This window comes from Saccostrea cucullata, unplaced genomic scaffold (assembly GCF_032062105.1).
Source record: "Saccostrea cucullata isolate Sc308-1 unplaced genomic scaffold, CSIRO_AGI_Scuc_v1 ctg81, whole genome shotgun sequence".
In the NCBI taxonomy this organism is placed as follows: domain Eukaryota; kingdom Metazoa; phylum Mollusca; class Bivalvia; order Ostreida; family Ostreidae; genus Saccostrea; species Saccostrea cuccullata.
Window position 1 is genome coordinate 267,334 of NW_026931903.1, and position 136,056 is coordinate 403,389.

Here is a 136,056-nt window from a genome sequence, read left to right on the forward strand (position 1 = left end):
ACCATCTAAACGTTACAAGATATAGTTTTTCTGACACTGCAGAAAGTTATTTTTTTAACCATTTAGACCAAATATTCAGGCGTCCTTTGACAAATGCCTTGTCTTTAGGTCCTTCATATTTTTTTGTCATATATAATTAGTCCTTGATCTTTAATCAATTTCTGCAAACCTTTTTTCTGTGGAAGATTTATACATGTCTTCAACCTGTGTCATAATCTTGCTCCGAGGTCAAAAACTGAGAATCGATTTGATACTGAATACCTTGATATCATTTGCGTTTGTGTTAAAAATTGCAGGTTTGGGCAACATTCATATGCATACACACACCAAAATTTAGATTGATTATCAAAATTATGTATATTGATTTGTTTTATTTGAACTTGGATTTTTTAATCTATTTCAGTTCATGGCTTCGAAGTCTGCATGCACCATTAGACAAAACCAAGGGTCATGTGAATTGGAAGACTAACATTTTTGTACAATCTATAATGTTTTAATGCTTTTCTAAAGTCATTTATGATTGAAGCTCATTAATTTCTTGTTCTTTGGAGTTCTACTTAGTGTTGAAAAGAATCATTCTATATACAATGTACTTATGTCTTTCAAGAATGTGATGGATAACGTAAATTATAGAATGTGAACGTTTACATTGCATTTTCTTTGAATAAAAAATAAGTCCTGATACCACTTTGGTCTTGTTTATTCATGGTAAAAAAACACTGGAACAGATGACCATAAATGAAGACTATATGTACACAAAATTCACAATGAAACCTTAACATTTCACTTCAAACGTAATGAATAAATCTACACTAATACCTGAAAATCTGTACTCTAGTACACAAAAATTCACAGTAGTAAATGAAACAAAGTGCATGAACATTTGGCAAAGTTAACGGGTCAGAACGTGATGTTTTGCGAGAGAAAATAACATATACAGTTATTTCTAACCTCCCAATGGGTGCCTCAAATTTCCTCAAGGCGAGCAACTTATTTTAAAGCAGAAAAACTAAGAAATGTGTTAAAGTCACGACAAACCGTACCAAAACTTATCTGTGATTGAGAGCCATCTACATAAATAGCAACGCTTCGGAGAGTGGAAGGAGAAAAAACAATTCATTACGCCCATACCAACAGATGGAGACCGTACATCTTAATTTCAATGATTTTTCTTTAGATAAAAAAGAATGACTGTAGTCATGCTACCTTAAATCAATTACAGAAAAAAACCATTTCTGAGCATGCGTACTTTTTATTGGTGGTGCCATTCGAGGCTATCACAAAAGGTACATATAAGGATTGATTTTTAATTTTTTTTTAACCACGATTTCTTGGACAATGAGGTCCTTTTCATGCAAATATTGTATTTAGTTAATCGTCAAAAAGTATATGTTTATCATTCTATAAATGAAATATTACTCAGAATTGAAAAAAAAAATTATATAACAATTTACTAAGTTGACTAGCAATGCACAATTAGCATCATTAATATATACTATGCTGGTATTGCATAGAATCATAATAATAACAAAGAAAAACTAAATAATGAATGAAAAAGGTTAGCTACAATATGTATATTAATAGATCATGCCAAGTCATTCCTAAGTTCTTACACTTATCATTTTAGAGGATCAGAGTATATAATATACAGGAATTTACTACTTCCATATATTTGGAAATGACCGTCCATTTGCACCAATATTCATATATTAACCAACATGAATAAATAAATCCGACCATGGGTATTTATTATTAGAAAAGAGTTACGTGTCAAATTGATCACGTTTGGCACTTTTGCAACAAAGTTTTGGAAAAGAATTCGCAGTGTTAATGTTTTTCAATTTCAGAATTTATAGAACTTAAAAGTAGCCTAACTTGGCATGACCTCCAGTATATTTATTGCACTTGTATCAATGCTTACTAAAAACAGCATGAGATCTATAACAAAAAACGTGACGACTTAATTCGGAAGTGGTGAACATTTTTTTTTCATATTTACCTCTACACGACAACAACTATATAACTCTCAGGTTCTACCAACTACAGTATTTCACAAAGTCCGATAAATGAAAATCAGAACTGAAGGTATTGTATGGTCGTTCACAACCAGGATATGTACAGGTACAACAGTGTCAATTAGGAACAACGGTCTTGTATTATGCAACACAGATATAGGATTAAGGGTTTTTGAATAAGGTATTCAACACTGTCATAAATATTTTCGAACCATAATTTCAATCAGCTAGTAATGCTCACCTGTGCACCAATTCTTCTAAGATGACGCTAGAGATGTATATCTGTATTTACCTTTTCCCTGGTTGGGGAATTTTAGATAAATACATCATGAGGTCTCTAGATCACGAGAATAGGAGAAGTGGTGCACCAAACAGTTTTCTACAGTCCTAACAAGTTAACGTTACATAATACTGCGAAGCTAAAACAATTTTCTTCTTCAATTCCATAGCTATCAATTCTTGAATAAATTTTTTCTAAACAAAAAACAAAAATACTGATAGAATGGAATTCTTCTTGGAATACATTTGTTATATTTTTAAATCTCTCAGAAGAGTCACTAAACACGGAGGGAAATATGTGAATAAAATTAAACACTAGCGGAGAAGTTCTTTGAAGAAAATATTCAATATTTTATCACCAGGTAATGGACTAAAGAAGGTATACAGTGTATTTCTTATACAGCGTGACTAAATATTCAGAACTTCCACCTACGGTTTCTTTATACAAACACTGACTGTGATGAAATGTAGTATGCATTAACAATAAAACATTAAAACAATTGATTTATTCTAAGCACTTAATCATCACAGATCGGCAAAACTAAATAAGACTTCTGAAAAGTCCTAATCAATATCTACCGAGCTTATTGATTCATCTGACTGTTTTGCATATGCAAACTCTTGAGAGTTAATTCAAGAGACATAAAGAATAAGATCAAAGGGTACTCAATGGTACCAAACGTGTCATTTCGTAAGGCTCAAGTGACCGAAAAGTGGTAAAATACAAATAAAATGTTCTATGAAAATAACAATCTCTTCTTTAAGCTTAAATACAAGGACATTTTGTGTCAAAAAATGGTAAGAATAAAAAATTTTCCAGTGAAAATTGAATGTGTTAAAACCTCATTATTGCAACTAGATAGCTAACAATAAAGTGGCGTTTTAATAATTGATTATGTTTTCAAAATCACGAAATTACAGGCCCAATACGGCTTCTGTGTTTATTCACTTTTTTATAAATAGTAACTGACGAAATCGTAAGCATTATTCTTCAGGTCAGATAAAATAGCTCCTCCTAAATGTTCAGAACTTTACACCCCGATTGCTTAGGAGAACGCTTTTAGGGTTCTTCTGTTGTTACTTTTCAGCTTATACTATAAATGTGACATTTTCATCAAGCAAAAATAAGAATCCAAACGAGTGCTCACAAGAGATACGTAATGTCATATTATAAATTATTCATATGTGGACTCCATGGGAATTCGTCACCCCGTGGAGTTTAAAACAACTTTTAAAAGGTAAAAAAGCAAATCATCGAATACGCTGCGCTTTACAAAATACGAAGGGAGGTAAAAATTAACTGCCTTTGGATAATTATCATAAAACTTTCTGGAACACTGTTCCAGGAATTCTTGGCAGTGGGGTAATTTTGGCAATATTTTGTAGACCGATACACCTGCACATCTGATGTGTGTATTCGAATATTACGATTAACATTTTTTGTTTTAATATTGCCTGTTATGTGTATTGAAATAAATTTGATAGTCTAAATGAGGCTGAGTATTATATTTTTGTAAGATATTTGGCTCAGATAAAAATTTTGGGCATCAAATCCAATCATTTTCTGAATAAAGGGTATGTGATTATTTTGTCACAAATATAACTTTAATACATTTTTTTTATTTTCTTATCAAAAAGTACGTTTTTGTTCATATATGTTTTTCATCCCCTGTTTTCTTTAAATTTAAAAATCGCCTTAATAGGAATCATAGACCAGATGGAATGTTTTATATGTCCCTTTAAGGAAACTGTCCTGTTTAATCTTGAACTTTCATACTCTTTGATTAACTTAATCACTAGTATAGCGGAATATTTGTTACAGGCACTGTTTACAAAGTCTTAAAAAAGATTTCTGTACAATTTCATTGTTTACATAATCCACAGTTACTGGGAGCTGAATATATGAAAATTAAACTTAAGAAAATTTTTCTTAAAATTGTAACTTCTTATTGCTACAACATAACACAGATGCATATTGTTTTGCATATATCCATTCTATATAAATCATATGAAATAGATAGAACTAACAAGAATCGTGGACGTTTCATGACATTACACCTGTCTTAGACTTCCGTCTCGAACTGTTCGTTTCGCAGGTACCCGTTTGATGACATGTCTACCTTTATGACGTCACAATTAGGAGTACCATCTTGGCAGGGATACATCAAATACTGACTTTTCACTAACTTGAGGAGTTTTTGCGCGGTTAGTCATACATTACTGTTATCGTCACTCATCTGGTTGGCGTGTTTAAATAGTGGTTTGCTTCTGTAATGAGTCCAAAGTTGAAGTATTATTTCGCTAACTAATACGTCATTGGCATTTTTTCCTACAAGTCTTAAGACGAAAATTCCGTCTTGTCTCAGGTATTGCTCGGCAAACTTAACAGACATCTTTTTGTCAAGTTCTGACTTGTAGCAATCATTAATGCGCAAAAATTTCTTAAGATATCGTACTCTGTGCTGTCTAAATATCATTGTATAACACCATATAAGGAAATTAGCGGAACTCAACACTGCAACAAACACTAGCCAAAACCAAATGAAAATGAATATCTTTTCATTAAAAAGATTAATTGGCAACACACACTGGACGGTGTATTGTTGCACGGTTGCAAGTCTTCGTACTTTAAAATCACAGAGAGTTATCCGAGGGAATCGCTCAGAATCCACCATCTCCGTTCCCTCGGCCAAATGCTGCATCACCTCTAACCCATAAGCATTGTAATTTGTTCCCAGAAACTCATTGAGGATGAATAGTTGACCGATTGCATTAGTCATATACAACAATTTAATTATCATGTATATAGTAACGAGATAATTCCCGTATCTTTTACCGCAGACAATACAACAATACTTGGATATCGTCTGTCGGAGCCTTATAAAGCATCCCGATCGGTATTCCCTGGCGTTTTCTAACCACCGGTCCATGTAGCGGACGATATGTCGAATCGTCTTATCCCGATCTTCGGGTGAAATGTACTGCGTTTCCGCCGCTAACGTCACAATCTTATCCAAATTGACCCCGGCGGAAGCAGTCAATATTCGCCATAGAATACACGGGACCTTAAACAACAAGGCCTGAAAAAGCAGAATCATTGGTACCCACTGGTAATACGTAATTTGACGATCTTCCCGAGCATGCTGGGATTTGGGGATATCGTCATCCAGGTGGACGTAGTACGTGTTCTGGATCCAGCAGACATTGTTCGTATAATCCACCATCGATTCCATGAATTCGGCTGGGCACCAGCAATGAATTGGTTCCCCAACATATTGCTTGGTGCTGACGACGATTGTAAAGATAATGAAGATGATGGTGGTGTACAGATGATTCAGTCTATCTATCCAATCGTCGTCATAACGGCCTTTCAGCCGGGCGTACGTGGCGAAACTCCCTAGAACACTATCAAGCCTGAAACGAAACAGAGATCATTCGGATTACATTTCATTTGGAAGAGTGTTTCATATTGTCAACAAATAAAAATGACTTTTGTTACATATTTAAGTTTTTTTAATATAAAACGACTGTTTACTACATGCTTATAGTATGAAGTGTAAATATATCAAACTGGTAAAACTTAAATCAGGAATATTAACCTTGGAAAATCAAACCATGATCTAAAATATTGATATTATTTACATGATTCATTTCTAGAAGTTATGTATTATTTCTATTTAAAGGGAATTGTTTGATGCTTTGATTATATATTGCATTTTGTGTTTAGTGTTACAAGATATTGTTTATGTGTTTGCTGGTGTGTTTTAAAATTTTGTTTTTACGTCTGTTTGTGTGATTATTTTAGGTGTTTGATGAAAAGTTTAAAAATTTTATGGTTGTTTGTATGTTGTTTGTAGTAGTATAATATTTTGTATAGTTTAAATTTTGATCATGTACATTTAATAAAATTATAGCACATTGCATTAAGAAAATAATTTGGTGTTTCTCAAAGAACAAGAAACTTAAGAAAAAGAATAACGAACAAACAGACATTTTCAATGGGAAATGAAATGATAAAACTCAAAGAGCAATTTATTGTTCGAAGATTTTATTGCTTCCATTCAAGGTATATGATTTAATATATACAAATAAACTAATAGCTTATCTATATCAATAATGACAAATATACTATCGATTCTGACAAACACAATTTATTCAGCATTTCTTTAGAATTGAAAATTCGTTCCATTCAAAATTTTCGTGCATGAAATGATCTGCCTATGATTTTTCATGTCTGAACATATTTAAACAAATTGTAAAAAAAAAAAAAAAAAAAAAAAAAAAAAAGACTCTTTTATTTAGCTTCAGGTCCAGGTGGTCTTTGAAAACAATTTTCGTCAAATATTTCTCAAAAAGCCCAATCTATACATCACAATGAATACCATCACGACTGCAAGGCTATTTGTATAACATTATTTTACAGCCTCTAATGGCTGCATTTGCTTTTTCTACAGGTCCACACAGTATTGATATTTCTATTTTATCGAATTCCAACTCATTTTACAAAACCTTACCGAAGTAATCGATAGATTGCTGGTAAAGTTAAGGCAGGGTACGTGTAATGAAACAAACCCAGTCTCCCTAAGCACGTGTTTTTTTGCATTGTAAGTTTCTGCATTGTTTTGCACAGAGAGCCAGGTAAAAATCGATCGGTTCGGGAGCTTGGTTAACCATCAGCCAATCGATTTAGAAATGTCATCGATCGTTTGAATTATAATGGAATCTGTCTTGAATTGATCCATACGTCACAATTTTTGCTTGTTACTTTTCATCTTTTTAATTCTTGACGGCTTAAATTTAGCATTTTTTAAGAACATTGCCTTCTCTGAATTGCTGAAAACGAGGAGTACCTCGTGTAGGTAATATCGGGATGTTATAGGTTTTGTTATTTTATCCAATGCATACCTTATTAGGTAATTATTACAAAAATAACACCAGTTGTCTCTGATGCGAAATTAGCCAATCAGAAACAAGCCAGTTCGAAACCAGCCAATCAATATTTTGCAATGTCTTCGTAGTGGGGTTAAGAAAAATATTTACGTATCAAGTCAGATTAGGTAACTGTATTAAAAAACCATTTAGTGTATTTTTATTATGTAATTCATATGATACACTAAAATTACAGTTCTTAAAGCAAGTAATACACCTATTACAACATGGATTTTATGAACACTGGGAGCAGAAGACACTGAATTAAAATACTTCTATCAAAAATGACAATAACGATTCATTCTTTCATTATAAAAAAATTGAATAGGAACAATAAAGTTTAAGCAACCTACACGAAAGCTAGATTCATAAAATTTTAGTTACCAACAATGTCAAAAGTTCTTGCATATTTGTTGATACTTTTCATTTTAATAGAAAATAAGATTACCTTTAATGTTATGAGAAAACGATTAAGATAATTAAAATTCATGGTACAACATCTGAAGCTTGTTCGTACAGCTCAGAGAGATTAAAATGAAATGAACCAGAAGGCTTTCATTGTAAAATACAGACTGAAAGTAATAATGTACAAAAATATGCTTAAAATTAAAACTCGGTCCATTAAATGAAAGCTCTAATAAAGAACCAGTCATTTCAGAAAGACGATTTTTGCTATGAAGATTTTCCGGTGAAAAGCGATTATGTCATGAATGCATACGGATGACAAAATCCATTTTTTATATATATCATGTAACAATGTAAAATTTGGATTTTGCTTTATAAACCAATTCTTGTGTGGCAGTTTTTTCTTTATTATTTCACGATTTTCTAAAATAGAAGGATACAAAATACATCAAAAACATTTGATGCATGGATTTATGTTTACTTTTGACTGATTTTTTGATAGAGATGCAGGTACAATTAATGAATTCCTAAGATACGAAAAAATACAAATTTTCTTTTACTATCGATATCAAAATACTTGTGCCATTTTATGAAAATCTCTACATTTTATGATAAAATGATATATTTTCAATTTCAATTTGGCAAATATTATTCAACTTATCTATTTGAACATATAAATCTATTACTGTAAAGTGCTAGTTTCTGAAAGAACAAAATTGAGATGTGTTGTTTGGAAACCTTTATTTTGGAAGAAGTAAAATATGAACTGATGTATATGGATACAAATGTCTTTTAACTTGACGTTGTAATTACTATTTTCTTGGTTAAATCAATTTGAAATTTTGAATTCAGCCAATTTTCAGTTTATGGCCATGTAGCCAAATCCATTACAGGAACCATAGGAATACATAGAGACATTACCCTAGTCACTTCATCACAGACTCCCCCGCTATACAAGTCAATGACTCGGGAGACTGGTTTGTCCACATCACCTTTCATTGAATCTTGATGTTTTGATTTTTTAAATGACCTTTTTACCGAGGTAAGAATAAACGTTTTTTTTTCCACAAACAACTATATAATTAAGATAAAGACCTTCTATTTTGCATGACAGTGATATCGTAGAAAAAGATAAAACATTTTTTTTTTTATTTCATCGAAGAGCATTCCTATCTTTTTCTTTTTCCTTTAGCATCTTTCGCTGAATCGGTGCCCGGAGCACGTGTTATTGTTGTTCGGCAATGATTTATCTAGTAATTATTTATCGATATTTATTCATGAAGAAACCAGTGATATTGAAACTAATGACAATGTGGAAATATGCAAATGATAAACCAATGACTCGGTTGAACAGGTCAATCTGATAAAGGAATCCGTTCTGTCAAGGCCTATTTGTTTACATTGTTTTTAAACACTCTCCAAAGAACAAACTGGGAAGCATTTCATCCTCCTTCTTGAGAAGTGTTTGCCTTAAATGTTTAAAAAATGACAATTTTCTCGCTTACATGCATATACCGATGTCTAACAACCACTCCATACAGTTGACGAAAAAAAAAATCCATACCCCATTTACTGAGTTTCTGTAAACTTTTGTCATTGTGAGTTTGACTAGATTGAAACTCAGAGAATTTACCTTTCAAATCTGAGCCAGTAGATCAAAATGAAACTTTCAAGGATTTTTTCACATACACACAAGCAACTGGACTCTTTTATGAACAATGGACTTGCAGGAATTCTTTGACCAAATCTGAAGGCACTACTGCTCATCCCAATTAAGATTTTATAACAGACTTTAGGATGGGGAGGGGACAATCCAAGTTATGTTTGATGCGGACGATCATCTACGAATTGTTAAAGCAGCACATTTACGTTAACTTCATTCGTTTTCACTAAAAAAAATATATTAAACACCTTCAAGAAATATACAACATAACACAAAGATTAAATCACTAGATTCTGTTGGGCGTATGAATACAAGAACTAATGTGCATATAAAACAAGTTCAAATAAACCTTCTGCTTAAGAGTCATATTGAATCATATTTTAATATATTAAAGTTATTACTGTCAGATATTTTTAAAATCAAGGATCGAATATAATCAAAATCTTTAAGCATTACGAACTCCTTTTCTTTTACGTGTGGTAGCTGTACCAATTGCCCTTTCATGGTAGTTATGAGATTTCATCTTCCAAAAATTAACAATTCAGTGCTTACTCATATTAAATAAAAAAGATATTCGTCACGGACTGCGAGATGTTTCTTTACCTTTAATTAAGTATTTATGTAACCTTGTGAAATAAGTAATCATTAATAAAGAAAAAAAGTAAAATAATGCGTGATGTGCCAGGATTCCAATATTGTGACTACATATTATTAAAAAAATGATTAAAATATATCAATCTACCTCTTCAAAAAACAAACTCTAATGAGTTATATACATTTTTAATTAACATTTCTCAGTTTGATCTAGGAATTTTACTCTGCATACAGAAATGGTAGTTTTCCCAATCTCCCAATGTGACTGCTTATAACTCGATGTTGCAAAATAAGTGTAAGTTCAAGAACCTCTTCGAAAGACATATACTAACTCAATTTAAGAGCACGGTACTTTTATAAAATTCTTATTTACAGAAAAAAAAATCGAAGTGAACTGTACATACAACAGGGATTTCTTTGAACATCAGGATACTTAAGCTTTGGTCTAGAATCAGATTTAATGGTGGAGAAACATGGAAGAAACGTATCAAGTGATTAATAATTCACAAGAACCATAAATCATTTCAATCATTTCTAGACACTGGTTTGTCGTTTAACGACGAAAATATATTAGATGCCATATGTGAATGTAATGAATATTTCAGCATGAGAACTTTGGTAATTAGTACCCGTCTTCCGAACAAGGGGATTGATTTTCTTCTCTTGAAGGAAAAGTTCGCCTTGGGAGAAAACCTGGGCTGCTTAATGGACGTTGCAAATGTCTGTTATTTGAAATCTTAATGTTTAATTTATATGTAATAAGAAATATGTCTATTTTTGAATTGATAAATGTGCTTGCTTTATTATTTACAGGAAATTACACGTTTTTTTTTCCCTCAAAACCTCCTTCCTTAATATGTTCGATTGTGTTACACAGTGTGGTACATGACTTACAATCGTACATTTATAAATACCAATATCTTTATACTCTTTGTGGTGCAGTATGAGTATTAATACATGAAATACATTGATATTTCTATCTATAGACATAATAACTAAAATTATTATATGATTGAATAATTCCCATCTCTCTGATTGGCTGAGATCCAACTATGCTAGAAAAATACTACCTGCACGTGACGTTCCAGGTCAATACAAGGATTTATTTCCTCTACATTGATCTAAAAATAGATCGGGATATTCCAAATTGATTTGGAAAGCTATTTAAACTAATATAACTTTTTTTTCATGTGAAGGAAACATAAGGGAATATATATTTTTGGGTGAGTGTGGTAAGAGGGGATGCAGGGACACTCCTCCAACACTTTCACTGAACAACAATTTTTCCTTTTTGGCAGTCAGTTTTCCCTGATAATACTCCTTCCTTTAAAAATTTATCCCAGAGAAAAGACTGACATAAATTTTTTTTTTCATGGCAACTAAAATTGATTAAAAAAACTTTTTAAAAAAATAATAAATACGACCTGTAAGGTCGATTAACATTTTAATTTTGCTTCTCTCTTAATTGTATTTGGATAGGACTTAATTAAATGCAAACAAGTGATGGGTTTTATCATTTTATTAGTGAATCATATAATAAAACAATTATTGCTGTGTTTTGAGGTCAATACAATGACTTAGCCATCTTCGAAAACAATATCCAGGCTCGGTGAATATTATACTCCTCAGATGGCTAAATCATTGTATTGACCTCAAAACACAGCAATAATTGTATAATATTATCATGAAACATGAAACACAGACAAGAGTTAGACTGAAGTATAATGCCATAGATATATCTTTTTTTTTAAAAACTGTTTTTTGTTTATTGGTAAGGGGGATAATTTTTGGATGAATAAAAATCACGTCTATACTGTTACGAAAAAATAAACTCAAGTGCAAGCAAAGATCATTGATAGCATTAAAAACATTTTGTTGTTTTTGTTCGAGAGCCTAGTTCATCTGTACTGTATTTATTTCATCTATAACAGCATGAATAGAACGTTTATACAATGTAATATACTAATGTTATCAATTAAATTATCTGAAAACAATACCCAAGAGACTATCTCACTCTATTTTTCTTCATCAGGTTTGCCTCGATATGAGACAACATGGAGCGAAATGATTCATAACGAGACTGCAATGGACTTCCACTGCATTGTTTGCAGATGACACGGTGTTTTCAAACTATTACTCAAATTTGCCAATCAATTTATTTAATCCATGAGAAATTGTTATCCGAAGCGAAGGGGAATCTCGTAATGTTTGAAACAATAAAGGAAAATGGAAATACAGATTACTTATCGAATACAAGCGAAATCTTATCCAAGAGTTCCCCATCGAACACAAGGGAATATTTATGGAACACTTAAAAAACGAATTCATCTGAATAGAGAGGTTATTAAGCACTTGGGAGAGCTAATGTTAGAAAATAACGAGAGCTCTACACAGAAATAGGCTAATTATGTTGACCTTTATTATTTATTATGTTTATAAAATATTTAAAAAAAATAATTTCACGTTCTTCTTCATTTTGATTGGTTGTCTTCAAGAATGTTGCAGGATCGTCTCCAAAGTAATGAGAATCAATCAATAAGAACCGAAGTTTTACTTATGATAAAGTGAAAAATAACCCCCATTATGAGCTGAATAGCAGAACTCTGCAGTATACAGATGAAGAAGTCCACTCAGTCGTTTTATCACAGGACGTTAATATCGTAAAAAGAAAACAATATCTGGTTTTCTTCTTGCTTAGTCTGTCATTCAGTAGTAAATCGAATGTCTTAATGTCCACTCGGGGGAGGGAGTATTGCAATTCTATATTTAGCCATTGAAGAGATGACCTTTTATTGACCGATGAGAAAAGGATAAAAAAAAATCTAATGATTCCAAGCTTTTACTGTCTGATTTATAATTCCCAAAATCTACTCTCAAAGAAAAAAAAACACTGGTAACTCAAAGATACTGAATTAACTTTCATTTCATCTAAGCTTATTGAACTCCTTCGCACAGAAATCTTTTTTTTTCGCAGAAAATGTGATTATAATTAAATGAAAACAAATTAAGATCGCTACAAAGAGTGTATACAGAATTCATTCACCGCCAACTTGCCAAGTTCTTTCATTAATCAGGAATTGGACCAAGCCTTGTATCCATACTTCTTTAAGATCAATGGTGAAAAAGGACATAACACAGGGAGAAACCCTTAATTTTCTGTAAAAATGTCAAGACATTGTTCACCCTTATTGATTCCCGGGAAACAATACACAGGCTTTTGCCCGTTCAGGTTAGAGCATTGTTGCTACTTTATTGAATAAGTAACTCTATAAATGCGAAATTAGAAGTGGATTAACAGATCATTAACATTATCAGGGAAGAATAAATTGGAGGACAGACAAAGGATCAACATAAAGGGATGGTGAAATTGTAAAGGACAGAAGAGGAAAAACGACCACGTGGGAAAAAAAGATATATGTCACGTGCCTACACATTTTGAAAATTAAAATCACATCTCTTCAAGTTTTTTTCATTAATTAATTAGGAGCTGGAAAGTGATGATTTTTTGAATACAAAAAATCTCTAAGCAATGCAAATGTACATTATGTACTGAACTGCCAAATAAAATTAGACATATAGGAATCTGAGCTGTTGATGCTGAATGGAGTTGTGTACTTTTGTATGGTTAATTTGTTAAAGTACTTAATACTCGTCAAGACTCATTAAAAATTCCATTATCCCAACTTGAAAAAAATCCACAGTACATTTCCTCGAAAATTGCAATGCGCACACAATTATCGATAGACACATGTAATTGTCATGAATTACACAATTAAAAGTGCATGAATATTATCAATTCATGACGGGCATGGGCGTTCTGGGATAGGACACTTTCAGGCGACTGACCTAATACTGCTGCAAAAGGCATTCGACGTTTGTAAGTACCTCAAACTCACGTAACTGTACTGGGCAGCCTATGAAGGCGACCTTCCGATTAAACTAATGGACATGCACACGGAATACTCAAGCATATCAAAGGTACCTTTAGAAGCCCGCCACTTCAAAGACTCATGCATCTGCAGAATCTTTTTTTTCCACTTTCAGATTTATGTTTGCAGGAGGGCAAATGGAGTAATCAATTAAAATGTCTGTAGATAATTATGTCATTTTTATGATATCTTTCCTCAAGGGAACAAATTTTCATAAACGAAATGTAATTCTTTTTCCCCTCAAAAAATGATCATCGCGTCGATTAACTGAACAACACATTTAACCTATGTACATTGCGTTAATTGGATGCTTTGTTATACCTGAAGCAGACTCCTTTCAAGGATTTCATTTAATGTAATTATTTCCATCGATAACCGAAGCTAATTGTTCTCCATGTTGAACAAGATGATTAGACAAAAATTTCACCTTTGCAAGAAAAGACGGAAAAAAGAACAAGGAACTGGCAGAAAATCGGTGAAGGTGACAGTCACATCTTTGCACCCCGGACTTTGTGTCTATACAGGCGAGGTTAGCATGAACGTGGGCGATTATCTACTGGAGAGTCCAGTGGAGAACGTCCACTCCGCAATACCATACTTATAGAAAGATGACCAAGTGTTCTTCACAATGTAAGATCAACTTCTCTAACATATTTTTAAAATTCTGCTCCATTTGTCAAAAATTATGGTCACATTTAAAATTTAGCCAAAATGCCATTTGAAAGGATTGTGAAAAGAGGAGAGAGGGAAGAAATACCTAAATACATTCACTGTGCAGGGGGACTTGACCGTATTGGCAAGGTGTCCGCTTACCTACGTCATCTATACCTTCATTTACTTACATCATTTCTTCCTCTTTTACGTATAATTCTTCTTTGGACACAGATTTCTTTCCAAAGAAGGTGCATTTCATCGTTGACCCGTGTCGACAACAGGAAAACCTTGGCTAAAACGAGGGCACATTCTGATTAAGCCCAGAGAAGCAGTCCTTAAGTATAAGGCCCGTGATGGCAGAGAAGAAGGACTACAGACACGATTAATTAAAATTATTTTTCGGTCAATCACCACAGCAGAGACTCGACATTTTCTGTTTAATCCCTTAATATGATCAATATTTCGGTGAAGAATCTTTCTCAGAAGACGGTTATTCCTTGGCTACAAAAAATCCCAAGGGAAAGCTTTTCATGTGCGATTCCTCATCCAAACTGGTTAGAGAGAACAAAAATTTACATCCTCGCACAATATTAAACACTTTAAAATTCAAGTTTTGCACATTAATAAATACTGCCTGGCCAAATTTGCAATTTCCAGATTCCTATAATAGATCACGTACAATAATGTTGGTTACTCATGCATTTAACCAGCAACCAATAGAACAAAACTCCACAAAGGGAATAACATTCAAGCGGGACACAACCTACTCCTGTATCGATGTTCTAATCCTGGGGAGCATGTTTGGATTTGTCTACATCACTCACGCTGACTGTAACAAGAACCTTTTGAAAAGATGCGCGGCAGTGGCATCGAGGGAAAAAGGTAAATGACTAAAAACAATATGATGAGTCCGTAGGCAGCCCCACAAACGTGTCACAATAGTACGGTAATCAATTAAATCCTATACGAGGTCGCGTACACGTCCAGGCAAATGCAACAATAGGTCTTGGTAAATACTAAAGGTATATACCCGAATCACATCAATATTTAACACAGTCTCCTCCCGGACAAACTTTAACGATTTGCTTAAACAATGTCAGATCCATAGTTCTATTGTATCCTAACAAAGCTGCCTGAAACTTAGTTGCTGAAGGTCCTGTATTTATAAAAACCCATACATGAAGAGCCAATAAATTGTTTTATTCGATTATTCCTGTTAATGTATCGGATATGAAGCGAGCTCGCTTTAGTATCGCAATGTTTAAATGAGTAAAAATTCAATACATCTTACTTCATGAAAATGCGTTCCCATATCTGTTCAAGAGATCGATCATATATCGATCCACGTATCGCATGAATTAAAGAAATAGAATTTGATTGCTTCTCATAGAAGTATATCACTGAATTTTATCCGGCGATACGAGCCAGCTTCAGAAACCTGCGCAGCAGGCCAAATTTTCAAACTTGTGGCAACAAAGACGTGTGGCCACGAAACGACAAGATGCTTTCAGGTGAACGCTTGGAAAATGAGTATTGATTACGGAGAACAGGGAGCTACAATTACTGCAGAATTCCTGGGTTGGTAATGTTGTGTAAAACACATTTATTATTTACCGTATATCTGGCACTATCTGGCGTTGTGATTGTTTCACAAATCACATGCATCTGTCGATTGACACTTTCACGTATTGTCGCACGAACGTTTTATTGACTATGGTGACCGACTGGGAGAGAAGGGTCCCCAGACATATCTTCCAGCAATTAGCTTTTCACGGTGACTGCGCTTGCAATATCAAACGAATGACTTTCACATTTACCAAAGGATTTGTTCTGTTTTCGCAAAGGGGTTCTGTGAAATTACAGAAAATCCAGTAACTTTGTTAACATCAACTGGAGGACAGTTTTAATCCCCTAAAACTACTTTCAGGGCCATTATTCATGCAAGCAAATTGGTATAAATAAACATCGTCCATAATAAATCTTGTCCCCTGCTTAATAATATGGTGCTTGCCACTTAAATCACTTTGTTAGGATCAAATTTACATAAGTCGGGATCGGAAATCAGTCCACGTCAGCTCTAATTGATGTTACCTCCTCCGCCACTGCTTTTCTCCCGACGCCATTTAATATGGGTGGTAAAAACAATTTTCATTTGGCGCCTCTCGTGTTAAATTCAATTTTCCATGCAGCAAATACATTAATAGCTTACCAAGTGCACATGAAGTGTGCATAAGAGATTTGGTTAAGCGCTGTGTAATTTTTAAGTGACATTCATTGCATGAGGATTTGTTTTGTTTCCTTTTTTGTTGGCGATGTGGTTATAAGAAGGCATAAAAATATCCAAGCTTCTATAATCAAATTCTGACATATATAAGCAGTGCATTTTCACCTTATTCGTCCATTTTTCCCCCAAAATCAAGAGAAAAGAACATCTAAGCCTGTTTGAAGCAAAATGCGGCACAGATAATTCCAGCTATTGGCTTGAGAAATTGGACCAAACATACATGCCTTTATTGGTCAAAAACCTCATTTGAGAAGATAATAAACGGTCCATATTTAAAATAGAGGCTCACGGACCTTAACTGTGACCTGAGTATAATACAACCCTGTTAAGGCTTCACAGAAACATAAAATGAAAACAAAATAACCTGGAAGATGGAACCTGAACGCCCAAGAGCAAGACAAATACGTTAATGAAGCACCAACAATATTAGTCTAGTTCTCAGTAAAAAATCTTTAAGTGCATTTACTTGCCTGCCTGTCCTTGTCCCTCTTTGTCAGTATCATCATTCAAACAAATAAGTATAGTAATATTGAAACTCGTATCATTCCCTGAGGGTGGGGAATTTGTCATAGCGTTTGGAGTAGGGAATAGTTCCTTATGTCGCAGGTTCGCGTCCGAGTGCAGGACGTGAAGATTTGTCCTTCGAATGAGACCGTATAATCTGAGGTCGAAATAGGTGCTGGCACAAAAAAGACCTCTCGCTGCTCAAAGGCAATTAACGAAAGATCTCCACCCTACCACCAGAAACCCTGACCCGGAGTCCATAAATTTACAATTTTGATAGAGATCCGACCAAATGCTTATAAAAAAGTAAAATGTTTGACTTTAGAAGTAAAGATGTTTAAAGATATCACTAATTTTGATGATTTTAGCCCTACTCCTTAGGCCCAGGGGGAAGAAAGGACCATAATATTCATATTTTTGTACCTCCTCACGTATTTATACTTTATGCTAACATTGGTGTTAATGGGTGAAGTGATTTTGATTGAATATTGTTTAACGTCCCTCTCGAGAATTTTTCACTCATATGGATACGTCACCGTATGCCGGTGAAGGGCTTCAAATTTTGACATTTACTCGGCATTTAGGCCATTGAGCAGTGAGGGATATTTATCGTGCCAACGCCTGCCGCGGTTTTTAAGGTCTCATCCGAAGGACCCGCAACTTTCACTTCAAAGTGCCGAGCGCATGGCGAAGGAACAGTTGCTACCCATTTTATCGACTGGGTCAGTCGCGGCCGAGATACGAACTCACGACCTCCCGGTCACGGAGCGAGCGCTCTACCGACTGAGCTACCGTGAACGGTATGAAGTGATTTTGTGCCTCGGTTCAAAGTTGGGTGACTCAGATGACGCGCAAAAAATAAAGGAGTCAGGAATCATAAAATTAGCCCCCCCCCCCCCCGAATACATAGTAAATCATAAAAAACTATAAATGTATTTGCCCTTTGATATTGCCCTTGAGTCGGGGTCATGTCCTCAAAGCTAGCTGCAAATCTAGCTCATTGATAAGAAATCGGAATTAGAATACGAAAGTACGACAAGTAAATGTAGTTAAATACTTAAAAAAAATATATTTATTCTACACGATTAACTGCGCACAATCAGTGACTGTCGTACTTTTACAACGAAACCTTAACCACAGCCATATTTAATAGCTCTCCTGGGCCGGAAATTAAGTTCATAGAAACATTGGAAAGTCAACCACTGTGACACTGACACTGTTGAATGCCTTTGTTTCAAGGGTTAAACATACTTTAAGGTATTAAGTAACAAAGAACTGGATTCTTATGTGTAATCATTGCAAGATCTACACTTCCAATCTCTGTGAACTTAACTTTTCATACTTATTGTTGGGTCATTATTTACACGCTTAATATTGTCGGAGGACATTTTCGTTATTTCTCGATCATGACAAGGAGCACACGGCGGGTTTGACCGGTCGGTAGAAAATACTCACTCCTTCATGGCACCTGATCCCCCTGATCTGATGTTTTGGAGGTTGTGTTTGCTCTGCTCCAAATTTGTATTGTTTAGTGGGCTTTTGAGCTTGAGTACTGTTCGTTATCTTCATATATTTCACGTGTTTAATTTATCTTAGACCAAAGCCACAATAATCTTATTTATTCACCATTTGAATAAAAGTAAACTCTAAGTTGTGAGAGATAAAAAATATAGACACATAGAGAACTTCTTCCACTAGACAATCTTCAATCTAAGTGAGTATCAAAGACATTTTCTAAAATAAAAAAATTATCTTTGCTAAAAGAAGGGTATCACTTATGGTCAGTATTTAGTTTCATAATCATTAACGTATCGGTAAATATCGGAAAATATTTTAACATGTCTATCTGGAAAGTTGTCTTTAACAAATATTCACGAATAACAGGCTTTGAGATTTGTCCCTTTTGTTGTTAATAGATTTAAGGGGACTTGTACATTAGTAAATTAATATTTTTTTACGATGACATCTATTTTTAAACTCTAATTAAGGAAATATTACAAAAACTAATCCGATTTTTTCGGTCAGTCGTTCGAGATCGAGGTTGAAAGGGGATCATGATTCTGGACCATCAATTAGTCTTTCCTGCTTTTGGGGGATGTAGACCAGCTCAGTATATAGGTTGGATAACCAAGGTTAGGATGAGTGAATTCATTATTGCTGTGTTATTGAGTTTGAGTGAAAGAACAGTGGAACTCTCCTGTGTCAGTGAAACATCGATGCCAACAAAGCAAATATTATCAATCGGCAATATTTGAATTTCATCATGCGGAATTGCACTTGACGACTAATGCCATTTTTTCTACAGTCAGAAATACAGAATTATAATATTTTGATTTTTTTGGCACTGTTTATGCAGAAAACACAATTTAATTGTAAAGATAGCAAAAGTTTCAAACCATACGAACGTTTTTTTTATTCTTTCAAACAAATATGGTAATGATGGCGTAGAGGCTGAATCAAAACAGTAAAGTTTGTATTGTTTACATATACGCAGACTTTTAGAGGTTCCCAGGTACACATCAGCACACTGGAGGGTACAGTGAGTCACATTCTGTCATGTTGTTGCAAAAGGGATTGACTAAAACTGTGTCATCAACAGATGGTAGATATTTAATTGTTTTTAATTATTAATGAATTCTTTTGTGACTAAGTTAATTTTAGTATATAGTTATAAAAACAATAACAAAAGAGATATTGATCATTGGTTATAAATATGCTTAAATTGCTCAATCCTTTTGAACTTTTGGATTTGTTCAAAATAGAATAGAGTAAATATGTCTTTTGTTATTATAGTATGTAATAAACAATCTATTTAGGCTTTTAAAGAGCCATAACTAATGAAAAGAACAAATAGATTCCATGACTAATAATTTGCAATACCCAAAACATAGGATTGGTGAATACCTCAATCATTTACAAAACTGGCATTTATTGCAAATGTCTTCCACAATTGAATTAACAAGAAAATTGTGTAAATTATTACAATATTTAACATGCAGATACTGCCAATTTAATATTTAAATGCCCTCTATTAAATTCTTTTCCTCTTAAATAAAAACAAAATTATAAAGGTAGAAACACACCATCCATGGTGTATTGTTTAACGGACTGGCTTGAATATTGTTCGTTATCTCCTTATATTTTATTATAATCAGAGGGCTTAATCTTAAGACTTTTACGGTACCTATTACAGAAGACAACTAAAAACAGAAGAATTAAACTATTATAGAATCACTTTCTGAACTACACACTTTGACTATTGACTAATATTTGAGGTGTTCTTCCCCCCCAAAACTGGACTTCGCTATTGTTCATATTTTAGTCGAATATCATATCGTAAGGTCAGTGTTTTTTTTTTTTATTTTACAGTGCAGCTTGTGTTTATGATAGCTTTATAAGTTTGAAGGAGGGATCTTGACTGGTTTCTGTCTAGATGAAATATTCAAAGTATATTTGCATATATTCACGAATATGGTAAACTGAGTTTGAAATTTAACAGGGACTATATTTTTGGCGGAATGGCGGCGTATGAAAATATCTTCTCTTCTGCTTCTCAAAATTATTATAGAACAATGAATTAAGTTATCATTCTTACACAATCAAAAGACTTGAGGAAATTTTCAAATGTAATTTAAATTAATAATAAGCAACAAAAGTTTTTAAATATATCAAATAAATATTATTTTCCAATCAAACCACGATTATGTTAAATAAAAAAGCTTCCAATCTAAGTACATATTTGTGCAAAAAATCTGTAAAAAGTTTTTTATTCTCTCTTAGTATACGATCTTTTAACTTTTTATTTTTGTATCACTTTGTATCTCTGTATGACTTCTTTACCATATGTGAAAATAAGAAAATTTTAAATATAGGAATCATATAAAAATAACTAATATCCTAAAATATTAAGAACATTAGAGAGCATTCGGATCAGCCATTATCCATTTTGAAATAGAAGTAAGCATCGAATGATTGGCAACAGTATTTTTTTTAATTCTTAATGTCCATGCAGGGAAAAAGTAATGAAGTTGGCCTAAAACGGTCAAATTTAATCTAAGTGGTATCATCACTTAGTGTTTTCCTGATTCTGTGAAAAATTTCATCAATTTTTAGATAACAAGAAATATGAGTAGATTCCTTCCTTAAGTACTATTCTAAAAAATTCTCTTCATTGTTTTTAAAGGGAATATAAAAAAAAAATTGAGTAAATGCCAATAAATTGATCTGATTTTTTTCTTCTCATTTCTATCATTTATATTTTTCAATTCTTCTTTCCATGCTCATCAGCGATATATACAAAATATACGCTCCGATTTCTTTTTATTACAAGAATGTATGCATAGTATATTCCAGCAATTTATCCGTTTTTAAAATATAACTGATTTTCTTGTTCAATTTCAAAAAGAAAACAAATTCTTGCCAGGGAGACTGTGAACTTGTATTTTTTATTACAAGGAAAAGTGGAATGGGCGGGTGAGCAGAATTAGGAAAGCTAGGGATGCTATAAAGGTATGTTATGTTAATTGTGTAATAATGAATATTCATTAATTCATGAATATTTAAGTATTTATTTCTGCAGTTAAGTATCATAGGAAACGCTGAAGTGTATGAATTTTTAATAATGGTGGATTAATTACTCTGATTTATTTAGACATGATGTCACTGCAAGCTTCTTCACTGCAAATCAACATACAGTTCTTTATCATGCAAATACCCCAACGAAAAATATCCAAAGTGAAAGTGACAACTAAATGTTAAGCATATATATGTCATGCAATCTGAATAAAACAACCAAAAAAAAAAGATTGAAAATGAATATTCGACTCTTCATATGATACTTTGTGTTGCTAAAATCTGTTAAAAGAGGACATTGGGCATTTGTCATCACTTTGAACCATACAATCATAGGACGCTGTCTGATATTGGCAATATGGTTTTCTATTACACATACATATTGAAATATCTGTAAATATCTGTCAAATTTTAGGAAAACGACCTTATACAAAGATGACAATGCTTAATGCCTTGTTTCCTTCTAAATTTGAGAGCTAATACTAAACCTTGATTAAGTCATTTTAAGTAACATGTTTTAAAAGTGTTGCTAGCATAATTTTGGATGCAATCAAATTTTTGTCACGTATTTTTGCATGGTTTGAAATTGACACGTGTTTTAAAGTGTTGACTTTTTTTTTTAATTTAAACACTAAGTATTTTTTTTCTAGTGATTTCATATATTTTTTTGGAATGAAACCACACTAAAAGTCATGTTTTTATTTACTTAGTATTTCTTTTAATTAATTTGGAATGTCGCCTCACTTAAGTTACAATGTATGTGTTTGTGTATTTCTTTTAATTTTTTGCAATGTCGCCTCACTATTAGTCACAATGTATGTGTTTATGTAATTTTTTTTAAAAATATTTTGGAATGTCTCCTCACTTTAAGTCATTTATGTATTTCTTTTACTTTTTTGGAGTGACGCCTAAATTTAGTCATGTGTTTATGTATTTCTTTTCATTTGTAGAAACGTCACCTCACTTTCACTCATGTGCTCATGTATTTCTTTCAATTTTTTGCGAGTGACGCCTCATTTGAAGTCATATGTTAATGTATTTCTTTTAATTGTTTTTGTAGTGATGCCTCACTTTAAGTCACATGTTTATATATTTATTTAAATTGTTTTGTAGTGACACCTCATTTGAAGTCATATGTTTACGTATTTTATTTTGGAGTGATGCCTTGCTTTAAGTCATTTGTTTATGTATTTCTTTTTCTTAAATTTTTGGGAGTGAAACTCAACTAAGTCATATACATCTGTTTATGTATAACTTTCATTTTTAAGGATGTGAAGTTTCACTTTAATTCATGTGTTTATGTGTGTATTTTTTTTTTATATTTTTTTAGGGAGTGAAGCCTCACTTTATGTCATGTGTTTATGTATTTTTTCTTCTGTATTTTTTAATAGTGAAGCCTCAAGTAAGTCATGTGTTTATGTACTAGTATTTCTTTTAATTTTTTAGAATGCCGCCTCAGTTTAAGTTGTGTTTCTTTTAATATTTTTTGGAGTTATGCTTCACTCTAAGTCATGAATTTATGTATTTCTTTTCTTTTTAATTTTTAGAGTGATGTCATACTTTAAGTCATATGTTTCTGTATTTCTTTTAAGTTTTTAGGAATTTCGCATCAATTTAAATCACGTGTGTATATATTTCTTTTAAATTTTTGGTGTGACGTCTGACAATAATGAAGTCGGATGTTTATATAATTTAGAAAGTATATTTTGAAAATAACCACATTACGAGTCCTGTATTTTTGCAGTATTGCTAGATTTTGGGGAAGTGTAACCACACTATTAATGATATTCATGTAGTATAGTTAGTTTTATATAGAGTGTGGTCATATTTTAAATCACGTGTTCTCTTATTTGGAATATAAACATGTTAATGCATTTGTTTTTAAAGTGAGCCAGCTTTATTGTCAACAGACTCAGGTAAGTATGAACCCTCTCTCTCTCTCTCTCTCATAAACAAAATATCTTTTGTAAGAAAGTGATCATATAAAGGATTAAAATGGAATCATTACAATGTCGCATATACAATCCTTAAAAGACATCCAATTCAAATTAGTAGGTAAATAAATGATTATATAAATAAATAAATTTAAAAGAAAAAAAACATTAATAATATTACTGGCGATTTAAAAAAAAATCCGTTTCATGAAAATGATTTCGTTTTAATCAATTTTCAAAGCATCAAAACACTTTGTATACAAGGCTTTTTTTAGTGAATCCTTGCAAAGAATCAAAACATGGAATGACCATCATATGCAAAAGGAAATCTAAAACTGAATTTCTTTTTAAAAATATACCTGGTTAAAATACCTTTTAAAAATTTTATTTAAATTGATTTTTGCTTTTGCTTTAGTTAAATGATATATTACATTTAGTCATTTTTAAAATAGTTACATAAAAACGGAATAAATTTTTAAAGTTTTGAAGCTCTGAAAGTGGAATAGAAGATTAAGATAATAAAGATTCAAATCAGAACTATTTTTTCATAATCTAACGATCCATGAAATAAAGAATTAAAAGGGTCAAAAGAAACTTATATAAATCATTGATTTGCACGTCATAATCAATAATTAGTACACAATTTTGATGAAGTAAATAGAGTTATCTCTCCTTTTCTTTGTCACTATGAGTGAGTATTACCATACTCAGATGTTTAGAAAGACTAAGTGTACACAAATTTTAAAGACATTCATCTCCTTACGAGAGAGTATTAAATACAATCATGTCATTTTGCTGATTTTTATTTCATATATTCCAAAAATGAACTGTGACTTTATAAATACCTATTTCACGTATTTCTTTCTTTCTTAATGTTTTTTCTAATTCGCTGTAAAGCCATTGAAAATAAAAGACGTGTAAATGATTTTTTGCTCAAACCAGTTCTTAGATTAGAAGCTATCAGAAACTGTCAAGAGTCAAGACTAGTTTATTTGGAATATTATACATATTTGAAAAAGGAGATATTTTCATACGCCGCCATTTCGCCAAAAATATACTAGTAATCCCTACTGGATTTTAAACTCAGTTAGCAATTTTTATTTAAAAATGTAAAATTGTTAAATTTCTTAGGATGAAAGAAAAAAAATTATACTTTGAATAGTTCATGAAGTTAGAAACCAGAAGAGAATCCCTCCTTAAGTAAAAAAAAATGGAGTTCACTTCTGTATTAAAAGAAAGGAAATGAGAAATCAATTATTGATCTTTCCCTTTTCTAAGTCTTGCATATTCTGCAAAATGGGTAAGATTTTAGGTCAACTATAGTTGTACAAAGTAAATACAAATTTGATGTGCATCGTCTTACGATAATGATTATCCGTTATAACGAGCCATAGCGAGGATCCTCCGGCTATCATTGGATGACAACATGACGCATTAACTTTTTTAGCATTTGAAAGGAATGATTTATCATTTCATTGGAATGGAAATATATTTATCATTAAAGGGGTTAATGCGAACAGTTTCATTTTCAATATTTTTATAAATATCGAAAATCTTTCATTTTAAAATATTTAAGTACTGGCTCTTTCAGCTTTCAAGGTAAAAGCCGTTTGAAATTAAATACAAAAAGTTAATTTTAAAGGAAATTTTTCCTGTTTATTATATGTCAGTAAATTATAAGATTTTAAAATATGTAAGTATTGCAAAACATCAAAGAAATATGAGGTATTACAATCATTTGGTTATATGAATTTCTGTTGGTCTCACTTTTGCAATATACATTCCATACTGGAATTCTTTTTACCCAGTAAAGGTGAAGTAATCTTAATTCAGGTTTGGCAGTTGTGAAATGATTTCAGTTATGTCAGCAGTCAAAAAGCAGCCGCCGATGCCATGTTTGGTCTTATCTGACTATTAAGCGGTCTTCTGAACAACTCTTTGAGGAAACAGCCCTGCAGACCAAGGTTTGCTTTCCTCTTAAAAGATTTGAGAAAAACTAACCGACAGAAGAATTTGACCGTAATTCTAGAATAATGAAATCTTACAGCATAAAAACTTGAAGACTGGGGATTTAGGCAGCAAATTCTATTTTTGGAACATAATTTCCTTGTGGAAATTTATGAACAGGAAGTAATATTTTATTGCAATAACCGTTAGAGTTCCACGGACCTACTAATTGTTTTGACTCGGCTGTAAAGGATATTATATTTTGTAACATTTTAAGGTTAAGTTTTATCTAAAGTAAAATGAGACTTGCAATTCTTGTCATCTCATTGACTTGATTTATTTTATCTTATTATTTTGTTTGAAATTTTTTTCAAAAAATTTATTTTACAATCAAATTTCAACATTGTTTATGAAAAATAACTTTCGCCAAGTACTGCTGACATATTGTGACAACTCAAACGGTGCATGGTTTTCATTTTGCTAAGGTGTATTTTTGATTAAGGCTGGTTAATTCCAAACAATAAGCTAATATATTCCTTATAACCTAACATTAACCGTGTGAATTTTCATTTTAAAGAAAAAAAAAGAATATAATGACAATATGATTTAATTGAATAAAATAATCGAAAAAGTTAAGAAAAACAGGTAAAACAGCGCGCTTGAAATACCGAAACGACTTCACCTCAACATTTCTTATGTTTTACCCTGCATTGCATTCTTTGGGGTGACTAAATGTTACATGAAAGCTATCCAATATAAATCTTTAAATCTTAAAAATAAAAAAAAAATAAGAAAAAAAATGAATTAAAATCGACACATTCAGATTTATAAGCACCGTAAAACCCTGCGAATTTTCTAAACGAGCACCAAAGCCTTAAATGCGATCAAAAAAATCATTGTTCATGTCACACTAGTGAGTACAATTTTTTGGTAGAGACAGTTTTCGATAAAAATAGAAAATGTATCAATAAATTTGTTGAGAAAACAGTTTAGAAATATTCGATATAAAAAATTCTTTATATTCAAAAAAAAGTAATGTATCAAGTATTTATACGCGCATGTTCTAAAAACTTGAATACAACATATTCAAATGTCTGCATTTCCAAAGGCAGCGTAATATCTCATAGGAGATTCGATAAAAACGAACTTGAAAATCTGCAAATAGCAGGATACCAGCGTATTTTAAAGGTATTTTACGATTTTCTTTTGCATTTATAAAACATATTTCATAGTTATTCCTTTTCCAATTACATTTCATCGAATTATTCCTAGCAAGAGTGTTCGATACAAAAATATATTCCATTATGGTTCTCTTCAGTTTAACTGGATCATGCATTCCAATGATTGAGTGTAATGGGTCTGACAATTTTCATTAAAAGTTAATAATCTTCCGTAGAATAACGCTAAACATAGTCAGAAGGGAGCATTTGGTATAAATAAATGAAAAACTCTTTGAAATCATATGACGTATATTTATTCATAAAACATTAAACATAAACCTTATCTAAAACCTTTAAAAGATGAGAAAGAATTGAAATAATTTGAAAGTTTATGAAACCTTTCTTTGAATCACGTCATAAAATGGATGAAGAACAATTTAATTTAAGAGATGGTACAAGGATATTAAATATTCATGTGTACCGTTGCATAATGTCTCCAACTTTGCTTTAAAAGTAATTTGGGCACTGAACCGAGAAAAGGATATATTGACGCAATGGAAATACCGATATCTTTCATTTATTATCCCAATTAATCAGTTCAGATAAATAATCTACTGTTTAACTCAATATTGCTGTGTATGCATTTTACTATTTCACAAACATGCAACCTAAACTTAAGTTAGAATATAAGTAAAAATCTATCGTGCGGATCTTCATTTCATCAATTAATTGTAAAGTGCTTAATTATTGCATGCACGAATTAACAAATCACTAAGTTCTAGTATTTAGTGTTTAAACATTTTACAAACTGAATTCATAATAAAAAAAGATAAAAATATGTACATTGGTTCTTCGATATTTGATTAAGTTAAGTTGGTCAAGGGTTTTTTAAATTTGGCATCACGTTTGGTGAGAAGTCGTTAAGATTCAAATTTTGGATTTCTACAGACCCTGGTTATCTACTTGTAACTTCAGATTGTACTGGAAATGAAACAGACCAGAAATGAAAATGATGTGTAAGAAGAACATCTAAGTGATATAAAATTCACTTACATAATTGGAAGGGGAGAAATTTCAGTGAACTAGACTACAATAAAAGTTAAGAGTTATTCGGATTTCTATAATTAAGTGTGATGAATTCTAGGTCATTATTACACAAACTTGCTAATGGAAGAAGAACTGAGGATAGGAAAATGCTATGTAAATCAAATACACAGAAGAGACTGAACAACCGTTGGTTTGATGGTGTACCATTTTCCTTTTTATCTTGCATCTAACCATCAATAAAATCACGCTAATTGTGAATATTTATTGCACTGATCTCACAATATCAGTAGAAAAAGCCGAAAGAGAACAAAGGATACCGGGAGCCATCAAAGAGAATCATTAATACATGATCTTTCAACACAGAAAACATAGGAAACCAGAGTAATCCTTTTTTGATATGTGTAAAGATTCCTCAGATATATAGAAAATATCTAGAAAACCGACAAATAAAGTGAAACACACTTGATTGGAACCCCTTACCCTTCCGGGAGAGCATATTCTCCAAGAGCAGTTAGTAATTCGAATCCTTCAGTGTCTTCTTCATCATCATTACTACCATGTGATTGTTGTGTTCCCTCTTGGGTTTGCGCATGCGCATTATTTTGATCTTTGTGGTGCCCGCCATGATGATTAAGGTGGTGGTTGTGGTGGTGATGATGATGTTTGCGGGTCTTTGCTCCACTTTTGCTTCCCTTACTTCCTTTGGATGCCTTGGAGCCTTTCGATCCTCCCGATTTTGATTTGCCACCCATAAAACCACCAAATGAATGCTATAACTGTCATTCCATCAATTTTCTATAAATGTCAATAATATTGGGTTCACTACTTTAAACAGTCGATCATGTCTAGGTTGTATTTTTGCAGGACAAAGCAAGATTCATCGACTTTTTAAGAGACGATTCCATTGGAACACTCGTTGAGTATAGTTCCATATAAAATGCAGTCAGCAATGAGAATGTAGTCAATACACCAAATAAAGACAACAAGTTTCTTGAGGACGGTATAAAGTGGTTAAATATTTATAGCTGAATTCTCCTGAAGTCTTTATTTGATGAATGTTTTCAATTACATATCCAAACTCGGGGTAACACTATCCATAGGTGACCAAATGGGATCTCTCACACGCAAAGCCAATATTAGCCGGACATCAAAGTCACAAATGGTGTTCGTTTATTGCCTAATTTAATTTATACATTTTCATAAATTGTACATAGCCGATGTGTATGCATAATACGCCACAAACAGACACCCCTTAGGAGGTTAAACGTCGAAGACTCCCAAAGACTTTATATCCTCTCTCTTTCTCCCCTATATACGCCTGTTGTCTGGTCCCGGACAATGGGTCTTCCGCTAACAACATCCAGACTAGCGAAACATTTCATAAAACACAAATTTATCTTCAAAAACTGTGGCACGAAAACCTCTTTGGAACAAGTAAATGAAATTATTAAAACCCTGGTGAATTGGTTGAGCATTGAGGCATTTTCATTTGGCAGATGATAAAAAGTCATACTCCATGGCAAGTTAATATTATTTAGATATTTACTTATATAAACGCTAACGAAAGAAAGAAATATCGACAGATTCTGACTGTTTGTCCAAGTTAATGATAACCATTGTTGATTTATACACGTCGATTGAATGAAAATAAACACTCGTGATGAGACTAGGTATACACTGTGCTCATTAATGGCCGTCTAGTTAAAATACACGCATTGTTAATGATAGGTAAAAACCTATACCCTGGCATCATTGGAATAATGCTCCGATAAAGGACTAGGGCTAAATTCGATAATTGGGAACGAAGGCAAAATATTGATAGATTTAGACTGAAGTCAGGTTTTTTGTTCAAATATTGATTTGGTTCATAGCATGAACGTTAAGACAAATATTAGGCAATTAACTTGTATTTTATTGAACTTAGAATCCTGAGCGACAGTGATATCCTTCAATTTGTTATAATTTATTGAGAAATTCTTTCATTAACCTAAAAATGTTATCTTGCTATCCTTTTACCCCCCAAATGTACATTTTTAATTGAAATTATTTGTTAAAGATATATACATACTTTTCTTCTGCTTAAAATATCATTACTGTACATTTTTTTCTTCTTATAATTAAACAAGAAATGCAACAATATGAATTAAATATCCAGATTTTTTTTTGGTCATTTAGCTTTTATTGAAATATCTAGAAATTTATGTAAAAATAAAAATGGGCATCCGTTCAGTCCTCATCAATAAAGTACGTTACTCCTTTGAGGTATTCTCTAACATCATAGTTTATCTTCATCAGTTATTGTGTATAGGTCTAGACATTATGACTTATCACGCAAGAGTTTCTTGTGATCTCAGATATGATTTTATACTATTATACATAAGGTTTTTTTGCATGCAACATATCATTCATAATTTCAATAAAATAATTCCTGTTTAGCTAAGGGAAAATATACATTTTTCCATCGAGGTTATTTCAAGCTTTTAAGAACTAGAAAAGTTAACGTTACTTCTTATTTTGAAAATACAATCATCATTATTTTATCTATTTCAGGTATATAGCTGGGACATGCACTTCATTTAAGTTATGGTGTCAAATAATCAATTATCTAATGTTGAAAAGAAATGGTTTACTTTCATAACAAGTAGTTATTAAAACTTTGGTAAAATATATAAGTTGCGAAAAATGCAGTTGTTCTTACAACTCACATTTATTGGATGTTTTTTCATGGGTTTACGTAATTTTTTTATGAAAAAAGTATTTTTTTTCTCAATAAAATTGTCTATGCTTTCAAGTTTGAAGTAGGGTCAAATATTTGATTTTACAATGAAGTATAAACCTATAAAAGTAAAATCACATAATCTGAATCACATATATTCGTGGGACAAATTTTTCGAGGTTCAATGAAAAAGTATTGGTTTGAGAATTGATTTCGTCGTTGGAATATGTTTAGTAGTTAATGCATATGACATTTTAAATTTCGTGGTGATTAGAAATTCGCGGGTCTCTCAATACTTTGAAAACAACGAAAATTTAACTCCCAGGAAATTTGTAATTTCACAGTAATATATGATCAAATTATTTATCGTGTGAATTATTAATTTTGAATATATTTATTTATGTGAAATAGTTTTTCGAAAGTAAAAATTGTATTATTTCAATCTGTATATATGAATATTTATGAAACAAATTTTACAATAATATTTTGTGCATACTCTCTAATTTAGCGAATCTTAAAGAAAAAAATATATGTATTAATGTCATTTTAATTGGTTAAATTGGTTGCTGAATTCGCTGATGTTTCCAAGAAACGCACCACTTTATTGCTTGCATTTAAATAAGCTGCTATTCATTAAATAGATTGATTTCTGTAAATTAATCTACTTAACAAATCAATAATTAATCAATATTCAAGTGTCTGAAATACTGGAATACTTCCAGATAGAATGATAGACCCATTCTTAACATAAGTTTTAAGTTTAAGGAGTGATAAAATTAAAATATAGCTATAGGGAGGGAAATGGTAAATAACTTTAGTTTTAACAATTATTTATGATAAACCACGGTACTAAAAATTATTTTTTTTATCACTAACATGAAACACAATAACAATTTTTATTCACGATGAAAATGATTATACAAAAACCATAAAACGTTATTATTTATATATTATCATTACATCTTTTATAACCTTGCATCAGATTTCACATTTTAACCAACAATGACATTACAATACTTTTAGATTTTTCAATATTCTATGCATATTTGAAAGCTTAATATACTACCATTGATCAGGCTCATTTTCATTAGAAACCTATTGAACCAATGCCAACGTCGTTCTCCATGGAAATCGGAACGTTGTCATATTTCAAAGGTACACATATTAAAAAGTCCTTTAATATTATCATGAGACATGATTAATGCACATAAATCAATAAACAGGTATGTTATTTGGTTTTCCAATTTTTGATGCATGTAAACTTACCAATACATAGAGGGAAATCGTTATAAGCTCCAGTTTTATAAATTGTCATTAACCGTGGTACATCGACATAACATCAGCACCAATTGTAGCTGTTCATAGCCTGTTCCTACTCGATACATTTACCAAGCTATATTTCACATTCTTGGTATCAAACGCATTATTAGTGATGTGACAAAGCGCTCCACTATACGTCATTAAAAATTGCTTGTCCAGGTAGCAAACTGTAGCATATATCTATATTGATCTTCATGGAAAACGCGCCGATTTCCCCGAGTTTCCCTACTTCCCAATTTTTACAAGGAGAATCTCCGTGTAAAATACACAGTATAAATCTTATATTGGAAGATCAATAATTGGCTGAACTCCGAAATGACCAGAATGTATATTTCACTATCACGATTACATCATGTGAGAAATTCATGGAGTGACAACTTCATTTTTCTTTCAGTTATTGACGAGATTATATTTTAATTGGTTAAACATTACTAAAGCAAATTGCGTGGAGATCGATCAGTAGGAGAACATAGATTATCGAGGATGAAGGGACTGAAAATGGCACACATTTCATCGACTTGATGTAATTAAGATTAACTGGCAAGGCTCCAGGGGCCCGTTAGGCTTACATGCCTGAAGTATCAGTTTTTTTTATCTAATAAAAGTAAAATTTTTATTGGCAACATGGTTAATATCTTTCATAAATGATCCATTCCATAAGGGATACTTGTCAAACTAATTATCTGCTTGACATTTTTCAACAATCAAAGCCGAAGAACAAAATAAGTCTCAGAAAAACAAGAAAGTTATGGGCCTTGACGGTCACCTGAGTAACATGAACTTGGAGGTTTTAGTGTAACCTCAAAATGGAACTCTGCTGTCGTGTGATAAACAAATTATATTTTGAATATGAGTGAAGGAAGAGAAAATAAACGTGAATTTCATGGTTACTGACCCCCTGGGGGTTTAGGGGCTTCTAAAAAATAATACAATTAAAAAAAATATATTTTCTTTGCTCTCTAAAAGTAAAGTAATATACTGTTGGCATGATTGTTTACAAATGTCAACTATTCAAACAATTTATATATTTTTTGGGCCCCAGGGTCTGGGGTTTTGGTGTCAGGAAAAACTTTAATACTGGGACTTTAACAACAAACTAAAAGCAGTAATGATTGTTATGAGTGCCTCATCTAAAATTTTGAATTTCGACTTGTTAACACTTAACAATTGCTACTTCCAGTCATGTGTCGAAACGATGTGTCCTAGAGAGCTTGTAAGATGCCAGAGTCTGACACATCTGTTTCAAATTTTGGATATTTTTGGATATTTTACTAGACGACATTAATGTCAATGATGAAAACCTAACAGCAAAACTTTACTACGCGATGATTTCAACTTTTCTATCGTCAACTTACCTTACTAATGCAGCAATATACCCTTATCTTCTGCATGAAACAAGGTAATGACGAACAGTATCAAGCTCAATAGTTTATTGAAACATACAACACGGGAGCAGAGCAAACTCGGAACTCTAAAAATTTCAAAGGTGTATGGATCAGATGCCATGGAGGACGACATCCCCTGTCGCCCAACCACACTCACTGTGTGCTCTTTGTCATGATCAATAAAACGAATAATCCGTAGAATTCAGTGTCTAAATAATGGCCAACCAATTGATATGAAAAACGTCAGACAGCATTTGACTTAATGATAGATTGTATTTGCTGATAAGTTCATAGTATCGACAATAGAATACGCAAAACGATGAATTTAAATGAGACTGTTTCTATTCTTATATCATCAACTTATTTGTCAAGAGTCGAGTGCTCAATATAATGATACATTCAGTTTGCCTGATAAAAGTTAATAAGTATTAAATAAAAATTATATATTACCATTGAATCCTTTCATCAATATTTACATTTGAAAATGGTCTTTTGATTAATATAGTATTGCTTGTTTCCAGCTATATGACAGAATCTCCATTAAGGTAGATACCGTTTAAGGTAACAATGGCTATGACAATATTTGATAAATAAAGAATGTAGATAAATTCTTTTATTATGTTGTTTAGTCTCCTGCATTGTACTAAATCACTGCTCAATTATACTCCTTATTTTCAAGTTATCTTTAAAAATTCTAAACTTCCTTAAGGTAGTTCCCTTTCAGGGAAATAATAATATATTTGTAACTGTAATTTGGAAACAAAATCTAGTCACTAACTAAAGCCTCTTGTACTGATGCTGATTATTATCGTAGTTTGTATATTGTTTGTATCTCAAAAAAGAAAGAGACATATTTCGCTATGATAAGCCATTTTTGCAAAATAGAACCCTCGTATTCATATTCGTAGGAGCCCTTTTGTACATGAGGGTAATAATACGAATCCCAATTAATTATTTACCTTATTATCTTTCAAAGTTGAAGAGATTGGAATAAATTCAAATTCGCATTTTCACTCTGTATTCCACATTTACAATGAAGCAGAAGTCATAAAATATAAAATGAAGGGACACAAGAGCATTTTTCAACGACAAATGCATAAAGGTAATAAAAGCACATACAAAAATCAAGTGAAATGGTCTGTTCAGACGACAGGCTTTTGAGTTATTTTCCGTTTGGTTTTGCTAGAGAAATGAAAAATGAAATAAAAAAAAACCCTCCCTTGCCTTTAAACTCAATACAAAATAGCGTTAGTAAAAAAAGCATGGATGGAAACCTAAGAATCTGACATGCTGATTTGCATTTTACGCTGGTACCGAATAGCTAGGCTTTAATTGAAACATGCTAAGGATTTTTAATAAATGCCATCTATTTACTCACATTTGGTTAGAATATCGAAAGGGAGTTGTAAATCTGCGCTGTATCCCACTCCATCCCCCGACTGAGGTGTAACACCCAAATGTTGGTTCTGAATGAAAATAGGGTAGTCTTGTTTGATTGCATTTATTCATAAAGTAAAGCTTAACTCTCAATATTAAAAAAGCCTGTCCTCTGACCAGAGTACTTTTTAATTTTAATCTTACTGTAATATGTCCCGTCTTTCTGCCTCGCTTAAGATTTACTTTTCTCAAAGAAATATGCATTGAATCAACACATTCAAAAATTGTAGTTTGGGCCAATGTGATTTGAACAAAGTATATATAATTAAATTAATTAAATCAGAAATCATTCTGAGTTTGTATACAAACTCTTTGTGTGTCTTGAAAGTATGCACAGCTATATAAACAGAGACATGCCTTGTTATGGGAAATATACAATATATCATTCTATTAATACATATCCAATTTATTAATCAAATGATACCATCACATGCTGGTCAAAATCTAATATCAGAAGAATAATTAAGCCTGCATACTGGTCTCCTGAGCTTGTTGGAACTCATAGCTAAATAATTCAATGCTTTCTGGTGATATCTATGTCCACTGCTTATTTTGCAGAACTGTAGAAAATTTAAAATTTGGATATATTTCAGTAGTTTCAATAGAATAAATCTTTATTATAATGAAAATGAAAACACAAACCAATGTATTTTGATTTTAGAAATTTATTTTTTAAAAAAACATATACTAACGGATCAAAATCGATTAAAGCCATAACTTCAAAATAATTTTATCCTTAATCAAATTATTTAAGATTACCATAAAATCATAATGGCTCTTTTCCTCTCTGAGTAGAAATGAAATATTGTCCAAAAGAGATTATGTTCACTCAAATTCTTATGTTTGAATAAAAAAAAATATTAAAGGCACAATATGGGTTTCGACACACATCCACACCAGACCTTCTTTTAAGAGCCTTAATTTCATATGTTCATACTAGCATGAATTCACAAAACAGTAATTATTTTAGGCGGAAGTTTAAAGTAAAAAAGAATGAATGCTTAGAATTCTCGACAAAAAGCCTTTCCATATAATAAGGGGTTTTGTTAAGAGTATTATAGCTTTATTGCGTTATCCGTCCTGTCGATATAGTCTCTTTATGCAGCAGATGAGAATATATGGATAATCAAAATCTTCATAATATCCCAAAAGATAGAAAAGATTTTGCAACATAATTGTAGGGGTTCCATCTTAGTATTTGAATTGCTTCTTATTCAATTTTCTATTTGCAATTAAGCAGAAATATGATTAATCTAATAATCACGTAAATGTCGATTGAATAAAGCGAGGAAGAAAAGTTTTTTCCGTTTTGATCAGTTTGTTTCGTGCTTTTTGTCGGAGGGGGTCTCTGTGAATATTTTTTGCATTTGCTCATTTGGGAAGTATTTTGAAGAAAATTAAAAAAAGAATAAAATAAAAGGAAAGGATGAACTAGTATTTGTTGAATATCCAATTGTTCACAGTATAAAACAGGTAGAAATGTAGATCAATGCATTTGATTTTTTTTCTGCGCCATGTCAATGAAAATTGATTTGAATGTTATTATATTTACTATAATACAAAGGGCCCACGGCGACAGGGGATTCATACTCCTCCGAAGCACTTGATTTGGATTTCTATAGGTCTGCGTTTTATGACCTGTTCACAAATTTGTATTTTTATATATTTTTTTTAATTTAAGTTTATCTTTGTAGTCTTCCTTTTTCATTATTATAGAAAAAATATCAAGTTACATAGGACATAAACTAACAATGGTATCTTATCATAATAACCAACCAGATTACTCCTTACGTTTGGCTTTATCTCTCGCTAAATTCCTCCAGACCACCAAGTCCTTAACTATTGAACTCTAAATTAACATATTTCCATATATTTCAAAACATCTTTAAATATTAATCGATATTATAAATACATGAACCTATGTTCAAATTAATTTTGAAAATAGATGAAGAAACTAATTGTAATCGATCTCATAAAAACTTCTCACAATACCATAATCTGTGAATGGGCATAAACACGCACCCACGGTAATTCCAGAAATGGGGTTAGGTACAGTACAATTAAAAAAAAATGATCTGAATGACTAAACGATAGTGGTACTAAATTACAATTATCTTTAAATAATTAGATTAAGGTTCAAATAAATCAAATATATCTTTATAAATTCATTAAACGCTTCAACTAAGAAAGGTTCAAATGAATTAGATTTATCTTAAAATCATTTGAATGTAGGTACAATTGAATACAAAGATAAGTACAATTGAAATAATACCACAGATGATATGAAGATAGGTGCTTATCAATTATGTCTTGGTACAATTTTAATCATTTATACTTACCTTTAGTTCTTTATGTTTGTACCCCTTTTCAATTGAATTATGCCTATTTTCAAAGATGAATTGTAGATAGGTACAATTATTTGAATATAAGTTTATTTTGTGTTTCATGCCCACTACAGCTTGACTTTGATCAAAGAGAACTTCTCTGGTGGATGATGTTACATATCGACAAATAAAAAGATAGCTAACCATGCAAAAACAAAATATATCATCCTTTTAAGGGAAAGACTTATGTACTTTTTCAGAACATTTCAAGACCAAAGATGCATTATACTCTTTAAACTTTGATTCTGTTTTCTCAGATGATAAAAAACATGCTGGTTTTGTTCAGTTTCTGTCTGACTTACTGTCTACCGGTGTATGACTTTCCAAAATTTATGTCCAGACAATAACTCAATTAATTGATGATTCAAAGAACTACTATATTATTTGGTGAGCCTAGAGGTCTATTTAAAGTTTAGCGAAAGCTAATATATCAAAGGGAAAAAATAATACAGAGTAATAACTGTCCGCCATAAAATAGGTAATATATTTAGAATAGAATTACATTAAATACGACTTCTATTTAAAAAAAATATACGGAAATAGTAAACAATATTCAAGCTCAAATGTCCATTAAACCGATACAAATTGGGAGCAGCGCAAACACGGTTCTCTAAAATATCAGAGTTGGGATCAGGTGCCAAGAAGGATTAATTGTTTAATGATCTTGAGTAAATGTCATTTTATAAAGATTCAAGTCATGCACTTAGCAACTGAGTACTGAAATTTTGATACTACCTTAAATATATAGAAGCCCATAAACTTTAAAGGGAAATTCGCAAAAAATATCCAGGTATAATCCGGGGAGAATAATGACATAAGGAGTTATATTTCCATTTCTTATTTTTGTCTCTGTGATAACTCTTTGAAACTTAGCGGAGTTAATTTCTTGATAAACCTGCCGGAATGTAAATTAGGCAGGTCGAAAGGTCGGGAGCTAGGGAGGCCTAATATGCATGCAAATCTCGTGCGCATCTGTCTCTGTATCTGACGCTAAGGATGCCTAATATGAAAATCTCGTGCGGCTGCCTTTGTATTTGACGTCAATGGGAGAGGGCTATGGAAATTGGCAAGGGAGTCCCTGTGTAATTTAAATCTATGTCTACATTTTAAAAATATAAATCTACATTTTATTTCACAATGAAACGGAAATATAAGGAATCACTGTCTAGTTCGTATAGTATGCCAGGGACATCAACGATAGTGGGAAACATGGGATAATTTATGCATAACAGGCTTCGCCCGTTATGCAAATTATCCCATGTTTCCCACTATCGTTGATGCCCTGGCATACTATACGAACTAGACAGTGATTCCTTAAACAATCTGAGCCAAAAAATAATCCTAAAATGTTTTTGCATATAAAAGAAGTGTAGGCCCATTGTTTTTATTTGAAGCTGATTTTTACTTGAAAGGAAAAAGTAAATTGCTTTTCTCTTAAATTCGACGATAAGATATATCGACAAAGTTGTGTCAATTTACAGTATTCATTTTCATTCAAATGTTGATTCTACATATTTCTTTGAATTCATGATAAAAACACCATATGGGTCGGAGGGGATACTCACTCCTTCATGGCACCTGATCCCACCTCAATTGTTTCGGAGGTCCGTGTTTGCTCTGTTCCTATTTTTTATTGCTTAATGGACTTTTGAGCTTGAATACTGTTCATTATCCCCATATATTTCATAGAGTCTGACACATAAGAATTATATTTCCATATTTTACGATTGAAAGAAGTTAATTAAAACCCAACAACTTTATAAAAACAAACTTCAACTTTTCTATCATTAATTCCCCTCATTTATAAAGCAATAAATATCATTTTCTCAGCCATATGGAGTTTATGTCTCCCAGTCTACTTACAAACAATTTTAAAAATACTGTAGTCGTACTTTTTTCCACGGGGTCAAAATTTCGCGGAACCTTAATTTCTGTTTAATCCGCAGGTAGAAAATTACGCGGATTTCTTAGACTGTCCTTATATACCTTGCATGTATTTTAAGTACACTTGGACATATTTCCGCGGAAAATTTGTGACCGCGTACATAGCGTAAATTAATACCACGCAGAAAAAAGTATTTCTACAGTAAATAATACTAATTCTCGTTGACAAAATGCAGTCTGCGATTCACAAAGCGTTATTAGTGAAACAGACACAAAGCATGTCCACTACAATTACTGCAAGAAGTCTGAGATTATTCTCAATTCTGATAATTACAAGTCAAACATTTTTAATCATCATCTGAAATTGCATGTAACACCATGTCCAGATATCTTTACAGTTACTATATTAGAAGTTAATTTGGGTTGGACTTCTGATGAATTGCTCATCCTGGAACTTTCCCAAAATGTGCCCGAAACAACAATTCTGGTGACAAGTCTTCTACGGTCGAAACACGTCACCACGTGTCGGGTGGTAATCACTTTTTACTCAGTGTTGGTTGACTTTTTTCAAATAAATTGTTAGATCTTTTTTCACACTTATGTTTTGCACATATTCTTTCGTTAACGATTATGACAAATAGTACACGGCGGGTGTGAATAGTCTGAAGCAGAAGCTTAATCCTCCATGGCACCTGATCAAAACTCTGATATCGTTATCGATTCATGTTTGCTCTGTTTCTAAAATGTATTGATCCAATTCACTTCTTGAGATTGATATAAATTGTTTGATATCTTCAAAATCATCTTCATATTACGAATTTTCGGACATATCTACTAAGAAAGGACATAGACTTTATTTAACATTATTGTACGAAGTACGAATACCTGTAAGATATTGATTTGTACCTTCTGCAATGAGTAACAGGAGTAATATTTACAGCTTTTATTGTCAAAGAAAAGGTTAATTATCAGAGGTGTGGGAGAAGGCGGACATGGGAGCTTGTTATCCTTACAGACCCTGCTGAATCATACAGAAAGTATTCTTGTTAACTCTAGACTGAAGGATAGGCTGCTCATGCAGTTAAAAGAGTATATGACACTAATTAAAGCCTTACCTGTTTAGAATATGCATCGTATCATTATCATTCTAATCTTGCTGCCAATAAAAGTTCTATGAATTTTCAACATTCTTTGCGCTCATTTTGGACGATTTAATATTGATACAGCGATGAGGAGCCATAAGAAACATCATCTTTTGATAAAAACTCAGTTTCAATCAATAATGTCAACAAATATAGTCAATTTAGCAAAGTTTACTTTTATAGCATCGATTGAGTTTCATATTCTCTATAACTTAAAACCTACGCTCTAAAATGTTCAATTAACATGTGTCTACGAAACACGCACTCAGAATATTTTAGTTGAATTCGATATTTTCTGTATCAGAGAGAGTTTGAAATGATATTAAAAATCGTTAAAGCATAATTAACATGGCTTCATATCTAGGCAATATATACATTCCAACGGTGGTGTAAATGTAGGATTTATTACTTTATTAATTTTTCATCGTTAAATAACGATACTAAACGAGGATGGTGTTTGAAGAAATAATGCATTCACTTTTACGATGTGTTGGTCGAGCAGAAGTTAATAATTTTGGCGCCATGAAATGACATCAGAAAGAAATGTATCACATTTCTGTCTCATCCTTTTTGCACAATATCTAATCCGAGATGAAATGGATCTTTAACTTGCATAGAGCATAAAGAGACACACAGAGAAGTCAATTTTTTAAATGCAAAGATTTACATGTTAAACAAAGTGAAATGTTTCATAGAGAATATTCCAATTTGCTAGAGAGGTTATAATCTGTCGATCAATAACTATTTAGAAACTTATACCAGTAAGAGTTACCGATCCTTCTGAACTAAGATGTTTAGAAGATTTTGTTTCAGCAGGTGTATCATTATTACCGTTCATTGATATACATGTATTTATCAAAATGTTCCAATCGTCTGACGATGTGCTATCAATTTCCTTTGATTTTGTGAAGGAACATATCTACATGTATAAATCTGTGTTTATAGTTTTCAGTATTCAAATATTTTATTAAATAATTACGAAGAAAACGTATAAATTAAAGACATTAAAATAACCTAAAATGTTTTGCACTTCAACGCTAATCAAAGGAGTATATATACAACTGTAAAGATCAGATTATTAAAGATTTTAAGCAAGTACAGTTCACGAACTTCCTACACTGTATTATAACACTTACTGAACTTTTCAATAAACCTGTGATATTTAGGGTAAGTTTTTAACAAAAAAATTAGAACTTCCTTTATTATACTTTAAACACGTCTTGTAAAAAAAAAAGACTTTTGGAAATAGAGATTTGATATTGTTTTTAATGAAATATATGAAGATAACGAACCGCATTCAAGCTCAAAAGTCCATGAAACAATTCAAGCTTTGGATCATAGCAAACATGGACCTCTAAAATAAGAGGTGAGATCACGTGTCATGGGAGAGTAAAAACCCCTGCCGCTCGGTCACACCCGCTGTCTGCTCCATGTCATGATCGGGAAATAAGAGAAAAATCTGTCGTCAATTCAGTGTGTAAATAACGGCCTAACAATTATTATGAATAACGTCAGTCAGAATTTGAATTAATGATAGATTTTATATGCTGATAGGGTCATTGTATCTATCATAGTACTTACGAAATGATGACTATAAATGAGATAGCTAGTATTCTTGTTTCATCAACTTGTTTGTCAATAAATTACCTCGTTTAAGAATATATTCTTACGTAAAGAATGCTTTTAAGTATTGAATGAACTGAGATATATTAATCCAAACTGCAGGTAGAAAGGATATATTGCTGCAAAGTTAAGGAAAGCTGACGATTGATGTGTCAAGGTCATCACGTTCTTCATGAAGCTTGGTTGTAAAATTACCATTAACGTCTTTTCAAGTACAATATCCATCCAAATTTGAAACAGATGTGTCAGACACTTTGTGATTTTTTATTTCAAACTCACTAGGATATATATCGTGTTGATATATGAGTGGAAATAACAATATTGATTGTTAATATATCGTTTATATATCTAAATGTCGGGTTAAGGGCAACAGCAAGTAGCTAAATTCTACTTTATAAGAACAAATAAAAACTAGAGGTACTGTGAGCAATGAGCTCACTAAATGATACCCCCCGCCTCCCATATGATTATAACTGATGACAAAGTCCATGTTTTGCTGTGGCCGGGAAACCCAAAATGTGTGTCGGATCAAAAAGTAAAATAGGAGGTGCACAATGGCAATATATAATAAAGATTCTGTGAAAGTTTCATTAAATTTCACTCATTGGTATAAAGGAGTTGCGGAAGAGATGGATACCCTAAAGCGTAACAGACGGACGGAAATCCCGATTACTATATACATGTACCCTCCCACTTTTCAAGCGGGGGGTATAAAAATGGTGGCGCAAATGGTACCAAATGGAATTCCAACAGTTTGGTCTCCAAAAACCACATATATATATATATATATATATATATATATATATATATATATATATATATATATATATATATATATATATATATATATACGGCAAAATATACTTTGTTATCAGTTATAACGATATGGGAGGCGGGGGTATCATTTAGTGAGCTCATTGCTCACAGTACCTCTAGTTTTAATATTAAGCTCAGAATATCCGAGTGAATAATCCAAAACGTTTTAAACAATATAATTTTAGTAAAGACAAAAGAAAATTAATTTTTTTCCATTTTCATTGCAAATACAGCTGCCTGTGATGTCAAAAACTCTGAACTTAAAATTATCTTGGGGAAGGGAATAGTTGTATAAAGTTTTGAAAGTCGTACGTTTTCATGTCAATGATTTTGGTAAAATTTTGTGATTTCAATTTTTTTTTATAAAAGTTCCTAGATGTACCAAAGTGTCAACATCTAATTTTTACAACTTCTCGAATATATTGTTGCACATTACTTCTAGGGTTTCTTCTTCACCGCTGTTAATATTTTAATGAGGAGTAAAGAAAGAGGCTTGGTCGAAAAACTACTGGAACCCGCTATGTATCTCTATTTGTAAGGATTTTTATGATTAAAAAAAAACAAAACAAATTATGTTCAATTAATATTAACATACATATAACCGTCTTGTGACTATGTTCGTGCTGGGGTTTAGACGTGTAAGAGTTATCATTCCTTTTTCATTGTTCAGGAGTCATGGATAATGACGATGCCACTAACATTATTTTTAGTTCATGTAGAACTAGAAAAAGAACAGAAAATTCAGAAGAAATAAATACGAAAACAAAATGTTTGGACTAAGAAATCAGAGAATATGAAAAAGGTAGGTGTTTCCTGTTGATATCCATCAAAAGATTTTGAAAATTATGTTTTTGAATAAAAGAAAATTCAGGGCTTTAGTTTTTATTATTTTTAGAGTTGATGACGTTTTTAAAGTAACGACAATTTTCATATTGCCGTCATTTCCCCAATTTTTAAACAGAGGAGGTTCTATTCTACAGCAATTTATCGATTTTATTTATATTTGGAGACAGAAATAAACAACAAAGAAGCCCAAAATAAACCAGTTTAGGCTCGGTGAACACAATGCATCTGTCAAATATGACGGCCTACGAATCGCGATAAAATGTTTCCCAACAAATGGACTTTACAAGGAATAGACGTCTAGAGCTTGTAACCTTCCAAAATCTTCGATTTACTAACAGGCAAAAGTCGTACGAAACGAATTGATCATTCGATATGTAATTATTAGTGTTGGCAAATCGGACGATTTTTAGTAACCGGTTACTCGCTTCATCTTCCGATCGAGTACCCGGTTACTCGGATGCTTTTTCGTAAAAGTATCCACATCTTTTATTCATCTTATGCTTTACTTATCGGTAGTTGTAATTCACAAATATACTGTATATGGACATTATATTTACAGTACACACATGCGATATTGTGAACGAATTTTGATTTTAGATAAAAGAAAATAAGAAATTTGACACACAAAGAAGACAAATGAAGACATCGTCAATCACCGTCTTACTATTGCTTTCCTGATGCTTTCCTTGTCAGCCCCCGAAATGTCGCTATCAAGGAGAATAATAATTATCTACATACTCCGTAATTATTAGTTAATTTTCGTTAAGATTTTGAATCAACTGTTCTTTCACAGTTACAACCCAAGCTTAATTTGTCTGAGGCGGCATCTCGTTAAGTTAAATTATCAAATGAGGTAATCATAACTCAGGCCTTCAAAAGTTGTATACCCTCGAGCAATCAAAGCTATTAATTATATAAACTGTGAAAACTAATCAAAATAATTTGATCCACTTCAACCATGTATTAGATCAAGTCTAACGGTATATAAATTTAGGGAAATGTGTAAGTATATACATTTATAAACTAGAAAACAATCATTTTATATGCATTTACTATGTAAATATTTTTTCATGCGAGTAACCGGGTAGCAGTTTTACTAACCGATACTCGCATTGTTCTACGGTTAACCGGTTAACCGGGTACTCGTTGCCAACACTAGTAATTATCTTAATGATATCAACTATAGGCTGAGAAACTGAATTGCTGAATATTTGACAGCTATAAGTCTGATATCCAGTGGTCGCGTAATGAATCAAATTGATCCCATGCATGTTTTATTGCTCAGAAAATATTACAATATAATTAAAGAAAAGGATTAAGTTTTCTGCTTAAAATGGTCCAGATTGGTTTTATTAAACGAATTCTCACTTTTTGTTTATACATTTTTAATGCCTGGTGCATGAATACTAAAATATTTTTTTATTATCATGAAATAGGGTGATTGGCAGTTTAACTTTATTACATTACTTAGCATTTTCACTTTGAAAAATAAAATAAACATCTTTCAGGAGTTTTCATGAGGATTAGGTTAAATGTTGCTTAAAATGTTATGGAAACTGCTTTGTTACAATGACATTATTTTTTATCAACATAAACATTGCAGAATTCTTAGAATTTAAACAAAAAATTCTGTTTATAATAAAAATGAAGTTCTGTTTAAAATAAAAATGAAGAAGTATCATAAGCTTTGCCTTTTATTGAACAAACCTTGAACCAGGAACATTGTAAATCATCTGTTGCTGCCTGTAGATGTATTTCATAAATACTATTACATGTAGCTACTATTAAAAATAATAATTAAGATTTTAAAAGAAATATTTAATTTTTGAAAGTTCATGAAGGAATCGGTAAAATGTTTCTCAAGATCTTTGATTTAAACCTTGTGAAAAATGGCATTAAATAGCTTACATAAGCTTAAGGGGAATCAGTTTGTACAAACCCACCTTGTTTTCTTATGCTATCACCAAACTTTCTGAAGAACAGAAACAACAAGATCATATGTATATAACTTCCTAAAATACCTTTTGGGTAGAAAAACGTTTTAGCTAAAATGTTCCTAATCCACCTTTTATATTTTACTCATTAGCCAAAAAAATCGTACTTTGTAATATAATTGGTGGTGTGCTGTTAATGCTAAAAACTTCCAAACCTTATTTCTGTATATATACTGAATACTATCAATGTTCCAAAATATGATTTAGCAAGGCATACTGCTTAAAATGCAACAGAAAATATGAGAACATTGTTTCAGAAAGAAAATAGTTTTTCGATGCGAATAGGCCCCAAGAATGAAAATTACAGTCAAAGTTTTATTGCACATCTTGGAGACATCACCAATCAAAATCGAAAAGATAATTTAAAAACTGCTTAAAATATAAGAGGAGTTTGAGTAGAAGATAATGTGATGGACAGACCTGACAAAGTATTACGAAGTTCGGGTATTAGGGTGAATAAATTGATAACCAAATGGGAAAAAAGAATCGGACAAAATATCAATGTTCGCTTGGTTCCTGTTTTGTATTGCTTTATGTACTTTTGAGCTTGAATACTGTTCGTTATCTCCAAATATTTCATAAATACATTTGCCACTTTATACAATTATACATGTAACATTTTCAAAATTTGAATTAAGATCTTTCAATTATTATATCTAAACTCAAAAATCAAGTTATGTAAGACTTTCTTTTCTCTCCTTCAATATTTCAGTATCGTTATGTAATGAAAAGTATTTTTTTTAATGCAGAATTTTTTTTTTCAAAGGATTAGTGATCCTCACTTAACCGAGGTTCCCTACTTACGTTTCATAACCTTGCTTCTATTCAGTTTCTGCGTTTTGATAGATCATATTATTTCTTTTTATTTTATTGAGAAAAACCCTACTGTTGAACAATTTATAATAAGTTTACGATATTTTTTTTCGTTTTTATCACTTCCGAAAATCCGTTGAAATTCTCATAAATATGCAAATATATCCTGGAATAACCAGAGATCCCCCCAAGTCAAATAGATTTTACCTGTCCTGTACACAACCCTGTTTCATTAGCTTAATGATAAGAGAATATTAATAAAAGAATGGCCTCCGCTAATTAAATCAAAGTGGGGATTGGATTTTGCTTTCATATAGCAAATATTAAAACGTAGTCATTAACGCACATAAATATAGGCACCACGTGAAAGATAATGAAAGTAAAACCGAAATAGGAAAAAACATTACTGGCTTATATATGAATTATATTTACATTATACACTTATTTAATGACTACGAGGTAAACAGTCAAACTATTGTCCCGAGGTAGTTGGGAATACCTGGGAAACTATTGCCCGAGGCCGAAGGCTGAGGGCAACAGTTTCCCAGGTCTTCCCCACTACGAGGGACAATATTTTGACTGTTTCACCGGGTAGTCATTAAATAAGTGTTTTATTACCTGACCTACTATATAATTAACTAATTTGGAATAAAAACACACAAACAATTAATAAATAGAGGATATTCAATGTTTTGTAGTTGAATATGGAATTTATTTCACGAGTGGGACAGGATTTTTGATATTTTCACGAGTGCGAAGCACGAGTGAAAATATCAAAAAATCCTGTCTCACGAGTGAAATAAATTCCATATTCAACTACAAACCATTGAATTTTCTGTTTATTACATTTTTAAAAAAAATTCTTTGATTTTTCCTTTGCCTCTGTCTTTTTTTAATACAGTCATAGGCTCGTGACGTCATAATTGAGCGGTTGAGACGTCATAGCTAAGTGAGGTAAAACACTGTAAACATGGATTTAGCAACATATTTCTGGTAATTTTTACAGTTTTATTTGTCAGAATGGTTTATTTACACACACAAAGAAGATTTTGTTACAGCAATCTTTTATGGGAAGGGAAAAGAGTTTTCCCGCACTTCTGATATTTGTCACACTGTGACAGGATATCATTTTGATATCCTTTCACACTGTGACACGATATCATTTTTATTCAGTGAATAAATTACAGTATTTCACGGGTAAAAATGTAATAAAGAGTTTTAACAACTGTTTATCCACAAACCAGTCTATTAATTAGCTGAACACAGAATGTAAAGATTAAATTAATATTTAATAATTTTAATTCTACTTAATAAATTGATTGTTTGTGTGTTTTATTCCAATTTAGTTAATTATATAGCAGGTTGATGTCGCGATCATCAAAACGCTTGAATATCATGATGACGCTTTAAAAAGGCAACAGTTCATTCTGTGGCCAGGTCAACAGTTCGACTGTTTCATGATCACGCAAAAACATAAAATAAATCGTGAAACAGCTCAAAATGCATAATTACATTTTATGTAGTAGATTAGGTAATAATCGCAAATGCTTCCCTATATAACACTATTTGAACAATCTGTATATGAAATATTTGGAGATTACGAACAGTGTTCATTCTCGAGAGTCCATTTAACAATTAATACAAAATAGGAGCGGAGCAAACACGGATCTCCAAAACATCAGAGGTGGGATCAGGTGTCATGGAGGACATCTCCTGCCGACCGGTCACTCCCGCCGTGTGCTCCTTATCATGATCGGGAAATAACGAAAAAATCCGTCGTCAATTCAGTGTGAAAATAATAGCCTAACAATTAGTATGAATAACGTCAGTCAACAGACGTATAAGTCCTCAACATAGACAACGGTCTCAACTTATACATTTTCATTAGAAAAATTTCGCCTTTCAGGAGGTTCAGAATGTACTTGTATATAACTTATTAGCCATTCCAAATGTAAATAGAAGTAATAAGGTAATATCTTTTAAAATATTTGATGGTTTCATTGATATAGGGGGTATGAAACGTTATCGAACGTATTTATATACGATTATATCAAGACAGATGTGATGAAGGTATATGCAGCAATATCCATGTACATGTACCTTCATCACCTTCATACGGAGTTTATATATCTCAGTCGATTCGATACGCAAGAGCATGAACGATTTCTAAAACGAGGTAAATTATTGACAAACAAGTTGTTGAAACTAGAAATTCAGCTGTCTCGTTTAAAGTCATCATTCCATAAGTTCTATGGTCGATGCAATGACCTTGTCAGCAAATACAATTTATCATTGAGTCAAATGCTGACTGACGTTTTTCAAACTAATTGTTAGTCCATTGATTATACATTGCATTGACGATGGATTTTCAGTTATTTCCCATCATGACAAGGAGCACATGGCGGGTGTGACCGGTCGGCAGGATATGCTCACTCCACCATGGCACCTGATCCCATCTCTCATGTTTTGGAGGTCCGTGTTTGCTCTGCTCCTATTTTGTATTGTTTTATGGACTTTTGATCTGGAATACTGATCGTTATCTCCATAAAATTCATTTTAAATAATTCTTCATCACTTGATTAAGTTAACGTTAGAAAAAGAGGAATTTATAATTGAAATTATCATGTTATGTCAGTTCTTTTCTTTATTTTCAATTCAGTTTTATGAAAATATCATTCATTTCTTGCGGATCATTTTTTATCGGTATTACATTTTTTTTCGGATTTGTCTCAAATATTTAATATTCTATCTCAAATAAATTGAATCAATCGGGGAATCTTAAATTCATTGCCTTATAATCACATTAAAGCAAATTCAAATCAAAAAAAGTAGTTAACTAAAAATCTTTCGTAAACAAAGCCATGTACGGGGCTGTTGATTTATTTAATTACTCTGTTTACGATCAGTTTGTATCCAAACATTACGCTCTTTACGTATTTAATCAAACAAAAATGTAGCACATTGATTCACTCGAGTCGTCGATTCCGAAATAAAATTGATAAACTTTAATTTACACTCCATTCAAAATAAATCTCCTCTCGATTAATGGGAGGAACGTTTCTGAGTGGAAATCAAGACTGTAAATATTCTTAACAACAGGGCACGTCCGCTAACAAAATTGATATTGATCGTCAAAGGTCACTTAAGCCCCAAGCTCAAAGAACGTACTAAAACAAATGATTTTATTGACCATTCCATATTAACCTAAATCCAGGATAATCATTCTAATACTTTCGATGCTTTACACAATAACTTACACGTAAATCCCGATAACAGAAATGTTTGCAGTTGTTTGGCAGCGTAAAAAGGGTAAAGCAGCAAATAGGAAATAAATTGCTTATCTGTTCCGCAATACTTATATTTGTTTCTTCTGAGATTTGACATAATTATATGTTCATATATACAGAATAAAGCAAGTCATATGACTTTGCAAAAAAAAAAATCCAGGAAAGCTGAATCCTGAATTTGTTTAGGAACTACAAGATCAGAAGTAATTTAATTGGAAGAATAGGGGATACCACAAAAAGCCTGTTTGATCCTTGTTTAAATAACAAGATCCCATCTATAACAAAAATAGCGACAAAACAAACGGGAAGCATTCAGAATTTCATCAAACATTTATCTCACCAAAAAATTGACTTTTACAGTGCATCACTAATCTTATCATAAAAATCGATTCTTTTGGCATTATCAAATCAAAGCAACGATGAAGTTTTGTCACGAAATATCGATGGACGAGGCCTATCTGTATTTAACTAAGAGAAGACTTCAGGAGCTCAGTGCACCGTAAGTGATACAGAACGGCCGGTTTCATTTTCGGTTGTCTTATGACCAAAGAGAACCAATCAAGCATTGCCAACAGACGATGTGTCCAAACCACTCGACACAAAATAGAAAATTGGATTACCTTCAGAGTCGTATCGATTTTCGTCAAGATTTTCTAACTTATAATTACTGTTATGTTCGTGGCTATGGAAACAAAGCAATGTCGCTTCATGAAAACAAAAATTCATCAAACCAAGGTATCTGAATTCTGCGATTTGCTTTAAATGCTGCATTATTCTTGGCATATTTTTCAAATGATTACTTTTTTACTGTGTCAGTGAAAAAACTTTTGTTTCGTACTTCTTCCACAAGTATCGAAGCAATAATTTTTCAGGTAGTTCTTTCAATCAGTCGGAAACGTTACAGTAAATGTCATATACGATATTTTACTTAGGGGCTAACAAACTCAAAAGTCTGGAACGTTTTCCTACATTTTCTTGCAAAACCTTTCTAACGATACGTAATTGGGGTCCCAATCAATAACTGTTCATTCATTGATTACTCAATCACAAACACAACCGTTTCCGGCACCAATTAGTGGAGTTACTGTAGTGAATTAAAAAAAAGATCAGAAAGCAACAAATGAACCTTAATACTAGCTTTACTAGATATCATTTACTTTCATTTTCATATGCTTTCTACAAATTAAAGAACTTTTATTAGTTAAATGTACCCTGTATTATAATTATAATTCATCTCTAAACAAAATTGGTCCGCGTCGATCCTCTTTAACAAACCAACAAAAAAAATCAAATTTTTTAACAATACTTTAAAAGAAAAGATCAAAACTGGCAATCAGAAGGAATTAAACTTCTATATTTGAAAAAAAAATTGAAGAAAAGGAGAAACTTTCAATAAAGATATTAACCAAGTAAAATATGTTTCCATCACAATAGAAAAACCATGCTTGAACAAAATACAGATTTAAAGAAAACCTCTAAATGCTTTGAAAAAAATGATGAAAATAGTACCTGGAAAATGAAACTTAAAGAAAAAATATCATATAAACAAGTCTTTCAGGTACAAAAGATGGATCATATGTCAGTCTGACTAAAGAATTTTATTGCTTGTTGTACTTTAATTTTTTTATATAGATTATAGTTTTCTCAAATTGGATTACAATAAAATCCTATGGACCTTGTGCCCCTGAAATTTTTAGCAGAGAAATGTCTCGTACAACAATCAATATAAATGCAGATATATCCATGCAGTCATACTTACAAATAAGTTCATGTCAAAAAAGTATTTTAATATCTTAAAGCTCAAGAGCCAATAATATTTTGCTTAATTGTTACAAAGGTTCCTCTTGCAAGCGTTTTTTTTTTTTTTTTTTTTTTTTTTTTTTACAGTTTGTTGAACAACAAAAAAAGTTCTAAATATTTCATCAATATATTGTTAAACAAAACAATAATGCAGTCTTGCATCGATTAGGCGAATTGTTAACCCCAGGGGGGTCCTGAAATGCCTTTCCCTGTGTTATAATGATAAATTATACCAGTGACAATAAAGATATTCAAACCATCTTTTTTCATAATAGCAGTTGCTTAAATTGGTTTCAATGGCAGAGGAATTATTAATGATGTAGATGACTTGATAATTGCCAGCAATGTAATAAATATAATTCAAAAAAGATCATCGTTTTTGTTTGATGAAGAGATAAAACATATTTAATTGATGGTTATTTTACATTCATAATATATTTTTTGTCAAGTAGTATTTAACAAGATGAAGTGAAGTTTTACTTTGAGAAAATAGTATAAAAAAACCTAAAATTGATTTAAATTGTTCTTTGTTAACAATTAACATATCTTTTTAATTGAAAAAAATTATGTTAAAATTAGTTTTTAAACTTTATATTCTAATGTAGTGCTTATATCTTAGTTCTGTAAATTGTCATTTGCATGTAGGGACAACTAAATGTTTAGCACCATAGAATCAAATTGAAACAGTTCACATTAATTATATTTCCAGAATTCATTTTCAACGTAAACATTGCAGCAGCTAGTGGAATGCTTAACATTCATACTTGTCATGCAGGAAATTTTTTTTAAATTACGAAGCAGTGAAGCACCGAGTAGCCAAAATTTTGCTTGAGATGCAGAAGTTTTTGAGGATTTGTTTTGTTTTTTGTTTTTGTTTTTGCCTCCTTAAGCTTTATGCGATCAACCAGTGTACGGTGTTTTAGGGTGAGTCACAGAAATTATCAAGCACAATTCATTCAACCAAGTTCTACTGGTAAACCAACTTCGTCATTTCATGTACAGTACTTATCGTAAGCTATTACAAAGTATGACATGACAAGGAGCACACGGCGTGCGTGAACAGTCGGCAGTGGATGTTCACTCCTCCATGGCACCTGATCCCACCTGTTTTGGAGATCCGTGTTTGCCCCCCTTCTATTTTGTATCGTAAATTGGACTTTTGAGCTCGAATAATGTTCGTTAACTACATATTTCATATCAATTTTATATGATTATATGCTCGATATTTAGATATATCGACGACGTATTGTCAATTAACGATGGTAATTTCCATTCCTATGTCGATAAGATATATCCAAGTGAGATTAAGATAAAAGTTACCACAGAATCTGACACATCTGTTTCATACTTGGATATTTTACTTGAAAAAGACAATAATGGTAATCTAACAACCAAGCTCTCTATGATAAACGTGATGAATTTAACTTTTCTATCGTCAACTTCCCTTACCTACATGTAAGCAGCAATATACCCTCATCACCTGCATACGTAGTTTACATATCTCAGTTGATTCGATACGCAAAAGCATGCTCTACATATGAACAATTTCTGAAACGAGGTGAATTTTTGACAAACAAGTTCATGAAACAAGATTATGAGCAGTCTTGTTTAAAGTCATCATTTCGTAAGTTCTATTGTCGATACCATGACCTTATCAACAAATACCATTTATCATTGAGTCAAATGCTGGCTGACGTTTTTCATACAAATATTGTAAGTCCACTGAATTGACGACGAATTTTCCCGTTATTTCCCTATCATGACAAGGAGCACACGGCGAGTGTGACCGGACGACAGGGAATGCTCACTCCTCAATGGCACCTGATCCCACCTCTGATATTTTGGAGGTCCGTGTTTGCTCTGCTCCTATTTTGTATTGTTTTATGGACATTTATATTGAATACCGTTCGTTATCTCCATATCCTTCATGCTGCTGTCTTTTGTTATCTAACTGAAGGCACATGTCTATTTAAAAAAAAAGGATTTACTCGTAGATTTGTTTTAATGACAGATATTGTTCAAGTTGTTCAAGGTCTTTTTTAATATAATTTTTACTTAACATGGTATCAGTAACGATATTCGATACACATTTATTATCCCAATTTCATTATATTTCTCGAAGCTTTCCTATTACGTATGTTTATTTCTTTAAAATCATAGCCATATGCCTTGTTGTTGAACTTAACGATATGATTTTAATAATAATGAACTTTATAAAACGAGCTTTCTTTGCATATAAAGACATTTATTAAAGTCATTATCCTCAAGGTTTTATTTCATTAATTAATCATTTTCCTTTTTTGTATAGGTCTACCCCTTTTTCCCCCTAAATTTCACCAAAAGACAAATAAGTAATTCTTAACTTCCTTCATCCTAAAATTTTAACAGAATTTTACAAATAAATTTAATTGCCACTAGAGGTATCATTCTTCAGTCAATGAAATATATGGCAATAGCGAACAGTATTCAAGGTGAAAGGTCTACTGTAAAAATCGGGAGTATATAAATCAAGGACCTCTAAAACATCAGAGAAGGGATCAGGTACTATTTAAGAGTGAAAGCATCCCCTCTGTCCGGTCACAACCGTCGTGTGCTCATTGTAATAATCGGAAAATAGCGATAAAATCCGTAGTTAATTCAGTGTGTAAATAATGGCCTAACAACAGGTATGAAAAAGTCAGTCAGCACTTGACTTAATGAAAGATTGTATTTGCTGACAAGGTCATTCTATAGACCATAGAACATAGGAAATGATGACTGTAACGAGACCACTGATAGACTTGTTTCATCAACTTGTTTGTCAATTACTTAGTTCGTTTTTCAACTTTTTCATACGTAGAGCATGATCTTGTATATCGAATCAACTGAGAGATATAAACTCTCTATGCAGATAAAAAGGGTATGTTGCATAAGTAAAGGAAGTTGACGATTGAAAAGTTATAGTCATCAGGTTTATCACAACGCTTTGTTGTAACGTCATTTTTTTTAACAACATAAAGTCAGCAGAGTAGATAAATCAAAGACCTCTAAAACTTCAGAGGACGGATCAGGGATTTTCCCGCTATTTTCCGATTATGACAATGAGCACACGACGGTTGTGACCGGACAGAGGCGGTGCGTTCACGTTAAAGTCAACTTCATTTTTTTTTAAAGCAAAATATCCAAATACAAAATAGATTTGTCAATCTATGTGCTATTATTTCTTATTTCACCGGGGTATTTCATATCGACATAAGAATGGAAATAGCTATGCTTAATTGACAATACGTCGTTGATATATCTAAATGTTGAACTGAAGGCCACAGCAAGTGTCAAATGACCAATGACAAGGTTAGTTAATTCCATTTTTATTGAAAAAGCAGGTGTTCATGATGTCAAAAGCCTGGACTTTAAACTTCTTTCAGGGAATGGTTGTACAAATAAAGTTGAAAAGTCGTACGTTTTCTATGCTGTTGATAGAATAAAATAAATTTATGATTAAAAATCAATTTATCATGTCATAAATAAAATTAACTTAAAGTCAACTAAAAGGAGTTGAAAATTTAAAAAAAAACTACACCAAGTTATTTTTCACCAAGTACGAAGTCGGTGTGATTTTTTTTCTATATAATTATACTTTTGTCTACAGGTTTTCTAAAGGAATCTTCATTGTATTAAGGTAAAAAATACCAAAAATACGGAATGATTTCAATTAGAATACTTTTTTATTCAAATCAATTTGTTTTGAAGTTAAAAGTCAATTCATATTTAATGAAGATGATTATTTTATGCAATTGCATTGCTATAGATTTTTTTTTTTAAATACAGGTTTTGGGAGAATTTAAGAAATTAAAAATAAAAGCAGTAATACAGCTGGAACAATGTTGTACTAGTAGTGTCCTATGTTCTTAATAATGACCAACTTAAGTTGTCCATTCAATTTTTTGTTTTACATTTAAAATGTAACATTTTCCAAATAGACACACTTGTCATAGAAGCAAGGACTGAGATAATAATTCAAACTGAAAAGTCCGTTCAAACAATACAAATCAGCAGCAGAGCAAACACGTTAAATCTTAAAATTCTCAGTTATGGCCCATAACATTCTTTTAAAGGAATTAAGGTCTTCCGTTTCCAACGGAAGACCTTTTTGTTTTTATTTTTTTTGCATAAAATCAAACTGATTTCAGCAAAAGGGTGGGAGATGGAAACAAACAATTTTTGAAGGTTTTTCAAACTGCATAATAATGATGATTCAATTTTTTTTTTCAAATTACTCATATTAATAAATTCCAAAAATGTTGACACGTAACGTGGAAAGAAAAATGAGTTTATTTCTGAAAATTCAAAATTTAGCAATTTTTTTTCCCCAAAATGATAGTTTCTTTTAATTGCTATGCTCGTTAGTTTGGGATGATATATGCTATTCTGCTGGCAAAAGCCAAGTTTTAAGTTGTTGTTTTTTTAAATTATTACTTTTATTATAACAAAGGTCTCCATCAAACAGTTTCGTCAGCTTTACAACGAAAAACATTTAAATATTGCAGGAAATTGCTCTCAGACAAATTCATCGTTTAGTCTTTCATCGACTTTATTGTAAAACCTTATGACGCAAATTTAAGTGTTGATCTAGGCAATAAGTCGTTCCTTGTACATGAAGATTTCATCACTAATATGGCAATGGGGGAAGTACTTCATTTCACTAATCCGTTGTACGTGTATTTTGATATTGAGAACAAGAATAAATGAGCTGTGAAATTTATAATATAAAAATATAGCAATCGATAAAAAAATCAAATTATTTAAGATTCTGTGCAGCTCATCTCAAAATCGGAACTGACCTGTGTTTAACTCTGAAAGAATAGGAAATACAATACAAAACAATTCATTGATATGACAACTGTAGAGGCAGCAATGACGTCACTGTACACAAACTTTAATACAAAGTCGTCTCTTTATAATCGGAGGTGAAATGCATAGTCTCCAGATATACGTAACTAAAATACTGACGTATATAGCTTATATACAAGAAGAGAAAATTTAATTACCTCGACTGACTCTTCAGTCACCTAAGTTAATGGCAAATGCATTGAAATCAAAAGGACAATGATGCTATAAGTGAATAGTATCAAATGTTTTTAAATACTTATTAGGAAAGTATTAAAAGCCAGGATGAAGTCTGCATAAACTGATAACTACAGACCAACAAAGTCGAAATCTTTTTTAAAAAAATACCACAGTTGTCCAGTGAGAAGAATAAAGGAATTGGCGCTTTGAAGGAGAATTTATCTCATTCTCAAGAGACTGTTGTAGAATACAAACTATTGTCTGCCAATCTCATTCCAAATGTCTACCGCTAAAGGAATTTAAGCCATCTTTAATCAGCTTTAGAGAAGACGAACATGTATTGCTGATTCTGACAGAACCTGTCGGTGAAGGGTTTCACGTGGAGAGTGCAGACGATGGCGTTTTAATAGTAACGGACTATGATGTCGACCGCTCGGTGACGTGGATGCCGGTAGCTTGATGGAACGATACAATTTTCCTCGTCACGACACCAGCGATAACCTGTGACTGATGTGTCTACACTCTGCGATTAATTAGAACTTTCTCATGGCCCCTGTACATATTGGGTTTTCCGTGAAGTACAGACATCAAATTATTTGCATGTCCATTGCATTAATCTAATCTTGATATCAATGTGGTAATATTTTTTATCATCACAGAATTATTTTGCTTTAATTGAATATTATCAAACTTTTCTGGAAATGTCGCGTTTGCAAAAGTCTAATTTAGTAATGACGGTCTTATTGTATATTTAGATTATGTAATAACATTACAAAAACACTTAATTATCTTAAGGTATCAAAATAAATCTTATTGCATAATGCTCTGTTATGATAAAAATGTATAATTTATTTCTGTAACAAAAATTCGCAATGGTTTTTGCAGCATTACATTGATACCAATGGAGATTGTACAACTATGTAAAAAAAAAAAAAAAAAAAAAAAAAATTGGTGAACTGTTTTTTATGGAATGCCATATACGACAGCCAACTGCTTACTGCCAACTGCTGACTGCTTACTGCCAACTGTCAGCTGCTTACTGCCAACTGCCACACATATTTGAATAAATTTTATTCTTATATTGATATTTATGTAAATTTTTAAAAAAGGCGCGGATCTATATGTCATTTTTTCCAAGAGGGTCACTCTGGTAAAAAAAAAAGTCCAACCCAGAAATTTCTTGACAAGAAAAAAAATACGTAAAGTCCTTTCCTAAATGTGAAAATTTATTTCGGCCGGGGAGAGAGGGTTCTTATGCGTCATACCTTCATGTGCATGACATTTTTCATACCAACTTAACACGAATCCACATTTTCGGTTGGGGAGGGGGGGGGGGTTCTAAGGTCCCTTTTAGTTGATTTATTTGATACATTAAATAACTTTTAGTTGGTTTAGTTTGTGCATTAAATAACTTTCCAAATTTCAGAGGGGTGTTCCGGACCCCTCTCTTTAGATCTATGCATGTAAAACATATTTTATATGTACAAACAAAGAGATATAAATTAAATGTTTGATCGGCGTTTTTTAAGTGGAGGGTCCAAGGTCAGTTATACCGGTAGTTCGTTTAGTTTATTTAACGTATGACTGACAAATTTTAAATGCCCCCCCCCCCCCGATCTATGCATGTGAAACATTATAACACACAGAGATATACATCTTTAATTTGAGGAAATGTTTAACTATTTAATATAATGGAAAACGGAAATTTATTTTCAAAACATCTTTCTCTGCGAAACGACAAATCTTTTTTTATTATTATTCTCTCTTCAAAGGTTTTGTTGTCTCCGGGGGAGGGGGGTCTTCTTTAAAGATTAAAAGCAGGAAATAGTAATTTTATTACCTATTTCAAATAGGAAAACAAATAAAAAAAATAAATAATGTACTTTATCAATCGCATATATTGAGTATTACATAAAAGATAAAACATATTGGTGATTTTATTCAATTCAATTTTACCAGGGTGACCCCCTTGGAAAAAATGTCCTGGATCCGTGCCTTTTGTTTTTTTCCCTTTTTTTGGTGAAAATTCATATAAATATAAATACAAATATAAAATTTATTCAAATATGTTTGGCAGTTGGCAGTAAGCAGCTGACAGTTGGCCGTAAGCAGTCAGCAGTTGGCAGTAAGCAGTTGGCTGTCGTATATGGCATTCCATAGTTTTTAGATATGTAAAAATCGAATTAATAACTCACGATTACCAATATCTGACAGGTCTTAAATCACTTTACCAAGAAGATCACTTGCATCAATCGTTAAAGAGACTTTTGACACCGCCTGTGTCCCCCAAGGACTGGCAACCAAATTATTCCACAAACAAGAAAACATAATTTGAGTCCTCTCTTCCGATCCCGATGTGGTTTGTCACATTTCCGTTACATGGGACTATTATGTTTTAACCTCCAGGGGGAACAATAAAAGACACTGCGTGAAACCTAATTAAGAAAAATGCAAGAACGACAGAACGTACCTTTTTTTTTTACTTATTTTTATAAATGTGCGTGTCTGTTTGTGTTATATATGTGTATGTGGACTTTGGTATATGATCGGAATGATTACACATATATAATAGTTTTATTTATTTAAATTAGATATGATGCTGTGTTACTATATACATGTATGTATATTATGTGATTAACCACATAAGGACCTTATAAATGTTTATCTTTCATGGTTCAACATCAGTATTTGTTAATCCGCTAAAATAACAATATTTAACATCAAACCGAAGAAACATTATATGGAAAATAGAAACATGAAATAATATAGAAAAAGCAACCTTGAAGAAAACACCAAATTCTTTTTAGGCTTTTTGTATTTAAATTCAAACTAAGTTGATAACGTATTAACTCTGATACCGATACTGATTGCTACGATAAAGGATTAATTGAAATGAGAGTAGAACCTAATAAGCAAGCAGGTGCCCATAAAGAAGCACGTTAATGTTTGTACTAGTTGGGGCGGTAGCTATTATTGATTTCGACAGTCGGTTTTAGAATCGCCTTAATATTTTATTGTCTTAAGAATAGCACTTATAGGTTATTCAATACCTGTTTGAATACACAAGACACAGAATAGTTACCGCACACAGAAACTCCAATGTAACATTAATACACTTAGGAAATGTAAGGAAAAACGCAAACAGTCCTGAGGAAAGAAGGAATCTTTTCCTATTGAAATGATTTCCACAAGATTTCACCAAAGCCTACTACAGATATAGTTTAATCTTGACAACAGACATGGTATACACAATATTGGGAGTCTTGTTTTTCTTAATATTTCCTTTATTTTAAGCCAGGCTTAGAACACATATCTAGGTTTTATTATTTGTAACCAGAATATCAGGACACAATTCAACGTTCCACACCTACGCCTGTCTAAACATTTTGTCAGAGAAGACTGTCAAACTAATATGTCGCAACAGACAGCGAGTCCTTAAAAAAGAACTGTGGGTTATTAAGGAAAGAAGAGACAGAAAAACGACAGAGGGAGAATGACGCCAGAGAATATGATAGATGTGTCTGATTGGAACCATGCGTCTGTCAGCAAGAAATTTCTATATCTGGATGCTTCCTTTCTGCATAGTCTTAAGGAATCTAGATTACATTTTTGAGCTGCATCGAAAGATGTGAAAATATACCAAAATTTCAATAAAGATTTTAAATGAAATGTTTATAAATTAAAGATTTATCCAAACAATGCTTTTCTATAAAAACGTTTCTTTAAAAAAAGATTTAGATTTGTACCAGAAAAGGGCCTACATAAGACTCTAAGATATCAGCATTCATCAGTGAAGCTACACTTACCACGCATCTAAAAGAAACTGGCATTTAAATCTCTTTGTGATTTGAACTTCAAACAACTGAACTACCATGATTTTTTTTTTCAGAAAAATTGTTTTCTTATTGTATAGTTGGCCCCTTGTTTTATGCTTTTATTGAAGGAAAAAAATCTATAGTTCAACTCCTACTTACTAATTTTTCAACTTTGTTGTAGAAATGCTAACTTTTTTATTATTAATAAGACTTTAATATGCTGTCAATATAGATCTCAAATTATGTATATACTGATATTACACATAAAAGAAAATCCATTTCTTGTTACCTTTTAATTTTTCACTGTCTCTCATATCTAAATTCTTTCTTTTCTCTATCGTGTATTTTTTTCTGAACTTATTCGTATTTGATTAGGAATCTTCCAATGACTATTTACACTATATACAGCACATATTACTTCAAAATATGGTATTCACTTTGTTTTGAAAATGGAATAATTAGCATAAGAAGCTTTTTTGTATTTTAACTTGTTTAAGGTACATTTTAGATCAAAGACCTTGAAAATATTGTTGAAATGTGCAATAACGATAAACATTTACAAGAAAGCCATCAAAGACAACACCTAGCTTGTTTGTTATTAGGTACAGTTGTAATGCATAAAGGGTATAAAATATACATGTTCATGCTTTATTTCCTAATTGAAACATCAAACAAAGTTTGTTCAGTAACATATGTTAAATGTTTTGACTAGAGACAGTTCTGAAAGTTGTTTGAAAGAAAAATTAATATGTAATATTTTTTTAATAAGAACGTTTCATTGAAGTGAAGAATGTCGTTTAGCTACAGTCTTTGAAATAAATGACGATAGGAAAATTCAGGAAAACAATTATAATTAACAAAAGAATAACATGTAAGGAAAATGCACTTTAAAAAAGCGAAGTTATCCAAATATGACATAGCTCAGTTGTTTAAAGAACAAAATTTGCTCTCCCTCTTTACACTAATAAATTATTGTATGTACTTTATTCTTTTTTTTCTTATTTAAAGTTGTTCGCTGAAAAACCTCCTCTCTATTATAGTAGAAGGCAGCCGTGTATTCGTTACCATTTGAGAATCCAGGGTATTATTTTCTATTAAAGAAGGTGATATCCACAGACAAGAAAAGGATGAATGTCCGATGCGCATTTATTCACATTTCCTAACCATGTGAGCCAGAGATCGGTTATTTACTCTGGATTCATCACTTCTAAGTTTTTCACGCTCTGTAACGTGCGGCTAATAACGTAAATTAATCTGGAATCTCACAGCTCGATATACATTTTATGATATGAACTTTAATCGTGGCCATGTGACACCAGCATCTAGTAGCAATCCATCATTCTTATTTTTCATGCAATTTTTGTTAAGCTGTGTAATCACTAGCTGAGAACCTTATGTGTTTTAGAAATTACACGATCGTGTACCAGATTCATTAAAATATTTATCAACGTTTGATCAAGAATAAATACAATGTAAAATAATCAATTAAAATTCAATATAGAAGAATTTTGAAATATCAGTCTTGATTAGTGGTTTTTAAAAGCAAATTTAGAAGCAACTCTATATCTTGTTCTTATTTTTTTTAAATCCGTTCTCTTCAGTGTAAATGCTTTTTTAGAATAAAAACTTTTTTTCTTGATAATAATTTTATTTTCGACACCTTTGGCGCTTTATGTTTAGAAGATGCTTTGTTTATTTGGCGCTGATAAGCAAACCTTTGAAGTAGGTGGTCGGATGGTTTCAATCAGAGCAAAATGGTCTGTTCTAATTTCTAGGCACGTAATGGAAATCAGCAATTTGGCCAAATAACATGTCTTGTTTAATGTACTTGTCTATAGAGTCTGTTTTGATTTGGAACTTAATGTGGATCCAATACACATTTTCTCTTCTAACACGTTTTAGCCTCGTCGATGGATTTGATGTTGTTTGGAAGTCCTATGACTGTAAAGCTGGACATTAAAACACATGTTCTAAGTAGAAATCAATGCTTATTCTACAGTTTCAGGCTTTTGAAACTCGGAATAAGACTAATGATGCCAGAGAAAGATGTGCCATACAACCCACATTGTACTATAGATTTTCCTGACAAGCTCCTGAGTAGCAATCATGGCCTAAGACATGAAAGATTCCAACACTGTGTGTAAATCTTATATATAATTAACAGTCACTGCAAGTCAAGAATTAAAACGAAGAAACGGGGAATTTTATTTCCTCCTAGCAAACCACATGTTCCGATTTAGTCGCTACTGTTAAAGAGCAAAAATAAGAACTGACCAAAATTATTAAATGAGTTACCAATTTTTGTAAAGACTGATTTTGAAAATATCTAGGTCTATTATTTCACGAGACATCTGCTTATCCCAGGAACAGTTTGAACCAGCTGAATGGCATGCTAGATCGATTGAAAATTCCAATATGGCAACCATCGATTGTGTGAACAGTCTGACAAATTCGCCAAAATAACACTGCACAACGACAAAATAAGTACTTACAAGCCATGATGATGGTGAAAACTGTGAACCATTTTCTCTAGAACTCCCTGTCCATGATCCGTCCTTCCTCCCGGCACATCACGAGTGTCACCATCAAGCACCACAGACTTTTACCTATACCAGCTCTCCAAACGCTAAAATCAATTAATCAGGTGACCCGTCACCTCTTCCATTATAACAAACCCATCCTACGACCATTCTCTGCGGCATAATGATTTTATAATTCAAGAAAACGTCTTTAACACTCAAATCAACCCAAGATGCGTCTAAAGGGATATGTCGTTCGATTTTCTCCGGGGACCATCGGGGAAAACTGCCGAGGACCGACTCGTAATGCCTCTGTTCATTTTTGGTTTTCAATTTTACAAATTAAATCAAAGCAATTTATCACATCAGGGTTTCTCGTATTCCGATGAATCAAGGGACAGGACTACTCAAGGTCGGATAACGAATTGTGTATCCAAACAGAAAAAGAACTTTGCTACATTATATATTATGAATATTCTAAAGAGAACAGGACGTTTTTCTATTATGTGCCTGTGATGACTATTCACAAAACAATGGACATGACTGTTCGTAAGAAAATCAAAAATGATTTTTTGTTGGAGCCAAATACCCATCCTAACTTTCCCTGAAAGAAATTCTAAACATCTCTATCATTTGTATACAATAGAAAGACCCTGCTGTTTATTGAAAGTGAAGCTGTTTTTTCTGGACAAGCAGTTGATGAAACCAGATGTCTGTACTTGTATTTCTCTACCCCACTATCAAATCTTAGAAAGGGGAAGCTGTACAATTGTAAATTAAAATCTAAAACTATAAAACGTATAATTGTACACCAGTACATCATAAGTTTATAGTCTTCTCCGCAAAAATCTTGGGTGTTAAAACTTAAAATTGTTACACTTTATTCACTGTATTTGCAACCGAATGATCCTTATCAATATTTTTTTAACAAAAGAGTTAAGTATCTAAATTGTTTTTCCAACTTAACAGGTACCAATTAATATTGATAATTTAATAGTTTCATAAACCTCTATTACTTTCAAAGGTAAGTGATATATTGAATAAAAATTGTTTGTAATTAATGGCCAATGTATCAGGTATTTCTGCTTGATATCTTCTTAATATAAGTATAGATTTAGAGACTTTCCTAGAATTGAGTTGTTGTTATGGAATGAAATTCAAAATTTATTCATATATAATTTATGCAAAAAAAATTGTGACTTCAAATGTTTTTTTTGACTTTTAAAAATCCGTTTTTGAGTAACATTTAATACTTTCTAGTTGGAAAATAACGTTACAATTCCGTTTTCATTCTTATACTTTAGCTTACATTTCCCTCAGATTCTCCAGAGTTTTTACAACGAGCTTCAATAGGGATAGCTTAATCAGGATTACATTTCAGCATCAAGAAGATAAATAAAGTTCAAAAGTTAGATATTATGTTAATTTTGGTGTAAGGAGGGCGTAAGAGTTTGCCGATGGCCTACCATTGGTCTTGGTCAGAAATTACTTAGTCTCTACGTACATGATATCGGAATTAAAAACTAACTTTTTTGTTCACTTCTGCCCTAAACCAAATGAAAGAAATATTCAAATAAATTTTCAGTGTCACTCCTTAAATGTGACCACTCCTTGTATATCATTTTAACATTTAAAAAATACTTAAAAATTCCTTAGAAGAAATATTTTACGAACAGTATTCAAGCTCACGAGTCCATTACAACAATTCAAATCAGGAGGAGAACAAACATCAGAAGGGGGATCAGTACCATGAAGGAGTGAGCATCCCCTGCCGACCGGTCACATCCGCTTTGTGCTTCCTGCTATGATTCGGAAATAACGAAAAAATCCAGTGTGTAAAAATGGTCTTACAGTTAGTATTTAAACGTCAGTCGGCATTTGACTAAATGATAAATTGTATTTGCTGACTTCCAAAGAACTTGAGAAATGATGACTTTAAACAAAACTGTTGGCAAATTATTTGTCAATTACTAACTTTTTACATAAATTGTTTCGAACGTAGAACATGCTTTTGTGAATCAATTGAGAGATATAAACACTGTATGCATGTTATCTGTCAGGTTATATTTCTATATAAGTTTGCATTATTGTTTTTTTTAAATGGTTCACGACATGTGAGTGAACTGTATCCATGGATATTTTAAACAACTTTTGGACTGTGAGGTGATAACCTCCATAATGAAATAGGTATAAGTACTTTACAAAATCAATTTTCTTCTAACACATTAACGAAACGTAACATCCTTTTTTAATTACAACGACATGCATTATACAAAGACATGCAAAGGCAAAACATTGGTGAGAATTCAACTTCTTGAAATTCTCTTTTGGCATTCTCACAAAAAGGGTGTTTGCTTTTACTTCTTTAAAAAATGCCTCATATGATAAAATACGAAATGAATAATCGATGTTTTTAAAGTAATATAATGATGTTTTAGGATCAAGGCACTTATAGAATGTACGGTACTGACTTGCAGTACTGATTTGCATCGTTCAGGGAAGTCAATGCATAGATACCAGTCAAAATTATATAAGATTAATTCGTAATTTTCATTGGCTGAAAGGACGTCACGTGATATTCCTCCTTTTGCGATACCGACGCGAAAGCACGTCCGCGGAAATTGAATTATCCTGCAACTACCCCTTTCATTGACCTAATAAAGGTAACCTAATAAAGCAAAGCTTCACCCGGTCACTGCCCTAATAAAGCCTCGTGCATGTATTCCGACGTTCTAAAAGCATTGTGACGTCATGTATATTGCAATGTTAACGCCTTGGCGTCATAGTTTCAACTCAGCAGAGATGTGCCTAAGTCTGTGGAAAATAGCTAGTTTTGGACGTCCAAATGTACAAAATATGTTGCAGGACAAACAAAATACATGATAACTGTCTTGAAATATAAGCGATATTTGGGCTCGGGTCGAAAACGTAAGAGGGCTCGGCAAGCCTCGCCCTCTATCACGTTTTCTTACCCTTGCCCAAATATCGCTTATATTTCAAGACAGTAACCATGTATTTTATATATCGCACGACACACCGTTCCGTTGCACTAAAGTTACGTAGAACGTGACGTCATAACATAAGTAGCGTGTTTTACCCATTGTGACGTAATGACAGCTTAGTCTGTTCAGTTTGAACTGTGTCCGTGCATTCACTTTGAGTGATTATATAATATAACTATTATGGACTTCAGTGAACGACCAATATGTGGTTATAAGGACTCGTGGCAATTGATATTGACCTCAGACACAGAAAGTGATAGCGACCGAGCCTGCGAGGTCGCTATCATTTTCTGTGTCTGAGATCAATATCAATTGCCACGAGTCCTTATTATACAGTTATTGACTGGGTATGTCCTATGAGGACAACATATGATTTGTTGGACCTGAAGGTGAAAATGTTGCCCGAGGCCGCAGGCCAAGGGCAACATTTTCATCTTCAGGTCCAACAAATCATATGTTCGAATCCTAGTCTATAACTGTTTTGTTATACCCTTCACTGCTCAAAGGTCCAGATTTATCAAATTTGAGAAATAAATTCCTTTATTGATACTTTACAACTTTAGCTTGGTCAGATAAGGTGTTTCGGGGCATAATTTGTTGGTAAACAGGATCGAAAACTGTATCTTAAACTGTCATTTTCAATGAAATATTAAGAAAAGCAGTCATGAATATGGGAGTTTTTTCGTATTCGGCAAAGGAAATGTACCCAGATTGCCAACAGTCTCTCAGAAAACGGTAATAAGTATGTTCATGGCCTCTTCTTTAAATCAATATCAAATTTAATATAGATATCCGGTTTACTTTTCATATGATTTCAAATTGAATGACATGAAAATACCCTATTTTCTACATAATTCTGCTAAAGAAGTAAAGTACGGGAAAAAGAAATGAAATTGATTATGACGTCATAATGGATCTAGCACCAAAAAAATAGTCTCAAGTTATTTACCAGATCTTGACCTTAAGATTGATCAATTTTATCAATACACGCTATACTATCAATTATTTTATATGGAAAATTATGGCTTCTTCAGTAAATATAAACATCAAGCTGAGAAAAAACAAAATCAATTATAAGTCTCTTATATCACAAAAATTATTTATCACAAAACACACTCTTCCCTTATACCTTACCTTGCTGTTCTTAATAGCTCTTTAACTTCGGCTATTTTCGCGTCGCCGATATTGAACGATGATTATTAATTGTGACGTAACAGACAGGTGACATTGCGGTCTAACAATTCTTATGTAGGACCGGTCAATAGTGAAATTGTTAGACCGACGTAATAAACATTTCTTTTGTTGGACTTTTTATGAGTAAGAAATATATAGAAGGATATTTATAAGGGTGTATCAAAACCAAATATCGACCTACATTAAAGTCCATAATTGTATAATATCATATGAGAAGATTATTTTTGTAGTTTTCATTGGCTGAAAGTACGTCACGTGATATCCCTCCTTTTGTGATATCGATGCAAAAGAGCGTCCGCGGAAGATAATATCGCACGACACGCCGTTCGGTTGCACTGAAGTTACGTAGAACGTGACGTCATAATATAAGAAGCGTGAATTTAACCATTGTGACGTAATGACAGCCGAGTCCGTTCAGTAAGGACTGTGTCAGTGCATTCAATTTGAGTGATTACATAACATAACTATTATGGACTTCAGTGAATGGTCAATATGTGGTTATAAGGACGCATGGCAATATTGATACTGACCTCAGACACAGAAAATGATAGCGACCTCGCAGGTTCGGTCTCTTTCACTTTCTGTGTCTTCGGTCAATATCAATTGCCATGAGTCCTTATAACCACATATCGACCTACACTGTAGTCCATAGTTGCATATTAATGCACAAATTATCCATTCTTAAAAATGCTTTTTAAATGATTTGGATAAGATATATTTGTTTTACATGTGCATATATGAAAAATATATGATGCTAATAAGAATTAAAAAAAAAAGCTTTTTTTTCAAATATAAGGTCAAGAATGAGGAATTCGGTGTTTTAGGGCATCGACCAGTTTTTTTTTTATTTATTTTTGTTTGTTGAATAAAATTTATTGATATTTTTATGAAAAACAAAAACACAAAACAAAAACTGAAGCACTATTCAAAATGAACATAAACGTTAAAAAATGCAAAAGCTAAAAAGTTTGAATTTAGATAAATCGATACATTAACAATTTGTATATCTCCGACATTACATTCAGATGCTTAGCTCAGGTAAACAGATAATTAAGTTCTCGTTTGGATGGACTTCAAAGTACGGGAAAATAACCCTTAATGAAACCAAGGATGTAATACGATAAGAAAAGTAGTAAACTCGTGCAGAAATCTTAAGATTACTGCGTTATTACCAAGAGGTTTACAATTCTAATGGTAGAGCATGAGGATGGACTAAAAAACTGCAACAGAATCATCAGTATTAAATTATAAGCGTGAATGTTCTTAATATATGAAATCAGCAGCTTAGACAAAATGTAAACGAATATAAACACACGCATGTTCCAGAAGTAAGAAATGTGTATCTCGAGGGGAAGTTTGCAAAAATGTTATTGTAAAAAGGTCGAAAAATTCACGGAATAAACAAAAAATAAAATGCTGATGTTTTTACCTTTCGTTGTGTATGCTAAAAGTCAAGAGGATGAAAATTGATAAAGGAACCCCCAAAATTAAAACTTTTTTTTTTTTTTAAATAAAATTTGCATTTTTTGAAGGTGGGTGGCTCATCATTTACCAAAAAATATCAATAGAAAAAATAAAAGAGGGGGTTTTATTATGAATATAATAATGATTTCATCCAAATAAGTATGAATAATCCTTTAGAACAAATGTGGGTTCTTTGACTTAAGGAATTTTAATAGATTGTATTCAATCGACCTCTGATTTCTATTTAGATTACGGCCACCAACTTGATGCTGCACTTAATACATAGTGTTTGTTTAAGTTCAATGTGTCCTTCTGAGCATGATTGAACACATACAATATACCTGCCCACTCTGTATACTTAAGTGTAAGTGCTTTTAAATAATTCACACATACAGACACTGTGTCCTTTCTCTGAAAATTTAATTGATGAAGGAAAGAAGGGGGAGGCTGCAGATAAATAAAGACAGTATGAAAAGCTTATAGATTTAATTTCCCCCATTAATAAATACAAACTAGAGATTTGTAATTCTGTTTGTATACCATGGCGGCCAAAATTTACACTCTCTTGAGAGATGAGATTATTAAACACACGCCTTTTCTATAATACAAGGAGATGGAATTGATTCATAAAAATGAATTGAGATTTTTTTCACGTAAGAAGAAATGGGCATATATCAAAAGAGAATATGATACATAGGCGTCGGAAGCAAATTGAATGGGAGGGGGGGGGGGGTGGCTAAACCAACAAAAAAAAATGAAAGACTTAGTTTTCAATGCCTTTATTATGTCTACCTTAAGTTTTCAAAAAAATGGGGGGCGGCGGGCTAGGTCAAAAGTTTACAAACTTTGATGTAAAAGTTTGTATAAAATATCAAACTGAGCATAAAATACATAGGTGGGCAATGACTATGGGTCTCTTTCATAATAAAACACCATTCACACAAAACATAGTACAAAAGTTGATTTGGATACTTAATTTTGTGTTTAAAAAAAACATTATTTTATGACTTCAATTTGGTCCCCAAGAGGGAAATGCCCCAATACTAAGACCCACCTTTCAACCATCTAAAGAGATATCTTCTGGGTAATAGGTATGAGGTCTTGGAAAGAGATTTTTTAAAATGAAAAACGTCGTTTTTGTATCCCACTGACAACCAGGGAGAAAATATTCCAAATCTGTATTGCACATCGACAAGCCACCTACAACCATCTTGCTTAACATACCGTTGTTACCTTTTAGTGGGAGAAAAAAAGCTAGATGAGTTCTTGGAACCAAGTATTTTTAAAATGAAAAATACCGGTATTACCTTTCACTACGAAAAAAACACTAGATGAGTTCTTGGAACCAAGTATTTTTAAAATGAAAAACATACTTTTGATTCCTCCCTCAGGTGAAATTGAATATCAACGTAATTTAAGTGTGACCGTCGGGTAGCCCAGGATAACAAATGAAGGATATGGATAACGAACAGTATTCAATATCAAAGTCCATAAAACAATACAAAATCGGAATAGAGCAAACACGGACCTCTAAAACATCAGAGGTCCGATCAGGTGCCATGGAGGAGTGAGCATCCCCTGCTGACTGGTCACACCCGTCGTGTGCTCCTCGTCATGATCGGGAAATAACGGAAAAATCAGTCGTCAATTCAATGTACAGTGTATAAATAATAGACTAACAATTAGTATGAAAAACGTCAGTCAGCATTTGACTCAATGGTAAATTGTATTTGCTGACAAAATCATTGTATCGACCAAAGAACTTACGAAATGATGACTTTAAACGAGTCTGCTGATATTCTTGTTTCATCAACTTGTTTGTCAATAATTTATCTCGTGTTAGAAATTGTTCATACGTAGAGCATGCTCTTGCGTATCGAATCAACTGAGATATATAAACGCCGTATGCAGGTGATGAAGGTATATTGCTGCCTAAGTAAGGGAAGTTAACGATAGGAAAGTAAAAGTCATAGCGATTAGAGCTAGGTTGTTATTTTACCATTACGTCTTTTTCAAGTAAAATATCCGAGTATGAAATTTATACCCGAAAATTTTTAAGAAGTATGAGTATAAAGATAATTCAACAATTGCTGGCCAGTCAAGATATTCTCTGAAAAAATAATCGAATATATATGTTCGATTTGAAAATGAATATTTATCTTTTAGAATTATATATATCGCTGCTTGTTGGGGAAAAACAAATCAGGTACGTATTCTTATCATTAATAAGAACGGAAAATCGCACAAAACAGGTGTCATTTTTCATCCTTAAAACGCCACATTTTCCAGAAATAAATTGGTTATTCTGCCTTTATTATTCTGTTCTGTGATTTATTATCTTTCATTTGCTTGATAATTACATTTGTATGTTAAATAACTCCTTTTTACTTTAAGTGAATATAAGTAAATCTGGAACACGCCCTTCTTGATTCTCACTTAGTTCTCTTCTCTCAAATAAAAACTTTCTACATGTGAATTTAAAACAGTTAAATTAATAGAGTAGTGATCAATTTTACTTCATGATGAGACATAAAGTAAAAATATCTTTCCTGTATTAGTCTAATTCAAGAAATTTCAAAACAATTCCGTTTCTACAAACTTTTGCATTTCAAGAATGAGTACCGTAATTATTTTATGTGTCAGAAAAGTCCAATAAAACTTAATATTTTCACAATATCAAATTTCGTAGTCTTATTAAAAGTGAGTCATGAAACGGAAGTTCAATTATTTGTATTGGGGACCGGGAAAAGGAAACATGCCTGGTAATAAAATCTCACAAAAAATGGGTGAAGGATACCGGTTTACGATGCCAAGATGAATATAGCTTAACAGTGATCTCATGTCTCCCAAATTATTGTAATTCAGTAGTAACCTTTTTTTTTCATGTGAATACATGTATTTTAAAAACATTTTAAAAAGCGTTTTTACTAATTTTCTTTCTGCATTACTATACCGAAGAGAGGAATTAAGGATGCACATGCTGTAGTTAAGAACAATGTCACTTTACCTCTGCTTATAATGAACAATCTCTAAAGAATCTGTATTGAAGATGTAAAATCTATAGTGCCAACTACATAAAAGACTTGTGACTACCACTTAAATTGCAACACAAAAGTCGCCATCACAGCTTTGTAAATTTGTTTTTGGGATAGGATTTCAAATAATAATTTTCATTACTCGAATCAATAGAGAAATTATTTTCTTTTGGTACCGATTTTGTATCGAAACTCGGAAATCTAAAGCATTCTTTTTTAAAAATATGATATATTTGTCTCTTTTATTTATTGTTTTCCAAATCTTTATATTTCTGTTTAAAAGTAGCTCTTTGTGACATCAATGAACAATAGAGACAACGGACAGTATCTAAGCTCAAAGACCACCTAACAACACAACTACGGAGCAGAGCAAACACGGACCTCTAAAAAAGATCAGGTGCCATGAAGAGTAAGCATCCCCTGTTGACCTGCTGCACCCGCCATTCAGGTATAGAGTACTAGTAACAATTACTTAATGATAGATTGTACTAGCAGACATGGTCATTGTATTAATCATAGAACTTGCAAAAGAGGCTGTTGATATCCTTGATTTATCAAATTGTTTGTCAATACCTTGACATGATTCAGAAATTATTCCCATGTAAAGAATGCTTTTGCATATCAAATCAGCTGGAAGACGTAAACCCCATATGCAGTTTATAAGCTACATATATTGCTCCATAAATAAGGATAGCTACCGACAGTAAAGTTCGTCATCACTACTTTTACTTTTATATCTGCAATATGAACTGCAAGAAGAATAGTTGTAGAGAGAGTTTCATTAAAGAGGAGATTTTGGATGAGGAAAACTAGCCTTAAAGATAACCATCATAATATATAATTCAAGAGGGCATATACATTTATATACATTTCCTTTCTATTCTAAGATTGATATAAAAATCTTTCATGATGTTTGTCCCTTTAATTGCAATCCTTTTTATGATTGATTTGTATATAATGAAAAGATAATAATAGTGAAGATTCTCTAATGATTTGGTATCCCTTTATCATGGTAGAATTTCCTAGAAATAATGATTTTCCGTTGTTTTCTTTCAATCAAAAGGTTGAAATAGAATCGGGCAGTCGTTCTTAGGTGAAGTTGAATGCATTCAGATATTACTTAGTTATTATTCCAGTGATATGAAACGCTAACTTGTCATACTTCTAAGTTTTCGCTATAGCGATAGAGAAGTGGATAAATGTAAATGAATAGTAAAAGTTTATGTGTGTAAGAAGTCTTTATGGTAAAGGACTTACACATATTCAAAGGTATTCTAATTACCATCTGAGATAACTTTTTAATCTACAGGAGTATCTAAACTTATCTGCTGTATTTTCAATTCATCATTAGACCCATGAACAAATGCACTTCGACTCATCAATATGAATTTGACTTTAGAACACCTTTAACAATGATCAATAAATATTTCCATTTCCAATTGTTTTCTCTATGATAAACACTACAAAAGTGAATCTTGTTAACTTCATGGTAATATCCGGTGGTATGTATATTTCTCTATTACTGAAAGGCCAGGTGTCAACCTGCATGTATATCACTGGCGTATAAATATACTTAAGAAAAAATAGATGTTTTGTTTAATTGTTTACTAAGTAATTTGATATGATATATCTTTTTAACAAGCAAAATAAATAATGAATTATCTTCGGCTCGAAAGCAAGTCACTAGCGCAACACTGTCCACTATCACCGAGGCCTCGCGAGACCGAGAACTCCACTTCCTGGTAAACAGCCACGTGGAGAAATCGACATTGCCACATGGATCTGCACGTACTCCATCATCTGATACAGACATCGTCCCTTAGTCATTACCACCCAACTTCTTACGCAACTCAACTTCTTCTGTTCTTTTAACATCCATACAAATCGGTTTCCTGACCATGCTGACCAACTCCCGTTTCATCAACTGCAACACTGCATTCAATACGGCAGCGGAGTGACATAGTGCCTATATATGTCCGTGCTTCCGACAACCTAAATCTAGGTCACATATATGATTAAAGTTAACAAGATTACTTTGATCATAATTTAAAATTCTTTTGTTGTTTATTTTATAAATGTTGATATTTGACTAAGGTAACTAAATAATCAATAAATTTGTTTTGTGTTTTTGGGACTATTTTTTAATAGTAAAATTTGACGTCATGGCCTTGTGCATTTCAAATCTACTCAATTAGACGGTATTTCGATTTATTTTAAGATGGTTATTTCAAGTAAAAATGGAAATATAAGGAATCACTGTCTAGTTTTGAGAGTATGCCAGAGACATCAACAATAGTGGGAAACATGGGATAATTTTAGCATAACGGGCGAAGTTATCCCATGTTTCCCACTATTGTTGATGCCCTGGCATACCCTCAAAACTAGACAGTGATTCCTTAAATAACCTTCAAATTTATCATATTTCTAAATGGCTTACATTGCTGATTCGAAACACATGAACCTGCTGTATGTTTCGACCAACTTCTGAAATGAGGCAAGATACTAAAAAATAAGTTAATGAAACAAGGATTCAACAGTCTCGATTCAAGTCAACATTTCGCAATTTTCCATGGTCGATATAATGATCTTGTTAGCATACACAATCAATGTTTATCCGATAATGACAAGAAGCACATGGCGGATGTAACCGGTACAAGGTAGCTAATCTCATCTCTGATGTTTTGACATCCGTGTTTTCTCTACACCTAATCTGTATTGTTTCTATGGACTTTTGGACATGATTATTTATTGTTTGTTATCTTAATTTTCAATGGTTCGAATTTTTTTTTTTAGTTAGACATTAGGTAGGAGAAAATCAGATTCCCGAGGAAACCCTTCATGTCCAACCACCAAATCCTATCACAAAAACGACGGAATTTAATCAAATATTGGTTAAAAAGGTGAGACAAAAAGGTCCATTATAAATAACATTAATATATATAACGTTAGGGTATGTCACTCGTCAGCTTTTTAAAAAAGTTCACACAGAACCTCTTATTTCAAAACTTTTTATAATAATTCAATTTTTAACATATTTAGATTCAACAATGTATATTATTCAACATTCAAGGAAAAGAACTGCTCAAAAATCCACAAAGAAGCAAGATTTATGAAGGACTATATCTTGTGATGGAAGGATATTTAGAAGAAAATTCTGCAAATATGCACATTTATTAAATTTGATATCTTGGAATTTTAGTCTCACATACTTTTATTTGGAGAATATTTTCCATTATGATAGACTTAGTAATATCTAATATAGGTCGCAATTCATATTTTTAGAAATTTTTTTACACCTTCCCTCAACAAACTTTGCAGAGAAATGAAGACATGTTAAAGAAATCAAGATAAAATCTGCACCGTTTTTCGCCTGAAAATCACCGTTTTGATCAAGATTTCAAAATTAACATCACTGACCCCGACTTTTTCTTTCATTATTTTTAAATACTCGACACTTGTGACTGATCAGCACTTAAGTCGTATAGCTTGATACAAGAAAATATTTTATTGCCTATGTAGATTTTTAATACTCCAGATACACTTCTCAAAAAATCCTTGATTTAACAAATTTCAGGAGTGACATACAATGAAGCGCATTGAAGTGGTAAAATTTTCCATTTGGACGAAACGTTCTGAGTCATGTTTTGAACGTCAATTATAACATAACGACACGCCCATTTCTTTAGAAACGAGAATAAGGAATATCCGCCGTAATGTTTTAGGAACCACTTGCGACAAGCAACATGAGTTACATATATATAAGTTTTACATAAAATGGAGTTCCCGCTTATGTAAAACACGCATTGCAACGAATTTGTCCATAATTATGATTTTAAATTGGAGTTAGCAAAAATTGTATCAAATTTTTATGTAAACCGTCAATTTCATTGGATGTTATATTTATAAATATCATAACTCGATTGAATAGGGTTATTTTTGAAATGTGTGTATTTCATCCAAACAGAAAATTTTACCACTTCAATGCGCTTCATTGTACCTTAACAAATAATATTATATAAATACCTAGGTAAAGGGAAATGGAATAACAACTTGATTATATACGGAGATTACGGAAAATATCACTTTGATGAAATAAAGTTATCCAATGAAATTAGAGGTTTAAACTCACGTGACATTTAATGTGTTCGAATAGCACGAGAAATATGCTTTAATTTTATTAAAATTTTCTATTAAACATAATTCATATATATAAAGCAATATATGTGCCAAAAGGTTTCCAGAGGTTTTTCTACTTTGAAAAAAAAATGTTTTTTATCTTGGTTTTCATCCTGGCCATCCAAGTTTTGTATAGCTCTCTAAATAAGGGGTTTTTAATATGAAATTTGTATAAAGAAGTTATATGACTTTTGTTTTCATGTATAAGATTTAAATTATGTGTTATAATAAAGACTCCCCGATATGCTTCCCCATGCAATATATATGTCATTTACATGTATAAAAAGACCCATTGTAATCGCCTTTGCATATATATAAACATAAAATGGGTCTTTAAAATAAGAATTCATGAATTGCCTCATAAAACATTCAAAAATTGTATCAAATTTTTATTTCCGTATTTTACCCGAAGAAATTTATAAAATAATAACTCTAATAGGGTATTTTTGTGGTGTATTTCTTCCAATTAAAAATAACTAGAATTCATATATGTTACAATCACTTTGATGAGGAAATTGCCATTTAAATGTCGCACTAGAAAGTATCGTTCTTCGTGGATTTTTAGTCAATTTGAATATTTGAAGAAAAAAATTAAAATGATATATAACATATGACGTATAATGAAAATCGTGTTGCAATTATTTAAAAATATGATTTTTGAGTAAAATTTACGCAAATATTAAATCTAAAATGTTTTAAAGTTGATATAATAAAAAAATATAAATATAAAGAAGAAAGTTAACTAGTACTGTATTTTTAGTGTTGAAAATTTAAACTAATTAATATAAAGAGAAAAACTCTATAAATCAAAATGCAAAATTGTTTCTTGAATTTTAAAATATACTATGTTTTAAGCAAAAATCTTTAAAATAAAATCTTTAAAAAAGTGCACAGAATTTGAAGAATTTATAATTAGGTTTTATAATTACTGCATTTTTCATTTCCAATGTTTCTTTTTTTTATGAAATTATATGAAGATAACGCACAGCTTTCAAGGTCAAAACATTACTAATTATGGAGCAGAGCAAACACAGACCTCTAAAAATCAGAGGTGGGATCAGGTGCCATGGAGGAGTGAGCATCCCCCTGCCAACCGGTCACACCCGCATCATGTGCTCTTTGTCATGATCGGGAAATAACAGAAAAATCCGTTAACAATGCAGTGTGTAAACATGGCCATACAGTTACTATTGAAAACGTCAGTCAGCATTTTACTAATTGAAAGATTGTATTTGCTGACAAGGTCATTGTATCGACCATAGAACATACAAAATGATGATTTTAAACGAGACAGCTAATTTTCTTGTATCATTGACTTTAATTTTTGTCAATAATTAACCTCGTTTTAGAAATAATTCATATGTAGAGCATGTATCGAATCACTGATAGACATAGAAACCCCGTATGCAATTGATGAAGGCACAGTATGTATATTGCTGCTTGAATACATGTAAGGGAAGCTGACTATTAAAAGTTAAAGTCATCAAGTTTATCATAAAGTTGGATGTTAGATTACCTATCACGTCTTTTTCTAATAAAATACCCAAATATGAAACATATGTGACAGAATCTATGGTATTTATTATTTCAAGCTCATCGGGATATATCTTATCGACACGAAAATAAAAATAACTATACTAGTAGTCAATTGACAGTACTGAGGTATCTTAATGTCCAGCTGAAAGCTAAAGCAAGTGTTTTTCATCTTTTCACGTATAGGATTTTGAAAAAATGTTGCTGCATATGAATACAAAAATAGGTCTGCTAATATGTCAAAAAGACTTAGGGATGCTTGTATAATAAGTTGAAAAGTCGCAGGTCTTTATGCTGTTGATTTTTTTGGTAAAATTTTGTCATTTCAAAATTTCCAAAAGTTTCTTGGAATTTTTAAGTATCCACATCGTATAAACATTCACTTTTCGAATCATTGTTGCACAATACTTCTGGATTCCTCCTTCTCTACAGTTATTATTTGAGTGAGGACTAAAGAAAAAGACTTGGAGGGACATTGACTGGAACCAGTTATGTATCTTTGTTTGTAAGGATTTTTATGAAGTTTCGGAATCCAATATAGACATGGTAATTCAAATTCATTTCGGTTGTTGGGAATATCAAAATTATTTAAAACTAGCATATGATTTTGAAGAATTTCCTCCTCCTGATTTTATATTTGATGTGATAAGGACTTAATTGACGATAAAATCTAGTTTTCTCAATTGATAATCGTTCTGTAATCAGTTCTAAATATGAATCACCCCGGTACAATTCAGTCATTTTCAAAAAGTTTGTGATCAAAATTATGATCAATTCTGCGTGTTTTTTTTTTCGACACATGCAAGAAAGTAACAAAACACCTCCATGATCCTGTAAGGCGATCAAAGAAACATTATTCCGGATAATCAAGTATTATACGATGAGTACATTAGGATTTTGAATTCAGTTCTTCATGCAAACATAGGCTGTCACGTTTGTTCCAGCATTTTTTAAGCTAACAAAACTTGATCATCCTCATCATTTCTTCTGTATCATATCATACATAAAACATATGCACATAATTTTACAGAATCGTTTGAAAGATAATACTTGGGAAAAAAAATAATTTAATATAGGTTTGTGAATATATAAATAATCAGATAACCAATTTTTTAGAAGTAACTATTTATACAATTCAAGCTCGAGAGCTTATTTCCAAATGGGTCGGCCATGTAATGTCACAGTAAAAGTTAAATTCTGAGTTTCTGCCAACCAGCATGAGTAAAATATATATTTTTATTATCACATACATTATCACATTAAGCGTACAAATTTATAACCATGTGTATCATGGTTATACGTTTTCGTATAAGAGTTTTCGAACGAGGCAAAAGGGGTAGCACCATGGACTGAGCCAATGTACAGAACTAAATTATGACATCTTTAACAGCCAAAACAACATTGACAATTCATCGACTTTATTTATTTAAAGTATGTTTAAGAAATCTTCTCCTTTCAGAATATAAATATGAAAACAAGTGTCAAGTAGAATCAAGTTTTGAAGTTTCCTTCAAACTGTGAAATTCCATTTGCTACTGACTGTAAAAGATGCATTAAATTCCATGAAGGTCAAGGCTTCTCAAATTCTACGTAAATTAGGGGAAAAAATTGAGAAGTCGATATGTCTGTATCTTTTCATAATGATATTTTTTTAATCATATCAGTATAATACAGTATTTGTAGCCTTTCTACCATTTGGAATTGAGATATTGATCGTTTCAAATTATCGTGTTTTTCGTGCTGTGCAAGACAACAACACTACATTTACTTGAAAGGCGATCTGTTAAAATTATTCTGGATTATCACTCTTTTACTCATCAATTACCTTTAGGTTTAAAATGAAGTATGAAAGTCTTCATGCAAACTTTGGATCTCGCGTTTGATTCAGCAGTTCGTTAACTCTCAGATCATGATTTATGACCACTTCTATAGTGTTTTTTTTCATATAAAATAGATAATTGCAATGTGGTAATAAGTTAAATTATTTATTTAAAATCTTTCTTTACTGTGCTAGATTTAAGGAATGGTTTTCCGTATGTTTAAATTCATAATCATATGGAAATTAGTTGAATCAATCTGGTGGGTTTTTTTTTACCTTTTTGAAAAATTTGTTGCATTATTTCATATTCTAGTAAATATGTAGTTTTGTATGTTGTATCAAATCATGTTTCACTCATTAATTATTTATACAGTGTACTCAACATTTTCCTTCTATATGATTTCGGTCTTCCATGTAACAACCACTTTAAGAATATCTTGAACCTTGACTGTATAATTCCAAGTTTAAAACCTTTTATAGCATAACGCTGAATTCCAAAATTTCATTTTACAGACGGTCTTGATATCTTTTGTATCTTTTCAGCAATACAGTTGCTATAGAATTTGGGGACCCTTTTTTCTTTTTAGAAAAGTACGTCTTTAAAAATGTTAAACTGTACTCACATGGTGATGATTGCGTCAGTGTAATCGTCCGTCATCAGTAAAATTATTCAAACACACTTCTCTTCCTAAAACTTTTAAATTCCGTCTGTATCCCAAAAAGTATGTCCGAAGGAAACATTTTCTTTCTGAATCCATTATACTTTTTAACACCTGCCTATGTATAAATGAGTTTACAATGCTATCGTGTTACATTATTTTTGGGCGCAAGGTAATCATAATTCTTACAGTATTCACACTAAGAAGCAATACCAAGGATTACGAAATGCAAGTTTCCATTCGGAAGTCTTATTCAGTGGTACTTAATACAATAAAAACAACAAGGGTACCATAAAAGCGATAATAAGCTCGTAGAGATAGATAAAACAATTACCTTCTAACTGAAACATTAATGACGCCTTTTGAGGGTTAGGCCAAATGTCTAACTACCGTGATTCGTGCAAGTTATGTTATACGGTTGTACTTAATCTGAGATAAAAATTATTTCAATTCTTAAAAAAACTCACATGCTCATCTTGGATTAATATTTTTTTTTTCGTTTTCATCGAACATTCTTATCAAAATGCAGTTGCAAAACATATGCAAGCATGTACATGAAATATATGGAGATAACGAACAGTTTTCAAGCTCAAAAGTCCATAAAACAATACAATTTAATTTATATATTATTCTTCATTTGATTTATTTAAATATTTACTTTAATCAGTCAAACAAACTACAAAATAAAACTCCTGTATGTTAGTACGATTAAAACAATGCCTATTTAAGCACACCTAGATAGAGTTATGTGGTTTTGTAAACAAAAAAAAAAAAAAAAAAAAAAATTATTAAAAGTATTCCATGCAATACAAAATGTGTTTCACTGTCTAATCACACTTGATTCGTCTCACTTTGTTTCATAAAGTCTTTTATTAACAGTACTTTACTTTAACCTGCTAACCAGATTTTCAACATATGTATACGTTGTCTTCAATACTTAAATATGAAATTTCAAAAACAAACAAACCAAAAAAAAAAAAAAAAACCATATCATACCTAGACCAATTAAAATTTTGGTTTTATTTAAAAATCAAGATGATATATTGAAATAAAATTAACTCCAAACAGATGTTTCTGAATGCATGCATGTATTTGTTTTATCACCAGTTCCAGGACAATTCCATTAGAATAACAATATTTTATTGGTCTAAACGGATTAAGTAATTAAATCTGCGTGGCCTCACATGGCGTGTTTCTTACCGTAGAGGACAGTGAATGTCGGTACTTACATCACAGGGCCATCATGGTCGTGTAATATGCAGGACCAGGACTGTAAAATGGTCAAGTATTGATTAGATGTTTACTGGACAGGTCGGAGTTAGGCCTCACGGCAACAGTATGATTCAGTAACTGTAAGTCTTATACACAGTACATAGATACATTGTAAAGGATTTCCAAATTTCAAATTACGGGCGAAGCCATTAAGTTTACATTGTACTCACTAATGGTTAAATGTACATGATTAAAATTTTCGAATAATTTATGGTTTCTGAAGTACATAAAAATCCTTACAAAGATACATAGCGGGTCCCTGTGAATGATCTACCAAGACTTTTTCTTTACCAATCACTCAACCGGTGAAGGAGAAAATTTAGGAATACAGTACAACAATAATATAATTGATAAGTGGTTCAAATCAAATGTGGGAACTTAAAAGCTCCATTTTAAGTAATTTTTAGAAAACTAAATAGCAGAAATAAAAATAAAAGGCCTACTTTTTTTTCAACACTTGATACAGCCAATCCTGCACGATAAATCATGGAACAGACTTAGACTTAATTAAATTAAAATTTCAAAAAATTGTATTATGTTTGTAACTTTGGCACTGAAACTAGCTCTCCACCTGCAGATTACAGTACTTTGATAATGCAGTTGTTGAGTATAGCAATTTTATTTTTGATTTTTTTTGTTCTATTCAGTTTATTGCCAAAAAAGATTTCAGTTTTAAAAGCAGTTTCATTATCCTGGATCCGGGTTTTCGACGTCCTAGACAGCTGGATTTTAATGATTAAAAAAATTAATAAATAATGGAATTTTTAAATTTAACGTCATTGGTCATTTGAAAAAAATATTTTTGTTTTAAACATTCTGATTGTACACACGAGTACTCCAAAGCTGATATTAAAATTAAGAAACTAGAGTTTCTAATTGACAATATCTATATGTGGTTTCTCCAACAATCTGTCAGATTTCCGATGTGTAAATAACTACACGAATTACAAATTGTTATAAGCAGACCTATTTTTTTGTTTTCTTATGGAGTAGAATTCATTCAGAAACTTCTGCATGTAAACAAGGTCTGCTGGTATATAATCATTTTTCCCCTTTCTACTTTGATTCGATATATCCTTCTAATATCAGTTGAAAGCTAACACAGAATCAGGCATATCTGTTTCATTTTTTTGATTTTTCACTAGAAAAAGAGGCGAATGGAAACTTAACAAGTAAATTTAATGATAAATGTCGTGAATTCAACTTTTATATCATCAACTCTCCTAATTTATATCAAAATACCCTTAAAATTCATATGAAGTCTCCCAGCTGATTCGTTATGCATGAGCTAGCGTGCTCTACATACAAATAATTTCTAAAAGGATTCAAGCTATTAAAAAAATAAGATAAGATGAGCTTTTAAAAAATAAGTTGATAAAGCAAGGATTTCAATAATCATATTTAAAGTCAACGTTTTGCAAATTCCATATATCGAAACAATAATTTTAACCTTGTCAGCAAACATGATTTATGAATGTTGACTAATGTTTTTCAAAAAAAATATTATTTTCACACTGAAGTACGAGGGTTGATCCAAAAGTAATGTCACAACTTTGATAAAATTGCTATAAATCGACGTAAAGCAACAAAATTTCACATGATGGAAGCTTTATTTATTTCAAATCAGACCTGAAAAATTCAAAGGAATATGATATATACTTATCAAAATATCGGATTTTAAACAATGCCCGCATCTAATTATAACGTCGTATGACGGATACACACCGTCATACTTTTAAGCGTTTCCCCTTCTTATATTAAAAAAATATTTGTGATTCGCAAAAACTTTCACCAATTCAACTTTCTTATTTTTGGTACCATTATACACTCACTCTTTACATAATTAAGCCCACTGTCAAAATTTTTTGAACAGTAGCTTAAGACAAACTTAAAAATTCACATGTCACTCTAGGCCTATACGTCTGTCTTTTTTGACAACGTCAGACACCATTGAACGTTTCCGTCCGATCTCGTATCTTTCGGTCTTCTTGTCCTCTGCTAATCATTCAGTGACCAATCACCCGCCCAAAATTGCTGAAACCATCTATTAAGATGTCTCTTATTTACATTCTTTATTCTGTAAGTCTGATTGATTAACGAAAATGTCGCTATATAGTGATGATTCCAATATTTTGAAGCAAAAATGCATTACAACTCGTCGAGCCTTTTTCCCCCATTTCGACAATCCCTTAATTTGTTCAATTCAACAGAGTAAAACAACAATGTTTATGATCACAAATACCAATCCCATTTAATTTTTTGTTCAATTTTTCAAATGAATTGGGAGATTAGGTGCTTTTTTAGAATCTTTTTAATGTGTTTGTCTTTTTCATTCTAAAAAAAGACACTTTAAAAGGTGACGTTTTTTTGTGACGCGGCGACACCCCCTATGCTCTATGTTTTAAACATCTATGAAATAAATTCAAATAAACATTATTAAATTGAAATTTCAATGTTAAGTAGATTTATATCTGTGCATCTTTTGGTATATTGTATTTTATAATATGACGCCAAACATAAAAGATATGGACACTGTGACATTACTTTTGGATCAACCCTCGTATGTACGATTTTTTTGTTTGACAAGGAGTAAATGGTGGGAGACTAGTTGACAGGGGATGCTTACTCCTCCATGTCACCTGAACCCACTTCTAATGTTTATTGAGCTCTTTGCTTTGTTCCTAAGTATAGTTTTAAAGGATTGCTTTTCGTTATCTCCATCTTTCATACAAGCATTATCATTTGATAATGCTTAATCAAACTTTTCAAATTTAACAAACTGGTTTTTGACCCCATCAACACAATCGAGAAATATAAAAAAAATCTCCACGAAATTTAAGGTAGGATTCTTCTCTGGTTTCCGACAAGATGAAATATTCAAAGTACGTTTGCTTATACGTCTGATATATTTAGTTGTAAGCGATTTAAAAGACCGTATTTTTCTTTCCTCATCACAGTTGTACAAATGGTAAACCGCGTTTGAAAACTAGCAGGGTCTATATTTTTGGCGGAATGGTGGCGCATGAAAATATCTTCTTTTCTGCCTCTCAAAATTATTATAGAACAATGAATTTAGTAATTTAATTCTTACACAACCAAAGACTTCAAGAACTTTTCAAATGTAAGTCTAATTAATAATAAGGGACTAAAATTCCTAAATATATCAAATATGTTTTTTCAAACAAACTAGTACAAGGTTATATAGCTTTTATAAACTTCCAATCTGAATACAGATTTGAGCCAAATATCCGTAAAAAAAATTTTTTTTCTCTCTCTCTCTCTTAAGTAAACGATCGAAATTTTTTTGTTTTTGTGTCATTTTGTAACTTTACCATATGTGAAAATGAGAAAAATTTAAATATAGGAAGCATATAAACTTAATAAATTAATATATCCTAAAAAATTAAGAAAGGTAGAGAAAATTCGGATTAGTCAATATCTATTTTAGTCAAATTATTTATGTCAATTTGGTAATATCATCTTATAGACCCTTTATGGTAGTATCATTTTATAAATGCAAAAAGAAAAACATTCAATCTTTTGAAATAAAAACTAGAGGTACTGTGAGCGATGAGCTCACTAAATGATACCCCCCGCCTCCCATATAGTTATAACTGGTGAAAAAGTCCATGTTTTCCTGTGGCCGGGAAACCCAAAATATGTGTCGGATCAAAAAGTAAAATAGGAGGTGCACAATGGCAATATGTAATAAAGATTCTGTGAAAGTGGCATCAAATTTCATTCAGTAATATGAGAGGAGTTGTAGATAAGAGATGGGTACCCCGAAGCGTAACAGACGGACGGACAGACGTACAGACGGACGGAATTAACGATTACTATATACCCTCCCGCTTTTCAAGCGGGGGGGGGGGGGGGGGTATAATAAGGATCGCATAATTGGCAACAGTAATGTTTTATTATTTATGTCCAGGAAAATGATAATGACCTTGACCTGACCTTGTCTCTAATATTAAACGGTCAAATTTAATTTCAATCAATGATACCATCACTCAGTGATAAATTAATGTCTTAATTCTTGATTCTGCGAAAATTTCATTAATTTTTAAAAATACAACAAATATGAGAAGAATCCTACCTAAATTTGTTTTATTAAAAAAAGCACATAAAACATATTACTATAACACCACCCTTCATTAGGGAAAAAACATAATTATATATATATATATCTATAAATCAAAATTATTGTTAAAATGTTCTGGATCCGCCACCGATGTATGAAGAACTTGAAAAAATGGCATAGCCTAAAATGTGGACATTCCTAAATTTTCCTATTAATTCCGCTTTCATATTTCATTCCCTTCGTATCACTTTTTTTCATTTTCATCTCAGAAAGAGGTGTAGTAATGAGACCTAGACTTTTCATTCCACGAATATGTATAACAATGTCAATGCTTATATTTTTAAAATTGACACGTACTTTTAATTTAGAGGGTGCCATCCATCAAACATGACGCATAACAATGAATGCGCGCGCAAACATACCTGTTATTTTCCCGACAAAGATGGATCTTCAACAAAAAGGGGGACAAGGATAGAAAAACTTTCAATATAAGGCGTGCAAATAGAATGTTATTGCAATTGCTGGAAAGAATAATTTTCTGAAGAAGGTTTGTATCAAGATTTGCCTAACCGGTTGACAGTTATTTAATTGTCTCTCAAACACGTATACTATGAAATGTTGTGACCCCCACTGTTTGGTATAATCCTGAGTGATTCGCAATGGAACACTCCAAATGTTGGTAGGTTCCATTTGTGGACTAAATCATTCTATTCGTGGCTAAGTTTGGTGCGAGGGGGTGTCCGAATATCACGTAAAGCAGGGCATGTGTTTAGGAATTGTCAAACAAATCGAAAACCGCTGTAACATAGTCCTGAGGTTATTAGTACCGTCTGGGACGTGTACTAACCTTGTTGTCTAGTTTTTAGAACCCATCAGGTCCCATTTAGACTAGAGCCCATTTTTCAGTCTATCCCATTGTCTAGTGTCCAAGCTGTATCTGTATTCATACGTTGTTAGAATCCTTATAAGTTTTTTTCCCCTATATATTCTTTAATACTTTTTACATGGAAACATTCTTACAAACAAGGAAATGTATACTGAGTCATCTTCAGAATGGCAGAAGCTCCTGTTAACCTTTTTACTAGCTTTAGTTAGGTGTGTATATACTATAGCCTATTTCACTGCACGAGGGGAAAATGATTCAATCTACTAAACCAGTTTTGGTACAGCACATGCCCTCAAAACGTAGTACTCTATCAACTGATGTATAGTTGTCAACGAAAGAATGAGGCTTTTACTGGCAAGTCCACCCCCTTCGGATGTTAATAATCTTGCAGCCCTGAAGACACCAAATCCATGCAACTCTAGCTTTCACCTGCTCTGTTCCAGTGGCATGATGCTGATCTCGATCTTTAGAGAAGTGGCAGGCTTTAACATCATCTGTGGCAAAATTAAACCAGTCTACTTAATCTTGAATGAGAATAGAATGATTCAGGAAGTAAACAGAAGCCACAGATCAGCTAGATAAATTTGAATCTGCCTCCCTGAACTCTTGAGAAAAGTCCCCAGGTCTAAACCTGAATAAAAAGTGAGCCAATGCCATTGATATTCAAATTTGCCTGACTCCCGAGTCCCATGAGTCCTTTCTTTAATGCTTTCATTCCAAAGACAATAACCCAGACTCTTCCTGAGTATTCCTTGCTAATGGAGATCTTTCAAATTGCTACTTTCTAAACATGTTACTGGCTAATGCGCCAAAATATGTGTCAGTCAGATCAACAGGCTCGATCCCAGGTGGCCAGATAGCTCAGTTGGTAGAACATCCGACTGAAGATTCACGGGTCTTGGTTTCGAGTCCAGGTCTGGTATGTGTGACATTTCTCTTTTTCTTTTACGGTTGATGCCTTAATTGCTATGACCAAGATATGACAGGCAATACCTGCCTTAGGGAAGAGCCTGCATCTGTATGTTCAGGAGGGAATACCTTAAGTTTAAGAATCCTGAATGGAAGAATATTTAGGTCAAATAGGTTTTATCACTGGTTGCCTGAGATAGCTTGAAGTTATATAGAAAACCTGCCTAGAGATTCAGGCGGCCCATGTTCAAATCCCTTTCTGGTTCGTTGTCCATTTCTTCTCTCCAGTGTTACATAGTTATGTAATAGTCACCTGTGTGGTGCATTGGTGAAAGCATTTAAATTGCTCTAGTAGAAATGCCATGTAAGGAGTTGATCCTTACATCTCAGGTTGGAATCCCATTGCTGAATATATAGACTGAAGACGTAAGGAACAGGTGCATACATGTACCTTGAGATACCTCAAAATCTCTGGAAGTCTGTGGGACCAAAGAAAAATTTTAAGAGAATGAGTCAGAGTCTCCAAGATCTAATTATAAATTGAGACAGGGTTCTTTTAGCAGACCTGCATGCCATGGAAACAGAGAAAAAAAAGGTAAAAAAGGGGTAAGAAAATGGGTATGAGGAAACAAAATAGAGATCCCATGATTAGGAAAGGATGGACTTGAATGATAATTTTAAAAGATGCCTCTTTTACATTGCCGGTTATACCAATTTCTTATAGCTCAATTTTCATTTACAGGTGTACATCCTGTGGATTGATCTGATCTGTCGACCATGGAGGATGACAACAGTGGAGATAAGTGGATGGCTCCGGACTCGACCAATGAAGCATATCCGGTAAACGTGACGTACACATCAAGTCACTCAAACTTTACAGCGTCCACCACCGTAAGCTTGTACAACCACCCCACGTACAACAATCACTTCAGGGGCCATGACAGGTAGGAGATTTAGTGGTCATCTCAATTTTTTAGATAAGTTGATAAAACTAGTACGTCTCTAGCTTCTAATGTCACAAAAGATGGATAACCTGACATGCTGTGTTTGTTATAAATATATAATTTAGATCTAATACATATACCGCAATGGTAAAGGTACATTATATAAGGGCAGCATACTTAAAGCTTCATATTGTATTCATGTTTCAAAGGAAAATTTCTTCACATTACAGAAGCCAGCAAGGGAACTATGAGCAGTCCTCATACCAGATCTCTCCCCCTCAGCAGTTCTACCAGCCCACAACTTCTAGTACGACCTACGATAGGCTATCCCCAACCTCCTACAGGGAAATCCCCACTGATAATGAGGCTATATCTTACTCCGGTCTACAGTCTCAGGAGGGACCGCAGCTCATCAGTTCTGTAGACAGCAGCACCATCAGCCAAATGGTAAATTATTCTCAAATTGACTTTTTAAAAAATAAAATCAGAAGTTTTTCACATAGCTGACTAATTCAAAAGGTATAAATGCTTTTTTTTAATGAAAAAAGATGTTTTGAAAAACTTTTTAATGGAGAACTGAAAATGGATATTTTTGAAGATTTTATAATTAACAGTTTTATTCGGTTGCATAAAGTATGTGGAGAGGATATTTTGGAGTTAATCTATAGTTATAAATGCCTTAGTAAATATCTCTGATGCCATATTATTTTTTGTGCTATTTCACAGGGCTATCAGATGCATCATGTGGTGATGGACGCAGACAGACTAGTCACGGTACAGAGAGTTGTATCCCCTGTGGACTGTTCCGCTGGTCCGTCTAGTGTGTCCAGTATGTCACACACAGAGACCCTTAACCAGCTGCCCACCCACGCCATACTGACCCCTGTACCGGTATGAGCTATACAGAGTTTATGTACTAATAACAGTCAAACCTTGTTAGCTCAAACACATTCTGACACCTGCACTGGTTTGCTATTAAAAATTGGGTCCACGAAAAACTTTGAATTTCCTGACTCTAGATATTGAGGTTAAAATATGTGAAGAAAATGTGGTTAGAGCTTCCTTTGGCAAATCCATCATATGTGAGATATATTGTTTAGCTGCAGCTTTGTAGGGTCAGAATATTTTCTCAAGTCAACCATGGGGCTCCTGTGTATTATTCAAAATTAGATGCATTAGAGGAGTCATAATGAAAATTAATAAGCTTAAAAGGATATAAGCTTTTAATAAAATAAAAATGTGATGGAGAGATCAAGTAATTTTCTTATTGTTGGCTTAAATGACTTTTGACATGTATGATTTCATTGACAGGTTTCCAGCATCCAGGGCTATGCCACCTCTTATAATGAAGTGACAGTGCCAAAGAGCCTGAGGAATGGAAACATAAACGAGGCAATAGCACATGAGGATCAGAGACTGACGTATTCCAGGGGATCCATAGACAGCAGCAGGTTCCCTCCCAAAAAGAAGGAGGTAACGTACCTGTATTCACTGAAATGTTTAATTGGTGATAGTTGATTTCCTTCCATTTTCATAGTATTTGTCTGGGCTGGAACATGAACTCTGGCTTGCCGCTTTACAAGACTGGCCCTCTGCTAGATTAGTTAATTAAAGGGTTTACATACCAAATGATTTCACCAATTTAAGTCATTGAGACATAGTAGCAAGGCACTATTTATAAAACATTAACTATAAACATTGTAGATAGCCAGGGACATTGTCAGTGGTGATGCAGATACTACCAGAGATGACAGGGACCTGCAGAACTATCAGTCAGCCTCTCATGGTATAAAATTATCAATACATCATTAGAAATAATTAATGTTATATCTCTTACAGCCCCCCAAAGCCTTCCGGATGTTTAAGTTATATGATAGCACTGTATTTGTTCTAGTGAATAAAGTTTGAATGTTTCTTTAGCTACTTACTATGTGCTGGTATAAATGGTGACTTTCAAGGGGAATCAACTCTTTAATGCAATCATAGTAATTCTCTTGTGACTAATTTAATTTTAGACATGGTTCAAACATTTTCAAAACCAAATGAAAAGCCACAGAGATAAGAGTAAACTTTTTGCTACACAGAAAATTCCATTATTTCCTTATTTTTTTAGATAATTTAGCACTAATTCATTTCAGTTCATGGCTACATCCTAGAAGATGACCAAGTTGGAATCCACTCCACAATGGTCAAGGAACCACTGCACCACAACCAGGAGGCCCTGATAGACACCACCCAGTCTACCGCCATCAGCTTCTCAACTGGCGGGAAGAGCCTGGAGACGTCTGGTGTGGGAAATTCACTTCTGCCAGACATAGGTAAAATGTGAATGAATAAGATATACAATACACATCCATAGCTGAATAGTTTGATTTCAAGATTGATATTGAGGCCTGCAAACAAAAATTACTTATAAAGCAAATATTTCATACTTTCAGTGTGTGTTGGCATAATAGCTGATGTTAGAGCTTTTATATTTGACTTGTATATATGTTTCTTATGACAACATTTCAAAAATTTTTTACTGGTGAGATACCAGCATTCTTAGAAACCAAAGGCCGGATAAATGAGGGTCCACTGTATATATTTCTTATGACAACAAGAAATTTTTTTATGAGTACTAGCATTCTTGGCCTCATGAATTTGACCTTGGAGATTTTCCTACTTTTGAAAAAAAAAATCAACCTTTACATAACTTTTGAACAATTGGTACTAAAAATTTCATATTTTACACATGTATTCCTTGTTGCAAAATCTACCTTGAGCACTAACATTTTCAACCTCTTGGCCTTGACCTTGGAGTTTGACATACTTTTGAAAAACTTCAACTTTGGTCTATGAGCTGCCACATGGGGGTGTCAGTGTTTCACAAATGCACCATGTTTTCATGGAGATCTTAAAGATGTATGAGTAATTTGTCTGTTTTTCTTCAGGTCAATTGAGCCACCATACCAGCTTGAGGCCAGGCCTTGATGGAATTCAGATGCATCATTTGACAAGTGGGAAAAACCAGAGGAATGAACCGGACTCAATATCAACAGTTCCCGTTCCTGTATGTCTCGTATGTTAGAGGGGATAACTTATCTACAAGTAAAAAACTATCAGGTCTGTGTTTTAAGATGAAGCATTCATTCAGGACCTTTCATTTTGTTATAGATAAGGAAATCATCACGTATTGCTGAGATGGAAAATGAACCCCAGACATGGAGAAAACCAAAGTACAAGCCTGGGGTATACAACTACAATGAAATATGTAAGTCTAACCTGCAAACATTATGAAATCTTTGAAATCTTCTATGATGAATTTTGTTTTTAAAGGTGTATCTCTACAATAGATTTTACATGTGTTTTATTTAAAGACAAGATGCTGGAATACTTATGTATCAGAACCCTCTATTATGCCATAAATGATGTATAATTTATAAGCTATTTTTTTTCAGGGTGTGATGATTGTTCTACTACGTACTCCACAGAATGCCCCACCCACAAGTTGACCTTGGTGCCTGACAAGGTCGTTCTGTCCCGAGCCTGGTCCAGTCTCCCTCCACTGTTACAGATCTTCAGGATCGGGGACCCAAATCTCCATCCTATAGGTATGAATTAAAAGGCTTCATAATATGTGTCCTGCTCTGTAGATCTCCCATAGTGATCATTATGTCCAATCTCTATGTATCCAATATTACTTGTCTAAAACAAATTCTTCCTCTCCTTGGCCCAATCATACACATGCCTTAACCAAATGAGTTTCCTTGGGTAGAGGGTGTTCAGTCATTTCTATTCAAGTTTTCAGCCTCATTGGATTGTTGTCAAACCAAGTCAAAGGTAAAGGTCAAAACAGATTTGTGTATACTCCAGGGACACTGTTTCAATTTTCAGCTATATGATTTGGAACTCATTATCTTAAGAAAATGATGTTTCAAGTTATATTTAAAATGGAGTTTTCTTTTTACCTCTGCTGCTTGAAGTATCACAGACTCTTCATTTCATAACTGTTAAGATAGAACAGCATTATACTTGTATAATATTTTCTTTTCAGAAACTAGTGTTGGGGTCTTTGCTAAGAGAACCATACAGAAGAATGTGCAGTTTGGCCCTTTTGTTGGAGAACTTGTCACTGATGAGAATATAATTAACAGCAAATTCCCCCTGGCTGTAAGTATAGGAAGGACTAACAATTGGCAAGGTTAAATTAAGTTTGTAATAAGTGTATTAGAAATACATGTATCTTTCACTTATATATATAAATGAACATATATATCTGCATATTTTCATTAATCATAATTATTTTTTTCACGATGATCATTATAATCTTCATACCGTATAAATGGAAAATTTAGTGAGATGCAAATATAGCGATGTAACCTTAAAAATTGGTAATTTATTTTTAGCGAGATGTAATTTTAGCAATTTTTAAAAAGCTCACTAAAGAACATATTACAAATAAACCGATATTAATAATTAGCGATATTAAATTTTAGCTATCTTGGCACCCTCGCTAATAATGCCAAAGTTAAATCCTCGCTAAAAATTCTACTTATACGGTACTATTCAGGGAAAGGATTTTCCAAGTTGCAAGAACATGTATTTATTATATGTGATAAAAAAATGTTCAAAACCAACAAATCAATTAAGTTATTAGATTACAAAATTCCTTCTCTAAAAGATTTGTTGAAAAAGTTTCAAGAAAATATCATTGGAAGGGGAAGAGACTAAAATATTTGGATTGACTGCTTAATATTCCTGACAGTATAAAACATTTAGACTTTAATTATAACATAAACACAGTTGACTTGAACTTGTGAAAATAAAGGTAGAGTATAAATTATTCTGAAGACTATGAAGTGTTATATACATCTTTACCAGATTGAGCGAGGCGAGGGAGATATCAGTTATTTTGACACGTCAGATGAGAACAAGTGTAACTGGATGATGTTCGTACGACCCGCCGAGAGTTACGCAGAGCAGAATTGTGTGGCCTATCAGTACGGCCTGGATATTTATTTTACTGTTACACGCAACATTGAAGCAAAAGCAGAAATTAAGGTTTGTAGCTGTGTTCTTACATGTGAAGACTACCTTATTACAAGATATCACTTTAGAAGTGTCATTTTCCTCTTCCTTATCCGCTTTAGAAATGATCTAAAATGATTTTAAAGTTTATGTTGATTTGAATTTTGGAAAACAGGTCTGGTATGCCCCACACTATGCAGAAAGATTTGGATTTCCAAAGCTAGAGATCACTGACCAAGATATTCAGAGTAAGTTAAACAATGCAAGGCTCAGAATGTAGAGACTATATATACATGTATATCTCATAGCTTTCTCACAAATTTTTCTTGCAATACCTCTCTAGCGTCAGATGAAAATTTTTAAAAAGCCAGTACATATTTGGAAAAAAGCTTATGATATTACATGTACATAGTATGATCATTGTGTAAAAGTTGGAGAGAAAAAATTGAAAGAAAAGGTATAAAAACTGAATTATCATAAATTTCTATTTTATTGTTTGTTCATTTAATCCTCACATGTGTATTCCAGGGCTTGATGACCAGGAGAATAAGTACAGTTGTTACGAGTGTACTGAGTCCTTCAGAACACAGATGGCACTACAGAAGCACATAATGATTCACGAGGTCAATACGTCCACCATGAAGGACACCTCTAAGCCATTCACCTATACTCCTCCGGCACCACAACAGTACACCACAGAGGTGGTGCCCGAGGGTCAGATGGAGGCCTCTACCTCCACAGCTTTTGATAGAGCTAAGAAAGTGAAGCCACCCAAAAAGACAAAGGTACTGAAACAGGTGTAATCGTACTCTGCTCTTGAATGCATAGCCTCTAAATTTTTTTTATTCCCTGAGGTTCTTGTTTTATTAGGTCTTAATTCAAATGCAAGATTTGTAATTATAAGAAAGGGATTTTTATAGAGATAGCTTTTTTGTTTTATTGCAGGATATAGGTGAAACATACATGTGGAAGAAAAAATCTACAAGTTTTTACTTGAACAAGTATGTAATAAATTATCTAAATATTCCTCAAATTTCAAATGTGTCTTAAGGCATTATTTCATTCACATTTAGTCTGAGCAATTCCGTTAATCTGGTCTTCAAGTGTTGCAGTGATAAAGCATCTTCAATTTTTAATTTCAGGACCTTGAAGAAATACAAAAACCGACAAAATCCAGAACAAATCAGGAAGAACCTGATGAACTTGTATCGACGGAAAGGAAAGGGCTCAGGTGCAGGAAATGACTGGGAATGTAACCACTGCCACCTCTCATTTGAAAACTCTAACGTTTTAAATCTCCACATACTGGTACACGCAGCAGAGGATATAGATCTGGAGAAGGTGCAGCAATACGCCATCACCAGCAGCGAAACCGTGACTTACGGGTCCGGTACAAACTACGTACAAGTCGATAAAAGTGTCCTAGCTTGTCCAGTCTGCCAGATGCAGTTCAATGACCAGAAAATGCTGATACAGCATGCTGCAGAGCATGGAACGTCAAAGTATAAATTCCTACGAGAGAGACCATTCAAGTGTGACAAATGCTGTAAAGCCTTCTATACGCATGAGCGACTTCAGAGACATATTCTTTGCCATGGTGATGACTCAACAAAACCACTGCAGTGTGACGTTTGCTATAAACGCTTCATGAACAACTCTGCCTTATCCTGTCATCTAAAGATCCACAGCGACAAGAAATATTACACTTGTCCAGTTTGCCATGAAGGATTCGATCACACTAATGCCATGAAATCGCATGTAGTTAAACACTGCGTCAATGGATACTACAAATGTCCAGACTGTGAAAGACAGTTTGAGGATTTCTTATCACTGAGAAAGCATTTAAGAAGTTTTCACTCAAACAAGGAATATCCTTGCCCAGAATGTAAGAAAGTGTTTCCACGTCCAGACAAGCTCAAACTGCACATGCTGAGGCATTCAAGTCATCGGGAGTTTATGTGCGAGACTTGTGGAAGGCAGTTCAAGAGAAAAGACAAACTCAAGGAGCACATTCGACGAATGCATGCCGGTGATAAAGAGGCTAAACCTGTGAGTCAGCATAACATTTCCTCAAAGAAGTTTGTTCCAAAAGTTTCACCCACAGATTTTCACAGATTTATTTACAAGTGCCATTTATGTATGTTGGGCTTTAAGAGAAGAGGAATGTTGGTCAACCATCTGGCTAAGAGACATCCTGATATCAACATGGAGTCTGTTCCTGAACTCAACCTGCCAATACTGAAAACCCAAAAAGATTATTACTGCCAGTACTGCGAGAAGGTTTACAAGTCCAGCTCAAAGAGAAAAGCCCACATCTTGAAGAATCATCCAGGGTCTATTCTGCCTGTGAGTGCTCGGAAAAAGGTCATAGACATTCCTGGCTTACCAAACCCTACATACTCCCAGACAGTAGGGAGTATAACAACAATGCCACACTCATGTGAATACTGCCACAAGCAGTACGCAAGTAAAGCTAAGCTCACCCAACATCAGCGCAAGAAACACCCAGACACAGTCATTGAACAGGGCTACACTCCAAAGATTTCAAAATCTGACATCAAGGAAGTTCAGCCCCCTCAAGAGCCCCATCAGACACGAGAGCATCAACCACAGCAGGTGCAGCATTTAGTCCGTTTTGTTGATTCAGAAAATGGAGTTGTTGCTTGCATTCAGCAACCCAGTGGAACAGAAGGAATGCCACAAGCAGATCTGCTGACACAAGCCATGAGTGAGTTAACTCACTCCTTACAACCAGTCCAGGAATATCGCAGCAGCTTAGGTGAATTAGCCACTGTAACACCCAGAACAGGTGCTGCAGCAGCAATGGTACAAGTTCAGAATCTCTCCACTGCTCACTCCACTATTGAGTTCAGCCATCTTGGCCAGACCTTATCTGGAGCTCATTTTCTGCCCTCCAATCATATTCCAGGAGCTCCCATTCAACTGACAGCAATAGCTAGCTCATCAGCAGGAGAACAGATAGTGGACACCAATTTACAGGTGATAACCTCCCCCACCCAGTCTCCGGGGAGGAGCCAAGCTAACCAGGAGAACCAGAATATCATCGTGTCCTCCCAGTCAGGTGTAGCCATGCAGGCCATCCCGGTGTCACTCCCACCGGGGGCCATTATCAGCACACAAACATGGCCAACATATCAGAGATACAGATAAGTCGTAAAATGCTTCTATATTTATTTATTGTAGGACTTTTATTTATTGGTGTGTATGTATAACTGTAGTCTTTTCATGATGTTCAATACTGCCTATGGACATGCAATTTTTTTAAAAATATGCCTTTGTTTTACAAATACAGTGTATTAAAATCTAAATTACTAGTTAATTTGGATTTAATGATTTACCTGTTTTTTACATTTAAATTAAATATGTGAATTGGCCTTATATTGTTTTAGAATCCCAGAATTGTTGCATATAAAGTCCTTAAACCTGGGACAGTTGTTTATTAAATCAGTTTCACTTGTTCTGCAAACTACAACTTGTTGCATATAAAGTCCTAAAACACAGGACAATTGTCTCTTAGTTTAAAGTTTCACTTGTTCTGCAAATTACAAGTTACTTTCAAATGCACCCATCTCGGTGTAAGAAAGTTTAAAAGTTCAGCTATGGTGAAGGTTTTATTTAGTCACTGGTTTAACATCAACAACTTGGAAAATGTTTTTTTTCCACATTTTTTTTTTAAATCCATTTACTCATTTTTATTTCCAACTCACTTACAGTGTGTCAATTATGTTTTTTGTCTACTTTTATCAATGCTTACAAATCATTTAAATGAATTTAATATTGGTAACTGATTCTAAGAACTCTGAAGGCTGATGTTTATCAGATGATTTAAGACTTAAATGAATTCCAAAGGGGTCAATTGTGGCAATTAATTCAATGTGTAGCCAAAGGTTGCAAATGCTTTAGAACTCTGCATACTTGTAAAATTCTGTAACTAAATGCAGTTTTAGTAATGCAGCTGTTTTTAAGAATGATATGAAATGTTCTTGTGAATGCATGTTAGTAAAAATTATGAATTATTTGTAGCTTAATTTATTTAGTAGTTGTTCCTTTGTTATGAAATAAATGATTAAAGTATATAAGGTGGTTGATATTTTTTTATATACCCATTCAAAAAAAAAAATAAATAAATAAATAAAAGGGAAAAGATTTAAAGCAATATGAGCTGCAACTTTGATGTCGGAATTTTTTGTTGTAAAACTGTAAATAACTATTTCAATGACAGAAAAAATTACGTTAATAAACTTCTTTGTTCATATTTGCAATGGAAGAATTTGATTTAATCAAAATTACATTATTGTTGTCCTGTACAATTATGATTTCTTATATAAAGCTGTATTGAATGGATTGTTTTAGAAGTCTTTCTTCTGCTTTATTTTAGTCTAATTGATCATAAAGGTATAAGTTACATACAAATTTATCATAATAACACATTTTAACAGCAAAATATAATTTTCAAAAATGCAGCTCATATTGCTTTAACTACGATATAGGATTTATGGAATTTTTTCCCCAGCTTGGGTACAATCGAGCCATGAATGACAGAGTTATGCCCCTTGACTTAAAGAGATTCCAATTATTTGCAGTTTCAATTTCATTCATTTTCTTTGCAGAGCTTGCTTATATTGAAATAAAATTTAATATACAGATTTATCAGAATATCTAGGTCAAGTTCTGTTTTGGGTATGATCAAGCAATTCTGAATAGAGGTTTGCCCCTTGGACTTGGAAAAATTCCTGAATCATTAGGGTGTGGGGGCATAAGTGTTTTACAAACATCTCTGTTTTCAGATTTTACCCGACAATAATCAAATTTTGTATAAAGAAAAAAAAATCGCTCATAAATACCAAATAATTACCTTGTGAAAACATGACACAAAAAATGGTAATCCACAGTAATGTCAAGCTCAACAGCAAAAACGATTTACGTTTTTACATATGAACAGTCCGCATTGCACAGTGATAGAGCATCTGCTCTAGAGTTGAGGAGTACTTGTAAGGAGTTCATTCTTGTGGGTTCGAATCCCACTGTGGAACATAGACCAGTGCTTTGGATGAGACCACATAAACAATTAAGTCTCGTGTCACAGTAGATGCTATGGCATGATAAAAACAGAGCTGCCAACCCTTACGATTTTGGCGTAAGGCGTACATAAATCAGCGTCTAAAATACGCCTTACGATTTCTCTCTATATTCCTCCGATTTCAGTTTTTCTCATTCAAAGTTTATAATACCGGTATTTTCATAGCTGGCAGTCCATAGTTTCTACATTATAATATATTCATAATTCTTACAATGTTTGCTTGTATCATGGTTTCGGTTTTAGAAGGCCAGTCACATTCATGTCAATGTTTTAAAGTAAACAAAATGGAAACAATCATGCCTCAGATTGCATGTTCATTTACAAAACATCTTCAGCGTCAGGGGGCTTAGGTGGTCCCTAGATCCCGCCTTCCTATTTGTCATTTCAGAATGTTGGCAGCTCTGTAAAAATCCTTTGCTGCTCAATGACCCTAAGTGCTAAGTATAGGTCAAAATTTGCAACTCTCCACTGGCAGGTGGTTGTGTCTCTATGTGTCGTATATGAGTGAAAAATTCATTGCAAAGGATGTATAACAACAAATACATTGAAAGAATATCATTTACATGTACTTGAATATCTTACAGAGATGCTACTCTCCAAAAAACACATTCAATAAAATCAAGACTGAATGTGGCAGTGTTAAAGTTTTAGGACAAAGGCTGATATTGTGAACATCAAATCTATCCTCTATCTGAGATACAATTAATTGAATTAAATAAACTTTTTTTGGAAAATTTTATTGTAAGTCTAAGAAGATTTTCCATTTTGCAAAGCTCAGTGAAGAAGACTATATACAACAACATATTAAATAAGTTTGCACTATTTTAATAAAAATAAATAAAATTCTATGTTGACTTCATGTTTAGCATGATCAGAATAATATAGCAGTAATGGATGAAACACAACCTGATTTAAATGGAATACATGTAAAATGAAATCTGCAAATTAATGTAAACAACTGACAAATGTTAGTACACAGTCATCATTTTCACAAATTTTCAGCACTAACTCTACAAACTTCCATTCCATACAATTTAAATCTAAGCCAAACATTTTTGATATGTCCATAAAAAATTATAAAAATTCCTTCAGCTTCATCGCAGTCTGCGTAACGACTTTGCGTAAACTGGTTCCATTACATGCGTACCGAGGTAAGCACCGAGTCCAATCAGAAGAAATAAGAGACATCCTGACATCAACAGGTACCGGTATATTATTGTATAGTCATATATCTGGAATAGAGAGAGAAACATCAATAGCTAAAAAGTCCAAACATAGAGGAACTGTAGGGGAAGTTATCAAGGATACTTTTCTATTATTATTTATTATATTATCAACCAAAAGTCTAAAATATGAATCAATGTTTGTGAATTGTAAAGGGCTCATTATATTTATAAATTAATTGCCTCTTGTTTATCTAAGACTAGTGTAAAAAAAAAAATTCAAGCTATTCTTTTAGCACCCTTCTCAACACAACAACACCACAACTAACACCATCTAGATTCCCTGGATAGGCAACTCTGGTTACACTGTAAATTTCATAATATAATTTGATATAACCCGGAAGCATATTGAATGAAATATATAAAACCCTACCCACCAACCGATGTTTTACAACCCCAAAATACAGTAGGAAATCATTTTCCTATATAAACCAGGGTGACGAGGTAGAAAGTTACGTTTAAATGCAAAATAAATTTGTAATAACAACTCAAACTTATAGTAAATATTTTTTAGATTCATTGATTACATGCATTACTGGAATAGAAGGTATTTCTCACAGATTTTTGTGTATTAACTCACAATGGCTGTTTGTTCATCTGTTGGTACTTTTGGTTCCCTTGGTAACACTACCAAGATCAGAGTCACCAACCCTGATACTAGGACAGCTGCAACCCCAGCATATCTGAAATAGGCAATAAAACCATGAAAATATACTGTAATGAAATATACAGTAAAGCATACTGTACTGAAATAATCAACTGACAACAAAGAATACTTTGCTGAAATACACAATAAAACATACTAGTATACTGAAATACACCATAAAGCATCGTAAATTTAAATATACAATAAAGTATACAATAGGCCTACTGGAATACAAAATTGTCATGTCTGAGCAGGTTGAACATTTCCTGAAACATAAATGAAGAATGTGAATGTTTTATCAACTATTCATCTTCAACTTACTGAAGTGCGCCTTGGGCTTTAGCAAACAACACACATACAAACAAGGTGAAGGCCCACAACAATGCTAACGTAAAGAAACCAGCTCCAACTCCTAAAATAAGCGCCATGTCTAAACAAATCACATCATTGATTATCGAGCCCGATGTCTTTCACATTCCAAAGTGATAAATTAAAAGAAAAACACTACTTTATAAAATTATGTAACATTTACATATCAGTTCTCTTCATTATATATTTGAATTTGTTAAATGGCATTATTATTGAAATTAAAAAAGAATTGTGTAAAAATTATCGGGTGTGGAATGCATTGGATCACGTGGTTAGAAAGCGCGCCAATGCTGACGGACAAAAAATTATGTCAACAAATCAACAAGCCACTTTAACGTCATTTTTTGGGCGCAGTCCGTTAAGCACTGTTCACCAAGGTATAAATTTATGTTCGTCATTGGTGTTTAAATGATAATTTAATAGTTTTAACCTTAGTTCCTTTTCAAAGTTCCATATTTGAAACCCTCTGAGTCTCTCGTAACTTTTAGCCATTTTTTTTCAATAAACACTGTTAAAGATTCTGACACTCTCAGGTAAAAAGTATCATGTCTTCAAAGGTTCCAAGCAAAAATTTCGAAAATGGGGGAGTGGGGGGGGGGTTCCCAAATATCTGAAAAATAATCCGAAATGATCAATTCAAAGGGGGGGGGGACTTCGAAAAATAATCTGACAAGCAAGCAAAACAAAAAAAAAATGCTTGACCTTACATTACAGCAACAAAGTGTGTGGAGGTGGGCAAACATCTTAAGAAATTTTACAATACCATATTACTATAATCAGAAAAAATGGGGGGAGGAGGCACCCGCTTGCCCCCTGCATTCTATGAGCCTGCTTAAAAATCACAGTTCACACCAATAAAGTAACGTCAGGAAGGGTTGAAATCTGCCCTCTAGCCCTTCTTGGACCCCCTCACCCTCCCACTTTAGCACCTCTTCCTGTATTCTTGACCTAGGATGTATTGATGTGAAGAGAAGAATTACTGGTGTGGTTCTTGGTCCTTGTGCATGCACTTATGGTTCAGTTAACAGAAAATGAAAAAAAAAAAAGTTGATGTGGAGACTCGTCTCTCCATTTCAACCCATTATTAAAATTCCTGCCTTTCTGTTAGAACTGGATTGCTATATCTGACATGAATGCACACATTCAACTATTATTCCAAACCTGTGTTTAGATGATGAAAACAGGCATCAGTTTAGAGGAACAGTTTTGATTAAAAGTCCACGAAGGAAAAATAAAATAAAGTCACAGAAATGGGTGTGTTCCTATTGTTGTAAATATCCTTCATCTTTTCCATTTAAAGTACTACACGATTTGTGAAATTGTGTCGACCGTCTTTTTTAAAAAAACCCTCTGTAAATTACATGAGAGATATACAATTTTAATAACTCCCAACTATTCAGTCATATGAATGTGTTTTCACCTATTTCACTGTAGTTAAAATATTTAACCTAGAAAAACTTATTTTGTCATTGTCAATTTATCAGTTGAAGGCATGTACCAGGGCTACGTATTTATATACATGTATTACCAAGTAAAAAAAAAAGATAGTAAAAATGTTTATTGAATACAATTTTATTTCCTTTGATTAAATACTTATATGACATTTGATTTTTATAAAGTAAGAACTCCTATTTTAAACAAAAAAATTTATATATTAATTTAACATTTGTATCTATATATTTTTGTCCCAGTATCTATGCTTTTTAAAAAAAATCACAGAGACCATTAAAAGAATTTAGCAGTGGGCTCTTAAATTTGAAATTGCAGAGCCCACATGGAAATATAAGTTTAAAACAGACTTTGCACCTCTTTCTGTATTCTTGACCAAGATGAAAGTAATAGAACAAGATGGTGTGAGTTTGTCCCTTGTGCATGCACTTATGGTTCAGTTAACAGAAAATGAAAAAAAAAAAAGTTGATGTGGAGACTCGTCTCTCCATTTCAACCCATTATTAAAATTCCTGCCTTTCTGTTAGAACTGGATTGCTATATCTGACATGAATGCACACATTCAACTATTATTCCAAACCTATGTTTAGATGATGAAAGACCAAGAAGGACTGCATCAGTTTCACCAGAGGAACAGTTTATCCAACAAAGAGGAAAATTAAGATCAAGTCCACGAAGGAAAGCTCTCACTTCTAATTCTCCAAGACTCAAAGTCACAGAAATGGGTGTGTTACTGAATTCATGATCTTAAAAAAATGCAAGCTTGCACTTTTGGGACAGAAATACAATTAAATCTTCTTTTCTCTTCATATTTTGCAATGTGTGTGAAAATATTGGTAAAATATGTATTTCAAATGCTTGTTTTCAGAACTGCACTTGAGAAAAAAAAAATCACATACCATTAAGTTTAACATTTACATGTATACATTGCACAGTGGACTTGATATCAGACTCTCCTAATGACAAAAGTGGATGGACACCATTAAGAAGAGCGGCTCACATTTGATGGAATCTCTCGAAGATTGCAGATAAAAGGAAAAATGCTAACAGAGTGGATCTAGAAAGTGAGCCCCAAGATGAAAGTAATGAACAAGATGATGAAGAGTTTGTCCCAAGTGTAAGGAACCATGCTAATCTTTAATTAAAGGGGGGGTCTGCATCACAAAATGTCTTTTCAATGTTAATGTACATGTAAAATTTGTTTTAGAATTATCTGTTATCTCAATTATTGTTTGCAGCGAGATGATTTGATTACTTAATGACAAGTTTATTTTCAGAAAAAGAAGAGACGTACCAAAACAAAGAAAACAGATCAACCTACTTTACACAAAAGATTGTCAGCATTAAGTCGTGAACAGTTAACAGAAATCATAGAAGATCTTGTAAAGGACCATCCAGAATTAGAACAAGTTTGTATTTTGATTATTCCCCCTCCCCACATAAAAAGGTAAACAAAGTAAACTGAAGATAGATTATTATTATTATTATGTTAGAAATGAGAATTTTCTACCTGCGAATAATAGAAATCACTTAAGAAGCATTTCCAGTTTAGCTTGGACTTTCAGTAAGGCATGGCATTCTCTACGTAACGTAATTAGCTTCTGAAATTTACACAGCTTTCCTTCACTCTTGAAATATACATGGGATAGAAAATGCTTGCATAAAAGCATATTTATGCCCTCCTTCGAAGAAGGGAGGGCATATTGCTTTGCTGCTGTCTGTCTGTCGGTCCACTTAGTTTCTGTTCATTTTCTTTGCAACTGTTGCACATGCTGAAATGAAATTTGGTATACAGATATACCACATGAATATCTAGGTCAAGTTCTGTTTTGGGTACGATCGCACCATGTTTTACAGAGTAATGCCCCTTGGACTTAGAAAAATTCCAATTATTTGCAGTTTCCTTTCATTTTCTTCGCAACCGTTGTACATACTGAAATGAAATGTAGTATACAGATTTATCATATGAATATCTAGGTCAAGTTCTGTTTTGGGTAAAGTCGCGCCATTTTTGACAGAGTTATGCCCCTTATACCTATAAAAATTCTAATTATTTGCGGTTGCCGTTCATTTTCTTTGCAACCTTTGCACATACTGAAATGAAATTAAGCATACAGATTCATCATAAGGATATCTAGGTCAAGTTCTGTTTTGGGTTCGATCGCACCATTTTTATGCCCCCCTTCAAAGAAGGAAGGGCATATTGCTTTGCTGCTGTCCGTCTGTCAGTCCACTTATTTTCTGTTCATTTCCTTCACAACCGTTGCACATACTGAAATGAAATTTAGTATACGGATATATCACATGAATATCTAGGTCAAGTTCTGTTTTGGGTACGATCGCACCATGTTTTACAGAGTTATGCCCCTTGGACTTAGAAAAATTTCAGTTATTTGCAGTTCCATTCATTTTCTTCGCAACCGTTGTACATACTGAAATGAAATTTAGTATACAGATTTATCATACGAATATCTAGGACAAGTTCTGTTTTGGGTAAAGTCACGCCATTTTTGACAGAGTTATGCCCCTTGGACTTAGAAAAATTCCAATTATTTGCAGTTTCCGTTAATTTTCTTTGCAACCTTTGCACGTACTGAAATGAAATTAAGCATACAGATTCATCATAAGGATATCTAGGTCAAGTTCTGTTTTGGGTTCGATCGCACCATTTTTATGCCCCCTTCTAAAAAGGGAGGGCATATTGCTTTGCTGCTGTCTGTTGGTCCAATTAGTTTCTGTTCATTTCCTTCACAACCGTTGCACATACTGAAATGAAATTTAGTGTACAGATATATCACATGAATATCTAGGTCAATTTCTGTTTAGGGTACGATCGCACCATTTTTGACAGAGTTATGCCCCTTATAAAAATTCCAATTATTTGCAGTTTCCGTTCATTTTCTTCTCAACCGTTGCACATACTGAAATAAATTTAGTGTACAGATTTATCAGATGAATGTTTAGGTCAAGTTCTGTTTGGGGTATGATTGTGCCATTTTTGACAGAGTTATGCCCCTTGGACTTAGAAAAATTCCAATTATTTGCAGTTTCCGTTCATTTTCTTCACAACCATTGCGCATAGTGAAATGAAATTTAGTGTACAGATTTGTCACATGAATATCTAAGTCAAGTTTTTTTTTGGGTAAGATTGCACCATTTTTGACAGAGTGATGCCCTTTTGGACTTTGAAAAATTCAAATTTGGGGGGAGGGGGCATAAGTGTTTTACAAACGTCTCTTGTTGACAGAGTTATGCCCCTTGGACTTAGAAAAAATTCCAGTTATTTGCAGTTTTCTTTCATTTTCTTTGCAGAGGAAATTTGGTATTCAGATTTATCAGATAAATATCTTGGTCAGGTTCTGTTTTGGGTACGATCGCACCATTTTTAGCTCACCTGAGCCGAAGGCTCAAGTGAGCTTTTCTGATCACATTTTGTCCGGTGTCCGTCTGTCCGTCTGTCTGTCTGTCTGTAAACTTTTCACATTTTCGACTTCTTCTCAAGAACCGCTGGGCCAATTTCAACCAAACTTGCCACAAAGCATCCTTGGGTGAAGGGGATTCAAGTATGTTCAAATGAAGGGCCACGCCCTCATTCAAGGGGAGATTATTGGCAATTAATGAAAATTTGGTGGCATGTTTTAAAAATCTTCTTCTCAAGAACCACTGTGCCAGGAATGATGAAACTTATGGGGAATCATCCTCAGGTAGTGTAGATTCAAGTTTGTTCAAATCATGACCCCTGGGGGTAGGGCGGGGCCAAAATGGCCGACCAAAGTTTTACATAGAAATATATAGGAAAATTCTTTAAAAATCTTCTTCTCAAGAATGACCAAGCCATAATTCATCATATTTATATGGAAGCATCCTCAGGTAGTGTAGATTCAAGTTTGTTCAAATAATGACCCCTGGGGGTAGGGCGGGGCCAAAATGGCCGACCAAAGTTTTACATAGATATATATAGGAAAATTCTTTAAAAATCTTCTTCTCAAGAATGACCAAGCCATAATTCATCATATTTATATGGAAGCATCCCCAGGTAGTGTAGATTCAAATTTGTTCAAATCATGACCCCCGGGGGTAGGGCGGGGCCAAAATGGCCGACCAAATTTTTACATAGAAATATATAGGAAAATTCTTTAAAAATCTTCTTCTCAAGAATGACCAAGCCATAATTCATCATATTTATATGGAAGCATCCCCAGGTAGTGTAGATTCAAGTTTGTTCAAATCATGACCCCCGGGGGTAGGGCGGGGCCAAAATGGCCGACCAAAGTTTTACATAGAAATATATAGGAAAATTCTTTAAAAATCTTCTTCTCAAGAATGACCAAGCCATAATTCATCATATTTATATGGAAGCATCCTCAGGTAGTGTAGATTCAAGTTTGTTCAAATCATGACCCCCGGGGGTAGGGCGGGGCCAAAATGGCCGACCAAATTTTTACATAGAAATATATAGGAAAATTCTTTAAAAATCTTCTTCTCAAGAATGACCAAGCCATAATTCATCTTATTTATATGGAAGCATCCTCAGGTAGTGTAGATTCAAGTTTGTTCAAATCATGACCCCCGGGGGTAGGGCGGGGCCAAAATGGCCGACCAAAGTTTTACATAGAAATATATAGGAAAATTCTTTTAAAATCTTCTTCTCAAGAATGACCAAGCCATAATTCATCATATTTATATGGAAGCATCCTCAGGTAGTGTAGATTCAAGTTTGTTCAAATCATGACCCCCGGGGGTAGGGCGGGGCCAAAATGGCCGACCAAAGTTTTACATAGAAATATATAGGAAAATTCTTTAAAAATCATCTCAAAGATAGAAAATCCATGGTTGTTCATGGGACTACTTTTGGATTTTACCTTTTCAATAATAAACCAATTTATACTTTTACTAGCCACAGTGCTCAGGTGAGCGATGTGGCCCATGGGCCTCTTGTTGACAGAGTTATGCCCTTTTGGACTTGGAAAAATTCCAAATTAGGGAGAGGGGGGCATAAGTGTTTTACAAACATCTCTTGTTAAGATAGAATATGCTGCAATGCAATGAATGCATGCATATGTTTAAAAGTGTGAATGTTTGATGTAGGAAATAGCAGTCCCTTGTCCAGATATTGGTAAATTGCTGGAAAATTTAGAACTCTTCAAAGGGAACGTCTACAAGTCATTTCCCTACTCCAGGTGGGGATCAGGGAGGGATGCATTCTGTTACAGGCGTGTCAAAACCCATCTGGATAGCTTTGTTGTAAGTATCTTAAATGTATATTTTGATTATTTTAACATTGAAACTTCTTGAAATATTTTTTCTTGTTGAGTCCAAGCAATTTTGTACCTAATAAACATTCCTATTATGTTTAGATTCGTTAAGAATGGTTTTGTATTTTAAATTTAGAATACAATAAGCAATCTATATAAAACCCATCACAGTAATAAAGAGACTCCACTCTCTTTGATGAGAGATGTATTATTGTATTCACCATTTTCACCTATCTTAACATCTCTCTGTAAATTTTGTTTCCCAAATTATAAAGTCTTGTATCATCCAATCTTGTCAGATGATGTTTTAGGAGGTGGGGAGGGGGGGGGGGGGGTGGTGGTGTGTGTTTACGTATACAGATCACAGTTTTGGACCGTGCCCATGATCATTGTTTGGTCCATACCATAAGTATTGATGTTTGATTAGGCTATGCTTCAGTTTCGTTTGTAAGAAATATACAATGATCAAATACCAGTAAATTTTCACTCTAAATCTTAATGTTAAAACAAATTGTGAACACCTATACAATGTACTAGTATTAGTGATTGGCACCTTTTCTGATAAATGTAGTGGGGGATTTTTTTTATAATTATATATTGTAGCATGCAAAACTATAAATTCAGTATTGTTACTGTTATTTTAGAAATCCTGCATTGAACAAGGAAGACAGCTTGAGGTGTTAGAGTCCTGGCCAGCATTGATAGACTATATTCTGAAAGCCTTGGAGTTTGTGGAAGAGCTGCCTAACTGGGATAACCCTGACCATAACAAATCTAAGAACAGGTGCTTTAAGACACTAAGTGGGCAGTGTAAAAGGGCCATCACCAAAAGTCACCTAACACAGGCAGAGTACAAGAAAATGTTGTCCAGGTTGGTGCAGTTCAAGTGTTTTTCAACTCATACGCTTATTTTTTGAAATTTTTCTAATAACAGCGAAGTTTATATAGTTTAATTAAGGCCATTTTTATTTTATTAGTTGTTTTACGGATTTTTTTATTGAAAATATCCATTGGGTGGCTACAAAAAAAAAAAAAAAAAAAAAGAAGTGTTCAATGTTCAAAACTTTTAATATGCAGCATATCAAAGCAGTTGGGGAAATCAACCTCAGAACATTGCACAGAAATGTCTTTCTTGGCATTCCTCACTAAAAGAGAACGATTCTCCGGGCAGAGAGACATATTATGTGAACAATGCTAAACTTTTCTGTGTATGTCTATGACTGGATACGGGTGTCCTCTCACTGCTACGTCCACATTGCCACAGAAAAACACACTTCAGCAAATTTTACACAACCCCCTGTAAAATAATAAAAGTTTAATCAAATTCAGATAATACCTTTTGTCCTTTTCTTAAACAGTGTTAAACAGTATAAAACTAATATTAAGTGCACAATCAATGGACACAAATAAACTTACTAGAATGATAAGTCATCCCCATAGGGTTTCACATTCCTATGACTCTCATACAAACATTTTTTGTCTTAGAACATCCTGATGAGTCAGTTCCTTTTCCAAATCTAAAATTTAAAACTTTAAAAAAACATTTCTTTCACATCATTCAGTAGATTCATTTCATACCTGTACAATGACAGAAAAGTCTTTTGTTTCTCTGACGCTTTAACAATTGACGACACATCTTGCAGATTTTTGAAATACATTTCTACTAACCGACCGTTACAAGTATACATATATATAAAAGTATACATTTATACTAACCATTAGATATAACTGTTTAAAACTTCGCCAAACCCTCAAAGAAAAGTTATGGGTGTCGGATGGAGTGCAAGTGACGACATCAGATTCGTTGGTTTTGGCTGTAATTTCCTCAACCACCACACTCAATTCGCTGATCAGATAACATCATATATAGAATAATTACCAGCCTGATCAGCTCATAAAAACCGTCATACATTTATACATTTACTATTGTCCTTAAAACATTTATATTCTGTTTTGAAAAACCTAAAATGTTTCACATGGCCGTCATACTTTATTTCATCTCTGACTATAAAACGCTTGAAGAGTTATTTAAAAGGGTCGATAGTGGAAGCGTTTACATGATTCTGATCACAACTAAGTAAAATTCAAACAATGTACGGTCATTTCCGGATTTTTTTAATATGTTTGAAGTAAAGTTCGATCGGCGATTATAAAAAAAAAAGGGATTGAATGGAATTTTTATTTTTTTTCCAAAACTTAGAAAAATGGGGTCGGCGGATCCATAAAACAACTAATAAAAAAAAATTGGCCTAAATCTTATTTATTAAAATGGAAGCATTGTCAGGTAATTTAGAGTCAACGTAAGTCCAAGCATGATCTCGACAGAACAAGAAATAAGAATGTTTCATGAATGTGGCCCCTAGGCCCTCCAGAAGTGCACAGTTGGGAACCAGCTATCTGCTTCCAATCCTTACCTTTTATTTATATTACTTATTGTTATAAAAGGATATGATTATAATCTTTTATTAGGGCCCCGTTTGGCGGGCACCCTATAGTGATCAGTCTGTCCGTCAGTCCGTCCAAGATCTCTTGTCCGGAGCATATCTTCTCTCTCTTTGGCCCAATCTGGCCCATACTGCACTCACAGAGTGCCCTTGGGTAACTGGTGTGCAGTGACCTTGAACGAGGTCTAGGTCAAAGGTCAAGATCATAGCAGAATTGTATGGAAAATCCTTGTCCGGAGCATATCTTCTCTCTCCTTGGCCCAATCTGGTTCATACTTCACCCAAAAAGTGCCCTTGGGTAACCAGTGTGCAGTGACCTTAAACCATGTTTCTAGGTCAAGGGTCAAGATCATAGCAGAATTGTATGAAAAATCCTTGTCCGGAGCATATCTTCTCTCTCCTTGGCCTAATCTGGCTCAAACTTCACCCACAAAGTGCCCTTGGGTACCCCGTGTGCCATGACCTTGAAACATGTTTCTAGGTCAAAGGTCAAGGTCATAGCAGAATTGTATGAAAAATCCTTGTCCAGAGCATATCTTTTCTCCCCATGGCCCAATCTGGCTCATACTTCACCCACAGAGTGCCTTTGGGTAAAGGTTGTGCAGTGACCTTGAATAATATTTCTAGGTCAAAGGTTAAAGTTACAGTAGAATTATATGAAAAATCCATTTCCGGAGCATATCTTCTCTCCCCATGGCCCAATCTGGCTCATACTTCACCCACAGAGTGCCTTTGGGTAAAGGGTGTGCAGTGACCTTGAATGATATTTCTAGGTCAAAAGTTCAAGTTATAGTGGAATTATATGAAAAATCCTTGTTTGGAGCATACATGTATCTCTGCCCTTTGTCCAACTAGGTTCATACCTATTTCACAGAGTGCCTTTGGGTGAAGGGTGTGCAGTGACCTTGAACCATGTTAAAGGTCTAAGGATAAGGTCATAGCAGAATCATATCATTATTATTATATCATATCAAGTCCTTGTCCGGAGCATATCTTCTCTCCCCTTTGTCCAATGTGGCTCATAATTCATTCACAGAGTACCAGTGGTAAATTGATTTGCAGTGACTTTGAACAAAATTTCTAGGTCAAGGGTCGACAAGGTAAAAAATAGTCTCTCTGTTTAAAATCTTTGTTCGGTACATAAATTTTTTCCCCTTAAGTCCACTCAGCCTCAAACAAATTGACTGGGTATGTGATTTTCCTACCATATAATGATAAAGGATATGCAACAATATTCATAGAGGATACATTTCTATAAGTTTTTTAGTTGTATTATTTTTCAGGGAGTAGTTACTTTTTGTCCCCTTTAATCTCAAACACCTTCAAAATTAACCCTTTTCAGCTACCTTACATTTCATGTTCATTGCTAAAAGCGGGGCCCTTTGAGATGGCCACCATCTCAATGATATCTAGTTACCATTTTTTTCTTAATATGAATAGATATTTAAATGCCAACTTTATCATAGAAAGTGGAGTATTGCATTTGTATTCTATTATGACATAGCTGTTTCATGTAACAAGGACATCGCCAAGTTTATCTGAAAAACTTCATGAACATGAAAAATCTCACATTTGTCAAAAGTTGACCTTTTAAAGATTTTAATGCAAGGCCATGGGGATTGGACATGTGCATGCTTTCTCCATATTTTAGACATGAATTGGTTGAGGACTACTGTAAAAGCACAAATATTCGTGGGGGATTAAATTTCGTTTATTTCGTTGTTAACAAGTATCAACGAAATTAAATCCCACACGAAATTTTATATGATTATATATTGAATAAGATTACTTTCAAAACAACGAAATTAAATCCCCACGAAACTATTCTAAATGACAAAACAACGAAATTTTATCCCCACGAAAATTTGTGCTTCTACAGTATTTGATTCTAATAAATGTTATTCTATTTTATTTTTAGGGTTGAAGAAGCTGTGCAAGTAGATGATAATATTTCGCCATGTGTTGAACTGATCAGAAAGAAAATTTCCTAACTCTTTAAGATGATTGCTCAGCATGACTTTTCCACAACGTTTTGAATGATTCATTGTTCATTGACAGTAAAAAGTAATCTTTTGTCTTGTATTGATAATTGACATTTGAATGAAATGACATGAAAACTGGTGCTATAGTAAGTTAAAGTAGAGATATAAATCATATGTGAGCATGTAACATTGTAAAAATTAGAAATGTAGTGTACATCCTCTATGTGAAGCGTCCATTACGTGTAGGAACTATTTTAATTAGTGCTCGTTTCTGTGTTTTAGTTGTTTGAATTAAATACAAAATGTGTTATTATTTTGGTTTTTATTCTCTTTTTTATATGCTCATTGTTAAAGAGAACTGATTTTATAAGAACAAGGCAGGAATATAATTATCAGATTATAAGGGGATATATACATAGCTTCATAGCTATTTCATCAAAAGTGATCAATAGAAAAGGAATGTGATATGTGCTATTGATTAGGCCATGACAAATAAATTCCTTGACTCTAATCCCCATCCAGCCTGACTATTTATAAATCTCAAATGATCCTGACCTTAATTTAAAGAAACAACCATTTCAATGAATATGGAATTTACTGGTCATAAGAAGTTCAAACATTTCTTTTGATTTTTCATATATATATTCCAATACAAGTTTGATTACTCAAAGCGGCTCCATCCTAACTTCAGGCCAGAGGATATGTATCTGTATTGATGTTACTTTTCATGGCTTTGTTGTACTTAGATTTTTTATACCCCCGCAAACGAAGTTTAGGGGGGTATATTGGAATCACCATGTCCGTCTGTCTGTAGACAAGATTTTGTCCGGACCATTTCTCAGAAACTGTTGGATGGATTTGTCTGAAAATTTATACACTTATTATTCACCATATGAAGGTGTGCACCTGGGATTTCCATCATGATTGGATGATTTTTCTGCATTTTACAGGCGTTTTTTTCTTTCTTATTTTGTGATTTTGTTTGGCTCATAACTAGAAAACTATTAGACTTACAATCATCAAACTTGGACAATTTATGCATCTTGGGTAGACGGTGTGTCACAACCTATTTCAAGGTCACTGTGACCTTTAATTTAAGTGATTTTTTTTAAAAAAGTAAGTCTTTAAAATTTTAAATTTCATAATCCTAAAAAATGTAAAGATATAGTTGTATCCTTATTAAAAAATGCTAAATTAAGTAAAAACTTATTTTTTATCATATACTTTATAGCAAATTCTATAACAAATGTTAATGATTTGAGAGGAATTCAGTTTGTCCCATGGGCATAATTATCAAGCACTGGTCAAGGAGAATTTTTGATAGCAGAAATGTGCATGTCAAATTAGAGAGAAATTAATGAGTTCATTGTTGGGAGTTAACTGGCAAGAGCATCTCTAGATTTAATCTTAATTTATCTCTTGGGAGTTGGGCAAAAAGAAATGGCCTTATAGTTGCTTGTGTTAATTAAGAGTTCTTGATGGCTGTAGTTCAGATAAAGATCTTTCAATTGGTGTAATGTAATTAAAACAAATTGATGTTTTAGTGTATGATTAAAACTGAATTAGTATTGTATAATATAATTAAAATTAATTATACATGTGGTCATTGAAAAAAAATTACATTTCAATTTTTATATATTTGCAACAAATTGCAGTCATGACTCTCACTTAGAATTTTATAGTCTAAAGAATAATTAATTTTTGATTTTTTTTTATTAGACTGTAGCATTTCCATTATTTCATAAAATATGCAATAAACAATTTAAAGCTGCAGATGGATATTTGTTAAGCTCTAACACAGCCAGTTTAGAATTATATGATGTATTATTTGTTTTAATTAATCCCTACACTGTAAGTCTCTTAGAGATGTATGTACAATATTTTAAACATGATAAGAAATGGAATTAGATCATTGAAATCTGTGTCAATCTGTTAATCAAGGTTACTTAATTTTCTTGCACCCTAACCAATTTATGATTATCGAACAATATTTGATGGGCGTATCATGCTGTGGCAAGGCACTTTATTAGACAATAGTGAATACCTCTTACTAGATCCATAAAATATTTCTGAATTGGCACCTACTCTGAAAAACCCAACGGGGGTATTTGTCCCTATTGGACAGTTCTAGTTCATACTTTCTCCATATTAAACTATTAAACATCCCTAGCTGTGGGTCATGATTTGAACAACTTGAATGTCACTACAAGCTTCTATACTAATTTTATTAATCATGGCTTGCTGTTCTTGAGAAGATTTTGGCCCTTTCGTACTCAAGGGAGTCAGATTTGACCAGAGTGGAATACAATTTTTCACTTTTTACAAAAATTTCAGCTTCTAAACCCGCTTATATTGGACTTCAAGAAATTGAAAGGCATCATCGAATGTTAGTCATTAAAGTTCTGGGTTGACAGCGGGTCATATTTGCTCCCATCTTAATTCACGGTGTCAAAGCGTTGTAATCGCTTTCCACACCCATTATTTTACAATTTATCTCAAGTACTGTTCATTCAAGGAGAGTAATAAAATATTTATATATACATTAGATAAAACAATAGTTAGTCAATTTTTCTTCATCCACATTGGAACAATGGATGTTCATATTTTCTTTGTTGTTTTATCCGTTGGTAAGATTTTTTGTATATCTTGGTATATTTACTTGTATTATAGTTGTATATATTATGCAAGGTTTGATCTCTTCTAAAGAATTATTACAAATTCATGCAAATTGAATTCAATTAAAGGTAGCATTAATTACATTTATTTTACGCTTAATAGTTGAAATGTTGCGTGCAACAATCCAAAAAACGAGTACAATATCGTGTAAATTGAATTCACCGGGTGGAGTTACTACAACTCAATTATTATATATTCAAGTTGTTCTTTCCAAATGAATAATTGCGAGCACCAATTAATTCAATTGCTTATAGTTTTTTATATTGGAGCAAATATATTTACATGCATTTCTATATATCATTAAAACCAACAAAGAAATATACTATTATGTAGCAAGAGCAACAGAGGGACACGATTCATGTATTCGATCCCTTTTCTGTTTCTTGTTTGAAGAACTGCAAACTTAAATTGGATGTAAGAATGCCGGAGCATTTTAAAGATTTTGTAGCATCAATATACATAGTTATTCGAAAAAAATATTTTTCCAATATAGTGTAAAAGATCAATTGGTTTCATATGTTTCGTATATTTTATCTCATTGGCGTCGGAAGCAAATTGAAAGAGGGGGGGGGGGTCTAAGTGAAGGAGAAAAAAATTCAAACCAAAAAAAAAAAAAAACTTGACAAGCCTATGTATCTTTATCGTAAATTGAGAAATGTGTAAAATTTAATGCGATTGTGTTTGATTTACAACACGAGGTACAATATATAGAGAATTAAAATCATGCAGACATGTTAATACCTATTTACAACCTTGGTGAAATACTCCAAGTATCATTGTGTATTGTTTACTGGGCTTATCAAAAATTATCAAGGTGATATCAACAGCCCTTGAAACGTTAAAGATCTGGGTGGAAAGTAAGCTCAAGGGTCATTTAAATGTATGAAATTTGATAAAAATATATCAAGATCAACAAAAGGTGAACAATTAAAAACAAGTGGAAGCTGTTCTTTTAGTACATTCGGCTGTAAAATTGATGTCTTATGGACACAAGTGCATTAGGCTATTGTCACTGTTAGGTTACCATGATTTAAATCAAAAAGTACTATAGAACGAGAGTCATTTGCACTCTTGGAAGAAGAATCAACATCCTATGTGGTATTTGTTGATACACATCTTTATTCATATTCTTACTACTCAAGCTTTCTAAATCTGAATTAAAATTTCACGTGGAATTTCCATTGAGTACTGAGTAGTCTTGATTTGAAACAATAGACTGTAAATACAGTAAAAATAAGTTGTTTTTTTTTTATCATGATAATTATTTTGCAGGGGCTCTTGGAGAAGTTCACATAAACGTAACAAATTCTATAAACCTTGGACAAGAAGACCTGACCGTTGCATGTCGGTACATCACAAACGACCCTGCAGTAACCGATGTTAACTCAATCCAGTTATATCGCAACACCTCCGGGCTGCTCGGCTCAGAAGAATCAAAGACAGTTTCTATAGTGTATGATCGTGGTTCCAACGCAGGCCTCATATCATGGCAAGATTCTGGAGTAGAAATCAGAGCCAACATTTCAGGCAACGTCGACTCCCTGTTGTCATCAATTCTTCTTTTACATATTCCCGCCAATCAAGTGCTATGCGAAGACGGCGCCACCTATCGGTGTGAGTTTTCAGTGACTAGATCAGGATCCCCTCTTGTTGAATTTAATGATGCGACCATCCTAACCAGAGGTTTGTCTTGCATTATTCTAGGTACACAAGAATAAAGACTTGTTAACAGTTAGCAAATCGATTGTGCTATTAATAGTATACTAGTATATACGGGTATAGTTAAGAAATTAAGTAATTTAAAAAAGAATGTATCAAATAAGAAGATCCGAAGCAACATTAGTCGTTCTATAAAACGAATCTTAACTTTGTACATTGCAGAGGGTCCCAAGGACATTTCGTTTTCAACATCGTCTTCTGAACAAGAACTTTTTTCGAACGCCACCTTCACTTTATACCCAGCAAACACCTCCGTTACTCTAATCTGCAATGTAACGGTCGGTTCGCAACCACTATCCATGCAGCTTTGTTTTAATAGTGATTCTGAACACAGTGAAACAGGATTTGTTCCATTAAATATGTCCAGTATTTCTGATTCGGGGATCATGGCAAATGGAGCATGTAATAATTTCAGAGAATTTCATTTCGAATACCACTTGGGAACAAACGTCACTGCTACCTTCCTCTGCTTAACTGGCCAAAACACGACATGTGCGAATGGAATTGTGGAAGGATCCTTCACAATATCATCTGGTACAAAGCTTTCATACTTTATTTTGAAATTAAGATCACCTTGTTCCACCATCCTTATTTTTACGATTTCATTAACAAATGTTACCGTACATTTAAATTAACTTGCGCAAGAAAAGTAAATAAAACGGTACAGCTGCGCATATACTACTGCCAAAACTGCGCACATATAAATTATATTTAGTTTATGTCTTCGTAATTAATTTATATGTTAAATTACTTTCTATAGTTGTCTATAATCTAATCTTTAGATCAGCAGAGTAAGCACGGTTCTACTCACATTTTATGAATGTCAATTTATTAGGATCCCTTTTACAGTAGAAACACATCAAACAACAACAAATAATCCTAGTAGTCCGGAGACGGAAACTTGGTTCACTGCTTCTGAACCCCAGAACGGGACATTGTTCACAACAGATGAACCAATTACAGAGACCAGTGAAGGCGTTACAGGAAACGATGTCTTGCTCACATCCATTGAAACTGATACTGAGAGCGAGTCCTGGGTCACGGCTACCCAACCTGATACAGAGAACGGGACCTGGTTCACAACTAACGAGGTCGATACAGAATCATGGACCAGCACGGAGTCGAACCCAGAGAACCACACCTTGTTCACAACCACTGAATTCAGACAAGAAAACGAGACATTATTATCATCCACCATTGTTTTATTTTCGACCAGTTCGGATATCGAAGATTTATTAACGACTGTAGAATCTAGCTCTGAAAATTATCAGAATGCTTCATTACCCACTGTCACACAACCGGATTCCACAAATGGCAGAACTACGGACAATGAAATGGTGTCCCAATCCACAGAACCAAACCTTCCTGATAATGGAGGATCAACCGAGGATGTCACGAGTCATGTTATGGCTACAGAGACTGTACACGCAATCACAGAGGATTTGTCAACAGACATCATGAATAACTCGACATCCATATCAGTTGTAACCGAGAATACATCACAACAGACAACATCAGAAAAAGAATTCACCAACTCTTCTCTAGCTCCCATTACAACAAATTCTTTTTCTACGCTTACAGACTTCAATTCCAATGAGGAAACATCAGAAGACACGACACTTGTATTCAGTACCATGGCTACAGAAACGAGTTCTATCGATTCCATTGGAGACATGACTTCGTCTTTGTACCACAGCAGTACAATTTCCAATAACACTGGTACTACCAGAAGTAGCATCATAAGTTCTTCCCAGGAAGGTAACCTCAAAGACGTCAAATATAGAGCTCTATAAATAGCATTTAGTACCCGTGATAGCGCTTATTGTAGCTAGCCAACAAATACATTGCTTTTCGCGATTATACATTTATGAATAGCGCGTATAGCGGTCGCTGCAATCTGTACTATAACGCTTTAGTTAAGTTATAGAGCAAGATTCTGCATAACTTTTTGCGTCGATGATAATTGTGTGAATGAAATAACATATCGACTATGTTTTTCGTTTCTCATTTCTTATCTCCTCAACTTAATACATTTTAGATTCAACAAGTTCAACGCTTTTAACGACATCTTCTGATTCACCAAACACACCGTCTTCCACAACAATAGGTGCTCCCCTCACTTCTACAACAGGTACTCCCTTCACTACAACAACCCGCGCCCCTGTTACTTCCACGCCCGGCAGAGAGACCACTACAGGTGCAAGTTTCCAGAAAGCTCGCTCTTCCGTTCTAAGTAAGAATATAATTCTTATCGAAGAAAAATACTTCTAATCCATTTTGTTTGTTTGGTTTTCTTTTGTTTCGAATCAACATTTGACATGTTTGATATTTCAAGAATTTGGATGCAAGTCTGTTAAAACAGATGTAAGAATTTCTTTCGCTGTTCATGTTTCATCTTAAGTTTTTATTTCTTATTTTACAGATTCCAACGCCTATTTGCTCGTGATTGTTTGTATTTTACTAGCTTAGTATACACTGCATCAGATGTATGCTGCGAGTTACTTGTACGAGGTCCCCAAGTCTAAACGATCAACCTGTCCTCATTTACACTGTCACAGACAGTCAACTGTAGAGTGTTTTTTATGATTGTCAAAATAAACTCATTAAAAGAAAAAAGAAAACGGAAAGGAAAAAATCTCTCCTATTAATACTGTAATCGAAGATTTAGGGATAGATAACGTTTCCCCTGTTCGTGCGTTTGTCTGTTTTTCTGCAGAACTTGAATCTTGGCCATAACTTCAGATTGGATAGAGCGATGACTTTTATGTTATACATGTGTACAAGACCTTTCTTTGGTTACCAACATATATTTCACCTCTTGACATTGGAGTTTGACCAACAAATTTACTAAAGTTTGACCTTGGCCGTAACTTTTGAACAAATGGCACTAGGCCTATTAGTACAATTCTCAGTTAATCTTGCACTTTTAGTAAGGTGTGGCATTGTCGACATTACATATTTAGCTTCTGAATTTACACAGCTTTCATACACTGTTGAAATGTACATGGGATAAAAATGTCAACGAGTGTAGAAAATAGCCAATAAAAAGGTCTCTTTCGGCAAAGAGGTTGGGCTTAAGTGTCTCATCGTTGTCAACAACAATTTTAAGTTTTTGACGTTATTAATTTCTTAACCAATGAGAATCTATTCGCCATTTGACAGACGCTGATTAAGTAGCGCCGAGAATGCCGGCCACGCCTTACTGAAAGTCCAAGGTTAACTGAGAATTGTACTATACTTCTAAATCGTCGTGTATACCCCGATATTAATTGTGACTTTTTCTTAGGAATAAATATTTTTGACTTTGACCTTAAAGTTTGACCCCCTTTAAAAAATATCTTTTGAGTGGCTTGTGCTTTCATATTTCACAGTTATATTTATTAGGACATTCCCTTTCTTTTTATTTCTAGAGCTTAACTTGGAGTTTGACTTTCAATAGAGAAATTATATCCTTTGCCGTAACCTGCCATACGAGTGTTTCACAACACATTTTGTTTTTACTTTTAGAAAATGTATACAATGTAGTAGTGCAAAACTTTTGAGTTGTATATTGTAACCCTTTCTTGTACTATTTTACATTCAGCATGTAATGTGTTAAATTTATAAAAAGTAAAATCACCAAAAATTCATAGATATGATTAATTATTTATTCGCAAGTGTAGCTAAAAGCATGAAAACTAAGTTTATCATTGATCTTTTGTGCATATTTTATCAATAAAATCTAATAAACGTTTCTTCATAATATTTTTTTTTATTTTAGTTTTTAATAAATATCGGATAAAAGTGTTTTGAAAACACGTCTATTCGCGGTTGCAGTCCTTTTTGAAGTTCAGCAACTTTTTGAAGTATTGTTTCAGTTATATTTTAAAGGTATTTGGGAAAAACGCACATGATTCGAACACTCTGTAAAGGTCAAGATAACGTACCAATACCTTCTCTATGACGTTTGTCAGCGTGGTTAATGAAAGAGTTTATTGAAGCACCCCCCCAACATTCGATTTTCCAATAACACATATGGATGGATTCAGACTACATTTTTAAAAAAAAAAATAGAGGTACTGTGAGCACTGCGCTCACTAAATGATACCCCTCCTGTCTCCCTCATGGGTATAATGGCAAAGTCGATGTTTAACTCTGAAAAACCCGAAATAAGGGTTAGATCAAAGAGTAAAATAGGAGGTGCACAATGGCATTATGTAATAAAGAATCTGTGAAATTATCAGTATATTTTATTCAGTGGTATAAGAAAAGTTGCGGACAAGAGATGGGTACCTCCTATTTATGAAAAAAGAAACTGTAGCTGAAAATCAAAATCCATTCTTGTTTTGAACACATGATGTCCCATTATGTTTCAGCTTTTCTGACCCAGTGGTTCTTGAAGAAGATTTTCTTGTTTTGAACACATGATGTCCCATTATGATATTGCATTGTTCACAAAGAAAATAACACACCATCCACTCATTAAATAAATCTTTTTTATTTTGTATGAAAGTATCAGATACCAATAATGAATTATTTATACATATAAATGTACAATGTAGCTGCCAGTGAAAGCAAAACTCCAAATATTAAATATTTCTCTGAAATTCTCTTCAGTGCCTTACTAAGTATTTATTTTCTTGATGATTTATTATGTCTGTTGAAAGGACGTGTATAGCATTATTTGTCAATATTAAACAAAAGTTCTACATAACAGTATCTATTTGAACAAAATATTGCGAACTTTTGCGGCTTACTCTTTTAGTACAATAAAACTTGTCTAATCTTTATCACACCATTGGTAAAAAGAAAATGGTTGGATTAGACAAAAGTTCAGACATTTTAAACATTTGAATTTATTGAGTAGTATCTAAAATTTACATCACATCAAGCAAACATTTTACAATAATTAACATTTGGATTAGAAAATCTTCACTGAATGTAAATTTGTGTAACAACAACAATGAATGCTTTTTAAAAGCCATAATATATGTAAGTGCTATAAAATATTAGATTAATTTTATTTTAATATGGAGAAAAAAATCAAGAATATTTGAAAATACGCTTTGACGGTAAAATGAAAATATTCATATATACAAATAATGCATATAATATTTCAAAGATGTCAGAAAACATATATGTCTCACTTGGCACTAACAACCATCTAATAAGAAAAAAAAATTAAAAACGGTCTCAGAAGAAGTCGTGAGCTTTAGCCCTAGGGGTAGACTTTTTCATACTTAACACGGGGGCTGCTTTCTTGGGTACAGGTGTCCCTGCATATTTCTGAGTACTTGCCGGCGTCCTCAGTTTTTTGGCACTAGATGGCGTTCTCTTGACGTTCCTCATTTTGTTGACGTGAGGCGTCTGCTGCCTGGTAGGTCTCTGGGTAGAGAAGTGCATCGTTCCATGAGGCGTTGCTACGGAAACATTGACATGGGACGCCCCCTCTGGTGTTTTAAGAATGCTCTGTTCTGGTTTCTTGTTCGGGTTGTAAGGTGCTGGGCTGAACTGAATACTTTTCTTAAAGTCTGGAAAAAAAGTACATGTATAAGCAAAGCGCAATCAAGAAAAAAGAAAAAAAACAAATGAAAATGCATTTTATCATATGCATGTTCAGTAAAACCTGTTTGAAGCTTAAACCTGTCAACAACTAAGTCTTTTTTTAAAGCAAATTACTAAATGGATAAAATGAATTATGGATATGACAAAGGACTATCTACTGTCCCTCATGATATCCTGTATAATTTATATTTCACTGAATAAAAAAATGTATAAACATGTAGTACACTCACCCACTGCTTTGTTTTTCTTCATGTCAAACGTAACTTTTCGTTTAGAAGTTTCACTTCCTTTCTCATTTTCCACCAGTTTCTGCAAAGGAGAAAAACAATTAAGAAAGATGACTTTAAAGCTGCAATAATTGGCTTCTTTTCTTTGTATAATACAAGATAATCATCTACTCTCTTAAGTTTCTATTTTTCTATTTACTGCTAATAATACACAGTGAGTTTGCTGTGAGATTCAGTTAAACAGGACATGTGTATCAGCATGTTATATAAACCCCTATGGTTTACCTTTGATGCCTTCCCTGGGTCTGTCTTTGGGGTGGCAATCCTGGCCACTGCTTTCCTCACATAGGCTGGAGGGGTTGGCACACTGGTTTCAAACTGAGCAAACTTCTTGACCTCCTGACCTTTTCCTTGTTTTTCAAACAGTCCCTTTAACTTGCCGGAGTACTTTTTATTCGGAACCCATATCTCCACCTCCTCTTCTACATCCTTTTTGTGAGCCACTTCCTGGTCGTGTATATGCTTTAGTTCTAGGGTGTCCAGTGGGACCTTTCTGTGACTCGATTGCTTACTTACACTAGCAATGTCTTTCTCTAATGTTGAACCACTGTCCTCCACATCAAAGGGAGGAGCTTCAAAATCTTTTTCTATGTTCTCAGCTAATTTTCGAGTCACTGCTCTCTTTGGTGTTACAGAAATCCCAGCTGGCTTCTGAGTTTCTGAACTTTTCACTGCTGCTTCTGTTTTTCTGCTTTTCACATTTACAACAGAAGGTTTTTCTACACCTTGACTTGAATCTGCTCGTTTCATCTTTTTCAAAGGCTCTGTAGATTCACTGTCCTTTTTCCGTTTACCCAGTAATTTGTCCTTTAATTTTGTGAGTCCTGTTTCTTTTTTCACTTTTTTTTGCCCTGTCCCTGGATTATCCTCAGTAACACTGTCTGTTTTGTTGATCTCTGTTGAACTATCCATTTTTCTTTTCTTCACAGTTGTGTCCTCTTCATTTGCTAGGATAAAAGACAACAGGTTGAAAACCACAACAGGAGAAGAATCTTAACCCTCCAACCCCAATATAAAAGTTTTATCCATTACATAGATTACATAGGCAATGGCCAATATTACTAATGAAACAAAATTAACTTAAGTATTCTGAATGTTTGATGCCTATACTGACATACATGTACACTGTACTATTTAGTGATGGGGAATCGGAAAAAAATCAGAATCGATTATCGGTAATAATCGGCTGGGCATAATCGATTAATAATCGATAATAATCGAAATTTTGAACTTTAATAAAATTAATATAGAAAAGTTGAAACTTATTCAGATTTCTGTCAGACTTTTACAAAAAAACAAAAACAAAAAACAAAAAAAAAAACATTTACTTACATAAAATATTCAAAAATGTTAATTGAAATTTCTTTTATAAAAAGTGGAAAATAATATTTTGTTTTCTTTAAACAATATAGGACTATTTAAGACTATTGAAACAGAATGGGAATTTATTTTATTTTTTTTTTATAAAGTCCATGCAATGGGTATTTTACTGATATTAGTCCCACCTTGTATTTAATACATGTATATTTTTCTTAAAATTAGTTTTAATTAGTTAAAATAATACAATTGCAAGTCTTAAAAGTAATTATCCAGAAGTTAGACTTGTATTTATGATAATAATTACGTTTAAAGATTGACTAGACTAATTAGTTTTCCTTTGTATAGTAAAACCTTGCAATATTAGCGTTTCCTGGTATTAGTCTAACCCCATATTTAATCATGGCGGTAAAAGTATCAACAAGACACGGAATCCTTCCATGTTTTCAACGTTCATCACTGCTTTTATGCTCTTCACTTGGATTTGGTAATAAAATTAAAGTATGACAATTTTATTTTTTGTTAACTAGTGATGTCGGCGACATTTATTTTATAATCGATTAGTAGCATCGAAGAGCTCTTAACGACCGACAATCGATTGTCGGTGACAATCGTTCCATCACTAGTACTATTTGTACCAAATTTCATTGACATTAGATGTGGATTCTACTGTGGTCAATAGTGACTGTACAATTACAAGTACCTTTCTCCTGGTTTTTCTTTCGTTTCCGATTCTTCCGTTTTCTTTTCTGTCTTTGGACCTCTGTTTCCATGGAGATAAGCTTATTGACAGACTTAGCGAACTCTTCTCGGTTGATGTAACCTTTCTCTAGGTCAGTGTAATCGTTTTCTTTGGTTGGCAGGACACCTTCATTCAAATCACGAAGCCTGAAATATCATAATAATTGTTGGATGTATGGCTATTTTAATAAAAGGACATACACTGTAATAAGTATTTGTATATCTCTAAATTAATAAATCTATGAATTGAGGACAATGTATATGTGTAGACTTTTCGTGTTCATAATTGAATTAAGATAAAGTTTCTCTAAATTTATTAGTTTTTGCAAGCCCGTCAGACTCATTAAATCAGTTGTTTTGCCTCCACAGAATGTCAAGCAATGTGATTTATCATCATACAGGCTTTGTGCATTTCTAGTAGTTTGTGTAATACTTTACTTAAATAAAGAGGCAATAGAATGTAAAATGAAATCATTACTAAAACACACAAACAGCAATTTAAAGCATTTGATCATTTCATTTTAATGACAAGTTTGGCAAACCTCACGTGAAATTTTAAACATATACATGTATTTATGTGATTGGTATCCATATTTAACAGCTCATCATATCTACACTTACTTTTTCACAACATTGTAAATCAAGGTTCTATGCCGACTTAAACACTCGGGTTTCTTTCCAAGTTCAAACAACCTGTCAGCTATTGCCCCATAGTCAAACTGAAAAAAAAGACAATAACATCAACCATAGTTAATAAGTCCTAGCACTTTAGAGACTTCATCTCTACAAAGACTATACCACATTTCCCATTTCAATGATGTCAGATGGTCTCTGCTCCATTTTATTTTAATATTATATGAAATGCCATGTAAGTATAAAATATTAAAAAAATACATGTGTACTGGATATGACAAAAAAGGAAAATGACATACATGAATAAAAATAATTAAATCCATTGAATATATTCATTTTAAAGAATTAAAAAACAATAATTTAACATCTACAGCTTGATATGAACTCTAAACATCCCTATGCCACAAACCGGGATTCTCCTATTGTTAAGTGTATGTTGAAATACATGCACAGTGTACCTAAGATTCTACAGGGAGAACTTTATAAAAATAAACAGAGATACAGAATGCCCTTCAGACTCATTAAATCAGTTGTCCCCTCCATGGATTGTCAGGTATTGTCACAGATCATCATACAGGGCATACTGATTACTTCAAAGATGTACATGTATATGTTCTTCCCTATCTTTGACTTATGATGTCTTCATTACAATTTTAATTGGAAGTTGCTATGAAAGTCATTTCCTAAAATAAAATCTACTTAATTATAATAAGTTTTTAACAATAACATCTTTTATTTGGAAACATTATGAATATCTCAAAAGAAAAATCATTAGACAGGCCTTTTTCCAATTTGAAATATTCAAAATAGGATGTTTATCAATAATGAGGTCTTTTTTTCCAGGGTGGGTGGGGGGGAGCATTATTTTTCACATAATGCAGATTTCAAGATAAGCTCTTCAGAAAGCAGAAAATATATTGATGTCTATTGTTAAAGGAAATGCATTGATTTCAAATAAAACCTTAGATATGGACTAAACACAGAAATTGGCTCCATTCCTGATGATAAATGTAGATAACAAGGAATGTTATTAATGACTGAATTATACAAAACGTGATGATGCTGAGGTCTACCAAAATACACTTATCCCAAAGTATACTCTTCAAAAAAAGAAACGCATAATAGGAACAATGCCCTGAAAATTTGTGATAGTTTTGTCATACCTTTTATTTTTGTATGGATACGATGTATCCGAGTGAAATGAATGATTTTTTAATGCAATTGTTAACTTTACAGTTATTCTACAAGTCTCACAGACAAAAAGACTTGATTTTGCAAAATTTCCACCAAAATTTTTATCTCAATTTTCATTTGTTGAATTCCGATGCAATTCCTTCAGGTACAAAGAGGCTATCAAAAGCGGGGGTTCTCGATATTTTGAATCTTGTTTTATGTGAGAAATGACGTTTCCTAAAAATGCTACATCTGAATGTTGCGTGACACAAAAAGGAAAATGGGCGACTGGAAGCAGGGGTACCGCAATCTACAATTGCAAGAGGTTTTAATGTTACACACAGACCATATCTAACCTATAAAACATAAACCATTAACATTGAACACCCAATGTTCGCAAAAAATATGGTAGACTACGTGTGACATCAGCAACACAGCGTCACTTCCGAGGATAATGCAAATTGCATGAATGTAATGCAAGGACGCCATCTAAAGCATTAGCTATCCCTGAACTGCACAGATCATCTCACAAGACCGTTTTCAGTTGACTACGAATTATTGCAAGAGGATTATTCATGCCATTTTTCGACCCCACAACACCCCAAATATCGACTTCAAAGATCTCAGATGAATAGAGTATGACCACAGCATCACTGTTGAACATTTTGGTGAACCTACTAGTCCAGAATGTTTATTTGAAAGCCTCTCACAAGTTTAAGAGTGCTAATGCTTTTTAATGAAGGTTAGATAGATAACTGCCTCTAGGACGTTAAAAAAAGTTGGTGGTGGTAGTGTAATGATATGGAAAATGGTATTATAAGAAAGTAAGATTGACTTGGTTCGAATTCAATGGACTTTGATGGAAAAAGGTACTCTAACCATGTTCTGCCTCCACATACCCATTCAATTTTGCAGTATCCTAGAGCCGTATTGCAATCTCACAATATACAGCCACATATGGCTCGTTTGATACACCTATTCTTGCAAAGAAACAACAACCTGTTTCAGTCACAGTCATCTAAATCGCTAGATTTAATTCAAATTAAGTAGCATTGGACAAAATGGATTGATATGATTTGCCAAAGACAATTGCATCCCCAGACTCTGCAACAGCTGACTAAAGTTCTACATTTGGAGTGGGAGAGTATACCTATACAGTTTTTATTACACACGTTTGCTTCCATTAGATGCCGTTTGTGGCTCTCATTTGTTTCTGCGGGGGGCATACCAGATATTGATCTTTAATGGTCTTAAACTGACTATAATTTTAAAATTGTTGAGTAATTATGACATTTAGATAGTATTCCTGTTGCTTACCACATTTCTGTTTTATCAATGCATCATTTTACTAAATAATCTTTATGTTCAATGTGTCACTAAAATTCTACGATACGTTTCTTTTTTTGAAGAGTATATACAACTCTGGGGTTAGTAAAGCACATCTCAATGTATAAAAAAACTGGATGATAAATAGCATAGCGAAAAATATACATCGTATTCATTATTTTTGAACAATTATGTAGATTCTAAAAATCAATGACACAAAAAGAAAGAAATGCCCAGCCCTTCAGACTCATTAAATCAGTAGTTTGCCTCCACAGTTTGTCAGGCTATGTAAGAGTTTTCATCATTTTGGGCTGGGATTTGATCAGAGACCTCCAGAGAGTTCATTGAATAAGAGTTCCTTCCGTTTTTTTTCCTCATATACATGCATGCTAAATAAAAAGATTTGTGTAAAGTACTTCTTTTTTCTGCATAGTATCAATTTATGCTATGTAAACTGTTAAAAATTTTCCAAAGAATTTTTTTCAATGGACCTTTACATACATGTAACTTAAAGGTATATAAAGAGAGTTTAAGAAATCTGCAGATTAAACAGAAATAGAGATTCTGCAGAATTATTCCCCGGTTGAAATAAGTATGTATAAGAAATGACTTACATCAAGTCTAAGAGGAGTGTCATCATCATCCTCATCATCAGAATTCTCAAGTTCTACTCCATTGTTGTTAGCCTCATCTTCTCTCTAGTGATAAAATGTTCTTGGTTAACAAACATGCAATTGCTGTAATGTTCAATATGAATATCAAAATTTTAATGCTTCTTAATGAAAGACTATTATTTATTATAATTCTATAGATAGACTTAAACAAGAGATGTTTCTGAAACACTTATGCCCCCCCCCCTCCAGACGTGCTTGTGAAGAAAATGAGTGGAAATTGCAAAAAATTAGAAATTTTCACAGAAACTGCAAATAATTTGAATTTTTCTAAGTCAAAGGGTCATTTTCTGTCAAAAAATACTCAATTGTACCCAAAACAGAACTTGGCCTAGACATTTTTATGATAAATCTGTATACCAAATTTCATTTCAGTATGTGCAACCTCAATATGTTTTTCATTCTTCGAAGAAGGGCATAATAATCAGGATTGACAATTTTCAGGGGGAATATTTAGATTTATACTTTTGAAAGTAGTTGTAGCATCTGGTAGAAAACATGTTAAAAAGTACACAAACGTCACAAAGAGAATGTTTACATGGACAAAACGTGTGTGTACACCTGAACTGCTTAAAACATACATAGAAATGTAAGTGAAAAATTAATCAGTACATATAGTATGCTTGCATGTTCATTATTGCCAGGCTAGGAAATGTTATGTCACTCAGGACTATCTATTGTACACTATGCCAATAACAATAGTTCATTCCTTCCAAACACAATAAGAACTGAAACCTGTAGCAGCCTCTCTGCTCTCTGTTTAGCATCATCAACAGTCTGTTGTATTATGGCATCAAAAATCCTGGATATTACTCGCTTTACCAGGGTTGTGCTGAAATTCATTTTTTTTTTTTTTAAAAATGAGAATCCATTCATCAAAAACTTTATAACAAAACTTTTACCTTGGAACACACTTAAAAGATTTAAACAGCAAATTATCAAACCTGAAATCCCACATATAAAGCAATCAACTTACTTTTTGGACTCAACTAAAAATGCAGAAAAGGGCTCTAAAAACTGGACCACTTGGCTTGGTGAAAGCTGAAAAGATAATGTAAGTATTTTGTATGAACTTTTATCACCTGATTATTTTAAAATATTGATCCATTTGTGTGAATACAAGATAATAATGCAAACTATTTTTACCATATAAAGATAAACCACTAGTTAAGATGTAAGCCTACATGCCACTTAGGGTAACAAGTACAGGCCTGGGGGCCATAAAACTCCGACGACCTCACTTTTGATCTCAGTCTCACTTTTTTTCAAAGGAATTAATAGTGGAAAAAGGAGAATGAGATCAAAAGTGAGCTCGTCTAAGTTTTATGGCCCCCAGGCCAGATCTATATGAAATTTGAAAATCAACCTGACTTTCACTATTTTTCATTAAGTTGCCTCTCTTTTAAAAAGGTGATCTGAATTTGAAGTTTTGCATCACCATCCAAGATGTTTTGTGTCATGTTGAACTGAAATTGGTTCAAAGTTTTGGTTTTTGAGAAGATGTAAAAAAAAAATGAAAAAGTTGACAGATGGACTATCAGCTGAACTACGTAAAGCTCCTTTGCATCTTTGGCTCAAGTGAATTATGAAATGAAAAGGACAACCCCTCTCCACATCTTATTATCAAAGAACTCTTACCACATCAGCCCCCGACTTCTGAAGCTCGTCCAGATAGATGTCAGTAATGTGGATTTTATAGCCATCATTTTCTGCCATCAGGACCTGGTCCTTCATAACTTGGCAAAACAAATCTATGTGATTCTTCTTCCACTTTGCCTTCTTCAGTAAGGCTAGGCCTTGGCCAAGCATCTCCCTGGTTAGCTAAAAACCACAGCAAACTAGAACTGTCCAGTAGGGACAAATACCCCCGCTGGGTTTTTCAGAGTAGGTGCCAATTCAGAAAAAATTTATGGATCTAGAAAGAGGTATTCACTATTGTCTAATAAAGTGCCTTGCCACAGCATGATACGCCCATCAAATATTGTTCTGATAATCATAAATTATTTTAGGGTGCGAGAAAATTAAGTAACCTTGATTAACAGATTGACACAGATTTCAATGATCTAATTTCCATTTCTTATCATGTTTAAAATATTGTACATACATCTCTAAGAGACTTACAGTGTAGGGATTAATTAAAACAAATAATACATCATATAATTCTAAACTGGCTGTGTTAGAGCTTAACAAATATCCATCTGCAGCTCTAAATTGTTTATTGCATATTTTATGAAATAATGGAAATGCTACAGTCTAATAAAAAAAAATCAAAAATTAATTATTCTTTAGACTATAAAATTCTAAGTGAGACATGACTGCAATTTGTTGCAAATATATAAAAATTGAAATGTAATATTTTTTCAATGACCACATGTATAATTAATTTTAATTATATTATACAATACTAATTCAGTTTTAATCATACACTAAAACATCAATTTGTTTTAATTACATTACACCAATTGAAAGATCTTTATCTGAACTACAGCCATCAAGAACTCTTAATTAACACAAGCAACTATAAGGCCATTTCTTTTTGCCCAACTCCAAAGAGATAAATTAAGATTAGATCTACAGATGCTCTTGGCAGTTAACTCCCGACAATGAACTCATCAGTTTCTCTCTAATTTGACATGCACATTTCTGCTATCAAAAATTCTCCTTGACCAGTGCTTGATAATTATGCCCATGGGACAAACTGAATTCCTCTCAAATCATTAACATTTGTTATAGAATTTGCTGTAAAGTATATGATAAAAAATAAGTTTTTACTTAATTTAGCATTTTTTAATAAGGATACATCTATATTTTTACATTTTTTAGGATTATGAAATTTAAAATTTTAAAAACTTAGCTTTAAAAAAAAAAATCACTTAAATTAAAGGTCACAGTGACCTTGAAATAGGTCGTGACACACCGTCTACCCAAGATGCATAAATTGTCCAAGTTTGATAATTGTAAGTCTAATAGTTTTCTAGTTATGAGCCAAACAAAATCACAAAATAAAAAAGAAAAAACGCCTGTAAAATGCAGAAAAATCATCCAATCATGATGAAAATCCCAGGTGCACACCTTCATATGGTGAAAATTAAGGCCAGAGTTATTTTATCTTTAGGTTTACGGATTTTTTCAACCAAAATGTCTATTGGGTGGCGACAAAATAAAAATAAAAATAATTTGAAACTTCTCTCAAACGGAACATCGATATCGCTGATTTTAAAAAACACGACCACCCGTCTTTTGAATTGGTAAAAATTAGAAACATTTCATGAAATTTGGAAAAATTATTGGTAGTAAATGAGAATCAAATAAAAGGAACTACAAATAATTTTACTGAAGGTTAACTTCAGATATTATTTGAAATCATTAAAGAAAATCTCTTTTAAATATTAAAGATGTTGATCATGGAATATTGGGAACATGCTTATTCATTTATCTAATTTTTTTTTTTTTACAAAAAAAACCCCAACTAATTTACTTTGATTTAGATTCATAATCTTGTAAACTATATTACATGTATATTAATTATCAATACGAAGTCACATATTATCTTTACTTCTTTTAGTAAATCCCTACAATGTTGCCTATTTCCTTTTATTAGCATGACCTTATATCTACCAATGGTGGTCAAAGTAAAATGTCAACAAGGCATGTATCTGGGACCTATAACCATGATAACAAGCTATTTGTTTGGTTATATCGATATTTTCTTTGTTTCATACACTTATCACAAAAAGTTTAGCATGTGTCTGGGTTTGGGGAATAAATTCAAGTTGAAAAAAAAAACGTACATAGTCTTTGTGTGCAATTTCTATAATTTTTGTCCAGTTTCAACATATTAATACTTTAATTACTTTTGAATTGGAAGAAAAATATTATCAATGAGAAAAAATAGCGAAGTTATGTCATTGAAACAGCTGATTTTTGGTGGTTATTTTTATTTCCATAAAAATCACAGAAGATTACGTTTTTAACAGGACTCTTTGGGGAAAAGAAATATTGCATCTCCCATAGTTTGCTCTTTTTTCATTCTCTGTGAAAAGTTTCTGGACATCGTGCTATCTTCAAGACATTTTGACTGCACTTCAAAATAAAGACTTGCTTGCCGCCATGTTTACACGTTTCTGTTTATATGGTCACTGAAACGTTTGAAAGAATGACAGGTTTTATTACATGTTTGGGACTCAGACGTATTATAAATATTAGAACCCTGATGATCAGGCATGAATTTTTCCGGAAAATTATCGAAAGTGGTGATAAAATCCATTATTTTTATTTTCCAGAACCTGAAAAAATCGGGTCGGCGGATCCGTAAACCGAAAGATATAAAAACTATGGCCTAAGTGTATAAATTTTCAGACAAATCCATCCAACAGTTTCTGAGAAACAGGACAAAATCTTTATACAGACAGAACAGACAGACAGACGGACATGGTGATTCCAGTAAATAGGCCCCCCTAAACTTCGTTTGCGGGGGTATAATAATCACAAAGTTTTCACAATTCTGATCATAAATACAACCTTCCTAAGCAAGAGACCCATAGACCAAAACCATCAACTTCTGTGGAATTATTTTAATTCATGTATATGTATGTCAATGTTTCACATTGTGAAATCTAAGACTTTCATGCAAAAAGAACTCTGTGTTAATCCAATCAGCCTCATTAAATCAGTATAAAACTGTCATGGAAGTTACAGTTTGTTTCTGTTTTATCATCACCTTGGACAAACACTACATCTATGGTTTATTTTCAACCTTTCCACATAAAAATCTCGATCAAATATGACTAAAATACCATCATAAATTTGTCCATTCTCCATCGATCTATGCCACTCCACTCTCGGGACTCAGTTTGGAAGAACACCCCTAGGAATACCAGAGAGATGTCCACCTTCCCAAACACGTGCAATAGCTTACCCATGTTGTCGGAAAGTTCCTCCTGAAACATGAGAAAGGAAATCTATCATTCACAATAAGTTTTTGATTAAAAATGATATTAGTTTATATAATAAGGATACATAATTAAACAGGTTGGGACCACTCGCCCAAATGGGATATAATAGGCCGTTTGGGATAGAATATCCCAAATGGGCTATAAATTTACAGTGCAAAAAATGAAAATTTTTATTTTGGATTTAAATATCATAAATCCGCATCAGGTCACTTAAAAAGGAATAAATTTTGGTTGACAAGTTTTTTTAGGGCCAAAGATTGATCCTGAAGTTCCTCAACTTCTTGGGGCCACCCGTAGGATTGCATAAAAACTTGCTTACCACAAGTTATTCAGATTTAGGTGCCCTGATGCGGATTTATGATACATGTATTTAAATCCAAAATAAAAATGTTCATTTTCTGCACTGTAAATTTATAGCCCATTAGGGATAGTCTATCCCAAAGGGCCTATTATATCCCATTTGGGCGAGTGGTCCCAACCTGTTAAATCTAATTCTAATTCTTGGGATAAAATTGAAATTCAAAGTTGCCATGAATAGCCACTCTGACCTGAATAAGTGGTTTGTCCTGCATCCACATACAGTAGTGTAAACCTTTCCATATTTTTAAGAAGTCTGCTTCTGGAAGGGAAAGAAAATGACAAAAATTTAAAAATTTTACACAATCTAATATGCGCAATGGCTTGTGCACATAAAGCTCATAGATATTATCAGTAAGATGAGTCTGTTTCGATAATAACATACAGTTTACTAGTTGTCTGCTACATTTTACAAAACAATTTACAAACACACGTGGTAAAATTATTCTTGCACGAATATCACAATTTCATTTTGTTTGAATGCTTTAATCACCCTTTCCGTCACTTGACCGAGATTGGAGCCACTTCTTTAATTTTTTAAAAGCACTGTCTCTTGTTCTCTTTTCATTGGCCGCAAGTTTTTGAGCAAAATGAACCTCTGCTGTTGGACAGGGTGCAGCCATTTTTCTAAAATCCCCGGATGCATTATTGGTTTCCCGAACCCGAGGTTTTTCTTGCATTTTAGACAAGAGTAAAATGGTTTGTTTTGTCGGATGGCAATTAAAATCAATCAGTATCATAACAAGTAATGATATTTATTGTTATTTATCTACTAACATCCAAAAGCCAAGTTTTTGTGTAAAAAATCATAGAATATAAACAGATAATTTTTTTTAATATAGATTTCTCATCGTCCACATAAAGGATAGGCGATACCGTAATTAATTATGATATCCTTCGGAGCACACTTGTATTGTATGCTGGGCACCCCTACTTATTTTAACCACAAGGAGGGGTGTCCCGTATACGAAACAAGTGCCTGTGCTTCGGAGATCAAGACTCCGACAAACTTTTGGAATTCCAATGGACACTATTTAAGCTCCTTTATTAGCTTACCTGTTGTTTTTTTTTATATTCCTTAAATATTATCTTTAAAACATATTTTAAAATAAAACAACAGAATTTATTCAAATACTCAGTTTTAGACGAGAATAAGAAAACTCTTGATGTGGTCTTCAACTCGACATTCAGAAATATCGACAACTTTTGAATTATCCCCATTCGTTTGTCGATCCGATATATCACACGTCTGTCAGATCTGTTCATATTTGAATGTTTTACTGACTATGGCCGATCAGGGCCAACTAGCTGCAGAACTGTAGCTCTTCGAAAAATATATATTGACAGACCGGAGACGGTCTGTCAATATATTTTTTTCGGGGAGCTACAGTTCTGCAGCTGGGGGCCAACTAACTACTCAATAAAACGGCAAAAGAAATGACTTGGGCTTCAGTTTTCCCTATTTGTGTAGCAATATTCTGCTATCACCTGTACATATTGCTTATATTTCCAAACTTACCTGACACCAAAGAGCATGCTATGAGTGCGATAATTTTTAATCCAGGCAGATAGGTTACATGTAACTGATGTTACAAGATTTTTAACATGCCCTATCAAAGTCAGCATTTCGTGAATGCTATGGTCGTTATGTTGACCTCTTTTGCAAATATATAACCTCTCATAGGGTGGTATATTTGCTTACTTTTTTGAGGCCTTTGATTTTCTGCTAAATTTGATTATAAAATGTTCCGTATACCTGATCCATTCAAAGGGTCCAATGCAGACGTGATCAATCAACAGGGGAAGCTTACTCCTCCTTGGCACCTGATCCCACCTCTAAAATTTCCGGGGATTCCGTGTTTTAAGTCATGTTCACAGATTTGTATTTCTATGTACTGGATCTTTTGAGTTCGATCGTTGTCCTCACCTTTTCATCTCCGACGATGAACTTCTCAAAATATCAGTTTTAAAAAAAGGATATAATTCTTATTACTTCTAAGCAAATTTTAAGTGATCCATCGAAACAACTGTTCATAAATGCAAATCTTTGACATTGAAATACTATATAAATTATATATATCTCATACTCATCAACTTTGTTCATTTGATGGTGCCTCTTGTGTCTGAAAGAGATTCACTGGGCAAGTTCTCAAATCCATGGATCGTTGATAATAAAAAATCCCTTTTATAGAATATGTAAAATAATTTAATCAGACATGATATATCTGGATGGAAAGATGCGTTGTTCCATCCTCAGGTGGACCCTCCATCATCGGCTGTTTCGGCGCTGTCCACTACAGCCTCCAGAGGTGCGCCGACTGGGATGATCAGGTCCAAGCCTATAACCACTTGGCTCTACATCACTGCTGTTCTATTTTACTGTCTATCTCACTACTGTTTATTGTCTTTCCAATTCTCTGCTCTTCCTCTCCACAACTACATGGACGTTAATTCCGCTTCCCTGCACAGACTCCCTATCAGATTGATAGCTCCCATGATGCCAATGGCTCTCAGTGCCCTCCACATGGACTGCCTCACGAATCCTCTACAACCCACTTCCACTGGGAAAACACCAGACCTTCCATCCATTTTGCTGACAATCCTTCAGAAGGTCCTGGTACATCAGATTTTTCCTTTCATACGCATTCTCCATCCTATCTTCCCATGGCACTGCTATAATTCCAAAATAATTGTCTGTCTTGTAGCCACTGACCAAATTACTACCTCCGGCCTCTTTTTTGTAGCTACTAGTATCATTTTAGATGGAAATGCTAATCTTTCCTTGAGGTCTGACTGCATCTATCAATCTGTTATTGTCTCCAGCAGACCACTTTCTTCAACACTAACTTCATGTCCTTTTTCACCTTATTTTACAAAGTTGACAAATCTCAGACCCTCTCTGTTTTTCTTTGACTTTTTGATACTTTTCTCCACGGTGTCAGCTATATTGGCTAGGACTCTATCATGTCTCCAAGTGTATCTCCCATCTTTTAAAGCCTCTGAGCAAGCTGATAATATGTGCGCTAAGTTTGCTGGTTTACCACCGAGGACACACTTTGGATAATCTGTCATTCTCCATGTTACCAGATTAGTTTGACTGGGAAGAACATCATAAACTGATATCAGCTTAAACTGGAGTAATGGGCATCATCATCAACTTAAAGTTCAGTTGTTTAGTTACTGATCTTGACCAACTGGTAAGGAATACCGGTAATTCCATGTAAAGATTTCTAAAAGTGTCTGTAAGGTGTGTTTATATAAACATTTGCATATTCCTATGTAACCAAACAAGCTTTATTTCTTTTTTGATTTCAATTCAGTTGTGGCAATTAGTAGTGCCAGTAAGAAATCGGATTAATGAAGAAATTATATGGTCATTACAAAAACAATAAACATGTTTGACCATGACTGACCTTTCTCTGATAGTTAAGAATCCATGCACATGAGACGCAATTATTCAC

At 33.1% G+C, this 136,056-nt stretch overlaps 6 protein-coding genes, 1 long non-coding RNA gene and 1 other non-coding gene across 14 annotated transcripts; 3 read left to right on the forward strand and 5 right to left on the reverse strand.

Annotated features, from left to right (window-relative positions):
* Positions 1-682: 682 nt before the first annotated feature.
* LOC134233986 (innexin unc-9-like) lies at positions 683-62,866 on the reverse strand. 5 transcript variants are annotated; one of them, XM_062716043.1, is made up of 2 exons: positions 62,717-62,866; positions 683-5,708 (listed from the first exon to the last, which is right to left on the reverse strand). In XM_062716043.1, the coding sequence occupies exons 1-2, from the start codon at positions 62,746-62,748 to the stop codon at positions 4,505-4,507; spliced, it is 1,236 nt and encodes a 411-aa protein (XP_062572027.1). In that variant the 5' UTR covers positions 62,749-62,866; the 3' UTR covers positions 683-4,504. The 5 variants fall into 5 exon arrangements, with proteins under 5 accessions (XP_062572027.1, XP_062572029.1, XP_062572028.1 ...); XM_062716045.1 differs by lacking the exon at positions 62,717-62,866 and adding an exon at positions 34,716-34,797; XM_062716044.1 differs by lacking the exon at positions 62,717-62,866 and adding an exon at positions 31,899-32,090.
* Positions 62,867-85,386: 22,520 nt separating this feature from the next.
* Positions 85,387-96,818, forward strand: LOC134233991 (PR domain zinc finger protein 10-like). Of its 3 annotated transcripts, none has more exons than XM_062716052.1 (16): positions 85,387-85,525; positions 87,516-87,717; positions 87,948-88,164; positions 88,444-88,608; positions 89,029-89,190; positions 89,422-89,503; positions 89,856-90,035; positions 90,651-90,769; positions 90,874-90,970; positions 91,158-91,310; positions 91,754-91,869; positions 92,581-92,760; positions 92,903-92,975; positions 93,256-93,512; positions 93,673-93,728; positions 93,870-96,818. In XM_062716052.1, exons 2-16 carry the CDS (start codon positions 87,551-87,553, stop codon positions 95,896-95,898), a joined length of 4,053 nt encoding a protein of 1,350 aa, XP_062572036.1. In that variant the 5' UTR covers positions 85,387-85,525; positions 87,516-87,550; the 3' UTR covers positions 95,899-96,818. The 3 variants fall into 3 exon arrangements, with proteins under 3 accessions (XP_062572036.1, XP_062572034.1, XP_062572035.1); XM_062716050.1 differs by having other exon boundaries at positions 90,651-90,778; positions 93,870-96,817; XM_062716051.1 differs by lacking the exon at positions 85,387-85,525 and adding an exon at positions 85,600-85,657 and having other exon boundaries at positions 90,651-90,778; positions 93,870-96,817.
* Positions 96,819-98,637: 1,819 nt separating this feature from the next.
* Positions 98,638-100,156, reverse strand: LOC134233994 (transmembrane protein 218-like). The gene is made up of 3 exons (XM_062716057.1): positions 100,019-100,156; positions 99,632-99,734; positions 98,638-99,060 (listed from the first exon to the last, which is right to left on the reverse strand). The coding sequence occupies exons 1-3, from the start codon at positions 100,123-100,125 to the stop codon at positions 98,923-98,925; spliced, it is 348 nt and encodes a 115-aa protein (XP_062572041.1). The 5' UTR covers positions 100,126-100,156; the 3' UTR covers positions 98,638-98,922.
* Positions 100,157-100,331: 175 nt separating this feature from the next.
* Positions 100,332-111,509, forward strand: LOC134233993 (uncharacterized). Its single transcript, XM_062716056.1, is given in 7 exon segments — positions 100,332-100,443; positions 102,106-102,240; positions 102,451-102,632; positions 102,793-102,924; positions 106,604-106,759; positions 107,415-107,641; positions 111,133-111,509. Coding segments are annotated over 7 exon segments (975 nt in total). The 5' UTR covers positions 100,332-100,373; the 3' UTR covers positions 111,206-111,509.
* On the reverse strand, positions 107,820-108,886 carry LOC134234001 (uncharacterized). The gene is made up of 3 exons (XR_009985096.1): positions 108,487-108,886; positions 108,187-108,287; positions 107,820-108,067 (listed from the first exon to the last, which is right to left on the reverse strand). It is a non-coding gene; the product is annotated as an uncharacterized LOC134234001 (long non-coding RNA).
* Positions 111,510-113,381: 1,872 nt separating the features above from the next.
* LOC134233996 (serine-rich adhesin for platelets-like) lies at positions 113,382-118,123 on the forward strand. Its single transcript, XM_062716059.1, has 6 exons — positions 113,382-113,823; positions 115,145-115,555; positions 115,754-116,125; positions 116,441-117,349; positions 117,630-117,824; positions 118,014-118,123. Exons 1-6 carry the CDS (start codon positions 113,787-113,789, stop codon positions 118,058-118,060), a joined length of 1,971 nt encoding a protein of 656 aa, XP_062572043.1. The 5' UTR covers positions 113,382-113,786; the 3' UTR covers positions 118,061-118,123.
* Positions 118,124-120,048: 1,925 nt separating this feature from the next.
* LOC134233989 (ribosomal RNA processing protein 1 homolog A-like) lies at positions 120,049-133,251 on the reverse strand. Its single transcript, XM_062716048.1, has 12 exons — positions 133,089-133,251; positions 132,787-132,857; positions 132,080-132,223; positions 128,922-129,104; positions 128,260-128,324; positions 128,019-128,115; positions 127,227-127,310; positions 124,102-124,199; positions 123,443-123,627; positions 121,648-122,369; positions 121,366-121,444; positions 120,049-121,101 (listed from the first exon to the last, which is right to left on the reverse strand). Exons 1-12 carry the CDS (start codon positions 133,216-133,218, stop codon positions 120,764-120,766), a joined length of 2,196 nt encoding a protein of 731 aa, XP_062572032.1. The 5' UTR covers positions 133,219-133,251; the 3' UTR covers positions 120,049-120,763.
* LOC134234002 (small nucleolar RNA SNORD57) lies at positions 123,812-123,882 on the reverse strand. The gene has a single exon (XR_009985097.1). It is a non-coding gene; the product is annotated as a small nucleolar RNA SNORD57 (small nucleolar RNA).
* Positions 133,252-136,056: the final 2,805 nt, after the last annotated feature.

Coding starts and splice junctions, on each gene's coding strand:
- LOC134233986 (XM_062716040.1), bottom strand. CDS start 28,668: ATGGGTGGCAAATCAAAATCGGGAGGATCGAAAGGCTCCAAGGCATCC. Junction 5,709..28,396: donor GAATATGCTCTCCCGGAAGG/GTAAGGGGTTCC, acceptor GTTTCGTTTCAG/GCTTGATAGTGTTCTAGGGA.
- LOC134233991 (XM_062716050.1), top strand. CDS start 87,551: ATGGAGGATGACAACAGTGGAGATAAGTGGATGGCTCCGGACTCGACC. Junction 91,870..92,580: donor ACAGCAAATTCCCCCTGGCT/GTAAGTATAGGA, acceptor CATCTTTACCAG/ATTGAGCGAGGCGAGGGAGA. Junction 92,761..92,902: donor AAGCAAAAGCAGAAATTAAG/GTTTGTAGCTGT, acceptor TTTGGAAAACAG/GTCTGGTATGCCCCACACTA.
- LOC134233994 (XM_062716057.1), bottom strand. CDS start 100,125: ATGGCGCTTATTTTAGGAGTTGGAGCTGGTTTCTTTACGTTAGCATTG. Junction 99,735..100,018: donor AAAGCCCAAGGCGCACTTCA/GTAAGTTGAAGA, acceptor TGCCTATTTCAG/ATATGCTGGGGTTGCAGCTG. Junction 99,061..99,631: donor CAGATGAACAAACAGCCATT/GTGAGTTAATAC, acceptor TCTCTATTCCAG/ATATATGACTATACAATAAT.
- LOC134233996 (XM_062716059.1), top strand. CDS start 113,787: ATGGATGTTCATATTTTCTTTGTTGTTTTATCCGTTG. Junction 117,350..117,629: donor CATAAGTTCTTCCCAGGAAG/GTAACCTCAAAG, acceptor AATACATTTTAG/ATTCAACAAGTTCAACGCTT. Junction 117,825..118,013: donor AGCTCGCTCTTCCGTTCTAA/GTAAGAATATAA, acceptor CTTATTTTACAG/ATTCCAACGCCTATTTGCTC.
- LOC134233989 (XM_062716048.1), bottom strand. CDS start 133,218: ATGGCTGCACCCTGTCCAACAGCAGAGGTTCATTTTGCTCAAAAACTT. Junction 122,370..123,442: donor AAAGAAAAACCAGGAGAAAG/GTACTTGTAATT, acceptor CTTTTATCCTAG/CAAATGAAGAGGACACAACT. Junction 121,102..121,365: donor GAAGAAAAACAAAGCAGTGG/GTGAGTGTACTA, acceptor CTTTTTTTCCAG/ACTTTAAGAAAAGTATTCAG.